Source organism: Panthera pardus, unplaced genomic scaffold (assembly GCF_024362965.1).
Source record: "Panthera pardus isolate Hobbes unplaced genomic scaffold, ASM2436296v1 HiC_scaffold_22, whole genome shotgun sequence".
Classification (NCBI taxonomy): domain Eukaryota; kingdom Metazoa; phylum Chordata; class Mammalia; order Carnivora; family Felidae; genus Panthera; species Panthera pardus.
The window spans coordinates 30,050,142-30,192,290 of record NW_026526788.1 but is presented as its reverse complement, the minus strand read 5'-3'; the positions used below and the strand labels follow the sequence as shown (position 1 = coordinate 30,192,290).

Sequence of the window (142,149 nt, the reverse complement as noted above, 5' to 3'; positions counted from 1 at the left end):
AAGCTCCTTCGGGAATGTCTGTGATAAAGGCCACCAGCCCCCTCAAGGGCAGCAGTGGGCACAGGGGTGTTTTGGGGGGCAAGGTCCCGTTCCTAGGCAGCACAGCAGGGTCTCAGGAGGAAGGACAGAATCAATCTCAGTCTCAAACTACCCCCCAACCATCCCACATACACCCCATGATGGTTTGTTCCACTAGCCCTGGCCTTCAAGAAGCACCTCCCCAGCCTGCCTTCCTCCCCCGGCCCCAGAAGAATCCTAAGAGGAGGTGAAAACTCTGGTCTCCAGGCAAGGGAAGCCCTCAGGCTCACCCAGCCTCCCTCGGACCACCCGTGGGCCCAGAGCCCTCAGTCATCCGGTGTTACCCCCTCCCCCCCGACAGGGCCTCCACACAGACCCAGGGCTTACGGGCCCAAACTCAAGGCCTCCACTCAAGAAAAGCAGGGCACCCTTAGCCCACACGCACTGAGCAGTCGGCACCAAGACCTCCTGCTTTTTAAGGAGAGTGAGCCGCAGGAGGCAAGCCGACCCCCTGGGCATAGAAGCCTCGCACCCCAGCAGTCCCATCGCCACAGCCTCATCGCCATTCTGGCCACAGGACTCCACCCCCCACAAGGCCGACATCTCAGAGTCAGCCAGAAATCATCCAAGCATCAGACAAGGGGCCCGGGTCTGCGCTTCACCTGGACCCCCCCCCCCCGCCCCTCCCGCCAGGCTCCCAGAACCTATCCAGAAAAGCTTAGAAACCCCGGACCCCACCCCCCACCCCGGGGTCAAATGCCCCCCTCCGCCCTGTTCCCAATCCCAGTCACTCCCAACCACCCTCCTCGTGTCTTCCAGATTTACAGGCAGCTGAACAATCATTTATGAATGTCATTACATGAATTCCATTTTAAATCTCTTTATTGAAAATGCCACCACAGTAAGTAGATGCCAGTGAGACTTGTCATAAACAAAAGTAGCCAATTAAAAATATACCATTAAAACCAAACAGGGCTATAAAAGTCTGGAAACTTTTCCCATCTGCCTTAAGCCCGAGGCCTCCTCGCTAGTAACAGGGGGAGTCATGCGTGAGTTCCAGAGGCATGAGGACACGCCGGCACCAAGTTCAGGCTTTCTTCTTGGCATGAAAGGATTGGAAGAGAACTGGAAAGGGAATCCCTTTCTTGCTCTGACTTTGTGCTTAACGCGGGCCCAATACTACCTAAAACCGTCTCAAGGGACTGAGGGGATCCACCCAATCCTTTGGGAAGGCAGGACCGGAGGCTTCCTCTGCCTCACGCCTCGCGCGACGTGAACGCGTGTTCTCTGAGCACACCTTCAAGGCACCCTGAGACCCCTGCCCCTGTGCCTGTTCTCACCCCCAGGCCCCAAAACTCCCTCTCCTCCACGCCTGCCCCGCTAGCTGCCAGGTGGGTCACCGCTGACTCAGGTGGGACACCAGGTAGACGAGGCCCACGAGCAGGAGTCCACGCACGCCAAGCATCATGAGCAGGAAGAGAAGCAGGATGGAGGTCACCGGCTCCACAGCATGGTTGCCGAGATGCCACTGGGGGAAGCCCATGTTCACCAGCTGCCGGTTGAGGTCATTGAACGGGGACTGAGCAGCGCCCAGCCTAGCACCCGCCTGCTGCTGGCGAGGGCCGGAACCCCCCAGGGGGGCACCATGGCCCCTGTTGAGAAAGCTCTGGAAGGCGAAGAAAGAGAGACGAATGAATCTGGAGAAAGCTTCCCTGGCGCGAAGTACTAGGCAACAAGGGAATCTTCTGGGCTGGGCTCTGCCCTCCCCTCCAGCCCCCGAGGGCCACACCTTCCTTCCTCAGCAATCTCCAGATGCCACCCCCGGGGATGCCAATCACAGAGTCATAAGCTCTCAGAGCACAGAAAATGCCACTCTATTTTCCCCAAGTCCTGCCAGGGAGAAGGTGCCCAGGCCAGAGAAAAGAGAAGGGGTCAAGGAGGACGGGACCACAGGGCGCAGCTCCTGAGCAGGCATTCATATCATCGCTCCTTCCTTTAACACCATCATGGTGTGGCCGTGGGCCCATCTTTGTCACCTTCCCCGGGTTCTCTGTCGGCCGGCAGCCTCTTAAACAAAGATGCCAGCTCCAGCAGGGTTAACCAAGTTAAAGGAGAGACAGCTGTTGGATTCAAAGTCCGAGAAGGCTTCCAGAAGAGCAAGAACTGGGGAGGAAGGGGCCTGGCTGGGATTAAATCTGCATTTTTTCCCCCAGTCTTGACCCTGTGTTCCCCAGCCCGACGCTCTGCAAAGAGGGCTTCAGGCTACAGAAGGTTAATGACTAGCAAGAGAGCTTCGGGGAGCTAAGGAGTCACTGGCGCAGAGGACAGGAGGCCAGCTGCTCCTGCCACGGGCGCTGGGCACCTACCTGTCGAGGGGTGTTGCTGCGCGAAGGGATAGTGTTCCTGACGCGAGGGTCGTCGTCCTGCACGATTTCCCCATTAGCCAAGATCCGCACCATCCTCCCAGGAGCTATGGGTCCCTGCTGGGCTGCACCCTTCCCCAGACCTGAAAGAAATGACTTATCAGAGGTAAAGAGACGCTTGCCTTCGTGGGAAAAGCTGAGATTGCAGGTGTTCACACCGGTCCCCCGAGCCCGGCCGGCACTGCGTCTGATTAATTACAAGGAGAGAAATAAATGCACGTTATTTGACAGACAAAAATCTTTCAGGCATGCGAGTCCACTGGGAAAACTACCAAAACGATCCTTGGAGATGGATGTTCTAGGAACCACCACTTCCAGCAACCCCAGGGATGAGAGCCCACGCTGTGGCCCAGGCCCTTGTGGGAAGTCCACTGAGGCCCACCGCACTTACACCTCCCCACACGCTCCGGAGCAGGTACAGCTAGAGATCCAGAGAGGTCTAACCGGCCTGCCCAGGACCACTCACGTAGAGGCAACAGAGAAAGAAGGGGAAGCCACAGGAACGCTGGCCCCAGGTCGTTCTCTCGGCTCTAAATATGGAGTCCAGGGCACCGAGATCCCCCGTGTCCCTATTTCCCATCCGTTACAAAATGGCCCGTTGGGAGTAAATGCCAAGGACCCGGGCCTGCTCCCCACAGAAGCTCTGGACCCACTTTGTTGCTACTTCAGGTTCACGGCCTGGCAGCAGACCATACTGCTGGCCACAGGGCCGCCAGCGCTGGGGGAGGAGCAGACCTTTCCCGCAGAGGGCACGCCCCTCACCTGGCCCTCACCTCTCAGATAACACCAGTCCCCCCCCACCCCTGCTCACGGGGGCGGCGCCAGCCTTCCCAAACTAGGGGATGGGGGATGCGGCTGGGGCTCTGAGCCGGGCGCTCCGCAGACCCCCAAGGGTGTCGGTGGGCTGGAGGTGGGGGTGGGGTCCTTCCATGGCGCTCCCCGAGTCTGTGTAAAGGCCATTCTTTTCTAAGGAGATGAGCCAGTTTTCACCTAAATTCTGAAAAGCACTTGTGACACGCGCCCCAAAGGGGGTGAGGAGCCCCTGTTCTGTTGCCCTTGGCCCAGAGCGTGGGACAGGCGGGTCCCCCTTCCGAAGCCCGTCGGTCCCTGGAGAAGGCCAAGCGGGTCACGGAGCCCCGCAGTCCCTCGGCGCTTGGCCACGCCGAGCCCGCTGGGTGGGCGGAGGCCTCGGTTGGCCCTCGGGGCACCTGACTCGGGAGCTGGGGGGGGGGAACTCGGGGGGCGGGGGCGGCTGCCGCGGGGCGGGGGAGGGGACAGGGGGACGCGGGCTGCGGGGAGGGGGCGCCGCCCAGGCTGCCGAGCCCGGGCTCGGGGGAGGGGAGGGATGCGCGCCCGCTCGCCCGCGCCCCGGGCCCGGACACCCACCTTCGGGCGCGGCTCCCGGGCCTCGGCTGCGTCCACTCCCCGCGGCTCCCAGGCCGCTTCCTCCCACCTGACCTCACAGGAAGCTCGAGCCGCAGCGGCACGGCCAGCGGGCGGCGCCGCAGCCCCCTCTTTAGGCCGCCGGGGGCACTGCAGCTGCCGGGCCCGGGAGCGGCGCTGGGCAGGGAGGAGGGAGAGAAACTGGGAGCCACCGGGAAGAAGGAGGGAGAAAAGAGGGTGGGGAGGAAAGAGCGGAGGAAGTAGGAGAAGGAGGAGGGAGAAGAAGAAGAGGAAGAAAGGGAAGTGGAGCCCGTGGAGGAAAAGCCCAGAGGCTGGGAGACCCTCTGCCCTGGGGGAGGCACAGGCTCAACCCACCAGTAAGAGCTTGCTGAGCCGGCTCAGGGGAATGCCTCTTGAGTGGGACCCAGCCCGACCCTCAAGGAGCTCCAGCTTCCAGTGGGGAAGACGAGGCATGAACCACAAGGCAGGAGGTGCAAGTAACTGCAGCTTGTAGGAAGGCGGGCTTCCTGGAGGAGGCGATCTTTGAGGTGGGGCCAGAAGTGTAGGTAGGATAAATAGGGACGGCCACTCCTGGCAAAGGGTACCACCTGTCAAAGGAGTGAACAATCAACAATCAGTCTCTGCCTCTTTCCTGATGTCTTCATACCCGCCCCCCGCCTACTTTCATAAGCTGTTCTCTGTGGACCCTTTCACCAGTGGGAGAGAATGAACGCTGCGGTCCCACAATTTGGGTTTCAGCCTCCGAAACGGGGCCGGTCAGTCTCCTCATTTGCAGCATGGAGGTAATCGTATCAGTTACTTCACAGGATTGTGGCAAAGATTACAAATGACAGTTCCTGGCACACGGCAACTGTCGATAAACATTGGTTATGACGATCAGTCAGTAGATGTTTCTGGGAGAAGGCAGATAGATGTTTGTTGAGATGTAGCCAGATCCCCACTGGCCCCTAGTGAGGGACAGGAACAAGAGTGAGATTCAGGCCTTGCCTTAAGGACTCAGCATCTGCCATCATGGTTTAATTACTTGATTATGAGATTTATCAGTAAAAAATGTTGAGCAGGTCCCCCTGGTATCTGTATCTTATTTGTGTATCATTTGTGTGTGGATAAAAGGTGGCTGCCCGAGCCAACCTGGTTGGAAGATTGACATGGCTGCTTTCTAGCGCTGCGATGGGTCAGTTACTCAGCCCTTCTGGTGTGAGTTCCTTCATATGTCAAATGAGGATAATAACAGTACCTTTGCCATCAGGTGTTTGTGGAGCACTATGCACGATCTGTACAGTGTTCTCTTAGATGAGAGCCTGGCCCCAGCAAGTGCTCGGGGCTAACGGTTATTGTCATTACCACTGCTCCACTGCAGTAAGTCATTTGTAAAACATGGACTCGAAACAAGAAAAAGGTGTCAGATAGATGTAAAATTGAAGTCCCGATGCTTTCTTCCTGACCTCCGATGCAGGGTGTGGTGTGCCCCTGTGGAAGAGGTGATCCCAAGGCGGGATTCCTGGTTGTCAGAGATGGTCTGTGGATCACAAAACTGGCCGCATATTGGAATTATCTGGAATGTTTAAAAACAATGCCAGTGCCTGAGTCCTACCCCAGAGGCGACAATGCCATTGATCTGGATGCAACCTACGTGTGGAGACGTTTTATAAAACAAATTCTAGGCGATTCTAATGAACAGCCCGAGCAGAGGACCACTGCCTTCCATGAACAGAGCCCCACGGATCAGACTCACAACCTAAGATCCCCAAGGAGGGAGAGACCTCAGTGGGCTGGGGAAGCTGGGGAGGAAATGAGGGACGCTTCTAGGAAGTCTTGAGCTGCTACAACAGCTGCCAAAGAGGCACACAGTCCAGCCAGAGATAACCATGAGGGCCCAGAGGAGGACATCTCTCTAGAAAGGTCAAGAACAGCTTTAGGAGGTAGGAGTGTTTGACTAGATTTGGAAAAGACCTATCATTACCAACTAAAACAGCCTCAGGAGGCTGTGACTCACTTTTCCTACCTCTCCCCTTCTTTCAGGTAGTTCCCCTGCTCAAGAATCTGCAATGGCTCCCTACTGTCTGCTTCAACAAGATCCAACTCATTGGCAATCTCTGACAACCCTCTAAATCTGGCCCCAGCGCACTCTTACCATCCCCTTTCCTCAGGTCCAACCACCTGGTCTCCTTCACTGTCCCTGAAGGACATCACCCAAAGTCCTGCTTGGCTTGGGTCTATCTATCTGCCCGAAGGTCCTCTCCACCCAATCTAACCACCCCCCCCCCCAAATTTTTATGCCAACAGCACAAACTTTGATTCTGAGTAATAGTAACCCCTCTGTGTGCAGAGTCCTTACCATGCTTTTCCAGAGACCACATCATTCTTTTTTGGATTGTGACATAGGAAGGGTAGGTGTTATTGTCCCCTTTGGCTGATAAGACACTGAGACTCAGAGAGATGCTAGATGGCCAGCTCAAGGTCTGTGGCAGATTCAAATGATTCACAGATTCCCCCTCCCCCTCGGGCTTGTCTCCTCTCTGCTGCCTCTCTATTTTGTGCCTCCCACACCCAATGCCATTAGCATGAGGCTGGACCCCTGGCCGTGCCTTATTCCCAGCAGGTGCCCAGTAAAAATGTGCTTTTGGTTTCCCTGGTCCTTGCACAGTTACTCTTATACACGCTGAAGTTTGAGAAGCACTGCTTTAGACCCGTGCCTTTGCAAACAGTACATTGAAAGCAGTACGTTTTACATCACAACCTAGGAGCCTCACGCATGTGAAACGCAAGTTTCAAAACAGTGTTTATCCTTTCTACATTAGATACACTGTGATATTTTCTATGTTTTAAGGGAGGAAAAAGTGCTAATCAAGACCTCACTTTATTTCACTACCCATAATATAGGGTTTCACTAACCTAATTTGCACTAATCTAATACAGGGTTCTCACCCTGGTTCCACGTTAGACTCCCCAAAGGGGGATTGGTGCCCAAACCAATTGGATCAGAACCTCTAGGAGGGGAAGCCTGGACATCTCCTACGAACAAGGTTGTAGACACTAATAGGCAGTTTTTAAAACATTGCAGTCGATGCTCCTCTGGGCCAGACGGCTGCCCCTAAACATAGAGCTCCTTCAGATACAAAGTAGTAAGCTCCATTTGCCAACAAAGATATAAGCTTGTGTCGCAAATTCCAAGCCCCAGACAGGAAACACTGCCCAGGGTACATCGTCACAATTACAGTCGCTTGCCTCCTTTGTATATCCAAACACCAGCAGCAAAGACCAACACTGAGCCTCCAATATGACACCAATCCTCAAGGAAACCCTCTGACCACTTGGTGGCAAGTTGACTTCATTGGGTCCCTTCCACCCTAGAAGGGCCAGAAATTCATTTGAGCAGAAAGAGACACACATTCCGGGTATATGCTTGCCTTTCCTGCCTGAAGGGCCTCACTTAGCACCACACATCTTACAAAGTGTTTAATTTACTGGTCCAGGATCCCATATAACATTGCATTAGACCCAGGGGCCTCCTTTATAGCAAAGCAGGTGCAAGAGTGTGCCCATAACCATACGATTCACTGGTTACATCACATACTATACCAGCAAGAAGCTACTGGCCTAATAGAACATTAGAATGACCCACTGAAGGCACAGCCAGGGGCCCACTCAGAGACAACGCTCAGCAAGAATGGTGTCCCATCCTCAAGGATGCATTGTATACCTTGAATCAAAGACCTGTACAAGCTGTTGGGTCTCAGGTTGGAAAATACTTGGATTCAGGAACTCAGGGGTAGAAGCAAGCAATGGCCTCACTTACCATCACACCCAATGACCCTCTTGGGGAATGTGTGCCTTCCATCCCCACAACTCTGGGCTCTGCAAAGTTAGAAGTCCTGCACCCCAAAGGGGAACACCAGTGCCAGAGACTATAGCAAGGGTCCCATTGAACTATGAGCGAAGGGTGCAGTCTGAGGACTTTGGGTCCTCATTTCTGGAAATCAGGAGTCTTCGTCTTGGCAGAAGTAACTGGTCCTTGTCACTGAGAGGAGGTAGGGCTGCTCTTACATCATGGGGACAGGGCGACCATATTTGGCACCCACGTGGTCCACTTGGATGCCTCTTGATTGTCCTTTACCCGAGTGTAGTGGTAAAAGGCAATGCAGCAATTCTGTCCTGAGAGGGGCTGGAGAGCAGAAGCTCGGAGGCCTCGGGAATGACGGTCTGGGTCACGCTTCCGGGCAAGTCACTGAAACCAATGGAGGTGCCAGCTGAGGCATAGCGGAGGAGGGAGATGATGATCGTTTGCAGCCACAGTGGTGGGGACTTTAGTTTGTCCCACTAATATTTCCCAGGAAGAGTGACCCACCAGAATCCTGGGATAGTGGATCTGAACGATGTGAAGGGTGGACTGTAGGAAACATGAGGATGTGCGGGGCAGACGCCCTCCAGGGAAGGACTCGCTGCTCTAACCTCCGGGAGAACATCCATGAAGCCTTCAGCTATCAGCCCCTTCACAGATTGCTCGGCTGCAGAAAGACACTTCACCCAAAGTCAAGCCCTTCCAGAGGCTGCCCACATTCAACGACGGATGGCCACAGGAGACATGCACGGGGCTGTTTCAGCTCCAGAGATCCTCTCGAGCTTGACTGAGTGTCACGTTTTCTTTTTTTTTTTTTTAACGTTTATTTATTTTTGAGACAGAGAAAGACAGAGCATGAACGGGGGAGGGGCAGAGAGAGAGGGAGACACAGAATCAGAAGCAGGCTCCAGGCTCTGAGCCATCGGCCCAGAGCCTGACACGGGGCTCGAACTCACGGAGTGTGAGATCGTGACCTGAGCCGAAGTCGGACGCTTAACCGACTGAGCCACCCAGGCGCCCCTCAGGTTTTCATCATAACATGAGTTTCCCCTCTGCCCAACCCCGTTTCCTCTGCCTCCCTAATAAATATACTGAACTCTAAATTCTGAGTTTGCTTCCTGGAGAACCCAAAATGGAACAGGACCCCCTTGTGCTGGAGTAGGAGAAAATTAATGTCATTTACTGTGAGATAGCCCCTTCCGCTGACATAGCAGGCACAACCAAATGTCCTTTAGATTCATAGGCCCCTTTGCCTTTTTTTTTAATGTTTACTTTTGAGAGAGAGGAAGAGGGGGGGCAGAGGATCCGCACTGACAGCAGAGAGCCCCATGCAGAGCTCCAGCTCACAAAGCGTGAGATCATGATGTGAACCCAAGTCAGATGCTTAACCAATTGAGCCACACCGGTGCTCCACCCTCTTTTGGCTTTTAATTACTGAGTCCTCCCCTCCACCAAGGTTTGACAGGTAACTAGACATCCACCATATGATTAGGTAGCTAGAAAATCCAAAATAAATGATCAGAATCAATAAGTCATTTTAGTAAGATTATTATTACCTGTAAATCAGTTGTCTTCCTAAATACAAGCAGCAAGGAGTTAGAAAATCAGATTACGAAAATAATACCAAATGAGATGAAACTTTAAAGAAATATGCAAAGCACCTAGGATTAATCTAACAAAAGATGTGCGCAGGGTCCTCTATTCTGTTCCATTAATCTATGTGTTTATCCTTCTGCTAATAACACACAGTCTGGATTATGTAGTTATATTATAATTCTTGAAATCGGGTAGAATGATTCTTTCCCTTTTATTCTTCTTTCTCAAGATTGTTTTAATTTTTACAGTTCCTTCATCTTTCCATGTAAAATTTAGAATAAGCTTGTTTATATCTATGAAAAATCTAACTGGGATTTTGGTAGGAATTGTGTTCAACCTGTGTATCAACTTGGGGGAAATTGACATCTTTTTACTATGTGGAATCTCCCAATCTGTAACATAGTTTGTCCTTCTGCTTATTTACATATTTTTCTGTTTTTTCCATCAGCATTGTGTAGTTTTCAGCATATAAGGGCTACACGTTTCATTAAACTTACACCTAAGTATTTCATTTTTAAATGATTGCAAGTGATATTATATTTTAGTTTTTACTGTCCATATGTTAATTGTTAGTGTATAAAAATGCAATTAATTATTGTACATTTGTACAATATATATTGTATATTATTGTATATTAATTATTGTATTATTGTATATTTCCATGACCTAGCTGAACTCACTTACTACTACTAGGTGTTTTTGTAGATTTATTGGAATTTTCTATGTAAACAATCATGTCATCTGCAAATACAGACCATTTTATTTCTTCCTTTCCAATCTTTATGTCTTTTCTTTCCTTTTCTTGCCTTAATACACTGGCTAGAACTTCCAATACTGTGTTGAAAAAGAAGGGTGAAAGCAGGGGCACCTGGATGGCTCAGTTAGTTAAGTGTCCGACTTCAGCTCAGAGCACAATATCACGGTCCATGAGTTCAAGCCCCACGTCGGGCTCTGTGCTAACAGCTCAGAGCCTGGAGCCTGCTTCCGATTCTGTGTCTCCCTCTCTCTCTGCCCCTCCCCCACTCATGCTTTGTCTCTCTCTCTCCCTCAAAATATGAATAAACATAAAAAAATTTTTTTAAAGAATGGTGAAAGTAAATATTGTTGCTTGTTGCAATCTTAAGGGAAAAATCAGTTTTCAACATGAAATACAATGTTAGCTGTAGGCCAATATTAGCTGTAGCTATATATATATATATATATATATATATATATATATAATTCTGTCAAATGCTTCTCCTGTATTGATTGATATGATCATGTCATTTTCCTTCTTTAACATCTCGATGTGGCAAATTATATTGAGTGATTTTCAAATGTTTATATATAGATATATATATATCTATATATAGATATATATAGATATATATATATAATTCTGTCAAATGCTTCTCCTGTATTGATTGATATGATTATGTCATTTGCCTTCTTTAACATCTCGATGTGGCAAATTATATTGAGTGATTTTCTTTTTTTTTTTTTTAATTTTTTTTTAACGTTTATTTATTTTTGAGACAGAGAGAGACAGAGCATGAGCGGGGGAGGGTCAGAGAGAGGGAGACACAGAATCCGAAACAGGCTCCAGGCTGTCAGCACAGAGCCCGATGTGGGGCTCGAACTCACGGACCGTGAGATCGTGACCTGAGCCGAAGTCGGACGCTTAGCCGACTGAGCCACCCAGGCACCCTAGTATATTGAGTGATTTTCAAATATTGAATCAGACTTGCATGCCTAGAAGAGTCATGGTGTATAATTCTTTTTATAAATTGCTGAATTGTATTTGCCAATATTTTCTTTAGGATTTTTGCATTCATTTCCATGAAGGATATCAGGGTTTTTGTTTGTTCGTTTGTTTCTTTTGGTACTATCTCTGTCTAATCTTGTTATCAGGATAATACCAGCTTTGTAAAATGAATTAGTAAGTGTCCCCTCCTATTTTCTGAAATAGGCGATACAGAATTAGTGTTAATTCTTTAAATGTTTGGTAGAATTCACCAGTGAAACCATCTGGGCATGAAGATTTATTTGAGTAGTTTTAAAATTCTGAATTCGATGTCTTTAATGGTTATAGAGCTGTTCAAATGATCTATTTCCTATTGAGTGAGTTGCAGTAGTGTGGTTTCTGAGGAATTGGTCTGTTTGTCTAAATTGTCAAATATACATTTGTAGAATTGTTTGTGATATTCCTGTATTATCTTTTTCATATCTGCAGGGTCTGCAGTGGTATGCCATGTTTCATTCCTGATATTGGTATTTGTGTCTTTGTTTTTCCTTTCACTCTTGCTAGAGATTTGTCTATTTTATTGTTCTTTGTTTTAAAGTATTTTATTATTTTGGGGAGAGCACGAGTGGGGGAGGGGCAGAGAGAGGGTGACAGAGGATCCTAACTGGCTCCTTGCTGACATTAGACAGTGAGCCTGATGTGGGGCTTGAATTCATGAACTGCGAGATCATGACCTGAGCCGAAGTCTGACACTCAATTGACTGAGCCACCCAGGCACCCCCATTTTATTGTTCTTTTCAAAAAAACTGCTTTTATTTCGTTGATTCCTCTATTGTTTTTTTTTGTTTTCAATTTCACTAATTTCTGCGCTTTGTTATTTTCTTCCTTCTGCTTGCTTTGGATGTATTTTGTTCTTACTTTTCTAAGTTCTTAAGGTAAGAGCTTAGATGATTTGTTCGAGACTTTTCCTGTTTTCTAATGTAAACATTTGCTGGTATAAATTTCCCTCTCAGCTTTAGCAGTGCCCTATAAATTTTGATATGTTGCATTTTCATTTTCATGTAGTTCAATGAAGTTTTAAATTCCTTTGTCATTTCCCCCTTGACCCATGGATTATCCAAATAGAGTGTTTTTAATCTTCAGGTGTTTGGAAATTTTCCTTCTATCTTTCTGTTATTGATTTTTAGTTTAATTCCACTGTGGTCAGAGAACACTCTCTGTATGAGTTCAGCTCTTCACAATTTGTTGAGGTTTGTTTTATGGTCCAAAATAAATCTTTTTTTTTTTTCCACCACTATTGTGGTTAGAAGTTGGCAGCATGAGAAAGGGGAGGACCAGGTAGAGATTTGGGGTGTCATTAAAAAATACAGGACCCCTAAAACTGGGGTGCCTGGGGAGAACTAGAACTGCCTCAATCCAAGAGGAATCAGAAGATCAAAAGTGGTTTGGGAAGACTAGAACTGTCAGGGATGGAGGAAAGAGGAAGGTTCAGGGGTGAAAGGGACGTTTAACAACTAGGGTGAAGAGATTGCTCTCTCCCTGCTGGGATCCCCATTAGCCTTTCTGGTCTGGCAGGCAGGGGGAAGGCCAAAACTCCCATGGGCTGGTCAGATGGTTTAGGTAGGGGGTAAAGGAGGTTCACAAAGGCTTGCCCTCCAGGGAGATGATGACGCTGATCCCCAGCTTTTCTGCCAGAGAAGCTATCTTGGTGGATATTCCATAGGTGACTGAAAAGAATGTGTGTTCTGCTGCTTCCAGGTCTATCAGTCACTGAGAGAGAGGTGTTGAAGTTCCTAACTATGATTGTGGATTTGTCTACTTCTCCTTTCAGTTCTGCCAGTTTTTGTTTCACATATTTAGAAGCTCTGTTATTTGGTGCACACATTTTTAGGTGTGCTATATTTCTTTGGTAGATTGACTATTTTGTCGTATATAAGGTCATTCTGGTAATATTCCTTGCTCTGACGTCTACTTTATCCTGCTTTGTTTTCATTAATGTTTACATAATACATCTTTTTTACATAATTTTACTTTCAGCTTGCCCATATTGTTATATTTGAAGTGAGTTTCTTATAGATGGCATAATTTTAAACCTACTCTCCTGATCTTTTATATGGTATATTTAGACCACTTACATTTAATGTAATAATATGTTAGGGCTGATGCCTGACAATTTTATTTTGTTTTCTGTTTGTTTTCTCTGTTTTTCATTTCTCTGTTTTTGTTTTCCTGCCTTCCTATAGGTTACTTGCACATTTTTTAGAATTCCATTTTTATTTATTTGTACTACTTTTTCTTATATCTCTTTATATAGCTTACCTAGTGGTTACTGCAAGTATTACATTACACATACATAATTTATCACAGCCTACTATACTTATACTTCACTCACAGTTTTACTAATTTGAGTGGAGTATAAGAACCTACTTCCCTTCATGTCCCTTTAATCTCCCAATTGTGGTGTAATTGTCTTAAATATTCCCTCTACATATATTTAGAACCACATCAGACAGTGTTATTATTTTAGTTTCAACTGTCAAACATAATTTAGAAAACTCAAGGGAAGAAGAAAAGTCTATTTTATTTACCCATATTTTTTCTTGCCATGTTATTTCTTCCTCTTGGTATTTCAAGTTTCTTTTACTTTTTCCTTTCTCTTTGGAGAACTTCTTATAGTCATTCTTTTAGAATCAGTTTCCTGGTGACAATTTATTTTAGTTTTCTTTCCAGAGAGTGTCTTTATATCCTCTTGATTCCTGAAGGATATAGGATTCTGGGTTGACAGGTCTTTCTTTCAATGCTTAAAAAAATATTGTGCCTTTTCTTCCTGCCCTTATGGTTTTCTAGCAAGAAATCTGCTGTCATTAGAGCTGTTGTGCCCTCAACTGTTGGTTGAGGTATTGTTTTACTTCTGGCTGCATTCAAGATTTTTTTTGCTTTATCTTTAGTTTTCAGAAGTTTAATTATGATGTGTCTTAGATGGACTTCTTTGGATTTATCTTCTTTGGAATTCATCTGCTTCTTTAATCTTTAGATTTACATCTCTTGCCAAATTTGGGGAATTTTCAGCCATTTTTTCTTCAAGTACTTTTGCAGCCCCACTTTCTTTCTTTTCTCCTTCTGGGACTTCATTGATATATATAATATATCTTTTATTATAATTCCCAGAGTCCCTGAGGCTCTATTCTTTCCTTCCCACCCTCCCCCCCATAGTTTCTCTCTATTGTTCAGATTGGGTAATTTCTATTTCTCTGCCTTCCAGGTTACTGATTCCATTCTGCTGTTAAACCCATCTAAATGTCTTTTCTTTCCGTTATTGTTTTCCTCGAGTCTAAAGTTTCCATTTGATTTTTCTTTAGGTTTTCTATTTCTTTGTTGAGGCTTTCTATGTCGTCATTTGTCACCAGTGTTTTCATTATTTGCTCACGGATGCGTTTTTTTCATGGTTGAGTTAAAAATTTTGTCAGGTGATTCTAGCATCTCTGACATCGCAGTGTTGGATTCTGTTAATAATCTTTTTGTTTTCATTCTTTGATCCCTTCCTGGTTTTGGGTTTTAATGAGTGATTTTCAAACGAAATCTGGACATTTTCCTATTATGGTATGATACTCTGCCTCTTATTTAAACCTTCTGTTTTAGCTGGCATTTTCTGACACTGCTCCAGTAAGGGATGGAAGGAAACTGCCTCATCAATGACAGGTGGGAAGTGGAAAGTGCCGGTTTCCCACTCATCCTCCAATGGCACCCAAGGAGGGGCCTGAGGGTGGAAGGGAGACATTCTTAGTTACTGTTAAGTGGGGATGGGAGTTTCTAGTCCCCAATGGTCTCCACTGATATGATGGGTGGGAGCTAGGGGGACTCATTACGAGCTAAGGAGGATGAAAGTGATTCCCTACTTGGATTTCTCTTTTTTACAGCATCATGAGGGCAGAAGTCTAAGCTCCTTGCTTGGCCCTTGCAGGTATGGATGAGACCACAGTTTTTTCTGTGGTGTTTGGCTAGAATAGTGCAGTTTTTGTCTAAAAGTTTCCTGTCTTGCTAGGTACCTTTCCTAGTACTTTGCTACAGAGAGCAGGCTTCTTCAAGGCTTTTATGGTCTGTACCCTTGGCCATTTCCAGCTTCTTCAGTTCCTAATCTGGGATACACAAGACTAATGAGAAATTCAGGGAATTTACTTCTGTGTTGTGTCATTCCTCAGATCCCCCAATCCCCAACGAGTCTGCCTGCTCGTCTCCACCTTTCAAAGTCTCCTTATGTTGATTTTATACATAATAACCAAGGTCATTAGTTGTACTTAATAGGAGAATAGGGGGAAAACATATTTACCCATAATCTCAATAGCAGGCATCCCAGACCGATTTTAAAGTTCTGGAAATGAAGACATTGTGATCTAGATATAAGCATAATAAAGTGACCAATGGATAAACAGAATCTAGGGACAAATCCATAAATTGGGATTTGTGGTAACATAGGGATTTGTGGTAACATTACTGCAGAACAGTAAGGAAAAGATAATCTTTTTAGTAAGTGATGGTGTGGTAATTGGGTATCCATAGCAGAATAAAATGAAATTGGACCCTTACCTCACATATTTATACATGTACCACAAACAAATTCTAAGCGTATTATAGATCTAATTATGAAAGGTAAAACAATAAAGAATTAAGAATGTAAACCACATTACATAATATATATATATATATATATATATATATATATATATATATAGAGAGAGAGAGAGAGAGAGAGAGAGAGATGTCCTAGACCTCAGTAGTGGAAATTTTCTTAATGTGTCATAAAAAGTAACAACAATAAAGGAAGTGATTGATAAATTTTACTACATTAGATTTGCATTAAAAGTAAGAACTCCTATTCCTCATGATACTATTTAAAAAAATAAATAAATGTCAAGGGGGAGCCTGGGTGGCTCAGTCAGTTAAGTGTCTGACTCTTGATTTCAGCTCAGGTCATGATCTCATGGTTCTCGAGTTCAAGCCCTGTGTTGGGCTCTGTGCTGACAGCATGGAGCCTGCTTGGGATTCTCTCTCTCTCTCCCTCTATCTCTGTCCCTCCACCCACTCCCTCTCTCTCTCTCTCTCTCTCTCTCTCAAAAATAAACTTAAAAAACAAAATAAAACGTCAAGTATGCCAGAAAAGCTGTGGGTGGATCAATCAGTTGAGCATCCAACTCTTGATTTCAGCTCAGGTCATGATCGCAGGGTCGCGGGATGGAGCCCCCACATCAGGCTCTGTACTGACGGCTGGGAGCCTGGAGCCTGCTTCCAATTCTGTGTCTCCCTCTCTCTGCCCCTCCCCACCCCCAAACATAAATAAACATTACAAAAATAATACTACTACTGAACAAAAGAAGCCAGAGCAAAATAAATCTTACTGCCTAGTCCATTTCTATGAAGATCAAAAGAAGGTAAAGTTGAATTATATTATTTAGAGATACATACTTGTGTGGCAAAAATGTCAAGAGACGCAAGGAAATCGTTGCCAAAAGGTAGGGCTTAGCTCTAACAGAGAGGAAGGAATTGGGTCTGGCAGGGAGGAAGGCACGCAGTAGGCAGCAGAGGCTATGAGGTCCTGGCAATATTCTATTTCTTGACGTGGTTGGTGGTTTCATGGATGTTCACTTTATGATGATTTGTTAACCTGCACAGGGAAGAGGGAGAAGCAGAACTGAAGAAGGAGTTTGCTTCTCCGGGCAGTGGTCAAATGGGTCTCTTCTTTCATTAGAGGCAGCCCAGGGGGATTATGTGTGTGGCCTCTGGGGCCAGTTGCCTTTGATTTGAATTCTCTGGCCCTGCTACCTACTTGCTGTGTGACCTCATGCAATTTACTTAACCTTTCTGTGCCTCGATGGTCTCATCTGTGAAGTAGATAATACTACCTAATGTGAAGATTAATCGCTCCTAGGCGTACAGTAAATGGTACACAAGCTTTGTGAAATACGTGAAAACTCATAGATTCATTCAACACAAAAATTCTCCGAGGACCTGTACTGTGCCGGGTCCTTCGATATGCCTTCACAAGCCAGTGGACTCGGGTCCAAGGGTGAACTACAGAGCTCTCAGAACCGGGGGTCCCCCTTAGAGTCAAAGCAGTCACCTCCCACTAAAATCCTGGCTGGACTGCAAGCCTAGGCTAGGCTGAGCCCACAGGTGAACCAGGGGGGCCCCCCCACCTTGCTGCAGCCCTGGGGGGACCAGAAGCCACACAGGCTCTTGCTGGTCGCCTGCTTCTACAGTCGGACACGGGGCCTTCGGGCAGTTTGGTACCAGAACCGGGGCAGCCTCTTCTCCTCCGGGGCTCAGGAGAGTAGAGGGAGGTCAGATGATGAGAAAAGAGGAGCGGGAGAGAGCAGGAGCCAACGGCCTGGGACGCTTTTCATCCCTTCCACAGAGGGAGCAGCAGAAAGAAGTGTGGGGGCGGGGTGAGCGGAAAAAGGAACCAAAAGCAGAGAATGGGGCCTGCCCCGCCGCGCTTTTTGTGGGGTCTTAATTAAGCCTGGAGGTCCTATTGTTCCTTTCATGGTGAAACATATGTTCAGGGCCTGGCTGAGGTTTGGGGATGAAATTTCAATGGTGCTGGGCACTATGGCCTGCCGGGGAGGGAGTCTAGGAGAGGCAGCAGGGTTGGGGGGGTGGGGTGCGGAACTGTCCCTAAGCCCTGCCAGAAACGATACCATCTCCCAGAGTCACCTTCCACCGGAGCAGGAGATAAAACAACCAGAAAGCGTAGGAGAGCCTCCCCGCAGCCCCACCAGCAGCTCTAGTGTAGGGAAATGCCCGCGGGGTAGGTCAGAGTTATCTTCACGTTAGCAGGCCGTGTGACTTTCGGTGAGCCTCAGTTTCCCAATGTGTGCCATTCAGACGAGGCTGGCCAGGGCGGTGACTACCAGCATCTGCCACTGCCGTGAGCAGGAGGAGTCCCCCAGCGGCCAGACAGCCCAGTGGTGAAGGACTTGAGCAGACGGCCTATCAAACTTCCATTTGAAGGCTCACTTTGTTGCTCACCAACGGGGTCCTCTCGGCCAAGTGACTCAACTCTCTGAAGCTATCCCTCTGGGAAACTGGGGTGAAAATGCCCATTCTCCATGTTTGCAACGGGAATTAACGAGGACGATCCGCGTCCAGCCCTTAGCACATGGTGTCTGGCGGGTGCTTACTGTTTTCGACAGCCCGTTGTCGGGGTGGTGAACCTTCCCCTCCCGGAGTCCTGACACAAGCCCATGAGCACGCTCAGTAGAGTGAAGAAACAGAGCGTGGCCGTATGGCCACAGAGGTGACCGTAGAAGAGTCCACCCAGGCCGCAGGAGCTCAAGATGAAGAGTGAACTCTGTAGATGGGAGGGCTGAAGGTCTCGTAAAAACGCAGCAGGTAGAGGGCCGGGTGGCCTTGAGCAGGAGTGTGGCATTGCAGAGGGGTCTGAGCACCTTGTTTAAGGACTGAGCAGGTTGACCTGGCTGGTTGGAGATCCTGTTGGGGAGTGGTGGGACAGAACGTTTTGAGTGCTGTTTGGGTCAGAATGTAAAACACAAGCCTGAAGACAAGCCAGGACTCGGGGCATCTCTACAACCTTATAATTAAATCTCAGTCCACGAGTGGGCCTCAGTCCCAAGGGAACCCGTCAAGAGAAGGAAAGTGGAACGCATACACGCGAAGGGTCCGTGAGTTTCCCAGGGTCAGATCTAGCGCCTGAAAGAGGAACCCAGGCTGAGTCACCTTAAGAGTGTGGAGAGACTAGGTGACTCTCTAGAAACTGAGGGGCAGAGAAGGAACTTACACAGAAACAGCAAAAGGAGACAACCTCTGTGCCAAGGTAAAGATAGGTGAGAAATCCTTAGGGATAGGGAGGGTGTCACAGAACCCATGAAGCTATTCCTAGAGAAGGATGATCATTTGGAAAGAGCCGCGCCCAGGAAGCATCAGCACCCAGTTACAACTATCGCAGTCAAGCCAGAACTACTCTGATTCTCCCCACCCGGGGATCCAAACTGGCAGCGAGGCAGGTGGGCAGGAGAAGGGAAAGAAGAGAGAAGCTGATCATACCTCCCACAAGCACACTTGTCCCATGGAGGGCTCCCGAGACCCAGGGGTCTGAGCTGCAGGAAGGGAGACACCCTAAACAAAGTTGGAGTCTTTATATTCCACTGGAAAAGGACGCGCTACTCCTTAGCTGTCAGTGATTGGGAAAGCCCCGAGAATGGCCAGAGATTTCACCCTGGGGAAATGGAGAATACGATGGGAGAGCCAGTGTGAAGGGGCAGTGGGGGAAAATGATATGGCTACATTCCGGTTGCATCGTAACACATGCAGCTCATTCAAAATCCGGTTACAGGGGCGCCTGGGTGGCTCAGTCAGCTAGGTGTCTGATTTCAGCTCAGGTCACGATCTCGTGGTTCGTGAGTTCAAGCCCCGCGTCAGGCTCTGTACTGATAGCTCAGAGCCTGGACTGCTTCAGATTCTGTGTCTCCCTCTCTCTCTCTGCCCCTCTCCCCCTTGTGCACCCACGTCACCTCAAAAATGAATAAACGTTAAAAAAAATTAAAAAACAAAATCTTGTTTCAGGCACACAGCTATGGAATGATGATTGCCAGGTGCAAAAAGCAAAGTACAAAACAATGCATAATATGGTGTCTTCTATCTCAGGAAGGAAGAGTATTAATACAAACAAGTAAATAAATAAATTTGCTTATGTTTTAAGCAATGAAAGGATAAACCAAAAACTAATAAAAGTGATTTCCAATAAGGGAAAGGAGGAGAGACAGGATTGGAAAATAGACTTCACTAAAAGGACCTTGTTTTATAGTTCTGAGTCTGGAGCCATCTAAATGTCTTACATAATTATAAAACAAAATTAAATCAATACATTTAAAGGTAATGGCTAAAAATAACAGAATGAAGCATATGAACTTAACTATCAAGGTTGTAGCACAACCACAGAGAATTATTTCAAGCGGTTTTAAAACACAGAATTACGTAACAGGGACAAAAATGCAGGCCTTTGGAATGGAGAATCCTCTGGACTCCCCTAATCGTCAACTCCACTCCCAGCCGTCTGGAGTGCCTCACTGTCAAGCTAATCCATACACAGACGCCAGCAATCGGTCAAAATGACCACTTAAATGTAACTACCAGTTTGTAGTTCTAGAAGCTTCTATTCCAGGTAGCTGACTCTGACTGTGGTTCTTTCTATTCACCTGTGTCTCCAGATTCCAGGGTGATGGTGTGCCCTGGGACCTCAGTGCTCCCATGGATCTAAGAAAAGTAGTTAATTTTCAGTTTGTCCACCTTTTTCTCATCGTGTGTATGAAATGACTTCCAACCCCTTTATATGTTGAAACTGAAATGAGAAGTTCCATCCATAAATTCATGGGCTATTTTTTTTTAAAAAAACAAGTTATTGATTACTTTGGTGTTTGCTAGGTCTGTCTGTCAGAATTCAATCAGATAGGCAGAACCCATCAGGAGATATTTACAATAAAGGATTTATTACTTTCACCATGTTAAAAAATGTGCATGGGAGGAATTTGTAGTGATTTTACGATCTACCATAACTACCCTGCTAGATCTCCAGTAAATTCAAGCACACGTTGTGCTTTTTTAATTAAACCTTATATTTTAAAATAATAGTAGATTAATATTCTGTAGTAAGAAATAATGCAAAGAGAGCTCTTATATACTTCATCCAGTTTCCTCTGATGGTAACATATTTGCCAAACTCTGGTACAAGATCGCATCAGGATACTGACATTGACACAGTCAAGATACAAAACACTTACATCACCACAGGAATTTCTGATGTTGCCCTTTTAGAGCCACACCTCCCTCTTCATCCCTAGGAACTACTAATCTATTTTCCACGTCCATAATTTTGTCGTTGAAATATTGTATAATCAGAATCGTATAGTGCGTAATCTTTTTGGAATTGACATTTTTCGCTCCAGAGAATTATCTGTAGGTTCATCCAGGTTGTTGTGTCTATCAGTGGTTCATTCCTTTTCATTACTAAATAATATCCCATTGTATGGACATACCACCGTCTGTTTAACCATTCACCCATTGAAGGACAATTCTATTGTTTCCAGTTCGGGCTTTTAGGAATAAAGCTATTTGTGATATTGTGATTTACAAAAAGAAACGTGTATTTAGTCTTCATATTCTTTTCTGATACAGAGCTCCTAAAACCCTTGGAATTTCCTCAGTGATAAGAGAGGTAAAGATGTCTTGTGTTACCCATACCAATCTCCTTTCAACCACATCTGAGTTTATGTTAATAGGTGACTTTTGAAAATCTCCTAAGGATCAGGGCTAGTTGCCAGTGGAACCCACCATGTGATTAGAGGATTGAAACACTGGCCCCAACCCCTTGACCTCCAGGGAGGGAAGAGGGAATGGAGGTTGAATCAACCAATCTCCAATGGCCAATGATTTGATCAATGGGTCTCACGTAATAGAGCTTTCTTAAAAATTCAAAGGACAGGATTTGGAGAGCTCCTGGGTGGGTGAACACATGGAAATGCTGGAAGGGTGCAACACCCAGGAGGGGCGTGGAAGCTCCATGCCCCTTCCCATCTACCTTGCCTCATGTATGTCTTTCATCTGGCTGTTCCTGGGTCATATTCTTTTATTATAAACCAGTAATCTACCAAGGAAACTATTTTTCCTGAGTTATAGGGCCACTATAGCAAATTAATGGAACCAAGAACCAGTCAGTCAGAAGCACAGGTAACAGCCTGGATGCCTGATTGGCATCAGAAGTGTCAGGGGGCAGTCTGTGGGACTGAATCCTTAACCTGTGGCATCTGATGCTAACACTAGCTAGATAGTGTCAGGACTGAATTGAATTGTAGGACACTGAACTAGTGTCACTGAATTTCTTGGTGTGGGAAACCACCCCCCACCCCCACATTTGGTGACCAGAAGTATCAGATGTGGAGGAGGGTATTCTGTGGGTTGACAGAAAACAGAGAAATTTTCCCATACACTGCGATAAGCATTCATGTACAGATTTTTGTGTAAACATAAGTCTTCATTTCTCTGGGAGAAATGCCAGGACAGCAACTGCTGAATTGCATTGTACTTGTATGTTAGCTTTATAGGAAACTGCCAAACTGTTTTCCAAAGTAGAAATACCATTTTACACTCCCATCAGCAATGTATGAGAGACTAGGTTCTCCACATGCTCACAGAAATTTAACATTGTTGCTATTTTCATTTAGCCATTCTGCCATATGTGTAGGTATATTTCATTGTGGTTTTAATTTGCATTTCCTGATGGTCAACGATGTTGAACATCTTTTTATATCTTATGTGCCATCTACATATCTTCTTCAGTAAAATATCTGTTCATGTCTCCTGTCCATTTTCTAATTGGATTGTTTGCTTTTTTTTTTTTACTGTTTCTAAGTGCTATATATATTCTAGATTCTAGTCTTTAGATGGATATGTGCTTTGTAAATATTTCCTCACTCTATAGCTTGTCTTTTCATCTTTTTAACAGAATCTTTTACAGAACAGAAGTTTTAAATTTTGATAAAGTCCAATTTATCCATTTTTTTTTCTCTTATGAGTCTTGCTTTTAGTGTCAGCTTTTTGTCTGGATCCTGAACCTAGATCCTGAGGAATTTTTTTCTATAGGTCTTATAATTCAATGTTTACACTTATGTCCAGAATTCATCTTGAATTAATTTCTGTATGACACATGAGATTTAGGTGGAGAGCTTTTGTTTGTTTGCTTGCTTTGTTTTGTTTTGCCTATGGATGTCTACTTGCACCAACACCCTTTGTTCAAAAGGCTATCTTTCCTCTCTTGAATTGTCTTTACACTTTATCAAAAATCAGCTCAGCGTATTTGTGTGGGTCTACCTTCTCGGTTCTCTATTCTGTTCCATGTGTCTCTGATCTGTGTGTCTGTCCCTCCACCCATACTGTACAGACTTGGTTACTGCAGCTATATAATAAATCTGGAAATCAAGTAGACTTAATATCAATCTCCCTTTTCAAAACTGTTTCAGCAATTCCAGTTCCTTTGCCCTTTCAAGATTTTAGAATAATCTTGTCTATACCTGCAAAAAAATCTTTCTTTTAAAAAAAAGATTTTGGGGCGCCTGGGTGGCTCAGTTGGTTAAGCGACCAACTTCGGCTCAGGTCATGATCTCACAGTTTGTGAGTTCGAGCCTGCATCGGGCTCTGTGCTGACAGCTCAGAGCTTGGAGCCTACTTCAGATTCTGTGTTTCCCCCTCTCTCTACCCCTCCCCTGCTCACACTCTGTGTCTCTCTGTCTCTCAGTAATAAATAAACGTTAAAAAAAATTTCTAATTAAAAAAATTTAAAAAAAGATTTTATTTCTTTAAGTAATCTCTACACCTGATGTGGAGCTCAAACTTACAACACCAAGGTCAAAAGTTGCATGCTCTACCAACTAAGCCTGTCAGGCATCCCTTGCTGGGGTTTTGATAGGAATTGTGTTAAGCCTGTAAGTCAATTGGAGAAGACTTGCCATCTTTACTATGATGAATTTTGAGTCCATAAACATGGTATGTCTCTACCTTTATTTAGATCTTCTTTGATTACTTTCATTGGCATTTTGCAGTTTTCAACATACAAGTCTTGCACACATTCAGTTAGATTTATTCCTAAGTATCTTATTTGTGTGGTGTGTGTCATTGTAAATGGTGTTGTTTTTTTAATTTCAGTACCCACATGTTCATTGCTAGTATATAGAAATACAATTGACTTTGTATGTTTATCTTGTATCCTGCAACCTTGCTGAATTCACATGTTAGCTCTAGGAGGTTTTTGTATATTTCTTGGGATTTTCTCTGCAGATAGTCATGTCATCTGCAAACAAGGACAGCTTTATTTTTCCTCTCCAATCTGCATGCTTTTCCTCCCTTGCCTTATTGCATAACTTCCAGTACTATATAGAGTGGTGAAAACAGATATCCTTGCCTAGTTTCCAATATTAAAGGGAAAGCATTTAGTCTATCACCATTATATCTTTCATCATTTAATTTTTCACCATTATCTGGAGGTTTTTCATAGACGCCCTTTTTTAACTTAATGAAGTTCCCTTCCATCTTAGTTTGCTAAAAGTTATTATCATGATTGGGAATTGGATTTTGTCAAATGCTTTTTCTGCCTTGACTGATATCATATGATTTTTATCCTTCAGTCTGTTGGTATGGTGGATTATATTGATTGATTTACAAATGCTAAACCACTTTTACATAACTGGTCATGGTGTATACTTTTTTGTACATTGTTGGAATTAATTTCCCAATATTTTTGAGGATGTTTGACTCTAAGTCATGAGTGATATTGTTCTGTAGTTTTGTTTTGTTCTATAATCTTTGCCTGGCTCTGTTATCAGAGTAATGCTGACCTGTACATGAGTTGGGAAATATTCCCCTTTGTATCCTCAAGAAAAAATTGTGTTAAGTTGGTCTTAATTCTCAAAATGTTTGATGGAATTCTCTAGTGAAACTATTGAACTTAGAGATTTCATTTTCAGAAGGTTTTTATTTATGGATTCAGTTTTTAAAATTATTGGAGACCTATTCAGATTATGTATTCCTCTTGGCTGAGTTTTGGTAGCTTGTTTTTAAAGATTGATCTATTTCTTCTATTTGAGTACATAAGCATAACATTGTGATATTCCTTTATTAACTTTTAATGGATGTAGCATGGACAGTCACATCTTTTTACATTTCTCACATTAGTTATTATACTCTTCTCTCCTCTTACCTTTGTCAGTATTGCTAGATGTCTATCAGTTTTATTGATTTTTTCCAAAGAACCAGATTTTTGTTTTATTTTCCCTATTGTTTTCCTTTTTCAATTTTATTGTTTTCTGCTCTGATCTTTATTATTTCTTCTCTTCTTGTTTTGGGTTTACTTTTATTTTGTTTTAATAGTTTATGAGGTAGGAGTTTAGATTATTGATTTGTGACCTTTTACTCTTTTCCAATATAAATATTTAATGTTATAAATTTACCTCCAAGCATTGCTTTAGCTGTATCCCACATATTTTGATATGTAATATTTTCACTTTCATTCAGTTCTATGTACTTTTATTTCCTTTGCTACTTCCTCTTTAATCCATGGATTATTTAGAAGTGTGTTGTTAATTTCCACGTGTTGGACATTTTCTTACGGGTCTATGTTGCTTAGATCCTTGCTGAGTTTCTGTCTAGTAGTTATATCTGTTGCTCAGAGTGGAGTTTTGAAATTCCCAATTCTGAACACGGATTTGTCTGCTTCTCCTTTAAGCTTTATCAGTTTTTATTTTATGTGTTTTGAGGTTCTGTTGTTTGGTGAGTACACATTTAGAATCATTATGTCTTCTTGATAGATTGATCCTTTTATCATTGAGTAATGTCCATTTTTGTCTTGAGTAATTTTCATTGCTCTAAAGTCTCCTTTATCTGATAGTAATATTCCCACTTCTACTTTGTAAAAATTAATTTTTGGATAGCATATCTCTTTTCATCACTTTACTTTTGACCCACCTATGTTGTTGAATAGTGAGGTCTTTGTAAACTACATGTGGTTGGGTCTTCTCTTTCTTGTCCACTTTCTGAACATCTGCCCAGTAGTATATCTAAACCATTTACACTTAAAGCATTAAATGTAAATGGTAATAGTATATGTAGGGCATTTATATTTAAGGGAATTATGGACATACTAGGTTTTACTCTGTCATTAAATTTTTTTCTGCTTGTTTCTTTCTTTTTTTAAAAAAATGTTCATTTTTGAACCTCAATTTCTGTTCTAGGCAATTTTGGTACAAAATATATGATGTAGTACCAACCAGTTGCCTTTGGTGAACTGAGGGAAGAAACTCTTCTACTAGGCAGGCTGCTACAACTTCTCAAAGGAGGCTATGTTTCTCTTTCCTTGCCTTCCAAGGGGTTACTTGAACATTTTTTAGGATCCCACCTTAACTTACAGTGTTTGTGAGGACATCACTTTGTATAGTTTTCTTAGTGATTTCCCTTGATTTATAATATATATGTGACTCACCTCAGTCTACTAGTATCGACATTTTCCCACTTCAAGTGCAGTATAGAAACCTTACTTCCATTTAGATGTCTTTAACTTCCCCACTTTTAAATATAATTGCCTCAAATATCAGATGTTCTTATGATTTTTATTTCAATCCTTATATATGATTTATAAAACTCATAAGAAGGGTAATCTATTGGATGAACCCATATTTCTGCTTTCTTGGGTTTTTTTTTTCTTATTTCCTAATGCTCAAAAGAACTTATATCATTTCCCTTCTGTTCGAGGAATTTATTTTACCCATTCTTTAAGAATAGGTCTACAAGTGATGAATTGTTTTGGTTTCCCTTTATCTTTTATTCATGAAAGATAATTCTACTGGACACGGAAATTATATTTGAGTTTTTCCTTCAGCAGTTGAAAAATGTGCCACTTTTTTCTGGCCTCCACATTTCAAATAAGAAACCTGCTTTCATTAGAATTTCTGTTTCATATAGGTTAATTTGTTGTTTCTCCCTGGCTGTTTTCAAGATTTCTTCTTTGTCTTTAGTTTTCAGAAGTTTAGTCATGATGTGTCTTGGCATAGATTTCCTTGCATTTATCCTATTTGGAGTTAGCCCAGCTTCTTTAACCTGTGGGTTTATGTCTTCTACCAGATTGGGGGGATCTTCAGCCATTATTTCTTTGAATATTCTTTTAGTCCCACTCTCTTCCTCTTCTTACCTGTGAGTCGAATGTTATGAATGTTAGATCACTTGTTTTTGTCTCACAGGTTCCTGAGACTACTTTCTCTCTCTCTCTCTCTCTCTTTTTAATGCTATTTTGTACCTGTTGTTCATATTAGGTAAATTCTATTGAGCTGTTCTCAAGTTCACTGATTCTGTCCTCTTCACTATACTATTAAACCTATCCATTGAGTTTTTATTTTCTGTTATTGTATTTTTTCAGTTCTATAATTTCTAGCTGTTTCCTCTGCTTCTTTTCTGAGGTTTTTCCAACTTGTTTCAAGATCATTTACAATTGCTTGTTGAATCATTTTTATAGTGATTGCTTTAGAAATCATCAGATAACTCCAGCATCTGATTCATTTTGGTGTTGTCATCAATTGATTGTCTTTTCTCATTGAAGTTATTGTTTTCCTTGCTCGTGGTGTGGTTTGTAGTTTTCTTTTTTTACTTATTTAATGTCCTGGGACATGAAAAAATGTGACTGTAATTACATGCAGGTGACAACTTTTGCCAAGAGTGGCCAGATATTTCCTCTGTTTGAGGATATTGTGCCACACCAGCAGCAGCCAAGAAGGAAAGATAAATGAGTGAAAGTGGACCTGTGACAACCCACGGAAAGCAAGTCTATAGAGGGCTCCAGCCAATTGTGGCATGTAAGAATAGCAGCCCAGCCTTGCTATCACTATTAATTCTTCAAAAGAAACTTAAAATTTATATTTTTAAGAGAGATCTCCTATTGTTTAAGTATTAGAAATCCATTCTTTTATTTTTTTTTCCCAAGAATTTTCTGGCCAAAGAAAAACAAGATTGGATTAGGCTTTTAGGAAGTCCTTTTATCCCTAGATTCTACAAGGGAAAAAGGACAGCAAATAGTAGGTATGCAATCAATCGAACTGGAAGTGTTGCTCACTGAGTACACTGACATAGCCAGTTCACTAAAGGTACAATGCAGCTTTCAAGGATGCTGCTATGGACCGATTGTTTTTGTACCCCCACTTCCATCCCCAATTCACGTGTTAATTCCCTAAACCCCAAAGTGAAGGCATTTCCACATCCACCAAAAACATCCTTCAAGTTGAATGTGAAATAAGGATATTCAATAAGTGAAATTTGAGATAATTTGTCTCCGGTGAAGCTGGGCTCTAAGAAATGTTAATGGAGGCTCTTCAAGCTAAAGGAAAATGATACCTAATACTCAAATCTACAGGAAGAAATGAAGAACACCAAAAGTTGTAAATAAATAGGCAGATATAAAAAGCTATGTTATTTTTTATTCTTGTGATTTCCTTAAAAGAGAATAGACTGTTTAAAACACAAACAATAATAATGTAAGAAAAGCAAAAATGATACTAATGCAAGATAGGTTTATAACACATGTCACAAACATAGCACAAAGAATGGAGTGGGCAGGTAAATGACTTCATATTATTGGGAGGAAATAATAAAAATAATAAAAAGGTGTAGAATTAAGAAGCAAAGAGAGGAAATTAAGTGGAATACTAAAAATATGTGACCCAAAAGAAGGCAGAAAAAGAGAAATGGAGTAACAAAAACTTGAAAGAAAAAATGAAAAATACATAGCAAAATGGTAAACTTACACCCAACTATATCATTAATTACACTAGAGGTAAATGTATTACACACTCCAATGAAAAGGCAGAGATTGTCAGAAGAGATTAGATTATTTTTTAAGCCCAACTATATACTGTCTATAAGACAATTTAAATTTAAAAACACAGATATATGGAAATTAAATTGATGGAGAAATATACAATGCAAACACTAAACACAGAAAACCTGGTGTAGCTGTACATTAAAACCTCGGTTTGTGAGCATAATTTGTTCTGGAAACATGCTTGTAATCCAAAACACTTGTATATCAAAGCAAATTTCCCCATAAGAAATAATGGAAACTCAGATGATTCATTCCACCACCCAAAAATATTCATATAGAAATGATTACGATACTGTAATATAACAAAACAATAAAGAAAACACAAAATATAAAGAAAAATAAACAAATTAACCTGCGCTTACCTTTGAAAACCTTCCTGGCTGGTGTGAGGGAGACAAGAGAGAGGAAGGTTATTGTGCAGGACAATTTTCACTATCACTAACAGAATTCACTGCACAATGGAATCTTTTCACTTTTGTGTAAGTTAAATGAGGAAACTAGTCAATGACCTAGAATGAAGCAAAGCATTCCTAAGCTTATTCTTGCATGGAAAATCAAAGACTGTCCCTAGGTGCTTTGAAGTGACAAAAAATACACTAGTGCCAGTTGGGGGCACCTGCCAACATTCTGAAAAACTGCTGATTTCTGCCAAATGTCACAGCCTGAGATGGAGCATTGGAGCACGGGAGATGATAACCCACAATCCCACAGCAAGAAAGAGAGATAGAGAGAGAGAAGAACCATTGGCTCTGTTGTGATCATGTGATGTCTGGTATCACATTCTACTCAAATTGCAAGACAGCGTTCATTTATCAAGTTAAAATTTATTAGAATTTTTTTTTTTTCATCTTGTGGAACACTCACAGAACAAGTTACTCGCAATCCAAGGTTTTACTGTATTAATGTCAGACAATATAGACTTCAAGACAGAACTTATTACAGGAGATACAGAAGGCCATTTCATAATGTAAAAAAGGACAATTAGTTAAAAAGAAACAACAATTCCTAAAATGTATGAACTTAATAACAGCATTTCAACAGTTGTGAAGTCAAACTGGCAGAACAAAGAAAGAAATAGCCAAGTCCACAATCATATCTAGATATTTAACACCCTCTCTCATTCATGGACTGAAGAAGTAAGCCAAAAAAAAGTAAGACTATGGAAGATCTGAACAACACTATTGCCCAATTTGGCCAAACTGACATTTGTAGACTGTTACATCCAACAATCACAAAATACAAATTAATTTCAAGTCCTGTGGAACATTCAAGAAAGATCATATTTTAGACGATAAAATAAGTTTTAATACATTTCAAAAAGTTGAAAATTTATGGACTATTTCTCTGGTCATGAAAGAATTAAGTTAGAAATCAATAAATAATAAGATATCAGGAGGGAACTAAATAGATTTAGATAGTTTAGATAATATCTACTAATAAGATATTAGTAAAAACTAAATAGCAGACTTCCATATAACTCATGAGCCAAAAGAAAAAAACTATCATAAAATAATTATCTAGATTCTCACTTTAAAAAGCTAGAAAAAGTAAATGGAAGAAACGGAACCCTGTGCTAATAGAGAAAAAAATAATAATTAAGAGCAGAATTCAATGAAATGGAAAAAGATGAAGAAGAAAATGAATAAAGACAAAAGTCTGTTCTTTGAAAAGATTAATAAAATTGATAAATCTCTAGCTGGACTCATCAAGAAGAAAGAGAGAACACAAAATACCAGTATCAGAAATGAAATGGGTGGTATCACTGGAGATCCTGCAGACTTTGAAAGAATATTAAGGAGAGGCTCCTGGGGGGCTCAGTCAGTTAAGTGTCTGACTTTGGCTCAGGTCATGATCTCACTGGTTCGTGAGTTCAAGCCCCATGTCGGGCTCTGTGCTGACAGCTCAGAGCCTGGAGCCTGCTTTGGATTCTGTGTCTCCCTCTCTCTCTGCCCCTCTCCCACTCTCTCTCTCTCTCTCTCAAAAATAAATAAACATTAAAAGTTTAAAAAAAAAGAACACTAAAGAAATTCTGTGAACAACTATTAAAGATTAAGTAGTTTCCAGGTGCCTCAGTGGCTCAGTCAGTTAACCATCTGCCTGTGGCTCAGGTCATGATCTCACGGTTCATGAGTTCTAGCCCCCCATTGGGCTCCTTACTGCCATCACAGAGCCTGTTTCAGATCTTCTATCCCCCTCTCTCTCTGTCCCTTCCCTGCTCACGCTCTCTCTTTCTCAAAAATAGAAATACATAAAACTAAAAAAAAAAAAAAAGATGTAATAGTATCAATCTTAAATCCTCCTTCAGAAAATAGAAGGGGAGGAAGCACTTCTGTTATCATTCAGAGTCCAATCAGGAGACAGAAACTACCCAATAGTTCAAATGGTAACTTGAAGTTTAGGATAAAGAAGTATTGACAGGAGATTGGGAAAAAAGGGAATTGTCTAGTAAGAGTCAACAAGAGCCCTGAAGAATATAGTACAAGTAGCAAACAGATGGAGAAACGGGAACCCTCTTGCACTGTTGGTGGGAATGCAAATTGGTGCAGCCACTCTGGAAAACAGTGTGGAGGTTCCTCAGAAAATTAAAAATAGACCTACCCTATGACCCAACAATAGCGCTGCTAGGAATTTACCCAAGGGATACAGGAGTGCTGATGCATAGGGGCACATGTCCCCTATGTTTATAGCAGTGCTTTCAACAATAGCCAAATGATGGAAAGAGCCTAAATGTCCATCAACTGATGAATGGATAAAGAAATTGTGGTTTATATACACAATGGAGTACTACAGGGCAATGAGAAAGAATGAAATATGGCCCTTTGTAGCAACGTGGATGGAACTGGAGAGTGTGATGCTAAGTGAAATAAGCCATACAGAGAAAGACAGATACTATATGGTTTCACTCTTATGTGGATCCTGAGAAACTGAACAGAAACCCATGGCAGAGGGGAAGGAAAAAAAAAGAGGTTAGAGTGGGAGAGAGCCAAACCATGAGAGACTCTTAAAAACTGAGAACAAACTGAGGGTTGATGGGGGCTGGGAGGGAGGGGAGGGTGGGTGATGGGCATTGAGGAGGGCACCTTTTGGGATGAGCACTGGGTGTTGTATGGAAACCAATTTGAAAATAAATTTCATATATTGAAAAAAAATTACAGTATATTCACCACAAAAAAAAAAAAAGTAGCAAACAGAAGTGATCATAAAGATACCCCTCCTTGGGTGGAGATCCAGACCTCACTGAAGAAGACAGGACATGATTCATTGGATGGTGGAGAGATTACTGAGGTACCTGAGGTGCCATGCTAGCGTGACTTGAGGGAAACGTGCCCTCTGAGATGCAGAGGGAAGTCCTCCACAGTGAGGTGGGATGCGGTAGAACCTGCTACATCTTTGCTGGGGTGGCCATTCATGGGGCGGTGCCTCACCAGCAGCATTGTACAGCCCACTGGTCCACCTGAGGAGGGACCCAGGAGAGCTGCTGACAGCCACATGCTGCAGGAACAGGAACTGAAGGAGCCACCATGCTGATCTAGCTAAGCACTAGAGAAAGCTCACGATGCAGGAAAAGAAAATCCTCTGCTCCTCCAGTGTCCCTCCAGCACCCTCTACTGACAAGGCTTAACATGGTGCCCACTGATAAAGGGAAATACGCCGCCATCTCCTTTATCACGGAGTAGGCGAAGAATGGTTTTAGAGTGGAGAAGCAATACATTGATAACAGGCACAGCCTCCCCATTCATTTCATGTGACCGGAAAGACTCTGATAAAACCTGACAAAGACCACGCAAGAAAATTACAGACCAATATCCTTCCTGGACATAGATATAAAAAAGTCCTTAACAAAACATTAGCAAACCAATGACAGCCGTGTATTAAAATGACGACACATCAGAGTACATGGAGCTTATCCCAACAAGGCAAAGTTGGTTTAACACTTAAAAATTGATCGGTGTAATTCACCACACTAAGAATACAAGAGGAAAATTACACAGCTGCACAAGCATTTAACAAAATTTAACACTCACTCATGATTTAAACTCTAAGTGAACCAAACACAGAAGATGATTACACAGAAGAGGCCACCAACGACATTATGCACGGTGGTGAAACTAGGGCCATGGAAGAGAAGTTAAAAAACTTAACTAGTAAATTTGCTGCTGGAGACACCACCTTAGATAGACAGGAAAGGTGCGAAATAGACTAATTTCTCTTCCTCCCACCCTTTCATCTCCCACCAGTGTGTCCTATTGGCTGATCCCAAGCAGAAACAAGTTCTTCTGAGAGCCCCAGAAACAACCCATGGGAATTAGTTCCCTGCAACTCAGAGCAGAGCCAGGGAAAGGCAAAGAGGAGATCTGAGGGAAAACAGGAACAGCATCCAGAGACACTGCTGCTTGCTGGGAAATCTCCCATATCTCTTGGCAGAAGACGGAGGGCTTGGCCCATCACAGCCAGGGCAGTTCATGGTGGTCCAGCCACATCTTCTTGCTATCTCAACTCTGGAGGGCCTCTTGCTGCAAGTCTGGACTCTCTTCCTCATCCTATAATCCCTCTTCACACAACAAACTGTTGAGTCTCCAAGCATACCTAAGTCTGATATACTTGGAAACCTAGCCCACCCTCCATCTTGCCTGATGTTGAGATCACCGAATCAGCCACTCTGCCATGTGAGTCTGTCTGAACTCTGGGTGCCTTTGGGCTCATAGGGTCTCCAAACCCAACACGGTAAGGACAGAGGGCTACATTCCTCATGTGGGTCATTGAGAGTGATAGAAAATGGGGCTACTCTTGCTTCCTCTCTCTCGATTCCTGGACTCTACCCTACTGAGTTCACAGCACCATGTGGAATGTTGATTTTAGTATGTATACAATGGTCCAGAAGATGGTGTCCCATCCTTGCTGATTTTGTGGTGCCTTCAGCTGGCTCTTCCAAGGCTCTCTTAAGCCAGCAGCTAATGTCCTTGCAGCATCGCTGGAGTGTAAAATATGGACCATCAGGGACAGCTGAAAAATAAGATCAGTGATGAATTCCATAGGGTTTCCCTGCCCTGCACTCTGAGTTCCCACCAACCACTCCAGGTGGGGAGTAAAATCTAAGTCTCATTTACAGAACCCTCTGCTGTTCGTAGACCACTTTCACCCATATGCTACCTTAGAAATGACACTGCTTTCTTACGTCTGTATAATCCAACTCTCCCCATCAACCTACTTCACACATGATGTCCTACTACAGCAGAATTGAGAGATCTTTCCCTTGGCCTTCAGAATAGGACACCTCCTGGTGGTCCCTGTCCCTTTCTGGCCACCGCCCTCCCCGCAATGTCCTTACTCTGGCTTCGGATCAAAAGCACCTGAGGGATTTGTTAAATGTACAGACTCCTAGGCTACCAGAGGGCCTACTCTGGAACAGTGGGCTCAGAAGGGTTCTGTAATTCCTGTAAACATCACTGTACCTGTCTCACCACCAGACTCTGAACTCTTGAGGCAAGGACTGGATTTAATCCCAGTGCTGACTAAGGTGCTTGGCCCACTTCAGACGTCAGGAAATACATGCTAAATGGCTGAAAGGCCTTCATTGTGTTTTGTCACAACGTTTACTCAGAATTTTGCATTCACTCAAAGCCTCCACACATCTCTATAGAAAAGAAAAGAATTCTCCGGGGGGAGGGGGGGGACCCAGAAGATTGTTATGACTTGCTCCAAATGGCTCAGCAACCTTCAGACCACTAATTCTCAGTATTTAGGGAAGGGCGCCACGAACCCCTTAGATGACCTAATGAAACTGAATCTTCTCCTCAGAAAGATGTATGCTCACATAGAATGTTGCCTACCACCCTCTGGGGTTCACCATCCAGCCCCTAAACTGGAGTGATGGGGGTGGGGACAGACACTACATTGCAGTCCAAGTAGGAAAAGTTTATATTTTCTAATAAGTAAGCATGACAAGGACCATTGATAATAGATTTTTCCAATTGATAACTGGGCATATGGCCATACAGACTTCAGACTCCATTTCCCAGCCTCCCTTGCAGCTAAATGAAGCCATGTGGCACTTACACTGGTCAATGTGCTGATGTATATGTACAACTTCCGGGTTGTGTCCCCAAAGGGAAGGATGTGCTTCCCCTTTTCTGCTCCCATTATCCCTACGGTCTTGACTCCATCACCTGCATCAGAGTTTACAGCATATGGGTCTTATCGGTCCCTTCCACTTGTTCCCCATCCTGCCAACATCCTTCTGGCTGCCCAGATACCCAGGCCTCACATAACCTTCACCTTCCTGGGACCATTAAGCCAATCCCTATCAGAGACCCATCAGGTACAATATCCCTGCTAAATTCTCAAAACGACACAGCTGTTGATCTGAAGGACTTCATCCTCTTCTGAGGGACACACAAGACAAAGAGCCTCCACATACAAGGCAGAGAAAAATGGGTGCCGAATGAGAGCAACTCCGAGCAAGGGCTCTGGGGCTCCATCATGGACTAATGGAAAGAGATGTGGGTTCTTCTGACTTGGCCGCCCTTGCAGTGTGGCCTGAACAAGGCACATTTCCTTTCTGAGCCTCAGTTCCCAATCATGTGTTAACTTAGTGTTAGGGACTACATGCCAGGGAAGGTCTTACTCAGCCCTAAACCCCGGTTCTTGGTATTTCTCACAACACCTAGCATGACATGGGTTTGTGCTACTGTGCTATAATTCTTTAGAAGGGGACTGGTGTTAATTTCAATTCACTCGGGTTAAAAACTGGAGCAATGAATTCTACCCATGGTCTCGAAGGGCTTCTGGGGCAGGTGACTCCCCAAGTGTGTTCTATACAACTGAACAGCCATTCTAAACCCTAAAGAGCCTAAATCCCTGCTTTATCAATTCAAACCACTTCCCCCAGTCTAATCTCTGTGACTATGGGGAACAGCTTGTCACCACCTTCTCATAATGACCCTTCATAAACATTTACGAGACAGAGGTGAGGTGTGCCCAACTGACCCCGCGCCATCTTGGTATCTGGGCAATTGCATTGACAGGAATTTGATTTGTAGTTTCCTGTGCAGACCTGAAGCTCTGCGTAAAAGTGCCGTCTTCCACACTTGCGCCTACAAAGTGGACCCCACCCATCAAATAAGGTTACCTGCCAGGTTGCCTCCAAGCCCGCTACGGTTTCTGGTGGACAAGAGTAAATGAGCCATATGCACACACCACCAGCTGGCTTCATGGATCAGTCCACATCCCCTTTTTTGGTAGTTGCTCAACGAGACTCCAACTGGATGGGTGTGACAATCAGCTCACAAGTTGTAGGACCCACGACATAACAGAGAGCGAGGGCGGATGAGGCACAGACTCGGGGTCAGAAGACCTAGATTCTTACTCCCACTCCCCCATACAAGCTGGGGGAGTCGAATCAGCTCTCTAAAGCCTCGGTTTCCTCGTCTGTAAAATGGGACGCTGGTCTCTGGCCACGCTGCCTCACTGGTTTGATGAGAAATTTTAATGGGTGAGAATGTGCTCAACAAGCCCAAACCTGCGTCTTAACTGTTAATGATGCTGTCATAGCAGTTGCTTACGACAGCAGGATTCAAATCAGGTTGCCTGGAGAGGAGAGCACAAGAAGAGTCACAGATTAGAACTTCTGGTTATATCTTATTTTCATGTCCTGGGTGCAAATGTATCTGGAGGTATGTTTTATGATGTAGATATCATCAATGATTGTATTCATAAATGAGTGAACATCCATTACAAGTTAATGGTGATCATGTTACATGAATTAAAATCATTTAAGCCCCATGAGGTAGATACTCCATCATTCTCCCCATTTTATATGTGAGAAAACAGAGGTGCTTCAGAGAGGTTGCGTCAATAGGCCGAGGTTACAGAGCTATTAGGCGCAAAAGTCCAAATTGGAACCCAGGGTGTCTGGGTCTGTGATTGGAAAATCACATTTCCATCTCCACTACTTTGGCTGCCCAGTACAGAAAGACGTCTATAATGTATAACAAATCCTATTTTGCATATGTTTTATATTGCATATAATATGTGAACCATAATGAATAGCTATAATAACATACTATTATATATAATAACATATCATTCTATCTTTGAAGGGTGTGCCTAAAAGAATTTTCGGATAATGCCACAGGAAAAAAAAAATTAGGACCACCTGGCTTTGAGGTCTCAGCAAGGGGGAATATGAAGCTCGTTGCCTTCAAAGGAGAGCTGGGGCTGGAGTGAGGCAGGTGGGGTGCCTCGGGCACCAAATTTCAGAAGGTACTCACCCTCAATACCCCGTAAATCTGGCCCTGCCTCGATAGCATTAGTGGGGAGCTAGGAGAAGCTTGTGGAAGCGATAGGAAGAGAAAACTGAGAGAGAAGGGGCTGTCTCCATTGTTTATTGCTTCCAAATCCTTCAGCTTCTGGACCCCCAAAACTCTGACAGACCTGCTCACCTCCAAAGGGTTCCTGGAGCGTGGGCAGTGGGTAGGGGGCCAGGAAGGTGACAGAAGGTGCCAGCACTGGAGTGGACACAAGGGAAGAGGGGTTCCAGTACTCAGCTCTGTGACCTTGAGTCCCAGAATGCTCAGGAGTAAATTGGGAACAAGGAAAATCCCTTCCACCACCACCCCTGCCAGTGATAGGAGAGGGTGATCTGCCTCCTCAAAGTTCTACATGGATATTAAAGTACTGGGACAACTGGGTGGCTCAGTCGGTTAAGCATCCGACTTGGTCTCAGGACATGATCTCACGGTTCGTGGGTTCGAGCCCCTCATTGGGCTCTATGCTGACGGCTCAGAGCCTGGAGCCTGCTTCGGATTCTGCGTCTCCCTCTCTCTCTCTCTCTGCACCTCCCCTGTTTGCACTCTGTCTCTCTCTCTCTCAAATAAATAACAAAAAAACATTTAAAAAAAAGTTACTAAGTACTGTGTGGGAAAGTACACTGCATGACCTTCTATTGCTTCTGCACTGAGTTAGTCTAGAATTAATTCTCGACCCTCCTCGCCTTCCACCCCTGTCCCCTTCCTGCCTTCCCAAACTGACAAGTGGAGGCAGGGTGAGTATTGTATCCAAGGTGACCTAAAAAAGGTGAGGAGGATAGATTTCTCCTGCTCTCACCCCCCAACTCACAGCAATCCCGACACCCTTTGGTTCTTCCCGCTGTTGCCTAGGCACAATCCCCGTGGCACCGGGAATGGGTGGGAAGGGGACATCAGGGCTAGGGAACAGAGGCACCCCCCGGCAGAGGGCTCCCCTGACTTGTACGGAGAAAGACTTCTCCCAAAGGAGGATGTCCTCTGCCCTGGGCCAGCGCATCTCAGAAATGTCAGGACCACGTTCCGTCAAAACCAAAAACCACAGGGAAAGTCGAAACAACTTGTGCAAGGACGGCGGAAGGAGCACAGCTCATCCAAAGTCACGCCGAGGGTAGGAGGAACATGTTTTTTCTCCAAAATCAGGCCTGGAAAGAGGAAGAGGCTTCAGAGCCACACACCCACCCCCCAGCTTCCCAGCTCCACCCCAGCACTGGAAGAAATGAAGGGCTGAAAGCCTGGTAGCAGCAGGCAGGTATGCTGTCACTGAGGGTCACCGTGGCCCAATCGTTGCCTGTGCTCCAGGAGTCGAAAGACACAGGGGACAGAGGATAGCTTCCTACACCCCCCATGCCTGTCTTTCCCCCAGAAACTGTCTTTCTTGGCCAGAAACTGTCTGTCTTTCTTGGCCAGAAACTCAGATCTGGCAAACTGAGTGTGGGTATTGGAGGAGGGGACTGCTCTCTCTCTCTCTCTCTCTCTCTCTCTCTCTCTCTCTCTCTCTCTGGGTTTCCTCCTCTCTCCCCTAAGACCTGTTGATATCCAAGGTTTCCAAGTTTTGCAAATTTGAAATTTTGAAAATGTATTTCCTTTACAGCTTTTTCCCTTAATAGATGGGAAGGGGGGCCAGGTGAAATAATTTTCTCAGGGCAGCACAAGGACAGTGGCAGAGCCAGCCCCCCACCCCCACCCCCAGTGCCCTTCTCATCACCGTTGTGTTAGGAAAGCCCAGACAAGGAGATAAGTGGGCAGAGGAGTGTCAAAAAAGAGGGGTCCGGGCCTGCCCCTAGTGGGCCTCAGGTGGATGTCCACTCCTGGGAATCCTGGGAAGACTGGGGCAACTTCACCACTCAGGAACTGAGAAGTCCAGAGGTCAAGCAAGGACCAGAGACGTCAGGCAGTGACCCGCACCTCCAGAGCTACGGGCCCTCAATGCTCCTGCCAGGGGCCCCTTTCCCGCCGCCTCATGGTCGGCGCTCTGCGTCCACAGCCGTGCGCTCTCCTGGCTCTAGCGCTGCGCCCAGAGGTGCCGTGCGCCCTCGCGCCAAAGGGCAAGCGCTAAGCGAGAGGCGCCTGGAGGTGGCCTCCCCGCCCGCGGCAGTTTCCGTTTATTCTGGGCTGGGGAGAGAAAATCACACAGTCCTGTTTGTTTCCCCAGCCCTGGCGGGCGCGGAGCCGGGCATATGGACATCTTGCGCTCCGCATCTGTGTCATCGGTCGCGTTTTCTGTGGATGCCTGCGTGTGTGTGCGTGCGTGTGTGTGTGTGTGTGTGTGTTTGAGACCAGGCGCTGGGAACAAACGTGCATCTGTTAAATTTGACAATAACGTCCTACAGCGAAGCTGCCAAGATTGGGACGGCAGGTGGGGGCGGAAAGCAGAGAGGGTGGGGGAGAGATGGAGTCTCAAAAGGCGACGCCAAGGCGCCTGGCCCAGGTATTATGTCGGGAGAAGGTGAGGACAGCAGCTGCTCTTTCTCGCGGGGTGTGTATGGGAGCGAGGGTGCGTGTGGCCCTGTGAAGAGTACACACCAATCTGCTCAACATATGTCGCCACAAATCACAGTATCTCTCCCTCCTCCCACCCCCCACTCGCTGCTGACCGAGGGCAGAACCGAGAGGCGCTGAGAAGAGGCGCCGCTTCAACAGGTGTCTTGGTGCGCAATGCACCTTTTCACGCATTCACTGTCTCGGCTGGCGGCTGGGATAATGTGGACACTTTGTTTCCAGGCGCTGCGCGCCAACTACGGACATCCGGGGGGAGGTGGCCCTGGACAGGGAGGGGGATCTGGAAATAAAGACCTCGGGCGCTCCAGAGGTCCGGGGCCCTCTCTTCCCTTTGTTCGAGGACTCCCTGGGCTGGAGTTCCCTCCTACGCCCTGGGGGGTGGCATATGGCGCCCTCTCACCTACCCAAGAAAAAGAACCAGCCACCCACTCAAGAGCGCACGAGGTCTCTGCGCCCGGGGAGGGGGAGTCTCTGAGGGAATGGTTTCTCTCCCAAAGCGAATGAGGAGCCCGCCTTATCTCTCCCCACCCCACCTCCGCCATCCCCTCAGCTGGCGCGGCAGCCGTTGAGTGGGGAGCCGCGCGCTGGGCAGCACCAGCCTGCGGAAGCGCCCCAGCTCCCGGCAGATGAAATATGGGGCTGGTGAGCCCCTGGAGACCATATGCTTTCAATAAAAGAAGACAAATAGGACCGAGATAGGCCTTGCAGCCAACCTGTTATAAATGGGTGGCAATTGGGCCAATGTACACGGAGGCAGGGCCCCCGGGGGGAGGCCTGCTCGTTGCCAAATCCATGTGGCAGCTTCTGGGACAGGTGTGCCCAGGGGCCAGGGGCCACGTCTCCCCCCTTCTGGGTTTATCACGGCAAAGGTAATATTGTGCTAACTATGAGTAAACAGTCATTGTGAAAACGAGGGAGAGTTTATCAGAGGCAAACTAGTTGGGGGGTGGCTTAACAATAAAGTTGTCCGCCTTGGGAGCAGGTGACGGCTGGCTGCGGGACTCCCGCGGTAGATGTTTTCCAAAGCACTCCACTTTACAATCTCTTGTAATTATTTATTAAACGAAATCTATTTATTATTATTTTAGCAAACACTGGAGACAGGTGGGGCTTTCTTTTCATCGTCTCCTTTTGTTTGAAGGGCTGTTTGAAGTGGCCAGTCTCGGCCCAGGCAGCTCGCTCGCCAGATTTTTGTCTTCCCCTCTTTCAGGGCCGAGGCGAAGGCGAGAGAAAGAAGCCCCCTCCTCCGGCAAGCCATTAGCTATTCAGCTTCCTATGGCCCCCCTCCCTCCCGCTTGTTTCTCAAAGAGCCCCCAGGCACTGCTAAGATTCCCCCCGCCGACAGGAAGGCGGCAGGGCGGACCGCTGCCTTCCTTCTTTTCCAATCTGCCCGCGGTCTCCGGGAGTCAGGCTGTCGCCCGTCTCCTGGGCCCCCTCAGCCTCCAGACGTGCGTAGGCCTCAGAGAGTAGAGGCGCGCGCGTCTTGGAGGCCTTAGAGGCGGTGGCTGGCCGGGGGCTTCAGGAACAGGCTCTGCTCCCCGCTGGAAGAGCCGTTTCACAAAAACCGCCGGCGCGCACTGAGTTACCACTGCTTTGCGCCTCCGCCACCAAAAGCACAGGGATTAACTTTGGAGAGAGGTCTGTGCGTCCCCTACAGCGGAAAGGGAGGACGTGGACCCTGGATCTCCAATCCCCCAGGACTCTTTGACCTCGGACCCCGCCCTCCTGGCCAGAAGAAGGGCTGCGGAGAGTTGTGGGCTCTCCTCAAGGAGACCGCTACTCCTGGCCGCTGCGCGCTCCTCGCCCTATGTTTTGCGCAAAGCCGTAGTGGTGGCGGCCTGGAATCCCCGAAGAGCCCTGGGCCAGAGCTGCTCTGGGGGATCTGGATAAGAATCCCACGTGGATGCCAGAATTCTCTCCCGGTTAAGAAGGTTCCCAAGAATGCCCAGAATCTTGCCTGGTGCAGGAAACTCGCCCTGCGGCTCTTACCAGTATCTATCCGCCGCTTGAGGCAAAACTGAGCCAAGTGAGTCCCTCCTTTGCCCTTTATCTGAGAGCCACTGCCGGGTGAGAGTCCTGGTTTGGAGCTGCTCTTCAGGCCTCCCGGGACCCACAGGGATGTTTGGATCCCTTATCGCCAGGGCAGGCTCCCCCGAGTGGGGCTGGGTCCCAGAGCCCTAGGGAAGCATGCTTCGGATTTCCTGTCTGTTCATAATTTGCAGGATGATAGAAACCAAGCAAGGTTCGGGTATAGGGCAGGAAAGTAGCAAGTTGAAGCATCGGTCCCGTTTCCACTCTGACCCTGTCTCCCCCACAGATACAGGACTTCTCCTACCTTCTACACTTTGGGGTGTCTGGTTTTGCCTTGGGGAAAAAAATATTTTCCCCCAATCAGGGAGAGGCAGCAGGTGCAAGGGGAGAATCTAGAAGTCCGAGTCTTAGGACCTGAGTTCTACGTGGTTCTGGCAGAACTTGCTGTGTGACCTTAGGTGAATCACTCCCCCTTCTGGGCCTTGACGTCTCCATCTGTAAAACGGGCCTCTGGTTCTCATTCTTATGACTAGGAAACAAATTTGGAGCAATCCTGACCTGAGGGAGCAGCAGCAGGAAAATGCAATCCAGGAGTCTCTTCCCTTTGCTCCTCGGGAGCCTGACCCCTAGCTTCAGTTGGAAAGCAGAAAGGGAAGGAACCTCTGCTAACCGCGCACCGGCTGAGATCGGAAGGACAGCGCCCCCACCCCCATCCAGTCTTAGAGCCCTCTCTCTCTGGCGCCCAAGCATATCCATCCTCTTCTGCCTTGGAGGTAACTGCGCCCCCGAAGCAGCCTGGGCGGGTGTGGAGAGGCGGTCACTGGGGCAGATACGCAGACCTACCTCCTCCCTTCACCCCATCCCCTCGGTTTCCCAGCCGGGTCCAGCCCCACTCCTCCAGCTTCCGGGAGGCACTGGACCTGCTAGGAAGCACAGCTTTCTCAGCCTGCGGAGACGTAACCGGGGCCCCAGTCTTCCCACCCTCGGCTTCCCCCCCGCCTCTGCCCCACCGGACACGTCGCGGTCAAGAGAGAGGAGCGGAAGCCGCGACCCCTCACCCAGAGTGACCGGAAGCAGAAGACCACGGGGTGTCCGAGGCGGGGACAAAAGGGAAGGGCAGGGAAGAAAAGAGGGATGATGTGTTCAGACTGACTTTGGAAAGATTTCCAGCCGGCGCTAACAGGGGCCCGCGGAGTCCCTGAGCGGTGCTCAGGGCAGGTCCCCCGCCTCACACCCGGCTAGAGCTGGGCCAGGTAGTGCTGGCAGCCCCTGGCTGTGATTGGACAGGGGGACGAAAGGAAGAAAGAAGTCGCCTGTGTCTCGCAGCGCCAGCGCACCACGGGCATTTAAAAGACAAAGCCTTGCTGCGAACTCCCGGCCCTCTCCTGACCCCTTCTCACCTGAGCTCTTCCCCAGAGACCCTGGCCCGAATGCTAGGGGACTGTCCGCGATTGGTAGTGGTCGAATGTCCCCTGGAGGTCCCACCATAACCACCCTCCGCCTCTGGGACACGATGGAAACGTCTTAGGTTCCTGATGGGGGATGGATGGGGAGGAGAGGTTCTAAGCGCCTCCCTCTGAGGAGTGTGGAGCCTCGTCTCAGAGCACTGTGGTGGGAGGTAGGGGGGCTCCTCACCTCCAGGGAAGGTCTCTACGTGGCAGGGACCTAGGCAGGATCTGTCTCTGTGGTCGCCCCGCCCCTCCTTCCAGAATGGAGAGGGTCCGTGAAACATCGCTCCATGTGTGTTTCCTAGCCTGACCCGGAGCGCAGAAGAGCAAGGTGGCTTCAGGAGTTCGTGGACGCTCCTCCAAGCTGGTAGTCAGGGCACCTTGCACCTGGTCCCATGTCTCGCCGCGTGATTTGGGGCGAGCCACCTCCTTCTCTGAGCCTAAATGTCCCCGTGGGCTTCCCAAAGCCCTCTTCGAGGTGCCAAAAGAGGGGCTGGACAGATGCCAAGGAAAAACTGAATACGAGCAAAGCGGTCTGGGGCGGCCAGACGCGAGCCAGACGAGGCTCCTCTCCCTGGGCGAGGCTCTTTGAGGAACCGAGAGTTGCTGGGACCGAGCCCGCGGGGAGAAAGCAAACAGAGCGGCGCTCCCCTCCCCCGACCCGGGCCCTTTGTCCGGAATCCAGCTGTGCCCCGCGGGGGAGGAGCGGGCTCGCGTGGCGCGGCCCCCTGGCCCCGGCGCTGATTGGCCGGCGGCTCGGGCAGCAACGGGGCAGGCACGCTCCTGGCCCGGGCCGAGCAGATAAAGCGTGCCAAGGGGCACACGACTTGAGGCGCAGAAAAAATTCCGATTGGTCTCGCAGCCGCGCCAAAGACAGCAACAGTGGCCCGGGACCCCCTTTGCTCTTCGCTTCTCTTGGGCTGGGGAAACTTCCAGGCTGCGGCTCCTGCATCCTGGCTGGACTTAACAGACGAAAAGGCCAGCTAAGCTCACCATTGCTCTCCTTGCTCGCCGCTTCTACCCTTTTGCGCGCGGGAACAAGGTAACACCTGCAGGTCACAGAGCGACGGGTGGAGGGGGGAAAGGGGTCCTGTGATCCGGCGGGAGCGGAGGGGTGGCTCTTTCTCGTCATTTTTCCCCCCTCACTTGACCCTGGGACCGGGAATTGCGCTCGGGTGGCCCACCCACTCTTACCCGGACCTCTCACCCCAGCCTCAGGATGGCGCCGCATCCCTCCGGCGTGCCAGCTGTCCAAGCGACCCATGACACAGAACAGCCCTTCCAGGGCGCCTCGGACGCCGAAGTGACCTGCGTTGCGTCCGCTCCGCCCAGCCCGGCTCGCGTGCAGGGGGGCTGCGCGGAGGAGGAAGGGGGCGGCTGCCGAGGAGCCTCGAGGAAGCTCCGGCCGAGGCGCGGGGGGCGCAGCCGGCCCAAGAGCGAGTTGGCTCTGAGCAAGCAGCGGCGGAGCCGGCGCAAGAAGGCCAACGACCGCGAGCGCAATCGGATGCACAACCTCAACTCCGCGCTGGACGCGCTTCGCGGTGTCCTGCCCACCTTTCCCGACGATGCCAAGCTCACCAAGATCGAGACGCTACGCTTCGCGCACAACTACATCTGGGCGCTGACGCAGGCGCTGCGCATAGCAGACCACAACCTCTACGGGCTGGAGCCGCCCGCGCCGCCCTGCGAAGAGCTGGGCAGCCAGGACGGCGGCTCCCCGGGAGAATGGGGCTCCCTCTACTCTCCGGTCTCCCAGGCGGGCAGCCTGAGTCCCGCCGCCTCGCTGGAGGAGCGTCCGGGGCTGCAGATGCCTGCCTCCCCTACCGGTCTGCGCCCCGGCGCCCTAGCTTTCTCAGACTTTCTATGAAGGGGCCTGCGGGTCTCTGGGCGGTGGGTGCTCAGGAGAGAGGGAGGGGGCGGTTACGGGGGCCTTCATGCGAACTTGCCCTTCCAGTCTCTGGCTCGCTGACACCCGATGAGCCCAGGCGCCTAGGAGGGTGACAGGCTGGATTCAACCCCCCGTCCTCTGCGTCGCGCTAACTTCAGACCACCGCACGCAGGTTGCTGCGCAAGCAGGTGGGCGTTGCAGGCTTCGGGGGTTCCCCTCCCTGCAACCACCCCAAGTCTCCCGCAAAGACGACGAGAATGGTAGCACTACGCAGCCGGAGACACTCACTGTCTCCAGCCATCGTACCCTCACTCAAGTGTGCCAGTCTGTCTCTTACCAACCTTCCAACCAAGGTGACCTAATCCAGTATTTGATCTCTTCCGGTTTGCTCTCCTCGCCCAGCGTCTCTTCTGGAAAGACGCTGCTGACCCTCTCCGTATTAAGTCCTGGTTTCTGGCCGGTCCGCTGCCTTAATCCACGAAGGCGATCCTCCGCCTTCTCTCGGTGCACTTTTCAGAGCCATTGCCCTCCCGGGGGAGGGAGACCGGGCTGTGAACTGCGGCAGAGACCGCCTGGCTCAGGAATGTCTCTCCCGCTTCCCTGCGACTGATGCTCCCCTGTCTTAAAAAAAAAAAAAGAAAGAAAGAAAAAGAAAGAAAGAAAGAAAGGAAGGAAGAAAGAAAAGAAAAGAAAAAGAAGAAGAGAGAAGAAAAAAATCAGTTTGTAAATTATATGATATCTTTTGAAATGAATTTTGGTATGGTAAATTATATACCCCCCTCCCCTCCTTTACACGTTTGTATTTATTGATAAGATTTCACAGCGGGGGGGGCGGAGTCTATATTTTGTACATAAGATTATTTAGAGACTGGTGAATGAGATTTTGAGCCAATAAAAAAAAAAGTACCCTCAAAAAGCCTCAGCTAAGTAACTGGATTGTGCAGAAGGGAGGACCACAGCCGCTGGGGTGTGGCCGGGGGAGGGGGGGCTCACTCCAAGGAGAGGCATGATACTTTCTGGGGATCTGGGCCTCTCCTCTAGTTTGGGCTAAAAGATTGTGACACTGTGCTCAAAGGCAGAGAAGACTGAGTCCTGAGGGCAAGTCAGGTAAACCCATTTGGAAAGTAAGAGCTGGAAAGCTCTTAAGAAATCATTGGTCCAATTCCCTATTTTATTTATGGGGCAGTGACTTGTCTTATTCTAGACAGTGGTTTAGATCAAAGACTCCAACTAGGGCCTCTTGCCGGCCTTTTCCCCAACACCACTAACCTGGATTTAGAGCGACTGCTGCATTTGGTGAGGACAAGTAATAGCCTGGCCACAAGGTCAGAGCCCTTGGAGACACGGAACCCGGACTGGGCATCCCAGGAATGTTCCCGAAGTGCTTAAAGATGTCGCACATCTTCTGAGCTCATTTCACAGAGCCGGTTCAGGGGCGGTGGCGTCGCGGCTCAGAACTGAGCAGCGAGGAGCAGAGAGGGTGGAGGTTCCTGCTGAAATCTCTGACACCCTGGACACCCAGCAGTCTTGATTGAAAACTTACCAAGGAACTGTTCAAGGTCTCCAGCCATGCATTCTCTGTTACTCCCAAGGTAGAGTTGGGCTGGTGAGCAGCGGGACTGAAGATGATCTGGGGGGCACTACTGGAGCACCTCTACGTGCCTTGCGGGACCCCCAGGCCTCCGGAAGCAGGTTGAGCTGTAAGAATCCGAGGAGTCTGCCTGGTGCTCAGGAACGGGAAAATGGAGGGCGGGCACCCTACCCTGTGAATTGAACCCCAGAGGCCTCCTTGGATTGGCCAGGGGAAGAAGCCGGCCAACCCCAGAGAGGCGAGGCACCCGTTAGGGGCTGACAGCCGGAAGGCAGGTAGGTAGCTTTCCCGTTAGAGTGCAAAAGTGGCAGCGTCATCAGAGTCAACGCCTCTTTTGTTTCTCTTTTGCCATCCCCACTTCCAGATGAATTTTTCCTCTAATCCCAGTAAAGGTAGCTCTGAGGAGATAGGTCTCAGTTACCAGGGACCGGAATTGGGGGCGGGGAGAAGGGCCCCAAACAAAAGAATGAATGAAGGTGTTGTTTCATTTCACGGCTTTAATCTGGGAGAAGATTAATGGGTTATTGGTGACTTCTGCAGCAGCCAACTTTCCACCTGGGGCACCACCCAGGGACAGGTGTCTGCAGCTCCTAGTTGCAGGGACCAAACCAGTGCCTGCTACTTGCTGGGCGTTTTGGGGGGAAGAGCGTGGACAGACAAAAAGCAGGAAGGTCCATCTCTGTCTTTGCAGGAAAGCAGCAAGTATACAGACAATATTATTCAAGGCCAAAAATATTGGGTGCTGGGTAAAGGTACAAGGCACAGGATGGAGGTAGGATAGCTGGTGCCTGGGGCTGGATTGGGAGACTTGCGAGAGAGGTGGTGTTTGGGCCCAGGACTACAGATTTAGAGAAGTCCTGAAGCAGGAAGATCATTCTTCTTGTGAAAGGCTCTGGAAACTAGTGTTCAAATAGGCGGGGGACTCCCTCAGGTGCAAAAGACTCCCTGAGACAGCAAAAGTGTTGACTCCATGTTCTAGGTGGATGGACGCACCGCCCAATCCCCCTCCTGCTTTTGAGGGTGCTCATTAAGGAGCCATTAGTCACTAAACGCACACAGACTGGTCCTCCGCCCCATGAATTAAAAAGAAAAAAAAAAAAGGACGGTTTAACCAACTTGACTGCTGGGCGGCCACCTTGGGTCCGGGTGGGGGTGGGGTGGGGGATTTGACCCCAGAGCTGTCTGTCAACTCTACATTCCAAGTCAAGAGGAAGCCAAGAAAGGTTTAGGGTTTGCCAGAATCACTGCAAAGTTTAGGGCTCCCTTGGCCGGGGTGAGCTCCATCACCCTGTATGGAGTTGCTCTGAGGTAAGAAACCTCGTCCACACCTCTTTCCAAGGAGCCACTCATCTAGAAGAGCTTGGAAACATCTCTGTGAGTGGCAGATACAACTAACTAGCCCAGCCTCACCGTCACCACGCCTCCCACCCGCCACGGGCATATTGCTTTCAGAGGCTTTGAAAATCACTCAGGCTGCTCTCAGTCTCGGCTGGAAGGCCGCGCCGGCGGACTAAGCCTCAGCTCCTACCGCAGCAGGGCCTCCCGCAGTCTGAAGTCGTCGCCTGTGCCCCAGCTCTCTGAAATCCGGACAGGGTCCCAAGCGGGGCCAGGAAAGACCCTCGGGTCGAAAGACTCTTCCCCCTCTTCTGCCTTTGTCTGAGCCCAAGCTTGACTTCCAGAAAAACAGCACATGAATCTTGCGCCACCACCCCACCCCCATCGGCTCACACTAGCAGGTAGATTTATGGTGCCCTGCCCCCATCCCACTCCATTCCCAAGCCGGCCTTGGTCGAAAGACAAAGCGTCCCGGGGCCATTGGAATGCTAATGTCTGGGAGCCTGGCTGCTGGGCTGGCACAAAGGCTGGCGGGGCGGGGGCGCACTCTGCCCCTCCTCTCCCCCAAGGGCCACTCTACCTGGCTGTGTGACCTTGGACCAGTCCCTGAACCTCAGCTAATTCACTGGAGAATATGGAGGAAGTCCTTAATACCCTTTCACTAGATTTCTGGGTGCCTACGAGAAGGCCATGCTTGCCGTGGACCCAGTTATAGCCCCCCCCCCCACCAGAAGCGGCGGAGAAGACCCTCAGGCCTTAGTAGTGGGGACAGTGTCGGGAGGGTATAAGGGGATTTGGATGAGAATGTGGCACAGAATAAGTGCTGAGTATATTATAATTACAATTTTACATATATGTAATTGATACTCTCTGTTGAGTTTATTTCTCCCTCCTCTTCCTTTTTAAATATCTGCAGGCTGTGCTCAAGAAAAGGAAGGGGGCATTCACTAACCATCCATGTCTGCTCTGCCTCCAAGGGGCCAAGATTACAGACGGTGGGACACTTGAGACTGGACACTTTTTTTTTTAAAGTTTATTTATTTATTTTGAGAGACAGAAAGAGCATGAGCAGGGGAGGGGCAGAGAGAGGACCCCAAGTAAGATCCACACTGTCAGCATATAGCCCAATGTGGGGCTCGATCCCACAAACTGGGAGATCATGACCTGAGTCAAAATCAAGAATTGGACACGGAAACCAACCGAGCCACCCAGGTACTCTGAGGCTGGCCCTTCTTGTCTTAGGTCCCTTCCTACAGCAGGCAACGAGGGCAATGATGTTCACACTCATGGAAACTGAGACCCAAAGTCTTGGAAGTAGGTGACTTACACAAGGGCCTCTGTCACTTGGTGAATTACTGGAGCAAACAAGGTAGGATTGTGACCTGGCGCTGGACTCGCAGGTTAGAGCTCTTTGCTCTGTGCTGGGACAGTTTGTAGTTGTTCCTGCTTTGGCTGTAGCTGGGTCTTCTGTGTCTGGCGAGGCCAAACACTGCCTAGCGCCATTGCCTTTGGCCGCCCCACCCCCTTCTCTGAAGAGGTCCCAGGCTGCTCTCTGCCCTCTCTGCTTCAGAGATCTTGAGGGCCAAGGCTGAAGCTGAGGGCGGCTGCCTGGCTAACCCTGTTGGGCTCAGACGACCTGAAAGCGCCGGCGCGCCCCTGACCATGGTGCTGAAAGTACCGTGTTGGTTCAGAGCGAGAGACGTTCCTGGGAATTTAGTGTTCTCAACACGGAAAACCAACATCCATCTGCTCTGCCCACGTTTCTAGAGCGTAGTCCCTAGGAAGACCCCCTGTGGATGTGTAGATCCAGAAGAATGTCAGGTTTCCCTGGTGTAGTGGGGAAAGCATGGACTCTGTTGCTGTTTACTGACCGTGTGACTTCAGAAAGGCCATATTTTGTCTAGGCCAAAAGACTATCCTTTGTAAATGATGGAGCTAGAATTGAGTGACCACGTTAGGAACTTCGGACAGCATCTGAGAAGTCTGAAGAGGAGCAACATTGGAAGTTTAGGCTGCAGCACCCCTAACTGGGGAAACTGGTTTGGAACTTGGCCATCAATACGGGTCTTGTTTTCTTTGGGTTACAAAGAACTTTTAGTTATTGCAAGAACAAATGCTTAAGGAAACCCTCAAAATGCATACACAGGATGGCAGAATGGTTGAGAACAGTTACTTCAGAACTACACAGACATTGGTTTGCAGCCTGGCACTTCCATTAGCTAGTGGTTTTCAGTAACTGTGAAGTTGGGACAATAAATAGTAGTACCTAATTGGACTGATTAATGTGCTTGCTTTTAGTACAGTCTAGGCTGCTTTAAATGGCAAGTATTATCGGTAGCATCTTCAACTGTCTCAAAACCTTCTTATTCTCCCAGGACTTTTTAGGAGGAGGTGCTTTTGTAGGAGGTTGAATTTCCTCTCCACCCCTGTACAGTGCAAATTGGTACAAAGGCCAGAGGCCACTTACCCCTTCCTGGTGACCCTCCTCAGCTTTCTGAGTTCCTTTCTGAGTTCCAGGATTATATATCTGAATGTCCCTTGGGCACCCCAAATGAGACATGTCCAAAATAGAATTCCTCTCCCCTAACTCCAAACGAACGCAGCCTTCTGTTCCTGATCTCATTAAGTATCACCACCTAGGCATCCACACTGGAAATCTAGGTTTCATCTTGACTTTTCTCTCTCACCCTGCTGATTTGTCCTTCTCAGTATTTCTTGAATCTGGCCTTGCCTTTACTTCCTTATGACCACTGCTTTGTTTAGGCTTTCATCCTTCCCATGGAGAGACTGCCTAACTGATCTCCATATCTCTATTTTTAAAAGTTTATTTATTTATTTTGAGAGACAGTGTGCATGCATGTGCACAAACAGGAGGAGGGGCAGAGAGGAGGGAGAAAATCCCAAGGGCAGAGCCTAATAGGGGGCCTCAGTGGGGCTCAACTTGGGGCTCGATCCCATGAACCATGAGATCACGACCTGAGCTGAAATCGAGAGTGAAATGCTCAATTGACTGAGTCACCCAGGCACCCCTGATCTCCCTATCTCTAATCTCAACACTTGTCACTCTATCATCCATGCTACAGCCAGAGTAACATGCAAATACAACATTGTCACTCTCCTATTTAAAATCTTCAAGTGGTTTTCAATCATCCCTGGGATAAAGCTCATTTCCAATAAGGAATGATGGTATAATGTGAGTTGTGAAGTGATATGAATCTGTGTTCGTTCTCAGCTGGTTTACTAACTATCAGTATGACCATGAACATATTCCTTAACATTTCTCTCAATTTCTTCATCTGTAAAGTGAAGACAACATTGCTTTATAGGGTTTAAGTTAAAGTCAGTCACCAGTAGTTCAAACTGAGGCGAGTACTCCAGGTGGGTAAAAGCTCTGCTCCATAACATCATTTGGGGACCTATGTTCCTTCCATCTTCTTCCTCCACCGGTTCCTAAGTCCTTTCCATCCACATGGTTGAGGCTGAGTTGTCATGGAAGGGGAAATATGGCATGGAGAAACCTCGCCCACAGTCCTAAAGCTGAGACTCAGAAGTAGCACATTGCACTTCTACTCATATTCCACAGGGAGAAGATGGTCATATCATTGCACCCAACTGAAAGAGTAGTTGTATGCTTAGGAAGAAGTGAAGAATGGATTCTGGTGGTTAATTAGCATTCTGCACCACAGGGTTGTTGTCAGGATTCATTTGGATTATATATGCTATTATTATTTGTTTGTAATCATCACAAATCACTTACGCTTATGGCCAGGGTACTGCTCCACCAGCCTCTTTTTCACAATGTTTTATCTGCCTTGACATTTACCATCCAGAGATACTGCCCTACTTGAAGGTTTCCCTTTCACATACTCAGATATCCCTTCCATGCCTCTCCCACCCCACACTGCTCTCTCTGCCCAAACTCTCCAGCCCCCACCAAATCTCCAACACAGACATCACCTTCTCCAAGAAATTTTCTCTGGACTATTCCTCCGTCTTTGGTCCTGCTCCCATAATACCCTGTGCATATGAATATCTTTGTAATTACCTGTGTGTTCATCTGTGCCTTCCACCGGTTTGTGGGATCTTCACAAGGGCAGGAACTGTCCTTCATGGCTCCGATAAGTGCCCACTCTCAACCATATGCCGCATGTTTTTAGAATGAATTCATGAGTTAGAACTCATTAATGAGTAAGTGAATTGACTATTGAATGAAAGGCATTTCAATTATTTGTTTGGAAATTTCTACCCTTCCCCAGACTAGCTACCACATAAGGCCAATGAATATTTGAGTAAATAAATAAATTATACGGAGACCCATTATCCTTCCTGTGTCATACCCTCCTCAGCACCAAAATAACCTGTCCTTCATTGCTTCTGGGTCTATTTTAGAAGATGCCCCATCGGATTAGGTGAGACTGGGTTATCACAATGGTATGATTATTTCTGAGCTCACTAGTAACAATGCCGTTGGTCAGGTGTGGGAGATCCCTCCTGAGAGAGTCCATTAGAGCATAGGGCTTGATGTCTATCGCAACCTCAGTACTTCCTAATTCTATCGCCTTGAGCAAGTTTCTTAGCTTCTCCAATCCTCAGTTTCCCCATCTGTAAAAATGGAGAAAAGCACACCTATCACAGAAGGCTTTATGAGGATTCAAATGAGATGACAGATGTGTCCATACCCTTCATGTGCCTGCCAGCAATTTGAAGAAGAACTCGTTATAGTACCCACTCCATCTTTATCTTATTCCTACAGATGATTAGCCAAGAAGGCATTGATTTTCCCACATTGACTAGGGAAAGGTTATATGACGTGCTCAAGCCCTGTTAATTATGGAGACAAACTGAGGCTCCTGCTATCCTAACATTATCACCAGCTATGCTACCTCTATTGTACTACTTAGCTATTCCTCATACGAATCACACAAAAAATTTAACTACTTAAAAAAGAAACATTCATTATGCAGGCCTTCTGTGGGTAAGGAACGCAGGCATGGTTTGGCTGGGTGCCCCTGGCTCAAAGTGTCTCATGACCGTAGTCATGGTGTGTCAACCAGGAATATGGTCTCACTTCACTTCCAAGCTCATTCATTTGGGCTGTTGGCAGGACTCAATTCCTTCAAGGCCATTGGACTAAGGGCCTCAGTTCTTCAGTGGCTCTGGACCAGAGCCTTCCTCAGTTCCTTGTCATGTGGGCTCTCCATAGGGCAGCTTACAACATGGCAACTGGCTGTCTTCAATGCAAGTAAGCAAGAAGATACCAAGACCAAAGTCACAATCTGTTGTAATCTAATCTCAAAAGTGACATCCCATTACCTCTGTCACGTTTTATTTACTAGAAAGAAATGATTCAATCCAGCCCAAAGCCAAGGGGAAGAGATTACACAGGACATAGATACCAGAAGGCAGGAGTCATTGGGGGCCCTCTCAGAGGCTGCCCATCATACTGGCAGTAGCAAAATTTTGCTGCCCACTTTTCACACGCCAGAGTCAGACAGACACATGTGCATGTCACACACACACACACACACACACACACACACACACACACTCACCTCCTCAGGGCCAAATACACCAGGATTCAAAAGAAGAAAGCTCAGGTGATTTAACTCCTGGAGCTAAAGCAGATGTCTCTAGTGCTAGGTTGGCTTCCAAGGGCCGAGGGATGGGGGGGGGGGGCCACTAAGTGCACATTTGAGCCACCCCAGCTGATCTCTGACATCCATTTACTTTCACAGGCCTCCCCACCCCCCACTCCTGCAGGCAGAGATTTAGGACGTCTGGGGCCTGGACATCGTACCCACTGAAGGGAAATTTACTGCCTCTAGAGAACCAGGGCCTGACTTGGGGTCTTGAATGCATCTTTTTCCCCTTTGCCTCTGCTTTATTAGGTTAATCATTGCTTGAATCGGTTGCCATGGTTTGGGCAAACCCATGGCGACTCTATAATGAAGCCTGAAAGACTCGGACCCCATTTATCATCCCCAGTGTTTGGGAGGCCCAAAGCCTCATTTGCCTCCCCCAGGGTCTGGGCACCACCCTTCTGCCTGGGGCCCCCAGGCCCCTTTTGAATGAGGAATGAACAGGTGGCGACTTGGAAAAGAAGAGGAGACCCACACAGGTGGAGTTAGCGGTACACCGCACGTCCCTCCCACACACACTTCTGTTTTCCACACCAGGAGTCCAGACACAGACCAAACACACAGGCAGCCCTGCCAGGCGTTTTTCTTCCTGGAGAGTGGGAGGCAAAAAGTGATCTTGAGTGAGAAGGGGTCCGTGGCTGTCCTCAGAAAGGGAACTTGTGTCTCAGCAGATCCAGGTGTTATTACGCTCTTTATTTCCTGGGCACAGAGGGAGCAGCGTTGTGATCCTGAAACAGATGGGGCAAGGCCCAGTGGGGAAACCGAGGCAGACAGAGGTTCAGCAAGTTCAAGGTCACCCAGTGATGGGATAGCCAGGGTAGAACCCAGAGCTAAGAAAATTGATCATGGAAAATTTCAAAACTAGAAAGAAGAGTATAATGAATTCTCATCTTATCTATCACCCAGACTCAACAATTTCCAACTCAGAGCCCAAGTACGTTTTACCCATATATTTACCCACTCCCCCCAGCACTGCCTCTGTAGATTATTTTGAAGCAAATTGTAAACATCACACAACTTTAACCACGAGTCCTTCCCCGGTATCCTTTTTGCTCAGCATAAATTGCATACTAGAGTGTAGCAGCTGAGGGCGTTGACTCTGAAAACAAAAACCCTGGGTGCAAATCCAAGCTCTGTCCCTTCCCAGCTGCGTGACCTTCAACCAGTGAACAAATATCTCTGAGCCTCCGTTGTCTCGACTGTAAAATGATGCACCGTTACCTTTCTCAGAGGACAATTGTCAGGATTGGACGAAAGAAATCAAGACAAGTGCTCAGCACCTGGGCCAGATGCAGAGAAAGCGGTGGCTTTTACTGTTTCCATTCTTGTTACTACTGTAACAGCAGCAGTGGCCGTCACTGGGCAGAAGTTTGGCTTTTGGCCTCCAAAATCCAGGTCTCTTGGTAAAATCTCCTGGCATGGAGGCAAGTGCCTTGTCATTACTCTCTGCCTGACGCTGGACTCTGAGAACAGGTCTCAACAGTGAGCCTGGCTCCAGGTGCTGATGGGCCCCAGACGCTGCTGCTCACAGCCCTGCTCAGCCCTGCAGCATGAACCCCTGCCCCTGACCAGCAAGGCCAGCGACCCCCCCTTCCCTTCTCCTTGCATCTTTAGGCCTTCTTTTTTTGCACATTTTAAAATATTTATTTAAAATATTTATCTATTTTGAGAGAGAGAGAGAGAGAGAGTGCAGGGGAGGGGCAGAGACAGAATCCCAGGCAGTCTCCGTGCTGTCAGTGCAGAGTCCGACTGGGGGCTCCATCTCACGACCGTGACAACATGACTTGAGCTGAAATAGAGAGGCACTTAACCAACGGAGTCACGCAGGGGCTTCTGACCTCTTTGCTGCTGGTCCCACTTGTGAAGTAGATGCTAATATACCAGCTTAAAGGTTGCATGTGTGTGCACACATGTGCACACGCTTCTGCGTATGTGTGTGCATGTGTGACTGAGTGTGTGTGCTGTCCCCACATGTGAACTACCATATTCTCACACTTTCTGGGGCTCAGCCTGTGAGGGAGACCCCAGAAGGAGAGTAAGACCTGCCCTCTTGCAGTTCACGGTTGACTGACAAGAGAAACCATTCACACAAAGGCATGAAGACACAAGCATAGACACTAAGACCTGGAGGAGGTGAGGAAAAAACCAATCTCTGCCAAACACATAAGGTTGAAAACAGAAGAGAGGGGTAGGCAGGGGGCTCCAGGGAGGCTGAGGGCATGGGAAAGGAGGCAGCCCATCTGGGTTCATTGCTTAGGTAAGGCCTAGCGCCAGTAGTGGACTTCTCCAGGGAAGGTTGATTCCGGGAAATCACACACACACCCCCAGGGAATCAAAGCTCTGAAGCATGAAAGGATGTGCCCCCCCCCACCCCTGCCCATAGCTCCCTTTTTTAATGGCAATTAACTTCTGTTGAGTGTTTACACAGTTGAATCACAGTCCTAGCGCTTTCTGTTAGTTAGCCTACGAGAGCAGAATTGATATTCCCATTTTACAGATGATGAAATTGAGGCTGAGGGCAACTCAGTGACATGTTACATGCTAAGAAGTGGAGTTGGACTGAACCCAGGCTCTTCTGACCTAGAGCTGGAGGTCTTGACCGCTGCTACGTTGCGTCACTGATGTGCATTCCCTTTCCTTTCTTTAAATTGTGACTTTAGATATTTTCAACCATGTACAAAGTGGAGAGAGAGAATATGCATGCAGTCACTCAGCTTCCATAGCCACCAATTCAGAGCCAACCTTGTTTCATCTACTTGCACCAACCTTATCAACCCCAACCCTGCAAACTCATTTTTATTTCGTGTGTGGAATATGGAGTATTTCTAAACACATCCCAGGTAGCTATCATCCCACTTGTAAATTCTTCAATATCCATTTAAAAAGTTTATGTTTTTATTTTATTTTGAGAGAGAAAGAGAGCACGGGGGGGGGGGGGGAGTGGTTTCAGAGAGAAAGAGAGAGAGAGAAAGAGAATCCCAAGCAGGCTCCATGCTATCAGTGCAGAGCCCCACCTGGGTCTCAAACCCACGAACCATGAGATCATGACCTGAGCCGAATCAAGAGCCAGAGGTTTAATCGACTGAGCCACCCAGGTGCTCTATGATAGGACATTTTAAAAAAAAAACAGAACCACTGAGCCATTTTTATACTCGATGAAATTAACAATTCTGTAATATGATCTAATATCCAGTCATATTCAAATACTTCCAATCGGCTCTTTCACAAATGTACAAAGAACCTCCCACCATTTTTAAAAATGTTTATTTATTTAGAGAGAAAGATAGAGCATGAGCAGGGAAGGGACAGAGAGAGAGGGAAAGAGAGAACCCCAAGCAGGCTCTGCACTGTCAGCGTGAAGTCAGACACGGGGCTCAAACCCACAAACCGTGAGATCATGACCTGAGCCGAAATCAAGAGTCAGATGCCCAACCGACTGAGCCACCCAGGCGCCCTAAGAACCTCCCATTTTGGATTCTCCTCTCTGCCAGCTTGAGCAAATGAGCCGGGTGGCCCGCTGGAGGCCAGGACCAGGGCCAAGGCCAAGACCAGGCCAGCCCTACTCCATGGCTTGGTAGGACTGGCCCTGGGTAAGTCGATTCCTTCCCCCCTCCTCCCAAGCAGCCACACCTGAAAGTTTGGTGACCAGCCATCCTGGTTTGACCAGGACTTTCCCAGTTTGTGCACTGCGAGTCCCTGGCAAACCCAGATGGTTGGTCACCCCATAAGGAGCTGGAAACCTGGTGCCCACCCCAACCCTCCCTCCCACTCCTAGCTCCAGCGTGGTGTTACCACCGAGAGCAGGGGGAGCCTGCCACTGAATTTCAAGGGCCCTCAAAATAACAAATAATTTACCGAAACCTTTGAGGAGAGGGCCCCAAGCCCCCCTGTCGCCAGCAGAGAATCAGGATCTTTTCATACCCAGGGGGCCAAATTCAGCAGTCTCCTCCCTCCGTCTTTTTCCCCTCTCCAGATCTAATGACAATCCAAAGAGTTCCTGATAGGGTTTTAAAAGATGCTCTTCATTCACCGTCCACCAAGCATGAAAATCCAGCTCGTTTGTCTCCATTCTTCACCCTAAAGGCCTGGCCGGCCTCAAGCCTGCAGCCTCAAACTTGTCACTCACTTTCCACGTCCTTTTGTGAGTTCGCCTTTATTTCATTCTCCTGTCTCCTCCTACGCCCTCCTCTCCCCCTCCTCACTCCATCCCGGCCCTTCCCCTCCACCCTCCCCCGGCGTTCCCCAGTTCCTCTGTCCACACAAAAAAGGCAACAGACCAGTCTGAGAATTTCTTTACAGTCCCCGTGCCCCCACCCCCAACCCGGCCTCTCCTCCCTCCCTGCTTTGAAAAAGTGGGAGCCAAAAACCAGCAGTAGCTCAAAGGGTTCAGGATCCAGGAACAGAATTGCCTCATGCTCTGGCTGGAAATGGCCTCAAGGACCCCTGAGTGCTGACCTTTGGCTTCACAGCTGTGAAAACCAAAGCTCAGGGAGGGGAATAGACTGGCCCAAGGTCACATCCAGAGCTAATGGCAAAGCAGGGCCCAGAGCCAAGTGTCCCAGCTTCTCCACCTGGACTCCTCCATGCAGAATTGATGGCTACTCCTCTGTCCCCATGGCTCTGAATTTATTCCCCTTTTATTTTATGACTCTTAGCTGTCTGGGCCTAGGGGCATAGCTTGAAGGCCAGGGCCATGTCCAGGGCATCACCATGCCCCTTGAATGCCTAGCATGTGATAGGTGTTTGGTGGTGGCAGTGGTGTATGTGTGTGTGTTTGTTTTTATGTTTATTTATTTATTTTAAGAGAGAGAAAGAGAGGGAGAAAGAGAATCCCATGCAGGCAGGCTCTGTGCCCTGCATCTCCCAAACCGTGAGATCATGACCCCAGCCAAAACCAAGAGTCTTGACGCTTAACCGACCGAACCACCCAAGCACTCTGCCCCAGCCGTGGTGTTTCTGATGAAATTCAACTGGAGGAATGTGAGTGCCAGGCTGCTTCCTGTGCTTTGGATCTCTTATCAGCCACCTTCTGGGCTGTGGCTTTGTTGCCAGGCTCAGGGTGTGCCCCTGGGCCCAGGGGAGATGAGAGGGTGAGAACACTCAAGAAAACGGTGTATGTTTCCCAGCCATTTCCCCTCCTAAGAGCAATCTGACAGTGGGTTATGTACTGACAGCAGTTAAGAGAGGGTCTGGCTCTGCCAGTCTCCATGAGTGTCATCTACGTGCCAGACCCCGTGAGCGATAAGAAAAGAGGCTGGCTGTGGAGCCACATGGGCCTTTGAAGGACGGGAAGGTCAGGCTTGACAGCTCATCATCAGTAGAGCACGGCCTCTTCTCTGTGACCTTGCCCACTCCTCTTCCTTGAGCCTCCACTGCAACAGCTCTGCTTAGCCCCCCACCTGCCCAAGCTGGAAACCTAGGTGCCAGCCTCACTTCAGCCCTGTGGAACCCACCCTGGCCTGTCCCTCCCAGCTCTCGTCTCTGGCTCTTGACTGCACTGTTGCCCTAGACACACAGAGGCACCTGCCTGGAGCCTCCTTGTCACCTCTCTTGGTCCAGCCCACCACAGCCATGGAGGAGAGAGAGCTGCTCACATCTTCAGTAGGTTGTGGTGGTCAAGGGCATGGCATAAGGGTGAGTCTCCCTGGGTTCAGATTACAGATCTGCCACCTGCCAGCTTGGTGACCTTAAGCAACCTCTTTAAGCCCCAATGTCATTTGTGAAATAGAGCTAAGTATAGTACCTCTCCCATAGGGTGGTTATAAACGTTAAATATAGGATCTACAGTATAATATATTAAGTATACACTATATACAATATAATAATCTATAAAAGTAGGAGACTACATGAGACCATCAATGAGTGTCAGTTGTTGCTATTATCATGATTATTGTCCTTCTGGACTAAAACAATTTTTATTATGCCCATATATTACTTCAATTATTTAAAAAATTGACCCATCCTGGGGCGCCTGGGTGGCTCAGTTGGTTGAGCGTCCGACTTCAGCTCAGGTCATGATCTCACGGTTTGTGAGTTCGAGTCCCGCATCGAGCTCTGTGCTGACAGCTCAGAGCCCGGAGCCTGTTTCAGATTCTGTGTCTCCTTCTCTCTCTGCTCCTCCCCCACTCACACTCTGTCTCTCTCTCAAAAATAAATAAACATTAAAAAAAAATTTTTTTAAATTGACCCATCCTTTCTTCTTGGTTGTATTATCAAATGCCTTAAAATAGCCAACTTCTTGGCCCAGAAATTCTTCCTAGAGAAATCATCAGAAATTACATCAGAATGTGTAAACAGAGGTATTCATAACAGCATCTTTTATAACAGTGAAAATAAGACACAAAAGAAATGTCCAACCATAGAAGACAGAGTCGATTATTATATGTTAGTTGTATTACTTATATATTATATATTTATATTAGATTATTATATATTAGATTAGTAGATTAATATTTATATCTAAAATTACATTATATATATATATCTATCTCAAAAATTGAGATATAAAAGAAATGTCCAACCATAGAGGGCAGATTAGATCGTTATGTATATCCAGTGGGTCTGTGCCCCATTGAAAACTGTGCTGAAAAAAATACTTGTTAACATGAGGAAGTGTTCACAACATATTGCCAAGTGGAAAACACAAACTGGCTTTTAAGCAAGATGGCAGGCGAGGCAACTTGCAAACTTCTCCACGACAAAATATCTAGAAACTCTGGAGAAGAGCTAATAAGCATTATTTCAGAGGCATAGTATGAAGCTGTTCACACAAAAGGTACATGCATGTTTATGCTTAGGAAAGAATCTGGAAAGACATCCACTGATTTCTTGACTAGACAATGACATTATAGGACTTGCTTTCATTTCCAAATTTTGGTAGTTTTTTGCACGGAGCTTGTATTATTTTCTAATGAGAGGGGAACATTATCGATAATTTTAAAGCTTGAATTAATGAATGCAGTGGTACTTTGATTTTTTAAAAAAAGCCTTTGGTGGGATGGCAAAAATGGCTTCTTTTTTTTTTTTAAGTGTATTTATTTTTGAGAGAGAGAGAGAGAGAATCTCCAGAACTGTGGGAGAATAAATTTCTGTTGTTTTAAGCCACCTGTGTGTGGTCATTTGTTACGGCAGCCCCAGGGAACTAATAGGTTTTTAAAAAAAAAAAAAAAATTGCATTTTTCTGTACCTCTTTACCCAGAGCTCACACCCCATGCCAAGTGTGTGGCAAACAGAAAAGTTCAGAAAGTGTTGGCTTCCACCTCACCTGTCGTGATGGTCAGGGAGCTGCGGTCCAGCTCTGGGCACTCCTGGAACTCCTCAAATGTGCCCAGCCTCTGTCACGTGGCCCCAGGCTGCTGGGAGGACTGAGCTCTTCTCTTCGCTGTCCTGGTTTCTACTGTTTTAGGTTGCCTGGCTCTGGCAGCTGGCCACCCATTTTCTAGCTTGCTGCCCCTGTCACCTATGGCTGGGGAGCCAGTTATCCAAGCTTAGTGGGACCGCATGAAAAGAAGGATAAATGGTATCCAAGTGCAGAGCCATGGAACTTTCCTTTGAATGGCACGCATGAGCTTTGGGTTTTGGACTTGATGTCATCGGGATGATGCCACAGGATGGCATCATCTAGTGGGTGGGGCAAAGACCCCAGGGTACCAGCTGGGGGCTCTCAGAAGTGTAGCTAATTGGTATGAATGCACACTTGCTAAGGTGGGCATGGCGCCGGCCTTAAGGGCTTGTCAGAGGGCAGGGTTTCTAGAATGACTGAGACGGCACAAGACAGATTTGGAGAGGAGTCCCAGAAGGCCACCTAGAGGTGGTGGGAATTTGAAGGAGAAAAGGACCTCAGGACAAAGAGGCAAAGACAGTGAAATAAGCATGGGATTTGAGCCCAAAGCCCTGGATCGAATCCCAGCCCAGTCACTGTTAGCAATTGGTGGATATTTTACCTATATATGAAGAATAGAGAGAAAGTAGTCTATAATAGATTATAATTAGTATAGAGTAGTATATAAGAGCATATAAATACTACGTTTACTCTACTTTTGTCATACTGTGCTTAATATATTACGAACACCTCTCAGTCTTGATGAAATACAGATCTACCTTGTCAGTTGAATTGCTTCCATTTTCTCATCTATCAAATGGTGATTACCCGCCTTGCTCTGTTCTCGGGCTTAGGGGAGGTTTGAACGAGAAAACTTGCAGTACCGCAGATGTGCGTTGGAAGAGGGGTCTGTGTGTGGTTCCCGGACATTTGTCAGCCAGGCTGCTCCGAGGAACTGCACGGGCCAGGGGAGGTGGGGCGTCAATGGCAGGACAGCAGTCTTCCTGCAGCTCGTCCATCAGCACTGACAAACCTGGCCCCCTGAGGGCTCCGGCCTCAGCTGCTGGGCAACGGCAGGTATGGAGCCGGAGCCCCTCCCTGGGCCCTTGGCACCCTCCTCTTAGGTCAACAGACAGAGTGGGCTCTGTCGGCCAGGTGAGGACAGGGAAGATTAATGGAGCAGGTGCAGGCTGGGGCGGGACAATCACCTGGCCGGACAAGGTCCCCCCTGGAGATTGAGTGCCTGACACAGGCCAAGAACCAAAGCCAATGCCATTCGGTCTGGCTTGAGCTTTCAGGGAGGTGGGCTGGAGCCAGCTATGCTGCCGCCCATCCCTTCCCCCCCACCCCTCCCCACCCCCGTCTCAACTGACCTCAGGTGGCCTCATTCAGTCTCCAACATGGGGGACTGGAGAGGCGCCTGGAGCCCACCCTGTGGCACTCGGCTTTAAAATAAATGTTTTTCTTATTTCTTTAATTTCCCAAGTAACTCACTGCAAAAAAAAAAAGTGTAGATTAGCAAAATGCTATAAATCACCCATTAATCTCACCACCCAGAGATAACCCTGTTAGCATTTAGTTGATATTATATCTCTATCTCTACACACGCACACACACACCCACAAAGAGAGACACAGAGAATGCACTCCAGCTTTTGTCCTTGAATCTTCTTTTTACACTTAATATATTATGCACATCTTTTGGTGCCAAAGAAATATAAGTCTATTTCATTGTTTTAATGGCTAAACTCTATTTGCTACCTGAGTGTTCAGGTAAAGTATCACAGTATATTCAATCAAAAATCCCCAGCTGGATATTTAGGTCATATCCGATTTTTCCCCTTTATAAATAACATTGAGGTGAACATTTTTATTATTTCTTTAGGAAAATGTCCCAGAAGTACAACTGTTATGCCAGAGGGTATGTGCTTTTTAATGCCTTTGGTGGGTACTGCTAAAGGGTTGTGCCTGTGTTTACTGGAGCTTGTGGATGGTGCCTCCCGCATCGGGTTGAGGGGGAAATGCAGGAGGAAGGCAGCCTGTTAGGCAGAGGTTGGAAATGAGGCCAATCTAGCATGCACCCCACTGTCCAGGGGTTTCTGGTCCAGCCTCCCGCATGGGGGAGAGAAGTCCTTGAAGGAGCAGGTAAGGAGCTTCGTAGGCTTGGGAATGAGCCCCTAGGTCCAGCCCAGAAATCAGATTGGAGAAGGAGGAAATCTTAAGGGGACATGAAGTCAGAGAAGGCTTCCCGGAGTAGGCAAAATTTCTGACAGGTGAAAAAACCGAGGCTCAGACTATCCAGTAATTGACCTTGGTGGACACAGCTGGTGGGCAGCCAGGACTCAACTCCAGGTCTGTCTGGCCCTGTGGCTCATGAGGCTTCCCTGGGCCAGGTTGCCACCAGAGCTGAGATTACTTTTCAGCATCAGGGTAGGAGCCCTTTGGAATACGACTGGGGTCGTCGGGGGCTGGGGAGTGTGGGATCTGAGGCTGTGGAGATAGAAGGCAGGGCCTCCTACAGGCTCCCCCACCCGCTAACACCACCACCACTGGCCTCCTCTGCAGGGGGCAGCCAGCTGGTGCCCTGACCTTGTGCCTCTGACAATGATTTAACCACATTAGTGGGGGTTGGGGGGAGATCTGTAAAGCCGTCAATAGGGGAGGGGCTTGAACCCCAGCCTCTTGGCTCAGCTGCAAGTTGGGGGTGGGAGAACGAGGACCCAGGGAGAGGCCAGGGGACCTGGTGTTCTGCCTGCATTTCCTCCATGGGTCCACCAGGGAGCCACTGAGCCTGTGCAGTTCTCTGTCTCTTCCCCCACCCTAAGTCCAGCTTTCCTTAGTGCAACCCCAGGCAGCTCTGAAATATTGTCACTCTCCTCTCCTTCTCACGTACAGAGAGCCTGACTGGCTATAGAACATAGCAGAAATCACATTGGCAAGGGAATCCAGAGACATGGGTTCATATCACAGCTTCCCTATTGTCTGTGCAGCGGCCCCAGGGCAAGTGCGCTTAGGACAGGCAGGCAACATGTATGAATGGTAGTGACCAAGCGGAGACTGTGGTCACCTGGAGAGGCCACATACCCCTAAAGGGGCCAGCTGGTACCTAAGTCCAGCTTACTATTTCTATGCAACAGTGAAGACTTAGAATTTTTCAAGAGAGCTGGAAATTCAGATTTGTGTTGTGGAATCTTTCCAATGTTGCCAACCAACTGGAAAAATATTCAAACACAGTAGAGGACAAAAAAAAAAAAAAAATTCCCAGTGTAGCCTTAAGCTAAAAATCTTTGGCCTAGACACAGAAACAATAAAGGCCAGAGGAGCCGCCATTAGATATTGTCTAGCATAACCCTCTTGTTTTAGATGGAGAAACTGAGGCCAGATTGGCCAAGAGAGGCATAACTTGATTAAAGTCACATAGTGAATTAGTGGCCCTGCTGGGCAAGGAATCCAGGCCGTCTGCCCCTGGCCTGTGCCTTTGCCATAACTTGCCTGGCTGAGGGGCCAGTGGGGAGACACTGGGGGTTCTGAGCAGGGAGTGAAGGGAGGAAAGCTGAGCTCCTCCTTCTGTGCCAGGCTCACTTCAGTCCACTATGAGCCCAGGGATCCGGCACCCAGATCCACCATCACTCCCTCTCTGTTCCAGAACTCTGTGTTCAAGACCCTGTGGTCAAATACACAAGGCAGGTAGGGGAAGGGTCTAGCACCCTTGCCCTGTCAGGGACTTGACTGACAAGCTACCCACTGTGGTATATGGCGGGGGCGAGGGGCGCGGAGGGGTGGGGTGGTGATCACTTAAGGACTTACAATAGGCTTGCTTCATAGCACTTATCACAGTCAGCCATCAATGATATGATACCATCTCATGGATAACCTAAGAACTTTACAAACCATACACTTCTCTTCTCCCCTGGTATCCTTTAGGCCATTTTTGTCATATGTTTTCTGATAGTCTAACCCTCCAAATATAGCATTATTATTTTTGTTTTATACAGCCAACTATCTTCTTCAGAATATTTTATACTTATCCACGTGTTTATCAACTCTTGTTTTCTTCATTCCTTTGTGTAGATCCAAGTTTCTACCTGGTATCATTTTCCTAATCCTAAGGAGTTTCCTGTAACCTTTCTTTCTTTCTTTCTTTCTTTCTTTCTTTCTTTCTTTCTTTCTTTTTCTTTCTGAGAGAGGGAGAGAGCATGAGTGAGGGAGAGGAGGAGGGAGAGAGTGAGAGAGAAAGAGAGAGAGAGAGACAGACAGAGAGAGAGACAGAGAGAGAGAATCTTAAGCAGGTTCTATGCTCAATGTGGAGCTTGACATGGGGCTCAATCCCATGACCCTGGGATCATTGACCTGAGCCAAAATCAAGAGGTGGACACTCAACTGACTGAGTCACCCAGGTGCCCCCTATAACATTTCTTACAGAGCAGATCTGGCAACAAATTCTGTCACCTTTAATTTGTATGAAAAAAAAATTTCATCTTCATTTTTTGAAAGTATTTTCCCTGGGAGTAGAATTCTAAATAAACAGGCTTCCCCCCCCCACACACCCCTACCCCCTGCAGTTTAAAGATACTGAGTCACTGCCTCTCAGCTTGCATAGTTTCTGATGAGAAAACTATCTCTGTCCCTGGGTGCATGTTTTGTTGTGGTTTTTGTTTTTTCATTTCTCTGACCACTTTCAAGGTTTTGTCTTTATTGCTGGCTTTCAGCAATTTGATTGTAATATTCTTCAGTCTGATTTTACTGGTGTTTATCCTGCTTGGGGTTCATTGAGCTTCATTCGTCTTTGGATTTATAGTTTACTGCAAATTTGAAACTTTTGCCCATTATTTTTATTCTTATTTTTTGAAGTGAGCTCTATGCCCCAACATGGGGCTTGAACTCACAACTTCAAGATCATGAGTTGCATGCTGTACTGACTGAGGCAGCCACGCGGCTCAGGGCCCATTATTTTTTCAGTGTTTTTTCTGTCTCCACTCTCTCCTTCTGGAGCTCTAGTTTCATGTATGTCAGACTACTTGATTTTGCCCCACAGGTCGCTGAGATTCCGTTGATATTTTTCTTGATCACTTTTTTGTTTGCTTCATTTTGGACAGTTTCTAAGTCTGCCTTCAAGTTCACTGAGCTCACCTTCTGCAGTGTCTAATCAGCTGTTCATCCTATCAGTGAAATTTTCATTTCAGGTACTATATTTCTCATCTCTAGTAGCCTATGTGGGTCTTTTTATCATCTACTTCTTTCCTCATTATGTTTATGTTTCTTCCCAAATCATTGAGCATAAGTGTATCTGTCAGAGTTATTTTAGTAATCCTGAATACTAATTCCAAGATCTCTGGAATTTCTGAATGTATTTCCATTGATTTATTTTTCTCCTTGTTAGGGTGACATTGTTCTGCTTCTTTGCACTTCTAGTCATTCTTGATTGGATGCTGTGCGATGTAAATTTATGTTGTTGAGTACTGGATTTTGGTTATAGTCCACTAAAGAGGGCTGAACTTTGTTTTGGCATGCCATTAAAAGACCAGTATGATCTTTCAGAGGCTTGTTTTAAAGCTTTTAAACAGTAAGACTAGAGTAAGTAGCCTTTATTCTACAGCTAGCTTAGTTGCAATATCAAAATATGACCCTGTGGTATCTCTCATAGGACTTACCTCATTTGTTTCCTTCTCTCAAAGATCACAATCCTGAGTTGCCTGATTCTAGTGTCTAAAAACTGTCATATCATATTTTTTATTCTTTTTTTAAAGTTTATTATTTTTGAGAGAGAGAGAGAGAGAGAGAGAGAAAGCATGAGCAGGAGAAGGGCAGAGAGAGAGGGGACAGAGGTTCCGAAGTGGGCTCTGCACTGACATCAGTAAGCCTGATGTGGGGCTCAAACTCACAAACCACGACATCATGACCTGAGACGAAATTAGATGCTCAGCCAACTGAGCCACCCAGGTGCCCCTGTTATATCATATATTTTGTCCAGTTTTCTAGGTAAGGCCACCCCTGGTACTCCCTTATGACTGAGAAAAGTCTAGAGAGAAACATTTGGAGCAAGGAAATATCTTTCCATTAACAGTTCCCATACAAGGGTGCACAGCAATGAGGACCTGGACAATTTTAGGATCATACCTGTGCTCTGAGGGATGTTCTATTTGACCATCTAGCTACCAGGGGGTGTGGTGCAGTGGACAGAATCATGGGCGGGGGATACAGTTCTTCCCCTTCACTGTAGTGCATTTTATTTTGGTCTGTTCCACATCATGCCCTTCTCCTGATCATGACATCTGCCTTCCTTTGGAGAACTGCTCCTCCCCTATTTTCTATGGTTCCATTTGGGCTGGCAATCACAGTGCCTTCCCCTCCAGGCAACAGTGATGAGTCTGTGACCCATTCCGGGCCAACCAGAGCTCTTAATCTCCCTTCTTCAGTCATTGGTTTAGGGATGAGTACATGATCCAAGCTGGGCCAATCACAACCCTTCCCTAAGATTTTTACATAGACGCTAAGAGAGATAGATTTTCCCTGAGATATTGCTAGTCTAGATTGATATAAGCCTATAGTTTCCTGTGGACACATCTTACTCCTCTCTTCATTTCCACAGTAGAAGACCTCAAGGCAGAAGGCCTAAAAAGAGCAGAGGGAGTCCTGGCCACACGAGTGATGTCCATGTAATCCCAGAGGCCAGCTGCACCTCTGCACTTCCTGTTTATATGAACCAATAAATTCCCTTTTCTACTGGTTTGATTCATTTTCTGTCACATTCGACCCGCCACCCCCCCCAAATCTGACTGTTTACATCCTGTTTGAAGTCTTGTCCCAGGTGTCTTCAAAGTGCACTATAAATATTCTAAGGAGTGCACAAGATGATCCATTGGTGTATGGGAAGAAAATATAGATCCACTGATGAGTAGGGATTTTCCAGATGGAAAAGGGGACATCAGCATGGCAGAATAGCATGTGTGAGCATGAAAACTAGATTCCATCCTCCATGAAGGCAGGGCCAGGATCTCTCATCTTTATGTTTCCCAGCACTGAGCACAGGGCCTGGCTGATAATTGACATCAAATAAATATTTGCTGACCTTTCCATAATACCCAGAGAGAGGTCCATACAGCATTGTTTTGGCGTCCTGTCATAACTTAAAGAGCAATTTCACAAGGTCCAGAGCCCTTGACAACTTGCAAATGAAGGAGGAGGATGTCCTCAAACTCCTTGCAGCAGGAACCCACTCACTGGCACCAACCTTGACCTCCAGATGGAACAGTACATCTGCAGAAGGAAAAGTGATGGCATCTACAACATAAATCTGAAGAGAACCTGGCAGGGGCGCCTGGGTGGCTCAGTCGGTTAAGCGGCCGACTTCGGCTCAGGTCATGATCTCGCGGTCTGTGAGTTCGAGCCCCGCGTCGGGCTCTGTGCTGACAGCTCAGAGCCTGGAGCCTGTTTCAGAGTCTGTGTCTCCCTCTCTCTGACCCTCCCCCGTTCATGCTCTGTCTCTCTCTGTCTCAAAAATAAATAAACATTAAAAAAAAAGACTGATGATGTTGAAGAGAACCTGGCAGAAGCTTCTGCGGGCAGCTCATGCCATTTCTGCCATTGAAAAATGGTGGTGATGTGAGCATCATACCCTCCAGGAATACCAGTCTGTGAGCTGTGCTGAAGTTTGCTGCTGCCACCAGAGCCACTCCTATCATGGGCCGCTTCACTCCTGGAACCTTCACTAACCAGATGCAGGCAGCCTCCCCGGTGTCTTCTGATGGTTACTGATCCCAGTGTTGACCATCAGCCTCTTTCAGGAGCGTCTTCTGTTAACCCACCTACCACCCCTCTGGGTAACACAGACTCTCCTCTGCACTGTGTGGACATTGCCTTCCCTCGCAACAACAAGAAAGCTCACTCAGTGGGTAGGATGTGGTAGATACCAGCCCGGAAAGTTCTTCACACACGTGGCACCATCTCCCGTGAACGCCCATGGGAGGTCTGCCTGATCTCTCCTTCTACAGGCAGCCTGAAGATCCTGAAAAGGAAGAGCAGGCCACTACTGAAAAGGCTGTGACCTGGGGCGCCTGGGTGGCTCAGCGGGTTAAGCATCCAACTCTTGATTTCAGCTCAGGTCACAATCTCATGGTTCGTGAGTTTGAGCCCCACGTCCGGCTTCACATAGCACTGACAGCTCAGAGCCTGCTTAGAATTCTCTCTCTCTCCTTCTTCCTCTGGCCCACCCCCTTCTCTCTCTCTCTCTCTCCATCTCAGAATAAATAAATAAACTTAAAAAAAAAAAAAAGGCTGTGACCAGGGAGAAATTTCAGGGTGAAGGGGCTTCCCTAGCTCCCGAATTCACTGCTGTCCAGCCTAAGGTCTCAGACTGGTCTGAAGGCGTGCGGGTGCCCTGTGCACCCATCCACCCTGAGAAACACTGGAGCACTCAGCCTTCCACTGATGACGGCTCTGCAGCTCCCACTGCTCAGGCCACTGAATGGGGAGGAACAACCGGAGTGCTCTTAAGCTGTTCTACAGACGCTTAAACAGAAAAGGGAAATATGATCAACGGAAAATAAAATTTCTAAAAGGAATGAATGAATGAATGAATGAATGAATATCTGCAGGGTAAACAAATGAATAAATATGCAGAGACAAGTGGCATTTAGACAAGTGCTTGTAGTGGGGTGTAGGCTACAGAGGCAAGAGCACGTGGTAGGTGAAGAACAAAGGTAAGGTTTGGTGACGGAAGGGCACAGAAATCGTTAGCAGGGAGAGGTCGATGCTAAGATTTGGGTTAGAGGCATCTCTTTGCAGGAGAAAGACTGAGCAGTGACCCTCGTTAGGAGCCTGCCTCAGTCAGGTGTGAGATGAGGGAGATGTCGGGAATGGTGTGCTGATTCCAGAGAGACTTAAGAGGCAGACCCACCCTGGTGCCTGGATGTTGGGGCTATACGACAATGGGCTGGGGTAGGTGTGGGTCAGACAGGGAGGTCAGAGGTGTCAGGACAGAGGTGGATCAATGAAGACCCAGGAGGTTCCACTTTGGGAGCCTGAGACAGCAAGTTTCACGGTGAGAAGACAGGTTAGAAGGAACATGAGTTTGGTTGACAGTGTCTTGTGGTTTTGAGCTGGGACATCCAGGTGGATGTGTCCTAGAGGCCATGGGATTTGTGGGGGATGGAAATAAATTTGGGGGTTGTCAGGGAAGAGATAATATTAAAACAATGAGAAGCCTAAGGAAAGAACCCAAGGCACATTCAATGCATGAGACCAATACTGCAAAATTACCTCACTCCAGAAGGTATAGTCTTGAGACTCTATGTATTACACACACACACACACACACACACACACACACACACACCTTGACAGCAGAGGCCTGGGCAAGGTCCATAGGAAGATGCACACGGCATGCTCAGAGAAGTAGGAAGAGGCCAGGGAGACAGCGATTTCCTGGAAACCAAGAAGACAGTATAAAAAGGCAGGGCTTTCCACGGGATCAAATGCCACAAAAGGATGATGAATAGAGACTAGAAATGGGTAGATGGAAAAGAAACACAGGGCAAGCTCTGCCCTGACTAGCTGGTATTCTGGAGCCAGCCCCCTGGCCTCAACTACCTCCTAGAGCAGGTAAATGAGCTGAGCCCTCGGAAATGCCTGGTACGTGCTGAGGAAATGCCGGTGCCTGCCTTATTGGTTATGGTTGTTCTCTTTTCACCTTCCCTAAGTTTCCTTGACTGCTTCAGCCTGTGCAAACCACCCCCATCTTGGACCTCCCTCCCTGCCTCCCTCTCCAAGCATCCCACGTGACTGGAGATCTCCTTGAAGACTTCGGGGGGTGCCCCTGGGTCTCTCATTCAGACCTTATCTCCCCAGTCTCCACTCTGCCTATCATTCTGAAGGTAGAGATGGCCTAGAGGAGCAGATGGGAACAGGAAGTCGCCAAAGCCCAGAGTGCTCCCTGATTGGTCAGTGGCCAGTGGGCAGGGCGTTGTCTAAGCCACACCCTTAGCATGAGCTGCCCCTCCCCCAGCCTTCCCAGTTTGCAGGATTTTTCCCAGGGTCCTTGTGTTCTGAGCTCTTCTGGGGCCAAAACTTTTCAAAATGTCCCCATGGATTAGGAGAAGCAAGCAGTGTTTCCTGTGTGGAGCGGGCATTGGCAAGGACACGTCTAAAATCCTGAATCCTGCGCGCTTCCGAGTCCCCGTGCCTCAGGAGACTCCCATCCACGTGTCCTGGGCAAACGAGTTCAATTAGCCAGGAATGGGGGGGAAAGTGGACAGGGGGAGAGCCACAAAGGGGCGCACTGTGTGGACTGGAGGTTGGCTGGCGTCTGCAAGCTGATTTCCTCTGGCTGGGCTAGAGGAACCAAATGCTAATGTCTTCCAGAAGAGGGTCTGCTTTCCTTTCTCCCTAGTCCAAAGGGGAGGGAGACGGGGAGGATTTTCTCCGGGAGGACTTTCTCGCTGCCCTGGGACCAACATCATCCTCCACAACCCCAGGCTCCTCACACCCTCTGAGACCCCAGTGAGCACCGAAAGCAGTTCTATCTCGTATGTAGTAGCCCCGCTTTGCCCCTATTTCCAGCCCAGCAGTTGGGCAAAGGAAGGTTCAGGGCAGCCAGGCTGAAGCCACCACAGCCTAGCCACTGGGGAGAGAGGTGTTCTTTTTCAATCCTTTTGATCCTCCTGGATTAGGCCCAGGAAAAGTCTGGGATTGTTGCAAACCCTCGCTCACACCCGCCCCAAGAGAGCCTGGGGGTTTCTAGCTCCAAAGCCCTGGGCTGCCCTAGCTGAGGTGCTAACAACATCGGGATATTTGAATGCCGTTTCTTCTTAGAATTAACTTCTTTCTCTATTTGCAGTTAGGATATAAACTTTTCCTTTTATGTGCTTTAAGTAACATTAAAGAGAAAGGATTAAAAGTTTAGGTGGACGTGGTGAAGGCAAAAAGTGTGCAGTGGGTCCGTGATAACTCCATTCGGGGAGCCCCAGGAGTGAGGGGCGGAGAGCGGGGTTCAGAGAGGCTGGGGCCTTCCCCGGAAGGAGCTGGGTGGGGGTGGGGGAGTCGGGCTCTTGCACCACCCATGCAGCTACAAAATGGAGGCCTAGCTGCTCAGTGACTCCAGGGACCTGAAGCTTCCGAGGCAGGTCCCCTGGCGGATCGGAATCAATTAAAAGCCCCCAGTTCCACTTTCCTGCCTGCTCGCCCCTATACCCCATGCCTCCTAGGGCTGAGGGCTTTGTTTCTTCCAGGCTTGGATGGGAGCCTCCCTACACACACACACACACACACACACACACCCCTCTCCCCATCTTCCCCTCCCCTTCTCTCCCTAGGCTGTGAGGCCCCTCCGGGAGCCCCTTTGTAAGGTAATTGGATTTCTCCCCTTGTTAGTTTGCAATGAAAATGTCATCTATTCCAGGCCACCGCCGCCGAGGAGGGGCCAAGCCACCATTCAGCTAGCCTGGCTGAGCTGTGAAGCTATTCAGGAACTCCCTGCCTCCCAGTCGGGCAGCTGGCTGCTTCCCTGACAATGCCCCCCTTCCCCTCCACCCCTACCAGTGTACCCAGCCCACCAGGGAGTGGCCTTGACAGGGCCAGGGCTTGGGACGCTACAGTCTGAGGTTCCTAGGTCACCACCACCCACTTCCAGCAAGTAGGTGCTGGAGGAATTTGATTTTAAGAGTATTCCCCACCCTTAAGGGTGGGCACTTGGGAGGGGGCAAGAGAAAGGGAAGGGGCTAGGGGGAAAATTCCAGAAGTTCGACAGACCACGCCAGAGCCGACCAATCCAAAGGCCACGGTGGAGCTACCTGACCTCGACTGGAAGTTCCTTGGACACAGCCCTCACTCCTCGCCCTCAGGGCTCCTAGTTGGAAACATAAGCAGGGGAAATGGCTCACACCCCAGCCAGGCACCTGCTGGTCCTTCCCCCAGAGCTTGCGGACAAAGTGAAAAACCAGACGGAAATGAGATGCAAAAGGCAGTCATATGAATCTGTAACCTGTTCCCCCAAAAGAAGAGAGATAAATCCCCCACCCTTACCGTCACTGTTAAGTGTGGAAACCGAGGTCCATACTGCCTGAGTAACGTGCTCAAAAGGGCACAGACGACAAATGGCAGGGAGGGGTTCAAACCTGCATCTGTCCCATTTTTAAGCCTACTGTTTAAAAAGCAAACCCAATTTTGGATGGCAGTGACCTTCCCTTCCCCATCCCAGGAGCCACACTGCCCCTTTCATCAGGTCATGCCGGGACTATTGTGGGGGGGGGGGGGGTGGCAACAATAGAGACCTGACCGGTCACCCTCCTGCTTCAAAAGCCATCAGTGGTTCCCATCACCCTCCAGTGCAAATTCCGAGGCGTGACCTAGCCCTGCGTCCTGCTCCAGCCTGTCCACTGTTGCCCCTTCCTTCCATCCTATGCCTCAACCACCCACAAACTCTGAATATGTTCTGGTATTTCTTTTTTTTATTTTTTTTTTAATGTTTATTTATTTTTGAGAGAGAGAAAGACAGAGTGTGAAAATGGGGGAGGGGCAGAGAGACAGGGAGACACAGAATCCGAAGCAGGCTCCAGGCTCCGAGCTGTCAGCACAGAGCCCGACGCGGGGCTTGAACCCACAAACCATGAGATCATGACCTGAGCTGAAGTCGGATGCTCAACCGACTGAGCCACCCAGACTCCCCTGTCCTGGTATTTCTCACTGTCTTCTGTGCTGGAGTGTTCCTTCTCTGCCCAGCCCACTCGTTCTCCTGAAAGATGCCTGCTCAGTGGTCTAGTGAAACTCTCCCAGACTCCCTTCTCTGTCTGAGCAGTGACCTTGGAAGTTATCTGCAGCTCTGACACTTGCTAACTGTGGCTCGGGCGGTTTATTTTCCCTTTCTCTATGTCTCAGTCTCATCTGTAAAGTGGGGCTAACAATAGCTGTTACCTCAAAGGGATTGTTGGAGGATCCAATGAGTTGATGGTAGCTGGTCTCCCAAGATAGCTGCCGATGATCCATGTTCTAGGCAGTCTTCCCCAACATTGAACCTGGGCTGGCCTGGGACTAACAGAACATGGAAGGAGTGTTTCTGTGCCAGTTCTGAGCCTAGTCTTCAAGGTAACTAGCAGCCCCTGCTTTTTCCTTCTTGCAAGGCGTGGCTGTGAGCTGCCACGGAAGAGGTCTAGATGTCCTGATGGAGCAGAGGCCACCTGACCAGGTCATTGAGAAGAAGTCCTAAGACTTCATGGAGAAGGAGTGAGGACCAGCCATGCCAACATTCAAGAGCTGCACTCCAAACAACCTCAGGTCCAACTGTCACTTGATAGCACCTGCATGAGACACTCCAAGGAAGACCAGAAGGAGAACTGTCCAGCTGAGCCCGCTCATCCCATGGAACTGTGAAGGATCATTAAGCCACTAAATTCTCAGATGGTTTGTCACACAGCTGAAAAGAACCAAAGCAGAGTTAAGCAAGTAGTGTGCTGAGAACGGCATCTGGCCCACAGTAAGCACTGAACGTGTTGGTTCATTGCCACTTATCCTAGAATCCTCATGGCTGTCATCTACACCATGTGTGCTCTTGGGGACAGGTGCAAGAAGCCAAAAGAAGAGAAATGTGGAATCGGAAAATGTACCCTGGTGAAGGTGGTTCTCTTGATATGGGTTTGACTGGAGAGTTGATGCCTTGATGCTAGATGCCAAACAGCTGAAGTTATCTTCTTCCAAAGTGGAAGTTGGTTTCAAGGTCACTCCCACCCTCACTGGCTACCATGATGCCCTGAGCTTCCCATAATTTCCCTTACTGAGCCCAGTCCACCATATTCACGTAAGCTCAAGACTTTCTCCTCTGGGGACCATATGCTGGGTATCTCTAGACCTGTGGATCCTGTGGGACAGGCGCCATGCCAGGCTCATGGGGAAAATAGAAGCCCTTACATCATACCAGATATTCTATTTTATCGGCTGGAGTAAGTTTAGAAAGCAATAGTTCCTTTCATTTATTATTTGGTTACTCCATGGTAGGATTCATATAAGAAAATTGCCATAAATGCTTGATTGTTTCCATTGATTGATCAGGCTTTAAGACAGTGAATTGCTTTTCTGTCATCCTTCAAAAGAAACCAGTTAATTGTGTGGGTTTTGTCGTTGTTGTTGTTGTTGTTCAGTATCATTATGAACTCATGGGTCAAACATCCAATAGATCGCAATCCATTATCATTATCAACCTCATTGAAACTCAGATTGTCCCATTTTGGCCAGTGGAGGCCTCTCTCAGCTGGCTCTTGGGTCCCTTTGACATAACCTTAGCAGCTTGATAAATTTCTCTCTATCTAATATAGCAAGATGTTCCAGACTCATCTGAGCTGCTTCCTTTCCCAAACTAGGAATCTTCTATTTCTCCAAAACCCTGGTTTCTTTTCACGGGAAGTAGGAAAGATAGTGTAATCTGGGCCCTAGGGATAGTCATTGCTGCTGGGTTAGCCATTGTTCCCAGACGTTTTCAGTGGCCAGAGATAGAAAATGTAAATGAGAAATACGTAAATACTTTAAGATCGAATACTGCAACCGTTTCATACTGGGTCTTCCAAATCCAAATCCAATATTACAGAGCTGTTATTTTAGCCTCTACTGTATTACACCTGTGTCTCCTTTTTCCATATCAGGATTCCTAGTTCCCAGTACTTGGGAGACGAAGAATTAGAATATCCCATAAACATTTGCTTTGCCACACTCTCATATACAACAGTATCAGAATAGTGATATTTATGTTACCACCACCCATATGATTATTGAAAGTGGTTTAAAATATCTCTGCATACGCACTCATATTTCTCCTCCTGCCCCATAATCTGTGGTGGACGGTGGAGACACAGGATGGAAGGGACGTGCAACTTCAAGTTCCAGTGGGAGGCAGCCACCCACCAATGAGGAGCATCTGTTGGGGTCTCCATGTGAGTAAAACATAGACTCCTATTGCATTCAGCCCCTGGGATTTAAGGAGGGAGGTTACAACAGGTAGTATTGCTTTTAATCTTGTAACTAACAGTCAAATTATCTTTTTGTAAGTTTATTTGTAAATTTATTTCTAGAGAGAGAGAGCACAAGCGAGGGAGGGGCAGAGAGAGGGGGAGAGAGAGAATCCCAAGCAGGCTGACAGTGTGGAGCCCCATGTGGTGCCCGAAGTCACGGACTGTGAGATCGTGACCTGAGCCGAAATCAAGAGTTGGACACTTAATCGACTGAGCCACCCAGGAGCCCCAACAGTAAAATTATCTTGATCTGATGCATTTCTAATCATACATCTTTTAACAGCTTTTTAAAAAGTTTTTATTTTTAAGCAATCTCTACACCCAATGTGGGGCTCGAACTCACAACTCCGAAATCAAGAGTTTCATGCTCCTCTGATTGAGCCAGGCAGGTGCCCCTAAGAGCTTTATTGAGATGTAATTCACACACTATACAAATCACTCATTTAAAGCGCACGATTCAGTTGTTTTCTGTATAGTCACAGGGGCAGCCATTATCACAGTCAATTTAGAACATGTTTGTCACCTCATAAAGAAACCTCCTACCCCTTAGCTATCACCCCCCTAATTCCTCTGCCCTCACCCCTAATTCTCAGCAATGATTAATCTACTTTCTGTCTGTATAGATTTTCCTATTCTGGACATTCCATATTAATCAAATCACATAATTATGTGGTCTTCTGGGACCGGCTTCTTTCATTTATTTATTTATTTTTAATGTTTACTTATTTATTTTTGAGGAGGAGGAGGGGCAGAGAGCGAGGGAGAGAGAATCCCAAGCAGGCTTCGTGCTGTCAGCGCGGAGCCCGACGCAAGGCTTAAACTCACCAATCGGGAGATCGTGACCTGAGCCAAAATCAGGAGTCCGATGCTCAACCGACGGAGCCACTCAGGTGCCCCTGGCTTCTTTCATTTAATGTGATGCTTTAAAGGTTTATCCATACTGTAGCCTGCGCCAGACTTTCATTATGTTTTATGGCCAAATAACATTCTATCGCATGGCTGTAACACATTTTATTCATCCATTCATCCACTGATGGGCATTTGGGGTGTTTCCACCTGTCGGCCATTAGGAATAGCGCTGCCGTAAATATTCGTGTACAAGTTTTTGCGTAGACACATGTTTTCATTTCTCTTGGGTTCATGCGCGGAGTAGCATCGCTGGGTCGTATGGTAACTCTGTGTTTAATCATGCGAGGGGAACTGCCACACTATTTTCCAAAGTGGCTGAAGCATTTTACACCCCCACCAGGAGTGCGTACATGTTCCAGTTTCTCCATATCCTCGCCAACACTGAGCCACCCAGGTGTCCTTTGGCCATTTTTAAATTAGATGATTTATCTTTTTATTATTGAGTTGTGCTAAGTCATAGATATTCATTACCTTTTAATCTTGCGTATTGTTATGGGTCTATTTAATTTGGGGGAGGGGATGAGTTGGGTGATTTATCTTCTAAAAAACTATGCGTTTCTCTAGTTCTTTAAATTTATTGCCATACAGTTGTGGATCATATTCACTTGTAATTCTTTTCATCTCTTTCATGTGTGTGGCTCTATCACCTTCCTTGCTCCTAATATGCGTTTGAGCTTCTCCCCCAGTCTGAGTCAGGCTTGTTAGAGGTTAGCTTTTTTATCTTTGTTAAAAGCTAAAGTTTTGTTTCATTAATTGTTTACTGTTTTTCTTCTTACTTATTTATTCCCTCTTGACTTTGTAGATATCCCCAATACTGTCTTTCTATTTTATTTCTTTTATGGTTATTTATCTTGTTTTAAGTCTTTTATTCTGAAAAACAAAAATGTTAAGTCTGTGCATTTTCTCTTGTGAAGAGTCTTGAATGTGTCTGGTAAGTTTTAGATAATTTGTTAATAATTTAAATTTTGAGTTTTGATTTCATCTTTGACACAGTGTTTATTTTAAAAGTGATTGGGAGCATCTAGGTGGCTTGGTCAGTTGAGCCTCTGACTCCTGATTTCAGCTCAGGTCGTGATCCCAGGGTCGTGAGACTGAGCCCCACGTCAGGGTCTGTGCTGAGCATAAAGCCTGTTTAAGATTCTCTCTCTCTCTCTCTCTCTCTCTCTCTCTCTCCCTCCCTCCCTTTCTTTCTTTCTTTCTCCCTTGCCTTCTCTCTGGGGGCGCCTGGGTGGTTCAGTTGAGCATCTGACTTCAGCTCAGGTCATGATCTCACAGTTGGTGAGTTCGAGCCCCGGATTGGGCTCGTTGCTGTCAGGCACAGCCCACTTCCGATCCTCTGTGCCCCTCTCTCTACCCCCTCTACCTGCTCATGCTCTCTCAAAAATGAATGAACATTAAAAAAAATTACAATAATCTTTCCGTTTTTGAGACACCTGGCTGACTCGGTGGAGTATATGACTCTTGATCTCAGGGTTGTGAGTTCAAGCCCCACATTGGATGTGAAAAAATTACTTCTTAAAAATTCTTAAAAACATTTTTTTAATAAAAATAATCTTTTCATCGTTTAATTATCATCCAAACGAATTTAGATCACGTGAATTTGGCCTATAAAATCTCTACTTTTGGAAATTTATTGTGTATCTTTGTGACCAAGTAAGGAATGCATTTTTGTTAGTGTTTCGTATAGTTTTACACAAGACACAATAATGCGAGATGCATATATATGTACATATAAGGTGCATTTATATATGATCTTGGTGTTTTAATTATTCAGACCCTCCACTTCCTTGCCTAGTTGTGTCTACTGAATTGTCCAATTCCAAAAGCTTTGTATTTGGATCACCAGCGTGACTGTGGGGCCTTGTCAGTTCCTTATTTTTCAGTTCTGTGTGTATCTCTAGAAGTTTTTGCTGTGCTTATTTAACTGCTGTGTGGTTCAGCACATAAAGGTTTCCAACTGTTTTACGTTCTTCATGAGAAAGGAATTTCTCTTTTAGAAGCGCGTGTTGAATTTGATCTGCTGACACGTGGGAACGGAATCTCCTAACACCGGACCATCAAGTGAAGCCATCTTGAGCCCTGATACATGAGCTTTGGTTCCTTCCTGTTGAGTGCCCTGTGGTATATATCCCACAGCAGGAAGACATCATCAGGTGTCCTCTCGCTGTCTCGTGGTGGACACCTAGGAGTTTTCCCATTTTCACTATTACAAACCGTGCTGCAAGGAATATCCTTGTAACCACTCCCAGAGCACCTATGTGAGAGTCTCCAGGGCTCGCCCGCGTGTTGTGAGCAGACCACTGGCCTTTGAGATTCTGGTGCCCGAAGCCCAGCACCTGGGTGTCCTTACTCTTTACTCAGGAAACTCATAAATATTATCACTATTAATATTGAAGAAGAAACACTGAAGAGAATTGGGAAGAATTGTCATAAGGCTTACACATTTGTTTTAACTATTTATTTTCGAGAGAGAGAGAGAGAGAGAGCACCAGTGAGAGACGGGCAGAGAGACGGGACGAGAGGGGGGACAGAGAATCCCAAGCAGGCTCCGCACTGTCAGCATGGAGCCCGATGAGGGGCGCAAGCTCACAAACCGTGAGACGGTGACCTGAGCCGAAGTCCGGCGCTTAACTTACTGAGCCACCCAGGTGCCCCAAGGCTTACACATTTTTAACTCTACTGGATTTTTTCTTTTTTCAATCACGAGTTTACTTCTTTCATAACTTTACTGCCTATCTCCTTTTCCCAACTGTGTGTGCGCACATGCATGTGTTACGTGTATGTGTGCGTGTGTGCATCTGGTGGAAGGCAGGGAATGCCTGTCGCACGGGCGAGCCTTCTGTGGCCCTCAGCTTGTCTGTTCTCAGTGAAGCTGCTGCCCTTACGCTTTTCCTTTGCATCCTGGAAATGTTTCTCCATTTGTATCTTTCAGTGGAAATTTACACTTTCCGTTCAACTCTCTATTGCCTCCGAGGGGAAGGTACATCAGCCACTGTATTTTTTGTTCATCGCTGTCTCTTACCATGAATTGCCCTTCTTTCATAGAAGCAATGTGTAGTAGAAACCTACTATGTGTTTGTGAGGTGCTACAGCGACGGTGATCATGAGATGCGGCCCTCGCCCTCGTGTCCTCCTTCCCCCTTTGCTGCACTGTTCCCCACTGGCCCATACTTTTCTCCCGAGGACCCCTCCTCTCATGAAGAGTTCTTTCTCTGGCCCTTTGTCGGATGCACGGATTGCCACAGCGTCCGCATAGAACCCTCAGCTCCGATGGAATCTTCCTCACGGATCTAAGGTGGAAGACGTTGGGGTATGTGGTACTTGGCCAGGCCCTGGCCAGTATTCTTCACATGCTGGCTCCCCTTCCGGGTGTGAGACCCTGTGCTAATCCTCCAGGCAACGGGGGCCATGGGCCCTTGGGTGGGATCTGTCTCCTGCTCCTACCGCCCCCCTCTCTGACTGGGCAGCTCTCCTCGTTGGAGTTCTGAGACCCACGTTTGCTGCCACAGGGTCCACATGGGCCTGAAGGGACCTCTCCTGCCTTGCTCCGGAGGCCCCCCGGCATCGCCCAGGTCAGCGTCAGGAGGACAGCCAAGCCAGTCATAGAACCCCATCCAGGACGCCCAGCCCCCACCCACCCCTCACCAACAGCATCTTAGTCTGGGCCCTTGCTAGAAGCTGCCGCAAGATCTGCCCCGGCACAGGCTTGGTCTCTTAAGCTGATACAGATACTGTTCTTATTTGCAGCAAACCCGGGTTTTTCATGAGATATTGGGAAGGGGAAAGGCAGCCGTGACACGTTTACTTTAGAGACGGAGGAAGGGATACAGGAGCGGGGAGTGTCAGGGGACAGCGCGGCCATTGGCAGGGTGACCGGTGGTGTTAAAGAGCATGCTTACATCTGGCATGGCTGCTCCCCGAGCCACCACATGTGGAAACCCTTAGGATGTTCCCTCTGGAGAGGAGAGAGAAGCCCTAAGGGGGACATGGCTTTGACCAGGCTGACAGCCCTTGGCCCTTTGGGGCTCGCGGGTGGAATGCCATGTGCCCACTGAGTCCCAGGGGAGCTCCTGGCCATTTCCATCCCCTCAGTCAGCACCTCCTAGGGAGCACCCACCAGGACCACGCACCATTAGCTTAGCACTGGGGGCGACAGAAGCACATGAAGCCAAGTCCTGCCTGTCAGACGAGGAGACTGAAAACACTCAGATCCGTAAAAGAGGCAATACACTCAGTGACCGCTATGTTCCGATCGTTGCTTGTTAGCATGGCCTGCTAGGTGCAAGGGGCAGGGGGTGGGGTGGGGTGGGGTGGGGTGGGGTGGGGTGTTGAGCCCTCCTCATAGGACCATGGCTGTACACAATGGTCTCAGTCACACCCCCCCTCGCCCCCCACCCAGTGATCTGGCCAGCTGGAGGTGCTTATCCTTTTTTCACAGACCAAGAAACTGCCCTCCAGAGCCCAGGTGCCCGCACAGTCTCATTCTGACCCTCCCTGGCTCATTCCAGGCCCCTCCGTGGCCGTGTAAAGGTGGAGGCTTTGCAGTTGTTGGATGCCGTGGGTGCTAAGGCCTCGCCGCCCGAGCGGGGGAGGGGCTCTTCACCCGGGGTCCTGTTGGGGGTGGGGGAGGGGAGGCACCGGAACTAACTGGCGACCCTGTTCAGATGCAGGCCGCTCCAAGCCCCGGTTCTTCCCTTCGTTCCTCTAACTGGCCTCTCCAAGCCCCGGCGTCCTCACCTGAAAAAACGCGCATAATGGAGCACCTGCCTCATTGCTCAAGTGACAGCTAAACAGGATGGAGAAGAAAATACACTAAGCACGTGGATAGCAATAGTGTTGGCATCTGGCCTCAGCTTCCTAGTCTATAAAGTCGGGTCGGAAAGCCTCGTCTACGCCAGCTTCATAGAATGGTCACTGGTTTAACGACCATTTATTGAGCGCCTACATATGCAGGCACTTATGGTGTTTTGGGCTCCCTCACCCTGTGTCTCACTCCTAGGGGGTAGGGGGTGGGAGGATCACTGCAACTGCAGCCCCAGCACCCCAGACGCGGGGTGGGGGTGGGGGGTGCAGGCTCGGAGGGGAGGAGAGGTTGGAGGTGGCGTGCTGGACTCCAATCAGCGGTCCACAGCGCCACCTAGTGGCGACAGGCAGCCATGCCAGAAGACTTGTGCCTTCTGTCTTTCCGGGCTCTCAAAGACGACAATCAGGCTCCCTTCAAGGGCTCACAGACTGAGGGGAGCCAGGACTCGGTGCCAGAACCAGCGACCCCATAATATTTCTGGGCGCTTCCCGGGCTCCAGGAGGGTGGCAGGCAGAGCAGGGGCTTGGAAGGAGCCAGGCTCTGGGGTTGCTGGCAGGGCTTCTTGGCATACAACTTATCAACTAGTCTGGTCTCGGTTTCCTTCCTCGGCGAAGTGCGTGATAGTAAAATACGTCCCTCCACACCCAGAATGGAAGCGAGGCCAGGAGGAGATGGGAAAGGGAAACGTGGAAGAGTTGGCTAGATCTTTCTCATGAGATGATGGGTAGTACCGTGTGAGCTAGGAATGAACTGGGTAAGTTCAGGGACCTACTGACTGAGCCAGGGTCCAGGGGTGAGGTTGGAGCCCTCGATAGGCCTTCCAGGGCCAGGCTGGCACAATGTGTGGGAGCAGGGGCTGCTTGGGGCTGATTTCCCCACAGAGCGTATCTCCCCAGCTCATCCTTTCTTGCCCTTCATTCAACCAGTCTGAGCTGCTCCTGTGTGTCAGGCACTGGGCTGGGTGCTGGGAACACAGAGGGGACCAGACACCTCTATGCTGCATTCTGTCCAGGACTGCCTTACCTCCAGCCTGCCCTGGGCTCCTCTGAGGCCGAGGGTCTGAAATGCCTGTTTTTGAAACAGCCATAAAAAGCGGTGGTGGGGGGGCACCTGTCTGGCTCATTCAGTAGAGCGTTGCAACTCTCGATTTAGAGTTGTGAGTTTGAGCCCCACATTGGGTGGGGTTTTTTATTAAAAAAAATAAAAACTTTAGAAAAGGGGGGCGTGCATCTGGGTGGCTCAGTCGGTTAAGCGTTCAACTTTTGATTTTGGTTCAGGTCAGGATCTCATGGTTGGGATTTCAATGTGGGATTGAGCCCCACATTGGGCTTCTCGCCGAGTGTGGAGCCTGCTTGAGATTCTCTCTCCCCTTCCTTCTCTCTCCTCCTCCCCCGCTCATAATAATGTCTCTCAATAAATAGATGAACATATTTTAAAAAGACACAGAGAACAGATTGGTGGTTGACCAAGGGGAAGGTGGGAGTGGGCAAAATGAGTGCAGAGGATCAAAAGGTATAAACTCCAGTTAAAACGAGTAAGTCCTAGGGACGTCCTGTAGAGCACAGTGACGACAGTTAACGGTACTGTATTGCATATTTGAAAGTTGCTAAAAGAGTAGATCTTAAAAGTTCTCATTACAAGAAAAAAAAATGTAACTACGTGTTGTGATGGATGTTAACTGGACTTACTGAGGTGATCATTTTGCGATATGTACAAATAGCAAATCATCTTGTACCTCTGAAAATAATGTTATGTACTGCTATTTGTATATATGGAATAAATGTTGTGTGCCAATTATATCTCATTTTTGAAAAAGATAAATAAGTGGTGATGGACGTGTTAATGAACTCAACAGTGGGGATCCTTTCACAGTGTGTATCGTCACATTGTACACTTCAAACACATAATTTTGTCAGTAATGTTGGGAAGTGAAGTTATTCATAGAATGAAAAAATAATTAAGTGAATCTGAAAAGAAAGAGTGAATCAGAGGAGAGGAATCAGAGACAGAGTATGGACACTCTTTCAAAATGGTTGCAGTGGAAGGAAGGCAAGATATCGGGTGGGGGGCAGGAGGCTATGGAGAAAGTGGGATCAAGAGAGGAGCGCTTGTTTCCAGATAGGAATAGCAAAGCTTGTTTGTATCCTCATGAGAATGACCCAGCTGGTTCTTTGAAGGGATCAATACAATTGCTAACCCCCTGGCCAGACTCAGTAGCAAAAATAGAGAAAAGTCAGATTATTAATATCAGGAATAAGAAAAATGTGATCAGTACACATTCTGCAGATATTAAAAGGATTATAAGAGAAAGTTCTGAGCAATTTTGTGCCCATAAATTTGACATCTTACATGAAATGGGCAAATGCCTTGCAGGATTAAGCTGCCAAGCTCTCAAGAAGAAAGAGCCTGATTAGCCTAATATTCAGTAAAGAAATTGGAATTATTGTGCAAAATCTTCCTACAAAGAAACCTCCAAGTCCAAGTAGCTCCACTGGTGAATCCTATCAAACTTTTAGGGAAGAAATTACAACTCCACACAAACTCTCCCAGAAAATTGAAAAGGAAGGAATACTTCCCAATGAATTCTATGAAGCCAAGACATTACAAGAAAACTACAGCCCCAAATCCCTCCTGAACATTAGTGCAAACATTCTAAACAAAATTCTAGCAAATCAAACCCAACAAATTATTGTTAAAAAAAAAAAAGTGAGGGGCACTGGGATGGTTCTGTCAGTTGAGTGTACGACTCTTGATTTCAGCTCAGGTCATGGTCCCAGGGCTGTGAGGTGGAGCCCCATGTCAGGCACCATGTCAGGCTTGAGATTCTCCCTCTCTCTCCCCCCATCCCTCTGCTCCTCTCCCCTGCTACACGCATGCTCTCTCTCTCTCAAAAATAAAAACAAAATGAGTGGAGCTTATTTGAGGAACGTGAGGTTGACTTAACACTTGAAAATCAATCATGTAATTAGCCATGTTTAGAAATTTTAAAAGATGTCGAGAAAGCATTTAACAAAACCCAACATCCATTCTTGATAAAAATTCTCAGTTAAGTAGAAACACAACAGAACTTCCTCAAACTGATAAAGGACATCAATGAAAAATGCACATCTAACATTATATTTAAGGATGAAAGACTGAATGCTTTCCACACGAGATCAGAAGTAAGCTAAGGACAAGGTGCCTGGGTGGCTCAGTCAGTTAGGCATCCAACTTCAGCTCAGGTCATGATCTTGCGGTTTGTGAGTTCGAGCCCCACATCGGGCTCTGTGCTGACAGCCCAGAGTCTGGAGACTACTTTGGAATCTGTGTCTCCCTCTCTCTGTCTGCCCCTCCCCTGCTCATGCTCTGTCTCTCTCTTTCTCTCAATAATAAATAAATGTTAAAATTTTTTTTAAATAAAGAAGTAAGCCAAAGGCATCTATTCTCACACTTTCTGTTCAACATTGAATGAAACAGAATAGAAAATCCAGAATAAACTCACACGTATGTGAACTGATTTTCAGCAAAGGCGCAAAGGCAAGTTGGTGGAGAAAGAGCTGCCTCTCAACAAATGATGCAAGTGCAACTGGATATTCATTTACAAAATAACCGAATTTCGATCCCTACCTCACACCATACAAAAAAAAATTAACTCAAAATGGGCCATTGCCCTAAATGGAAAAGCCTTACATCATTATAAAGCTTCAAAAAGAAAATAAAAGAGAAAACCTTGCAGCCCAAGGGTTTCTTAAATGGGATACCAAAAACACAATGCACAAAAGAAAAAAAGTGATAAACCGGATTTCGAGTTAAAATCTTCTGCTTTGTGAAAAACACTGGTGAGAGAATGGAAAGACAAGCCATAGATGGGGAGAAAAGACTTGGAAATCCGATATGTGATAAAGGACTTATATCTAGACTATGGGAAGAATTCTCAAGCCTCAGTAAGAAAATGAGCAAGACAATTTTTTGAGAAAGATTTGAACAGATACTTCACAGAAATTAGTGTGTGGTGAACACAGCCGTGAAAAGGTATCCAACGTGGTTAATTATTGAGGAAGTGCAAAGTAAAACCACGATGAGGTATCACCACACACCCACACCAAGTCCTGGCAAGGACATGGAAGAACGTGGGAGACCCTACATGGCTGGTGGAGGTGTAGAATCATGCAACCACTTGGGAAAATACGCTGGCAGTTTCTTATAAAGCTGAACATACACTTACAGCTTTCCACCCCCGAGTATTTGCCCAGGAGAAATGCAAGTGTGTGTCCATATGAAGGCATGTACATGAATGTTCATAGCGGCTTTGTTTGTAATAACAACAACAGAAACCTGGAAGTAAGACGAGCGCCCATCAGTAGGTGAATGGATAAGTAAGCTATGGTATATCCATTCAGAGGAATATCGCTGAGCAGTAAAAAGGAACGTGCTACTGATACATGCTACAAAATGAGCAAACCTCAAATTAATCATGTTGAATGAAAGCAGCCCAACAAAAAGAAGAGTACATGCTGTATAAACCCACAGATATAAAATGTTAGAAAATACAAAGTCATGTATAGAAATGGACAGCAGATTCACGGTTGCCTGGAGATGGAGCAGGGGTGTGGTGGGGAGGCCGGTAAAGAAGGGATTCCCAAGGCAGGGCGCCTGGGTGGCTCAGTGGGTTAAGCGGCTGACTTCAGCTCAGGTCATGATCTCGCGGTTCACGGGTCTGAGCCCCGCGTTGGGCTCTGTGCTGATGGCTCAGAGCCTGGAGTCTGCTTCAGATTCTGTGTCTCTGTCTCTCTCTCTGCCCCTCCCCTGTTCACACTCTGTCTCTGTCTCTCTCTCTCTCTCTCTCAAAAATACATTTTAAAAAAACATTAAGGAGGGATTCCCAAGGGGCAAGAGGAAATTTTTTCTTAGCATGATGGAAATGTTCATTATCCTGATTGTGGTGATGGTTTCCTTAGTGATGTTTGTCGCTTTAAATAGGTGTGAGCCCCCCACCCCCACCCCGGGTGGCTCAGTCTGTTAAGCGTCTGACTCTTGATTTCCACCCAGGTCCTGACCCCACAGCTCATGAAACTGAGCCCCATGTCGGGCTCTGCCCTGACAGCATGGAGCCTGCTTGGGACTCTCTCTCCCCCTCTCTCTCTCTCTCTGCCCCTTCCTCTCCCTCTCAAAATAAACAAATAAACTTAAAAAACATGCGGTTTATTTTACCTCAAGTACACCTCAATAAACTGTTAAAAAATAAGTTTGGCGAATATCGTATTTGGAATTTGTATTCCAAGTCAGTCTTCTGGGACACATGATTGTTTTGTTTCTCTTGGAATTATAGAACAACAACAAAAAAGCCCAACATTAAAGCCTACACACCTCTCCCATCTCCGCAGCTATTGCGGGCTGCAATAACATGGTCATTTTCTGTATGAGCCATGGTGAGGCAACAGGATTAGTCTTGAAGGTCATGCTTCCATTCTTGTGAGATGAGGGGTCGAGAGGATGTTGTCGCTTTGAGCACCAAAAGAGGGCACGAGCAGAAGCATCCCAACCTCAGGACTGAAAAAGTCCCCTCCTTGTGTCCCGTTTTGCTTTCTAGAGAGGTGAGTGGCTGCGGTTTGGAAGGAAAAGAAGAGTGAAGTGCCAGCTGGAGCTCAGCCCTCTGTGGCCACCCACCCCGCCCCCTGGTCCCCGTAAGCAGCAGTGTCACGTAGAGGGGCGTCTTTGCGCCTGCGCGTGGTGGCAGAGAGAAGGAAGACAAGGTGACCAGAGGTTTTCAGGTTACAGGGTACTATGACTTTGGATAGACACACTCAGGGGAGTCCCAAACTCGCTCAATGCCGCTGCTATCTTGTTGCCCCAAAGACAGCTGCCTCCCACTCAGCACAGAGAGAATCCTCAGAGAATAGCCAGAGCCAGGAGGCCACCAGCCAGATACAGGGGGTGACCTGGCCTTGCATGCGTAGGTCAAGATGGGGACCGGGTGGAGGTTCCAGCAACAGCTGCTGTGACCACCCCTTGGGGACAGCTGCAGTATCGGCCATCTGTGCTTTGCACACCCAGGACCATGCATGCGTCCACACCGCAGGGGAGATTGTACCTGGCCTCACATCACGGCTTGGTCACTTACCAGCCCTGTGCTTTGGGCAAGTTACTTGACATGCCCCAGTCTCTCCATCAATAAAATGGAGACAACACAGTTGCAAGACTTAAAGGAGCTAGTAGCTGCCCAAGGTCTAGACGGGCTCCTGACACAGGGCACGCTTGCTGACGCGTTTGCTATTGTTGCGTCATTCTATCCTTTTACACACCTCTCTCCTGCCCTTTTCTACACCCATCGGAACTCAGGCCCGTGTACATGGCCGACCAAACATCCGACCGCTTCACTTCTGGGTGTGGTGGGAAGTTCCCTAACACACTTAGACCGAGTTCTTCAGGTCTGGGGCTCTTGCTGTTTATATCTACCGCTCTAGCTACTAAGAACGGCACAGGAAACCTGGAACCCACGTCTTGGGGCAGGGAGGCCTGGGCGGGCTGATCCGTGCAGGTCCTGCCATCTCCAGCAGGGGGCGATCGGCACCAAGCTTTGCTGGGCATCAAGCGTTGTTCCTCCCGACCCGGGGGCGGGAACGACTCGCTGATTACTGTTGGAGGGAGAGCGGCCCAGGTTCGAAAGCTGCGGGTGGATTTGAGGGCACAGCACCTCCCCAGACCCCTGGCTTTCCTAGTTCCCATCTGTCCCTGCTTTCCGGAGGAGGAGCCTCTTGCCATGGGTGGCTTTGCCTCAGTTTCCCAGTGTGTAAAACAGGGGTTGTCATCTCTGCCTCCTCCGAGGTTTCCCGCATGTGAATGAATCGCTAGCAGGAAGGGCAGGTCCGGGAGGCTCCGGGGCCAGCCCACAAACACAGCTGGGAAAAGCCATTTCCCTAAGAAGCAACACCAGAGAATGGGAGAGGCTGTCCCAAACCCGGAGCAGGCGGCCTCCAGCCAGCTGCTGATGCACCAGCTGCAGTGTCCCCAACTGTCCCAGATCTTGGCCCCATAGTGCCCTGCCCTTCCCCGCGCGCCCCACCCCAGCCCCTTTCCCCGCATCAATCCTTGCACCAGGGAGGGGCTTCTAAGCCCGAGTTGAGGACTTCCCGACCCCCTCCTGATCCAAACAGCACAAATGAAACACCAAAAAAAAAAAAAAAAAAAAATCAAATTTTTATTGTTTGATTAATAAACTGGATTGGAGGGGCAAAAGTGGGGTGTGTGGGGACACACCCAGCTTTGATTAGTCAGAAACTCCTGTTAACTGTGTACAAAATGTTACAAAAATCACGTAAAAAAGAGGGTCAGCAAAGCAGCAGCCTTAGGGAGGGCTCAAGGTTCCTGGGAGGCTGAGAAATGGGCCCAGCCTGGCCTCCGGGGTGTGGCCGTGGGACTGGGGGCGCCTGGGGGCCACACGCCCTCTCCACCACCAGGCACCCATGCTCTCCTCCCTCCTCCTGTACAAATTGCTACGAAATCGCCTTCAAATGGGCATAAACACCACAGGCCAAGGCACTGCCAGAAATGCCACGGGCCCTGAGCTGGGCGCTGGGCACCCCCTTGCCCGGTGGCCCAGGCCTGGAGAAGGGACGCTCTTGTCCGCGCCTAAGAGTGCGGGCAGGCACGGGATCCTGGGCCTGGGGAGGGGCTCCGCTCCCCAGAGAGGCAGTGGCCGTGGGAGGTCCGAGCAGGCCACCAGAGCAAAACACAGCCGGGGCTTTGGACAGTGCCAAGTCTGCGGAGAGGACCCACGGTCCTGTCCGGCCACTGCGGCGTGGCCTGAGTGGTGCTGTCGCGGCACGGTCCTGCGGGAGCTGCTGCCCCAGGCTGGGGTGCTAGTTGGGGTAGCACATGCAGCATCCTGTGCCTGCCGCCTCCACGCTGGCCTTGGCACCAGGTCCCAAGAGCCCGTCGGTGACAGAGTGCTCCATGATGATGTCCTCTACCCGGGTGATGTACAGGACTGTCAGCAGCACCCCCAGGAACTGAAGAGAAAGGGCAGGGTGGGCGAGAGCATGCGGGGGATCTGTATGGCCCTCTGTGGCAGTCCCCAACCCGGGCCCTCCTCTCCCCCTCCCAGGAAATCCCAGAGACCCTCCGTGCGCCCCATCAGCAGAGGCCCCTCCGCTCTGGGACCCCTGTCTCCACCCCGGCCATGCCGCTCACTATCTAGGGGACCTCGGGCAGGTCACTCAACCTTGCCAAGCCTCAGTTTCCTCCTCTGTAAAGTGGGCATGATAACAGCATCTACCTCACAGAATTGAAGAAGGCAGTGTCGCCGAAGCACTTGGAAGAGCTTTATAAGCAGAGCTACTGCCATTCGCCCTCCCTTCCAGCCCTTTCCGCCCTCCAGGTGAGCCCAGACTGATGGTACAAGAGCGTTCTTCACCCCACCCCGTTGTACCTTTTCTGCTCTCTGTCACCACCAAGCCATGCTTTCTCCAAACCGACACCTTGCCCACCACCCTACTTCCAGCTCCCCTCCCTGGGTGGAGGGGGGACCAGCCCACCTGGGGGAGCAGGATGCCCAGCAGGAGGCCCGCCATGATGGTGTAGTTGTCCATGAACCAGATGATCACTGCGTTGGTGCAGCCTCGCACGTAGATGACATCCTGCACGCTGAGGCGCTGCACAGGGAGGAGCCTGGCTGACACCTGACCCGGCAGAGCCCCAGCCCCCACTCTGCTGCTCACTCGACGTCCAGGCAAGTCCCTCCACCTCGGTGAGCCTCAGTTTCTCACATGCACTACGAGCAGGTGGCTCTAACCGGCGGGTCTCAGTGGGCAGCAGTGTTCCTTAGAGAGCACCGAGGACATTCTGGTGGCACTTCTGGGTGTCACAGCAGCTGGGGTTGGGGGCTGAGGGACTACGGAGCTAAGGGCGATCCTATCCCACAAACAACGGCCCTGTCTACCTGCCTCTCAGAAGTCCCCCAGGGGCATCTAGACGGCTGGAAACCCATCCATAATTATCTGAGCCAAAAGCCCAACTTCAGGTACTTATAAAAACCACAGTGTTTTCTGTGTGGTTTTACTGTGCACAAATACATAGTATACATACACACACACACACACGTATGCTATATATAACTTTGCATAAATACTACTATGTAAATTACAGAATGATCATAAGGTATTTTGTCTGGAATTTTATCAAGAATTGTTCGCCATATTGGAAAAATAATGCCTGTGGTATACACGTTCCCGCTCGCCCTGCCGGGGGTGTCAGCTGCCCCTGTGGTACAAACCCGTGACTGCTTTTTTTTGCGTCTTCTGTTGTATCTAATGCCTGAGCATTTCCATGTGAAGTATGCTATAGGATTGTAAGTTGTTCTATTTCTCCTTTTATCTCGGATCCATCCCTCGTTCTGAAATTGGGTGTGTCGGTAGATTATATTATCTGTGGATTTCATTTTGAGATAATAACAAGGGCATTCCCACATGATTTTATAATACCTGGGCATCGGGTCTGATGGCTTGAGAACCTCTGCTAGTCTATGGCTCTCCAGCTGAAATGTGTGTCAGAAGCACCTGCTGGGCTCTGCCCCAAGAATGTGTGTTTCTGGCAAGTTCCCAAGGCTGCTGTCACTGCTGGCCCAGGGAACTCACTCCTCACAGGCACCTCAAGCCATCATGATATTTAGCTCCCTCCCACCACCACCCCAGTGTCTCTCTTAGTCCCCGGAGTTGCAAGGCAGACCGGTGCTGAGCACGGCTGGGCACACGGGCGTGCGGGGGGCACTGGCAAAGGCACGCTGACCTCACACCGAAAATCCACAGTAGGTGCTCAGTAAACACAGGCAGGCAGCCCCTCCCAGCCTGGGGGGTTCTTGGCTCCCTGAGTCCTTCTGTATCTGGCCACAGGCGGAAAATCCTGGCAGCACCTGACTCCTATTCACAGCCAGGAGCCCCACCCCCAGGAACCCTTCCAGTCACCCCGCGGAGGGGACAGGAAGAGCAACCTTTCTCAAGGAAAGAGATTCCAAAGACATTACCTCCTTGTCAATAGTTCTGTAGCCGCACATGGTGTTGACAACTTCTGTCTGAAACAGAAATGTGTATTAGCTGACACATAATGCTTACTGTACAAGACGCTATCATTCTCCCCTTTTACTGGTGAAAGGACGGAGGCACAGAGTCCGTATGAATGGAGCTGAGATTCCCTCCCAGGCCATCTGGCTAAAGTCTGCATCCTAGCCTCCCCAACCCCCCGCGCCTGCCAAGAGATGCCCAGGAGGAGGGACAGGAAGGTTAGTTCTGCGGCATTTGGGGAAGAGGACGACTCCTCCACCAGGGGCAGCCCAGGAACCCGGAGAAAAGCGTGCTGTCCCAGGCTCCCTTGCCGCCCCAGGGCCACGGCTTTGCGACATGGCCATACTCGGTCTCAGAGATGAGGGCTGGGCTGTTCTTGCTCCGCGGACTCTTACGAGGCAAAACCTCAGATGGCAGCCAGGACGCTGGCCAGCTGTGGTTTACCTGAGGACAAGGCTGAGGCCGCTGAACACACACTTCCCTGCCCCTGCAGACCGCCAACCCACCAGCCAAGGCACCACCCGGGTGTTCTTCCGGGAAGAGAGTTGCTCTCAGGACAGGGAAAGCTGGGGTCGTCCCTGGACCCCCTCAAGCCCCTTCTCAGCGTCAGGACTGGCAGGGGCACATTCCAGCACTGTCTATGCCCCGTGCGGCCTCCTTCTCATTCTACAAAGTGGCAGAAAGCTAGATGCCCCGGCCCCACCCTGTGACATCCAACTGAGAGCTGCTGTCGCTCAGGGCACTGCAGGTGGCAGCAGTGAGAGCAGGAGAGTGGCCTGGGCAGCCTCTGGCATCATGCTACCTGGTCCGGGTCTTGCTCTGCTACTTATGAGCTCTGTGACCCGTCTTAGATGGCACTCAATCAGTATTTGTTGAATGAATGAATGAATGAATGAATGAGATTCCTTGGCGTCTTCGATGAAGCAATGGTGATCAGTAAACCCACCTCACGGGGCTGTTTTGACCATAAAGTGAGGTACACCTGTCAACGGCTTATCCCAGGGCCAGCCACGTGGAAGAACAAAGGGATGCTGGCTGGAGTGACTTTGGACACGATCCCAGCCCCTGGAAGGCAAGGAAGGCTGTCAACTCCCCTTCCAAAAGAGCAGGTTGGACCACAGGCCTCATCTCAGATGTCAGGACCTGGTTCGTGGGCAAAATAACCTCCCTCAGTCTAGACTGTACCCCAGGTGCCCTCTGATCCCAAACTGGCCAACATCCACTTAACACAGGTCAGCATTTGTGGCTCCTCCAGGGGGTGAACACGACCCCCATGGAGAGGGTCAGGCCTGGGAAGCAGGTGAATGATAGAATGACGGGAATGATAGAAAATGGTAGAAAACACCTTACTTGTTCATTCATCCACTGAACAAATATTAACTGAGCACCTATTATGTACCAATCAATGGTCTAGGTGTCGGGAATGTAGAAAAACAAAGGAAAGTCCTTGCCTTCATGGAACTTATATTCTAGAAAGGGGGACCCACAATGAACATAATAAGTAGGTCATCTGCATGGTATATGGAAGGCAACAAGATTAACATAATAAGTAGGTCATCTGCATGGTATATGGAAGACAGCAATTAACACTTTGCACAGTGCTCCCAGCCCTGGAGGCATTGCCCCTGCCCTCAGGGAGCAGACATGCACCTGGCAAGGCCTCTTTTGCACCCACAGCCCAGACCCCTCCTCTGGACACGCCTCCCCTGCCAGGAGAGCCCCCTCCGAGGGTTGGGGAGTAACAGGTTTCCATGGCTCTTTCTAAAGGTAAAGCCTGTCTAGGTTTGAGCACAGAACCAGTATTCTCCAGAGCCTCTGCTGAAGGTTCGCAGGCCCCGAGACCAGTACTTGGTGGCCTTTTCCATCTGGCACAGGGCCACAGAGAGGAGGTCACGAAGGGGGCTTCTGAGCAGCCCAGAAATGAACACAGCAAAGTTCACAAGGGTTCTTCCCAAGTGCTGCCTCTCACTCTGGCACAGGGCTGATGAGCTGGGGTACCTGGGGTCTGAGAGGCCAGGGAGATGGGGGAAAGAGGCCTTGGGGGACAGGCCCCCGAAGGATAGCCAAAACCGAGAGGGTGGATATGTATAAACATGGGCCCAAGAGCTCAACAGGCACGGCAGTCTGAGGCCATTTAACGTAGAGGCAGAGTGCCCTCTACGCCAACCCAAGCCTTGGGGACATCACAACATAACCAAATTTTACCTGAGTGATCCCTGTTGCTGTTTCCAGTCTCCTGTAGGAAGCCTGGTATAAGACATTTCTTTTAATGCTGAGAGCTAGGAGGGGGGAAAGTGACTTTCCCTGAAGAAGCAGCTTGCTTTCCTCCATTGAACCTAACAATGTATATTATGTTCACGTCTCCCCTTTTCCTTTGGCTGCCAGGAAGCTCTCAACCACCAAGCATAAGGCTCTGGTTTCTGATTATTTTCAGTTTGAGTTTTTTTCTATGTATTTCCTGTGTGTCCATTCAGACCCGTGGCTAAATGAAATAGGGTAAAATAAAAAGATCCATACACGAGTTCACACGCAGATTCTAGGAAGGAAGGAAACACCCTCTTTTCTATCGTGAGAGGAAAATCACGTGGGAGACACAAGGTGAGCCCACCAGTGGTTCTGTAATACAGGACCAGAGATAGCCCAGCTGGGTGAGTGTCACCTCCCCACCTCACTGTTCCCGTCCAGATGCGGACTTGACACTTCACTTCTCTGCAGGGTCCGTGTTGATATGCCCAGCCTGGACTTTTCCCCACACTCCAGACGCCTATATCCACCTGCCTCTTGGACATCCCTGCTGGAATGTCACCCAGCTCCCAAGCTCCGCCTGTCACACTGAACCCCTGATCCCCCAAACCTGCCTCACTGCTGTCCTCCCCTCTCAGGCAACAGTAGCCCCGTCTTTCGTGTGGCTCAAGCCAAAATCCGGGAGTCCTCCTTATTTCTCCCTTTCCCCCACCTCCCATATCTGAACTGTCGGCAAATCTTGTGCAATTACGTGCAAAGCAAAGCCAGAAGCTGACCAGGTTTTATCACCTCTGCTACCATCGCCTGACTCTGAGCCTCTGTCTTCTCCCACCTGGTGGGGTGGATGCTTCCCGGAACCCCCGAAACACTGGGAGCACAATCGGCAGGAGCCTTAGCTGTCAGCCCTTGTGATGATTATTACGTGTCGTTAATTTTATGTGTCAACTTGACCGGGCCCGGGGTGGGGTGCCCAGGTATTTAGTCATACATTATTCTGGGTGTTTCCCTGAGGGTGTTTTTCAGTGAGATTAATATTTAAATCAGTACATGGAGTAAGACAGATTGCTCTCCCTAATGTGGGTGGGCCTCATCCGATCAGTGGAAGGCCTGCACAGAACAAAAAGGCTGCCCTCCCTCAAGTAACCGAGAATTCTTCCTGCCCGACGAACTGCCCACCTGAACTGAGACACTGGCTCTTCCTGGCTCTTTAGCCTCCAGCCCTCGGACAGGAACTACCCCGTCAGCTCTCCTGCTTCTCAGGCTGTTGGACTCAGACTGGAGCTAAACCATTGGCTCTCCTGGATACCCAGCTTGCTGACTCGTCCTGCAGACCTTGCTCTCGCTAACCAGCAATGCAGAGCCTGCTTCCCGGACAGCCTGACCTGTGACACACGGACTGCCCCTAATCAGACTCCCCATGTTCACCTCTGCCCTCCCAGCAGTCAGCATGATCCTAGTAAACCTGAAGTCAGATCTGCCACTTAGCCACTCAAGCCCTCCATTTGACCCCTTGTCCCTCCAGGGAAAACCAAAGTCCTGACCATGGTCTTTAGGGCACCCATGACCTCCCCAACTTGATCTGCTACTGTTCTCCCCCACGCTCACTCTGCTCCAGCCACAGTGGTTTCTGTGCTGTTTCTCAAATGCACCGGGGCAATTCCCACCCCAGGGCCTTTGCATGTGCACTTCCCTGCCAGGAAGTGCATCCTCCAGATATGCATGGCTTACTCCTTCACTTCCTTCAGGGTGTTATGAGAACTACCTTCTCAGTATCTAAAATCACAATCTTTCACGCCCCTGCTTTATTTTTCTCCTTAGCATTTACCACCTTTGAGGGTACAATCTCGCCCATACTTTGTTGGTCTAGAACGTCAGTACCGTGCAGGCAGAGTTCTCCATGTGTCTACAGACCCCCAGGACCTCGAATCACATCTGGCACATAGCGGGTCCTCAACAAATATATGCTGAATGAATGAACACACGTAGGACTTCCAGAGCTTGACGCGGACATTCAGGTGCCACTGCCCTATGTGACGAAGTTCAGGATCACCGCCCCCCCCCCCCCCCCACACACACACAAACACAGGCTTCTCTGAAAATGCTGGGCTCTTCTCCAGTGCTCCCCCTTCCCAGAAAGCTACCCTAAAACGGCAGCTAAAATTTCCAAACAAACCTTCTCTCCTGGTCCAGGCTCTTTTTAGGGCCGATGCACTTGGCACTGACTCCCTAACTCAAGGGTGAGGCCCCACCCCCCCCCCAACGCCCACCGGCAGCTGCTTGGTTTACAGAATCCAAGCAGTGGGCACAGAATGGTAGAGATGTTCGAAAAGACATTTTCCATGACTGTTCAGGCATGAGTAATTGCAAAGCTCTCCACCTCATTCCAATCCAGAAACCAAGCAGTTGGGGGACACGTTAGTCAAACACAGGATTGAAGAAGCCCTTCGTTTATAAGTGGTGACTACACAGGACAGCCTCCCACGAAGGCAGGCCCCTGATGTTTGGGTGCCTCAATTTCTTCATCTGTACAGTGGGTAAAATAACAGGACCCACCCCAAGGTGGGGAAAGGGCTGAATAATCCAAGGTTGGGGAATAGGGCTGAATTCCTATTCCCCAGGGTTGGGGAATAATAAAGGTTGGGGAAAGGGCTGAATAATCCAAGAGAGCCTAGGTCGGGCCTGCACGTGAGAAGTGTTCACTAGCTGTTCTCGACCACTGCTCTTAAAGACCAGCCTTCCACGCCCCCACCCCCAGATGCACCCCTGTCAGTGGCCCTGGGGACTCGGGAAGCCGTGGCAATGACCACCACCTCCTGCCCCACCCCCACCCCCTTCCTGAAAGACGAGAGGCGCCGGGCCAGCCTGGGAGGCCAGGAGCAGCGGGTACCGTGTTTCTGACGCAGCAGGTGTAAGGCACCCCGCAGGCCAGGGGTCCGGGGGCGTCGCAGGCGTGGTACTGGTTTTTGCTCCAATCCCGGTAGTCTTCCCCGCCGCAGCACTTAAACTGAGAGAGAGGCGAGCAGAGGGGTGCCGTGTCACTGCCGAGGCCCCAGGCACGGACCAGGAAGGGGCCCTGCCGGGAGACCCTGTGGCTTATGATGGGTCTCCTGGTAGGGGGAGCACCCAGGGCCGTGGTCGGCAGGTTGTCCTGTGCTCTCCCGGGAGGCAGTGAGCACCCCATCGCCAGAGGGGCACGCAGGCCAAGGCTGGGCAGCCTCCCAGGGTGGGTATGGGGAGGGTACTAAACACTGGAGGGAAAGTTCTCTTCGACCCCCACCTTCACGTCCCCAGTGCAGCTGCTCAACCCTGAAGGTCCCAGAGACTAGGGCTCCATGGACGCCCCCACAGCCCAGTGGCGTTATGCCACAGCCACCCCAGCTCGGCCTGGGGGTGTCCCTCAGCAAAGGGACACACACACGGCCTGCCATGTGGGCTCAGGACCGAGGGTGGGGACAGGGCGGGCCTCCTTTCCCCCTGGCTCAGCTTCTCCGGGCACCAGCCCCTGCACTGGCACAGATCCGGGGAGGCAGTGGCTCCCTGGAGGAGGAGGAGGAGGAGCGAGTGGAGGAGGGGGAACGGGGGAGGAGCGGCCGTCCGTTGGGAGGTCAGGGAGGCCCCTCTGAAGACATGACATTTAATCTGAAACATGAACAGCAGGGAAGAGCCAGTCACCAGTGCATAGGCCCCACAGAATGAGCCAGTGGTATGTGGGCAGCAGGCACAGAGGCCTGTCAGGAGCAGGGGGAGTGAGAGGGGAGGGATGAAGGGGAGAGGCCGGCCTGGGCCGCACCACACAGAGCCTACTGAGCCAGAAAGAGTAGGGAGCTGAGATCATATTCTGAGTGATGGGGAGTCGCTGCAGGGTTGACTAGGGGAGTGATGATGCCAGAGAGACACAAAGCAGACACCCTTCCGCAGCCCCCCCCAGGGAGCCCTTCCGGCAGTTTTTAAGACCTGGAAGTGCCTCCCCAGGGTGCAGTTAAAGGACATTTGCTTTGCAGTCCAAGAGACCAGAGTTCAAATCCTTAGGCTACCCCTCCTAGCTGTGTGACTTTGGGCAAGCTGACCAGCCTCTCTGGGCCTCGGATCCTCATCCGCAAAGCAGGAAGAGCAATGCCAGCTCTGCACAGCTGAGCTGAGGGTGACAGAGCCAGGCCATACACGAAGCACTCAGCGTGGGGCCTGGCACCGAGCATGAGTCACCCCCACCCCGCCCCACCCGGGGAGAAATGAAATCCCCAAGCCAGTTGAAGGCTGGTTCCAATAAAAACATCATGCTTCACCCGACGGTCAGAGCTGGCCGACACACCCCTGGCAGAGAAGGGCCTCCCGGAGGCTGCACCTGTTGTGACCACAGTGAAGGCCTGAGCCAAGGGAGTGGCCACTGCGGGTGGCCCTGGGTGCGGTGAGATTTGGTTCTCACTGACGGCTGGCATGGGAACCAGGTCCCAAGGCCATGTCCCCAGAAGTGCAACGTTAAGGCACAATGACATCAGGACATTAAGAGCGAGGGGCCGTCCGTATTCCCCCCCCTCCCCGATGCAGATGAGGAACCTGAGGCTCAGGACTCAATGAGACGGAGGTGTAGAAGCCACTGAGGGCTTATCATTGCATCGACAGACTTGGGTAGACGTTGTGGGGAGAAGGACAGTGTCCCAAATTGACAATCGTCGCGTTCACAGAAGTGCTATGGGGGAAAAGGGGATGTCGTGTTCTGTTCCCCAATGCGGAGGATGTGGGATCAGGGATGAGCTCTTTCCACATCAGGGCTGTCCCTGACTTGACAGGGAGTGAGCTCCCCATCACTGAACGGACTCTGAACTGGGTGGCTTGGAGGTCACTCCCACCTCAAGGAAGGATGGTCTTTGCCCATTAGAGAAGGGTACCCTGGGACCCTGCAAGGTGGCTTGTAGCTTTACCTGACCTTATTCTTTTTGGGGGGAGGGGAGGGTGGTAACTAAGGAGAGACAAGAAGAGTAAGGACATTCTGGGCCAGGCACGTGGGCAGAGGACTGGTTGAGAAGGTCAGGCCCTACACTTGGTGGCTGTCTATGGCACACCGTTGCCTCCCAACGTGGCCAGCTACTTGCTTTGGGAGCGGACAAGCCGCTGCTCCGTCACCCTCACCCTCTTGAGCAGGGTCCCGAGTCGGGGGGCAAAGGGCACGGCAGCTGTGTCTCTGACCCACGGCGCCTGGCTCACCTCCTTCTGAACAAAGTCCATGATGTTTTTGAAGTCCAGATCGTCATAGTAGTTCTCGATTCCTCTTCGAATGTTGTCATTCAGAAAGTCGATGGTCTATTTAGATGGAGACAGTATGAAAGAGACAGACCTCCCCTCCCTGAGCCCAGCCCAAGGTCTCCCAGGACTCGGGATTGGAACAGAGTGCCCACGTGCCCAAGTAGCTCCCACCCCGCCTGCACGAACGCCCCACCACATCCCTGCCCACACCCTCTCCATGCCCCCCGTGCCCATCTGATGCCTTAGTCCCTCTGCCATGTCTAAGCAGGAGTGATTCACACGCTTTCCCATACAGATCAGATAGGCCAGGACCCAAGAGATGGGGCCCTTCCCCAGGGAAGCAGCCACGCCAGGCTGGGACTGGGCTGGCCCTGGTGCCTGTCTGGTGCTCCTTCCACTGTCCAAAGACAGGCCTGAAGTGAGTCTTCCTTTTGTCCTCCAGACCTCCTCTCCACTCTCAGCTGCTATCCAAGCTCTTGTGTTATAGATAAGGAAACTGAGGCCCAAAGAGGGGCCTGACTCTGCCAGGGCGCAGAGCAGTCAGGCTAGGGGCCTGGCCAGGACTGGAAATCAGCTCTCCCCACTTCCCCAGCGGTTCATCGCTGCGGGGCTCTGGCCTGAACAAAGGGCCCACCCCCTAGCTCGGACCGGGAGGGGTGCTGGCACATCGCCCTCTCCCGGTCACACTGGGCCTTCTGGATCAACAGCTCGGCTGTTGTGCTAAAATCCAGGAGCACAAAAGGCCCCACAGTGGGCAGGGGTGGGGGCAGGAGTGTGGGCAGCCCAACCCCAAGCTCAGAGCAACAATCAGGGCTTTCAGAGCGGGGAGGCCCGCATATCACCAGAGATCGTGCTGGCACAAAGGGGGCATTCTTGGCTCTGGAGCCAGACGATCCCCAGGGGAGGCGCCTGTGGGCGCCCCTGGGAAAACCGGGCCCTGGGTCCCAGGCCTGGTCCTGGGCTGCAGGCCCCACCACAGCCACTTCTCCTCTCTGAGCCTGAGTTACCCACTGGTAAACCAAACCTGCAGGCCCGTCTTTAAGGTAACTTCCAGTTCCGAGGACCAAAGACTAAGCTGAGAGATGCTGTCGAGGCTCAGAGTCAAGAACAGGCCCCGCAGCCAGCCAGGCCGCGGACGCCGCATTTAATACCCGAGCCTCCAGTTCCTCACCTGCAAAATGGGGAGGACGGTCCTCTGCCTTGTAGAGATGTGAGTGTAGACAGCCTCCAGAACAAAAGCCGGCGGCTAGCCTGGGACCCCACAAACACCCTGTAGCCCAGGGAGGCCATCTGACCACAGTCACCTCACTGGTCACTGGCAGAGAGACGCTAGAACCAAGGTGGCGAACCCCCAGCCTGACAACACTAAGAAGCCAAAATAAGAACTCAAGGTTCAGTTTGGGGTCATCTCCCCACATCATCTCCAGTATCAGGAAGAGAGGAACAAAGGGTACATCAGCCGCGTGCTTCCCGACACTCACTGCTCAAAGCCAAGACAATAAAGGAGACCGGCTCGGGGAAGCCTATCTCTGTGGCCAGAAGGAAAACCCTCTGCTGATGAAGGCCAGCTGCTCAGAAGCAGGCCTAGGAGCCGACGACCTTGACGGTGGCCTGCGGGGGACGTGGGGCAAGTCCACTCACGGGCGCGCCAACGACCGTGCTCTTACCAGCCCTCAGCCCCTGCGTGGATCCCGGGGCAGGGGCCGGCTGGCCACACAACCCGTGCAGAGCAGGGACCCGCCTGGCCTCAGGCCCACGCTTCTCAGAGGCCCCAGGCCATGAAACCTTTCCAACCTTGGGTGCCCGCTCCTCTGGGTGATGAAGGGACAGGCCAGCCAGCTGGGACACTGTTGGGGGCACCTAAGAAACAGGACACTAGGGTGGGGCCGGTCTGCCACCCAGGGTAGGGCAAGGGAATGAGCTCATGGCATTGAACGGCACGCTGCAGGGGGCCCCTGGGTGAGCGGAGATGCAGGGGTGATGCCAGGGTCAGGGCCTGTTTCAGTCAACTCTCGAAGCATTGCAGACACAGTCCCCCGTGTCCCCCTGGACCTACCCCAGTCCAGTGGCCACCTCCTCGCCCCTCTACTGGGTCACATACTGTTGGGACTCCCCCGGGGCTAGAGCTGGGGGGCAGGGGATGAGGGCAGGAGGCCCGGGACAGGGTCAGCCGAGGGGAGAAGCCTCTCCCTCCCTCTTTGGTGAGCCGCTCTGACCTTTCTCTCCAAACCGTCTCAGTCTCTGGGCACTTTCCAAACATGCTGACTCCGAAAAAGGCCTCTGTGAAAATCAGGCCTCCCATCTGGTAGGCTGAGCCGGGCCCCTGCAGGGAAGGGAGGCCCCGCCAGAGGTCCGTGGAATGGGCAGGAGGAACAGATGTCCCAGGCTGCGTGGACCGTCCCCAGTTCCTCGCGCTGCCTGTGGCACCGTGAATATGTGGCCTCAGGGGCCACATGGCCCCGGGCTAAACTAAGCAAAGAGTAAGCAAACATCAAAGGCCACAAGATTTTCAGAGCACGGTGTTTAAACCACCAGAGGCAAGCTACAAAGAGCTGTCCTTTCTAGTTCTTTCTTTTAAATCTAGTCTTAAAGTTATCCAAAGCCTCCACAGCAGCTTTCCCAGTAGAGGTGCTTTCTGCTTTTAAATGGAACTGGGGAGCCCGAGGAATCGGGGAGCCTGGGCCGCTCAGTTGGTTAAGCGACCGACTCTTGGTCTTAGCTCAAGTCATGATCTCGGCTCAGGTCATGAGCTCCTGGTTCGTGAGTTCCAGCCCCACATCAGGCTCTGCACTGACAGCGTGGAGCCTGCTTGGGGTTCTGTGTCTCCTTCTTTCTGCCCCTCCCCTGCTTGTGCTTTCTCTCTCTCTCTCTCTTTCAAAATAAATAAATAAACTTTAAAAAACTGAATGAGGAATCAAGGGAGTGGGACCCGTGGCAGCAGCAACCCGGGGGGAGGCTGGGAGGCTGGGAGCAGGCGGAGAAGGGAAGAGGGGAAGGACGTTGGCAGGAGCCTCCTGCCTGGCCTCTGGGGATGGAGCTTCCGCTGCCTTCTCCTCAGCTCCCGAGACCCCAGGCTGCGGCCCCACTGCCACCAGTACCAGCCCGGTTCCCACAGTGTGGAAGCAGGTGCTTGGCCTAGGACTTCCTTCCCTTGCACCTGGGCTGAGCCAGCACCTCCGGGTTTCCCTCAGTGCCCCAGACTGTGGGGACTTGTCCTCTTGCCTCCAGTCCTGAGAGCGGGCCCAAATCTAACAAGCAAGACCAGAAGAGAACCCAGGAAGCAAGAAAAAAGGAGCAGAGAAAGCTACAAGGTTCTCCGGAACATGTGCTAGACCCTTCCTCAGACCTGGCCGGACGTCACGGGTTTAATCCCGAGGGAGAGGAGGCCATGCTTCAGCTTCGCAGGTGTTTGGGGCTCCAGCTGTCCCTCCCACACTCTGTCCACAGCGGGACACCCCGGCTGTGAGGGTCTGGCCAGATCTCAACAGAACCTTCTCTACTTGGCTCCAGATGGGAAAGATATACACGTTTGCGTGCTCAGCCAAGCGGGCCACTGTGCCTTCTCCTTTCTCCCTGCCCCTGAACTTCAAGGGCATGTCCAGAACCAGCTAGTGCCAGGGCCGTGATAAAAAAAAACAGGCTGGGTGCTGTCCACTGTTCCCTGGCTTGGTGTTGGGTGTGACCACAGCACCCTCTGGTCAAGGCCAGGAAAGAGGCCACTCTTCACCCCTGCCTTGGTAGCAGAAGGAAGGTAGAGGCAAGGAGGCCTGCGACGGGCATACAGGTGTACCAGCTACAGCCCAGCACCCTCTGGGTGTCCCGCTCAGCTCTGCCTGACTGGGAACACATGGGCAGGAGCTGCCCTCCTCCCACACCCCTACACCCTCGGGAGAGGTCCTGGAGCAAGCTGGAGTACTAGGAGGTCAAGGTGAGATGCGAACCATTGTGGAGGTCACTCAGACTCTCCTCCCATGGCTGGGGTCAGGACACTGCACTTCAGATGCCCGGGCCCTCGGGTCTCGGTGCCACTAGGCTCTGTACAAACAGAGAAGCCACTTCAGTCTGACCACCAGGTCATGCCTGACAGCAGAAACCCCACCCAGGGTCAGGGATGGAGACTTTCTTCCTTATATCCAGAAGCATGTTTATATATTGCTGCCTGGCTGGGGCCATCACCCGTGCACCTTCCTGGGAACCCAGCGTGAGGTCGTTAGCCTAATTTGTCCTCATTTGTCACCAAGAGCGACTTAGACTTGACTGGTAGCCCGTGGGGCCAGGCTTATTAACAGTGTGTCTCAGAGAAATATGTCTTCTCCTCTTGGTGAGGAGAAATGGAATCGCGAACTCACCTCCTCCTGGAAGCAGACCTTCATGGCTCCTCACCTTTTTCTCCACCTTACACCGCCCCTTCCTACTGCCATCAACAGCCAGGCTGTTTCCCTATCCTCACCATCGGCCAGTCTCATATTTTACATTCGGGTTGGAAGGGACATTGTTTTTTTTAGGTGGTATTTTTCCCCATGATTTTAAGAAAAAGAATATTTGGGAGCTAGGGAAAAAATACAAAGAAGAAATAAAAATCACCCTAGCCCTACCCCTCAGAGGATATAAAAGTTAATATGATAATATTTCTATTATCTTCCAGATTTTTCCAGGCCTAGTTTTTTCATGGTGGAGATCTGACCGCATTTATAATTTCCTATCTCATTTTTCAATGATTTTGAATTCTGCGTCACAGGCATATGAGAACGTGGCCCACGATGAGCCTCCAAAGAGCTGAGAGCCCTGACGGTGAGGGTCCTTCCTGGGTTGCACACAGAGACCCTCCCCTGACAGGCCCCATGAAGGGACACACCATCCAATCCTCAGGGTTTGGGGATAATGAGATAAAGAGAAACTCTCAGCCCTGACCTTGACCCACGGCGTCCTCAGCTGTGAGGTCTAGGGGGTGGAGGTCCTTCGGTGGAAGAAGGAGTGGTGGGTGTCATGGCCGCTGCTGAGCTACAGGGCACTGGGAAGATGGCTGATCGGGCCGCCTTTGTGAGAGTGCTCTGGAAACCAGAACTGCTGCTCACTTAGGGTACCGTTTATGAAAACAGTCGATGCTGCTGACCACAACCTGGACCTGGCTCTAGCCAGGAAAGCACTATTCTGTAACCTCTGGAAAGCCACAGGCTGGCTGGGAGCCCGGCGGCTGCACAGAAACACATCCCCACGGACGAATGGAATAAACCTCTCGCCCCTCAGGCTGCTGAGAAATGAACCAACACCCCGATCTTCCAGCTCTGAGCAGACAGTCTGAAGAGCAGAAAAGGGGAAAAGGGAGGAGCAGGTAGTGACACCAGATGGAAAAGATAACTGATGAGGCAAAGAAAAAGGGAAATAAAAGAATATTTTGAGACAAACGAAAATGGAAACACGACATACCAAGACTTTGGGGATGCAGCGGAAACAGTCACGAGAAGGAAGTTTATAGTGATAAACATCTACCTTAAGAAAAAAAGAGAACAATGTCAAATAAAAAATCTAACTTTACACCTCCAGGACGCAGAAGGAGAGGAGCGAACCAAGCCCCAAGTTAGTAGAGAGGGAAGCTAGTAACAAAGATCTGAGCAGAAATAAATGAAGTAGAGACTAGAAAGTCAATTAAAAAAATATCTACAGGGGCGCCTGGGGGCTCAGTCAGTTAAGCGTCTGACTTCAGCTCAGGTCATGATCTCACAGCTAGTGGGTTCAAACCTTGCATCGGGCTCTGTGCTGACAGCTCAGGGCCTGGAGCCTGCTCTGGATTCTGTATCTCCCTCTCCCTCTCTGCTCTCTCTCCCTTTCTCAAAAATAAAATAAACATTAAAAAAATTAATAAAAAGACAAAAAAATGAAAAAATAAAATTAAAAGTTAAAAAAGAAATAGAAAATCTGAACAGACCAATCACAGGTCAGGAACTAGTAAACTAGTAAATGTCCAGGGCCAGACGCTTCACTGGTGAACACTACCAAACACTTAAGGAATAATTAATACCAATCTTTCTCAAATTCTTCCAAGATATTGAAGAGGAGGAAACACTTTGAAGTCATTACGAGGCCAGCATTCCTCTGATACCAAAGCCAAGCAAGGAGACTATAGGAAAAGACAAATATGGGCTAATCTCTCTGATGAACATAGCTGCAAAAATCCTCAGAAAAATACCAGCAAACCAAATTCAACAGTACATTAAAAGGATCATACACCATGATCAAATGGGATTCATCCCTGGGATGCAAGAATGGTTCAACATCTGCAAATCAATCCATGTGATAACCACATTAACAATGAAGGATAAAAGTCACATGATCATTTTAACAGATGCAGAAGAAGTATTTGACAAAACTCGACATCCTTTTCTGATCAAAAAAACACTCAACAAATTAGGTATAGAAAGAATGTACCTCAACATAACAAACACCATACATAATAAGCCCCCAGCTGACATCATACTCAATGGTGAAAAGTAAAAGCTTCTCCTCTAAGATCAGGAAGAGACAAATGTCTACTCTCACTACTTCTATTCAACACAGTCCTGGAAGTCCTAAGCCAGAGCAAAGAAATTAGGCAAGAAAAAGAGATAAAAGTCATCTAAATCAGAAACGAAGAAGTAAAATTTTCTGTTTGCACACGACATGATCTTACATATACAAATCTTCAAGACTCCAGCAAAGATCTGTCAAAATTAATAAATGAATCCAGTAAAGTTGCAAGATACAAAAATCAACATACAAAAATCATTTGCATTTCTATACACTAACAATGAACTATCCAAAAAAAAAAAAAAAGAAATTAACAAACCCATTTACAGTAGCATCAAGTTGAATAAACTATTTAGGGAGAAATTTAACCAAGGAAGTGGAAGATCTGTATACTGAAAATCATAAAACACTGATGAAAGAAATTGAAGACAACACAAATAAATGGAAAATTATCCCTTGTTCACAGATTGGGAGAATTAATATTACTAAACTATTCACACTACCCAAGGTGATCTACAGATTTAATGTAATACCTATCAAAATTCCAATGGCCTTTTTTCACAGAAATAGAAAAAATAATCTTAAAATTTGTATGGAACCATAACAGACCTCAAACAGCTAAAGCAACCTTGAGCACAAAAAGTAAGCTGGAGGCATCACACTTTCTGATTTCAAACTATATTACAAAGCTATAGGTATCAAAATAGTATGGTATTGGCAAAAAAAAAAAAAAAGACAAGACATACAGATCGACAAAACAGGATAGAGAGCCTAGAAATAAACCCAGTCATACCCACTAACTTTTGATAAAAGCACCAAGAATACACAACGGCAGAAAGATAGTCTCTTAAATGGTGCTGAGAAAACTAGATATCCACATGCAAAAGAATGAATTTGACCATCAGCTTACATCATACACAAAAGTCAATTCAAAATGGATAAAAGACCTAAACATAAGACCCGAAATTACAAAACTCTTAAAAGAAAACATAGGGGAAAAAGTCCTGCACGTCGGTCATGACAGTGATTTTTTGGATCCGACATCAAATGCACAAGCAACAAAGGCAAAAATAAAGAAGTGGGACTACATTACACTAAAAGGTTTCAGGGCACCTGGGTGGTTCCATCGGTTAAAATCTGACTCTTGATTTCAGCTCAGGTCATAATCTCACGGCTTGTGGGTTCAAGCTCCACATCAGGCTCTGCGCTGACAGCATGGAGCCTGCTTGGGATTCTCTCTGTCTCCCCCCACCCCCCGTCCCTCCCCTGCTCACACTCTCTCTCTTTCAAAATCAATAACCTTTTTTTTTTAAAGTTTCAACAAAAGAAATAATCAAAAAAATGCAAAGACAACCAACAGAATGGGAGAAAATATTTGTAAACCATATATGTGATAAGAAGTTAATATCCAAAATGTATAAGGAAACCTTACAACTAAATAGCAAACAACTATGACAACAACAATTATGATCTGATTAAAAATGGGCAGAGGAACTAAATAGATGTTTTCGTAAAGAAGACATCCAGATGGCCAACGGGTATATGAAGAGATGCTCAACATCACTCATCATCAGGGAAATGCAAACTGAAACCTCAATGAGATACCACCTCATGCCTATTTGAATGGCTATTATCAAAAAGACAGGAGGTAACAAATATTGGAGGGGAGAAAAGGAAACCTTTGTACGCTGTAGGTGGGGATGTAAATTGGCACAACCATTATGGAAAACAGTATGACAGTTCCTCCAAAAATTAAAAATAATGGTGCAATATATCCTTTGGCTATATATAGTACAGCATTGTTCACAATAGCCAAACTATGGAAACAACCTAAGTACCCATTGACGGATGATGGAGATATATATGTATACATTTTTTAATTCATATATTTTTATTTTATTTTTTTACAGTTTATTTATTGATTTTTGAGAGAGAGACAGTGAACAAGCATGAGTCAGGGGAGGGCAGAGAGAGAAGGAGACAGAGAATCCCAAGCAAGCTCCCAGCTGTCAGTGCAGAGCCTGACACGGGGCTTGATCTCACAAACTGTGAGATCATGACCTGAGCTGAAATCAAGAGTCAGATGCTTAACCAACTGAGCCACCCAAGAGCCCCTATATATTTTTATTTTTATATTGTATCGTACATATATTCATCCATTGCATATACACACAATGAAATATTCTTTAGCCATAAAAAAAAAGAAGGAAATCTTCCATTTGTAACAACACGGATGGACCTAGAGAGCATTATGCTGAGTGAAATAAGCCAGACAGAGAAAGACAAATACTGTATTGGTATCACTTATACGTGGAATCTACAAAAAAGTTGGGTGGGGGGCGGGGGGGGGGGGGCGGGTAGTGGAGCCTGGGTGGCTCAGTCGGTTAGGAGTCTGACTTCAGCTCAGGTCATGATCTTATGGTTCGTGAGTTCGAGCTCCATGTTGGGCTCTGTGCTGGCAGTGCAAAGCCTGCTTAGGATTCTTGCTGTCTCCTCTCTCTCTTCCCCTTCCCTGCTCATGCTTTCTCTCTCTCTTCCCCTTCCCTGCTCATGCTCTCGCTCTCTCTCTCTCTCTCTCTCAAAATAAGCAAATAAACAAACAAATAAATAAATAATCTTTTTAAGAAAGGGAATCCCATAGAACCAGGGAGTAGAAAAGGAGTTACCAAGGCCTAGGTAGGAGTGGTGAAAGAGGGAGACGTTGGTCAGGGGTACGAACTCTGAGTTATATGACGAATAAGTTCTCGGGATCTAATGCGTGTCGTGGCGACTACAGTTAACAACAGCATATTCTATATGTGAGATCTGCTGAGAATAGGTCTTGAGTATTCTCACTAAAGAAAAAAAAATTACTGCCTGAGGTGATGGATGTGTTATTTAACTGGATTGTGGTAATCACTTCACATTGCACAGTTTGAGTATATTACAATTTTACTTGTCTCCTATACCTCAGTGAAGCTGGGGTCGGGGAGGAACAGAGAACTGAAAAAGAAGACTGAGCCGACTCGATCTTGCTGTGTGCTCTCAGTTTTCCCAACCTCTCTGTGCCTCACTGACTCCACTGAGATGGGAATCTCCCCTCCCCTCTCCTGGAGTCCATAAAATGGAAAGAAGGCCCCTGGATTCCGGGGGTGGAGACAAGCCTGTGTTTAAGGCCCATCCCTGCTCCCACCCGGGCCAGGATCCAACTGCGCGCATGAGGAGCTTGGTAGGAGTCAAACACCGGGTCATTTGAGGGCTCTGGGATAGTGATGCTGCCTTGGGCTCAACTTCTGATAAGAGCGACAACCTGGCCGCAGTCCTGATGCAACTGCCCCGCAGCAATGCCCAGGAGCGCCAGGGCCCAAGCTGTCTGGGTGGGGAGGGTGGAGGCAGGGGGTGGACAGACAGGGCAGAGGTTGTGCAAATTTGCCCTGCTCCTCAAGTCCCACTTCCGACACCAAGGCCAGGATGAAGACAAAGGAATGGGCTATGGGAGAAATGACAGAGCCTTGAGCTGGAAATCAGCCCTGCACAGCCACCAGCTTCTTGCAGGACCGTGGGCCAGTCCCTTCTCTTCTCCAGGCTTCAGGACAGAGGAGCTAATGTGTAGCAAGAGTCCAACCGGGGGGGGGGTCATTGCCACGCCAGGTTCTCACATGCATTCTCTCATCAACTCCTCACCCCAAATCCCAAGAGCTAGGAATGATAACGCTTTGAGATCCTCAGGATCTGAGAGGCTAAGTGACTTGCCCAAGGTCACACAGCCCGTGTAAAGTGGCCCCTAAACCATGGCCTACGAGGACCTAGGGGGTCTGTCTTGGTGGCCCTTGCGACTTTTCCTTCCATGCCTCCCCATCAGTTACCCGCTTCAGCCCAGTGGCCCGCACACTGGTCCACAAACCTGCCAAGCTCCTTTCTGCTTCAGTGGTTCCCTCTGTCTGGACTTCTGTTCCCCCTGAGCCTTGCCTACCCCAGGCACTCGCCTGTCACCTGTTCTGTTTTCTTGTTCTCTGGTTTACTTGTTCAGTGCCCGTCTCCCCAGCAGAATGGACGCTCCACAAGGAATTATCTACCCTACTCTCTGCACACCCCTAGTTTACAGCCCAGGGCACGCACGATGGGAGCTCAGCATACACGTGGCTGATACATGCACCAGAGGCCCACCTGGTTCCGGAAGATCAAGGCCACCACACCACCAATGAGCTCAATTATGAGGCAAATCCCAAGGATATACATAAACTGAAAAACAAAATTCAGAGATTCACTTAGAGGGACAAGAGAAGCGTCCTTTGCCCCAAGGTCAAGTGCGATAAGGAGAATCCTCTCTGTTGGAGCTCCTACTGGCTCCCGGGCCTTTTCCTCCTTCCTCCTGTGAGGGCACGGGATGTGGACAGATATTCCCCGGGAAAACCCATCTCTGGGGCCAGTCATGGTCAGGAACTGTGACTCAGCTGTCCAGGCCAGATTGTTATTGAGGTTTATCCCACGGTCCTCAGCAGAGTCCAGGCAGAAAAACACCCCTCCTACCGCCACCGCCGCCAGGAGAGCTGACCCAGAGTGGGCAGGCCTGGCTAGATGGGCAGCCGCCACAGCATTTCCAGCTCTGCCCGCAGAGCCCCTCAGAAGTGGCTTCCCAGCCCCCTGGCAGAGTGGGTGAGAGAATGTCTGAGGCTTGAAGGATATATCCCCCCACCCCTGCCCCATCACAAAGCAGGTATTGTCCAAACTGATGCCAGCAACTTCCAGCCTCAGGCAGCACCAACACACTGCTTATCAGGGCTTTTCGGACCTTCCCACGTGAGAGGTGACAGTGAGGTCAAACACACACGTGGGTACAGAGCGAATGGATCTGCCTACCCAGTACCCCCAGCTTTGGGGAGCCATCCCTCACTGCGCAGAAAGGGGGGCAGGTAAGGCTGGTGCCATGGCAGGCACTTACTTGGCCCGGGCAGGCCCATCAGAGACCTGGGACTTCGGCCATAGGTTACCAGGAAACGCTCTCTGGGATCAAGGGCCATAAACCCTCTATTGGCCTGAGGTGCCTAGTGACAATTGCAAAGGGAGCCTGAGGACCCAGCCTGGCATCCAGCTGGGAGGTGGCGAAAGAGCAGGAGCCCAGGGGTACCATCTAAAGCCCTGGTCTCAGCGTGGGCTTGCTGATTACGTGAGCCAAGGACTCACCACCAACATCTTTGGGGTTTGCTTGCTCTCGTTTGAGTGTGGTTTCTCCCACTCGCAGCAGAGAGTCTAGACCAACACAGGGTTTAAGTAAGAAGAATATTCAAGTCAGCCTTTATATACAAAAGTGGAGGTGGCCTGGTCTCTCTTGGGCCAACGTAACAGAGAGGTTGATCCAGGAAACCCTCTAGAAAGTGTGGTTTGAGGCAAGGACTGAAAAAAAAAAAAAAAACTGGGCTGCCCAAAGGCCCAAGGGCAGTCTCCCCAGTTCTCTAGGGACTCCAAGGACCAACCCCCACCCACTGGCTGAGGGGTGCGTGGGGCCAACTCACCGCTTGGAGAAGGCACAGGTTGTCGCGGAGGGAAGCCAACACTCCGATGAAGGACACGATGAACATGATGACCCCCAGGAGGATGAGGATAATGGCTGGGGCCAGAAAGGCACTTTCGAGGGTTTTATATTTCTGCCGCTCAACTTCTGCGTAGATCCCCACTGACAGGATCAGGCCCCCGATCAGCTGCAGCAAGAAAGCAAGGAGTGAGAGCGAAGGACTGGCAGTCACTTGATTTTCCTACAAAGAGTTCGTCTGGGGGTTATGGTGCCTGTCACTGGGGGGCTCACCCTGGATGACCACAGATGAGGGAACGCGCTATGGGCTGGACCGTATTCCCCCAAAGTTCATACGGGGCACTGCTAACCCCCAGGGCCTCAGAATGTGACTATATTTGGAGACAGAGCCTTGAAAGAGGTAATTAAGTTAAAATGGGGTTATACGGGTGGGTCTTAACCCAGTATGACTGTTGTCCTTGTAAAAAGAAGAGATGAGGGACGGACACACACAGAGGGAAGACCACGTGAGGCCACAGGGAGAAGGCAGCCACGTACAAACCAGGGAGACAGACCTCAGAGGAAACCAACCCTGTGAAACCTTCACCTTGGACTTCTAGCCTCCAGAGATGTGAGGAAATAGACTCCTGTGGTTGAAGCCACACGGTCTGTGGCGTTTTGTTACAGCGGCTGTAGCACGCTGATACGGGCTCTGTTTGGAAATGCCGCGTTAGAGGCAAATACTGGTGAGTCGGGAGAAGGGCCACTGGTTGGAGGGTCAGAGGGCCTGGGTTTGAGTCCCAGCTCCGCTGTTGCTAACCGTGGGCCTTAGACAGGTATTTGAGCCCACGGTTCCGTGTTGCCATCTGAAAAGCGGCAGAATGACACTTGTGTCTGCCCTGCTCACGCCCCAAGTTTCCGCAAGGCTTTCGTGAGATAAGGAAAGTGGAAAAACAGAAACAGAAACGCTCGGGGCCGCTCTAAGGACTACTACCCGGGCAGGTCACCCCGAGGACGTTTCAGAGCTGCTCAGGGGGACGGGCGCTGCGCAAGCACCGTAAATATGGACTGTATTTGCAGAAGGACCGTCAGGAAGGCCGAAGGTTGGAGCAGGAGGAGTTTTGAGAGGATTTTTAAGTCAAATTCCTTGTTATCAACTTTCCCAACAGTGGAAAGACGACTCTTACAGCACTCCATCAGGAAAATTCAGGTGACAAAGCCCCCTTGGAAGGCTCCTCCATTCTCTCAGCCCGAAAACTCGCATACTAAATTTTTTTTCTTTTTTACTTATTTTGAAAGAGAGAGAGAGCACGAGTGGGGGAGGGACAGAGAGAGAGAGGGAGAGAGAATACCAAGCAGGCTCCACGTGGTCAGCACAGCACCCGATGCAGGGCTTGAACGCTGGAACCGTGAGATCGTGACCTGAGCCGAAACCGAGAGTCGGGCACTTAACCGACTGAGTCACCTGGGCACCCCTAAATTGTCGGGGAGTTTCATTAGCTGACACCACTCCCAACCCTCAGACAAGTCTGGGGCTCCCTCGCCCGGGATCCCGTAGCAGTGTCCTGACTGACCCCCTCCAGCCCATTCTCCACACCAGAGTGACCAGGCAAATCCTCATCAGAGCAGGCTGGTTCTCTGTAAGAATAAAAACATCAACCTCGATCACAGACGATAGGCCCACATGACCTGTCTGAGCTCACCACTCCCTCTCCTCCTTCTTCTCTCTGCTTTAGCAGCACTGGGTAAAACACGCTAGTGTATAATCCCAGGGCCTTTGCCCAGGCTCTTCCCCCTCCCTAGAATGCTCTGCCTCCTGACATCCACATGGCTCACTCCCTCACCTCCCTCTTGTCTTTGCTCAATTGTCAGCTGCTTTGTGAGGCCTTTCCGGGCCATCTGATCTAGAAGGAGAAAATCCCTCCCCCTGAAAGTCCTGACACCATCCTCCCTTTTATTTTCCTCCTTTGCACTTACCAGTATGTAACAGGCAACTTTTTTCTGTTACTTTTTAATTGCTTGTCTTCCCCCGTAAGACTATAAGCTCCAGGTCAGGAGGGATTTTCCAACTCTTTTGGGCATCCCCAGCACCCAGAACAGTCCTGACATTTAGGTACCACCAGTGTTTACAATCCATGTGCATTAAATGGATGGGAACCAGACTTTCCAACCAACCCCCTTGGGTTTGAGGCCAACGCTGTCTACCCAATCTCCTGTGTGTCCAAGGACCCTGACATTCCATGCTACACACTGCTGGGGGCAAGGACACATCATTAGCTATGCTGCACTTCCCCTCCAAGGAGAAGGTGGTGTGAGAGAGTAACCAGAGCTGAGGTGCAGCCAGCTAAGGTCCCCGAAAAGGAAGTGAGGGATAATACAGACGGGGTGTTGGCGAGATATGCCACGAACATAGCTACCCTAGAGTCACATCCAGAACCCTGAGGAGGCTGCCCCTCCAGTTACTCACTGCTCTTAAATTGGCTCAATGTGCCTTCAAAATAGATCTCCGTGACTTCCTTCTAAAGAGCACTAAGACTGCATCCTGGGTAAAGGGAGGTGCCTGTTTTCCCCTAACTTTTGACAAGTAGTTGAGGATGCCAAAAGTCAAACAGACCAAGCTTATTTAGAACCCCCCCCCCCATCACGGAGGATTGCCAGGAAGCCATCTCCCCCTGGGGGTCCACTGTATTTGAAAAGATAATCCAGGATTACTGAGACCCACTTCCCCCCAGCCTGAAAGGAAGAACTTTCCAGCACAGGAGGTGCTAACCCAGCTGACAGGCTCAGCCAGGAGTTACTTATTAACAAGTTGACCATATCAGGAAAACCATGAGTGAAACGATGTCATCGAAAGTACCCACTTGGGTAAATGTTTACATTTATAAGGCAGAACACACACACACACACACACACACACACACACACACACAGAAAAACTTCTATAAGAAATAAAATCTACCTTTAACAGAGCAAGATTGTCTGGTCAGTTCACGCTCCAAAAGCCAGAACAAGGTAAAATGATTGTTCAAGGCTGTTCTGAGCCCTGTGGGTCCTCTGGGGACAAGAACAATCACTTTAAAAAACCTAGTCTCCCCCTTCTGAATTACTGGACTGCTAAGGAATCGCCCACTGAACCCTAACCCTGAATCAGACCCAGAGCCTGGAGATCCCTCCACCCCAAAGCTGATGAAGATCATGCTTAAAGAAGACTGCACAGGAGGGAAGTCTTCACAGCCCAGACAGGGAGTGAATTAAATATGCAAGGACCACAGTGTACTTGAGGGCTTCAGAGGTGGGGTTTTATCCTCTGTCTTGATGAAAAGTGAAATTCTTCCACTGTGGCTGACCCAACAAGATAACATCTAAGTATTTTCAGAATTGCTTCCATATACTTCTGCGAATTTTGTGTTTCCTGTTTTAAAGATTTTTTTAAGTTTATTTATTTATTTTGAGAGAGAGGGAGAGAGCACACGAGCAGGGGAGGGAGAGAGACAGAGAGAGAGAGAATCCCAAGCAGGCTCTGCGCAGAGCCCGATGCGGGGCTTGAACTCATGAACCGCAAGATCGTTTCCGGAACCGAAACCAAGTGTCGGACACCTAACCAACTGAGCCACCCAGACATGCCACTGTTTCCTGTTTTAAAAGAAAACAGACTCTTCTGGGCTGGGGGGACCCAGGCCCTGACATCTGGGCTGTCCCTCATTCCTGCCTAAGGCTATGCTTCTGGGTTAAGGTAGCCTGCTTTGGAAACCATCTCCAAAACAGCAGAGCAGAACTGACCCCAGCCCTCTCCATAAAGGCAGTCAGTGGCTTCTTCTATTTTTACAAGCTCCCTAGAGCCCCGGGACCCACTCCAGAACAGCCTTGCCGGCAGGAAACAAAACTTCCTTTGGTCTGAGCTCCCTCCTGTTGCAAAGCATCGCATTTTCCCTGCGGGTCAGCCTTACAACATTTCCAGACCACCAAAGCCCTAGGAAAAACTCCTGTGGCAAACTTAACCCAAGCCTCCTGGCTCCACGAGCACTGTGCACTGAGTCGTCACACGCATACTTCTCCTGGCCCACCCGCTTCTCCTGCCACCCCAGCCCCCCTAGCGGCCTGGCAGACAACCCCTGAGGCGGCTCCCAACTCAGCACAGGCCGCTCTGGTTTCCTCATTCAAGTGATCAAGGGGCAGTGGGCCTGGGGAGAGGCAGCCATACCCCCTTTCCAGGAACTTTAAGATTTCCAGTGATATTTACATATCCAATGACATCGGTTTATGTTTGCATTTGAGTATAAAACTAACTGTCATTGTGAACATGCGATCCCATCCAGTCCTCTCTGCTAATTATAGCCTTTCCCCCAAGGCTGCTGGGGGACCATTCCAGCTCCAGCCAGAAGCAAATGGCCCATCTGTCATGCAGGACATCTTCAGCTACAGACAGCTGGGGGGGGGGGGGGGTGACCACATGGCCATGCCCATGTGGCGCCCAAAGCGGGGGGGATGCTGCTGGCAGCCACAGGCCAGGCCCAAAGGCCCAGGCTTTGCAAGCCCTGTGGCATCATCAACAGGCTGTGCAGGAGCCCCGTGGTCCAGCATCAACTGGGCCTGAAGGTTCCCGCTGAGCCCTGCAGCTTGGAACCAGTTTCCTTCTCGGCAGGGAGAAACCCAGCTTCACACAGCTGCCGGGAAGCAGGAGGCCCTGTGACATTCCAGCCCCGGCGTCTCCTCCTTCAGGAAGCATCTGGTCACCAGTCTGCCAGCTCACTCCCAGCTGACGCATGTCTGCACTTACAGACCCGTTTCACCCCCAAAGGCACATACCAGGCACCTAGTATGTCCCAGGTCCTGAGGTCACAGGGGTCACAAGACCAGATAGGGGTCAGATAGGGGTCAGAGAGGTGGGAATTGACCTCTACAGTCCACTGGATGGAATTCAGCGGGTCTTTGAACTGGGGTTGGAGAAAAGGTCATACCTTTACTTTTGTTAACCTCTAGCTGAAATGTTCCTGGCACAAAAAAAGTTGACGATTCCCTCCCTGGTCCATGGGAAGCGAGCTGCGATTCTTACCATGGAGAGGCACAGGGGGCTCTGGGAATTCCATAGAAAGTAATGGGGAGAAACAGAATGTCAGGAAATCAGGATGGACTTCCTGGAGGAGTCAGTGAGTGTTTCCTGGAAGGTCCCAAGAACGGCTCCATTCTGGAACTGTTTCATGAGGCACTCAAGGCTCCAGAGTTCTCTGTTGGGCCCAAACAAAGCACTTTTCTGCGTTTCCGGCTTTGAAAGGATGTGAAGGGTAGCTAAACCCCAAGGCCCAAGAGAGATTTTAGATAAGATGGGGTGAGCAGGGCCCCTGCATCCGGCCAAGCAACCCTGAACCTCACATGTACCAGCCCTTCTGCCCCGGGTCAATCCTGCCTGGCCCTGGCCAGACAGCCCCCTCCTCCACAGGCTTCGTACCAGCTTCTCTCCCGTACAGACAGACGGGGGTGCCGGAAGGAGCGGCAGAGGGGAGACAAGAGGTGGGAGCTGGCGTTCTGGGCCTCCGTTACCAGCTCAGTGCTCCTGGCCATGTCATGTCTCCTCTTTAAGCCTCATTTTCCACTGGTAAAATAGTGAAGCCCGCTGCCGCGTACAGAGCAGTTACGCTTACCAGCAGCCTGCATGCGCTATACCAGGTCAAGAAGGCTGGTCTGAGATGTCCTCGCAAAATACACCGGCACCCATAGCGGGACAGCGCTGCGTTCTAGGATGATGCTACTGTCCAAGATCGTAGCCACTTGTCACGCTCTCGAAGTGTGACTCGTGTGCCTAAGGAACAAATTTTTCATTTTATTTCGTTGGGCTTAATTTGAATTTGACCACGTGAAGCTCGTGGCCACCATAGTGGACAGCACAGCCCTAGAGTGTGCCCCTCACCACTCCCCCGCAGGGGTCCTTTCTGAAGTCACAGAGGCCAGCCTTATTTAAAAACCATGTGCCCTAACCATCCAGCCACTAGCTAGAGAAGGTTCAGTTAATATTCACTGACCTCACTCAGCAGAAAACAGTCTCTTTGCCCAGTTGCCCCAAGAGAGCTCAGCTCGTGCTGGCCCACTCCTCCTGCCCCTAAGGAAAGCAGGACAAGCAGGATCCAGAAGGTCCTGGCAGCGTCCCCAACCCAAGTTGACATAGGGCCCATTCTGTCTCCTCCGGAAGACTGGCAGCCCCACCCCAGGACCACTGAGCAGTATTCCCCGCCCTTGGGTGCTCGACCCGGTGTCCCGCCCTGGCCCCAGCCCTACCCACAGTCAGCCCGGGCTTGGGGAAACCAAACCAAAGCCAGCCCTTGGGGAAGCAGCAGTGGCTGTCCCCTCCTGCCGGCGAAGGATCCAGTCTCTGGTCTTCATCACCGGACTTTGCTGACAGCTCTGCCTTGACCCTGGACAGGACTTCTTTAAAACAAAAAAACGAGACATCAAGTGCAGAGAACCTGGTTAATTGCAATCCTTGGTCCATGACATTCTCTGACACAGCCCGCTTTTGCTTGTAATGTAATAAGCACCACTTCTTATCCAGTTCTCCTGTCCCCGCTGATTTGGCACGACCCTGTTGTCATACATTAAGGTTCCACATATGCTTAGGTCTGTTTCTGGCTCCTTATCCGGTCCATCGGTCAACCTGGCTATCTGCAAACAAACCTCCCTGTCCCAGCGACTCCCGATTGGTAACACATCTGGGCATCTGGTAGGCCAATTGCCTCATTTATGTCTTCTTCCCAAGTGGCCAGATATCTTTGGACATCAATTCTTCCATACACATTTGAGAATCACTTTGTCAAATTCCATGAAAAAAAAAACAAAAAAAACCCTGCTGAGGTTTGACTGGACCACATTGACTCCATAGATCTCTTTGGGGAGGACTGACATCTTTACTCTGTCAGGGCTTCTGGCCCATGGGCGTGGTGTATTCCTTCTTTGTGTCTTCTTTATTATGACTTCTCTATAAACAGTGCTCTCCATCCTCCTCCAGGCAGAAATGGGGAAAGGCCTCTAGAAGGCTGGAGGGCCCGCCAGCTAGGTCCAGGGGTGGAAAACACAGAAAACAAACCTCTGGGAAGCAAGGTGGGCACATCAGTCTGTTTTGTGCCCTCTCCCGTCCCCAGCAGTCAGGTAGAGGCTCGATTTAGAAGACCCCTCCATGGACACAGAACGTTCCAGGCTACGAGGGAGCTAAGCTGGGAGGTCTGGCAGCCCCAGCTACTAGAGGCAGCCATGGCTGAGAGTGGAATTTCTAATTAAGAACCCCCACATGTACTGAGCACTGTGGGTAAGAGCCGACTCGGCTGGGCCTCTCCTTAGGAAAAGTTGGGGGGCAGACATGTGGGGAGTGGCAAAACAGATAACCAATAAGGATGTTCTGAGACAACAGGCACAGCAATCAGGTCCTCCTGGGAAGTCAGGAAAGGCCCATTGGGGGTTCCCACTCCTGGACCCTCTACGAGGGCAGGGACCACTGGCCCAATGCACCTGTCCGAGGGATGAATCTGAGAAATGACCTTGCTTCGGATGCTCAGAAACCCAAAGAAGAAACCCTGGGGATCCCATTCTAGAACAGAACGTTCCACGGCTTATGGATCAGAGTGATTTATGGTTAATCTGAAACCCGGGGAAAGAGCCAAGGCAAAAAAAGGAGAGTCCAGGGCAGATCCCCTCCACCCAACACACTCCTCTCCCTGGTTTCCTTTTTCCCTCTCCAGACCTCTCCCCCCCACCCCCCCCCCCCCATGCCTTCACTGTGTCAGAACCAAGAGAGCCAGAAGCCACATCCTCCCAGGGCTGTGTTCCCATGACATCTGAGTGATTATCTCAGCCCCAGGTGGGCCCCAGCCAGGCGGGCTCATTAGCAGAAGCCAATCTGAACAGAAGCCACTGAGCCCTGGAATGCACCCTGGACAGGTGGGCCTGGCAGTGGGGACAGGAAGCCCCCCAGCTCTGGCCTCTGCAAGCAGCACCCTGGGCTCAGGGCTGTGGCTGTTGGCGGGAGTGGGTCAGGTGGCCCAGGCCGCCCCACCTCTCAGACCTTTTAAAAGGACACACAGGCTCACAGAGGTGACGAAGGGGCTTTGTCCCAGACAACAGGCCCCAGCAGCCTTTCAGAGCATACACATGTCTACCAGGTATTGGGCCAGGCATCCCCGATTCTTCCACTGGCCTGGGGCTTTTCCCAGAGACAGCATGGGAATCATCCTTCAGAACCTGAAGCGAAGGCAAGAGGAACTTCAGGGATGGGGTCGGGGAGTAGGCGGGGGTCTCCTGTGACCTCACTTCTCCATGACTCTCCGGGCTGCTGGAAGGAGAAGCTCCAGTAAAGGAGGCAGCTGCCTGGAAAGGACTGGGCAGGGCAGGGCAGGGCAGTGGTAGGGGAAGGAAGAGAAGAAGGGCTTCCCAGCATCAGCGCAGAGGGCATTGAGGCCCCACAGCCAGGCTACCACCTCCCAAGGGTCACCTGGCTGGGTTGGGTGTATACAAATTCAGCGTTGTCTCTACGCTAAGTGTTTCATGCTTCTTATTTTTAACGTGAGGTATAGTTTTATATCGAAGAAAAAAAAATGAATTGAATTGCTTTTTATATATACGTGGCCCTCGGCTCGTTCTCTCCCCCTCTGCCCCGAACTAGAGTTGGAAGGCGGAGGAGGCATTCAGAACACAAGTGTCAGTGCTGGGTGTGTGCAGGGCCTTCAGAACTGCCTCCACGCCAAGGGCTCGTGACTCCAGAGACACGAGGAGAAAAGGGGAGAGCGTCACACACTGAAAGGAGCACTGGGGGTAAGGGGAGACTATAATCCCAGCTCTGCCGCTGACTCCCATGTGACTTTGGGCAAGCCCCTTCCTATCTCTGGGCCTCAGTTTCCCTGCTCCAAAAGGGAGGGCGTTGGCTACAAGCTCTAGAATCCCTTCACTGCTCTAGAAGTCCATGAAAACTCACAAGAGAATAGCCCCGCCTAGAATCCCGGCCACTAGCAGACAGAATGTGGCCCGAAGTCTCCTCTCCTGGGGTCCCCTGCTCTCTACCTGGTCCAGGATGTCACATTCGGCATGAGAAAAAGCCCTGCAGGGGACAGAGGTCCCCCCACCCCAGCCTCCACCGAGACACGCACCCCAGGGCTGTCTCCTACAGCAGCAATGGAAAGGAGATGAAGAGTTGTTTGGAAATAGTAAAGGTGTAAGGGGCTAATTAACACCCATCCTCCAAAACTCAGCTCAAAGCCCTCCTCCCCTGGGAAGCCTTTCTGGATCACCCCAGCAATAGGGATCTCTCTCCACTCCCGATCCCCTGTGAAACCAACAATGGGAAGCCCTCACTAGTCCTGATATTTACAGTATTAATGATGCCCATTGAACAAATAATTCCAGCTGTTTATTCCCTACTGCACACAGGCCACGATGGCAGGACCCCGCAGCACCCATGCCGTCTTTGACCTCGACAACTTCAGAGGCTTCACAGACTACGCCGAATCAGTTCCACAGGTTCGCAGGACGTGTGGTGGCTTAGCTCCCAGACCACACCCTCCCCACAGAAGCCACATGACAAGCGGGTAGGGCCCACACCGGCTCACGGTGGCCTGATGAGCCACAATGTCCCTGAAGCTCCTGACACCCAGCAGGTGTTCAACCAATGTTATTTCTCCTTCCACACTAAAGATATAGGACTGTTCTTTGGTTGTTTTTTTTCTTTTTTTTTTTAAGTTTATTTATTTTGAGAGAGAGAGAGGGAGGGGCAGAAAGAGGGAGAGAGAGAGAATCCCAAGCAGGCTCCTGGCTGTTAAAGCCCAGTCCAAGGCAAGGGGAGGGGCTCAATCCCACCAACCGTGAGATCATAACCTGAGCTGAAATCGGGTCAGCCTCTTAACCGACTGAGCCACCCAGGCTCCCCAAAGATATAGTACTCGTCTAACACTGACGTTTCAAAACTCGAATCAGATGCCAGAAACCATTTCCCCTTTTAGAGACACTTTGGTTCACGGATAATTCAGGGAAAGGGGTGTCCCTATTCTGAATTCCAAGGCAGCATTCACTGATTCAACATACATTTCTTAAGTACCTATTATGTACCAAGCCCTGGGAATAAAAAGAGAAGACGTAGTTCCTGCCCTCAAGACACCTGCTCACCAATAAATGTAGCGGAGTTAGGGAAATACAATGCGGGAGTCGAGTGTGCAGAGGGGCCAGGGAGGAGCAGATGCTAAATCACAGGCAAGACCGGTGAAATCTAGGAAGGCTTCCCGGAGAAGGTGATGTTAATGGACTGAGTCCACGTAAGGCATGTAATAGACAAGCAAAGATTTCTGAAGTGGATGAGGGGTTTCAGATATCCATGAAGGTGCCATGGAAACAGCAGGTCGGCACAGCTGGAGTCAAGCACGGGTAGATGGAGGAACAGAGGAGGCCAGGCAAGCCCGCAGCCACCAGGCCACCAAGGCCAGGCCTCTCGGATTAAACCCAAATGTCCATTCACTCAACATCTCTTCACTGAGAGGATTTGTAAGCCAGCGGTTCTCAACATTTTTCATCTCAGGACTCCTTTTCACTCTTTTTGGAGTGGAGGCTCCCAGGGCTTTTATTTTTATGTCCATAAAAATCTATCAATCAGTTACTACCTAAGAAATTAAAACACATATTTTAAATATGTATTAACTCGTTTAGAAATATCAATAGATTTACATATTAACATACATAGCATGCTTTTTATAAAAGATTTTCCAAAAACCACGGAGGGAGAAGAGGGGCACGCGCTTTACATTTTTGCAAACAACGGGGGCTGATGGGAAGACGGCTGCTCCCCACTCAGTCCGCCGCCACGTCACCACGCTGTGCCCTGAAACGCTCCGCGGAACACCCCCCAGGATGAAGGTGTGGGAGGCCAGCAACATCTCAGCGTCACTATAAAAATGGTTCTGACTTCGCGGACCCCTAGAAAGGGTCCCCGCAAGGATGGCTGGAGGCGCACACTCTGAGAGCAGCTATTTGGGGAACGAGAGGCGGTGGAGGACACAGCTATAGCAGCGACCCAAACACAAAAGTCCCCGCTCTTGGGGGCGGGGGTTCACATTCTAGCTGGGGAGAGACAAATAAGAAAAACGCAGTATGCCATGGTTATAAGTGCTATGGAGAAGAAAACAGGAAAGGCCAGGGAGGCTGGGGGGGTGGGGGGAGAGGGGGAGGGGGAGACTGCCAGTTTAAATAGCTTAGTCAGGGAAAGTGACATTTGAGCAAAGACTTGACATAGGTGGAGGGCTCTCTACCATCCACGGGGATGTATGGATGAACGGTCAAGCAGCTACCAACACCTTGGAATATGCTCCTGTGCTCACAGAAGAGCAGCCACGGGGTGACAGAGAGGGAGAGTGTGGGAGAGGAGGTCAGAGGGCAGGGGTGGGGCAAAGCAGCTGCGGGGAGCCTTTGAAGCCCCTAAGAGGACTCTGACTTTTGCTCTGAGTAGGTGGGAGGCACACAGGTTTCTAGAGGAAGGTCTGACTGACTTTGATTTTTTTTGAATGATTATTTATTTTTGAGATGGGGGGAGCGAGGGGGAGGAGGGGCAGAGAGAGGTGGGGACAGAAGATCCAAAGCTGACCCTGTGCTGACAGGAGAGAGCCGGATGTGGGGCTCTGAGTCTGAGCCACGCAGGCACTCCCTGACTTTGATTTTTAAATGAGTTACTCTAACTGACTGCTGGTCTGGGAAGAGACAGGGTAGGTAGGGGTGGGGGTTGGGGGGAGTGGGGGGAGGGGTGGAGGTGCAGAGGGAGAACAGTCAGGAATCTCCTGCAGTCACCCAGATGCCAGGCGGCAGTGGCCGGGACCACGGTGGGCAGGGGGAGGTGGCGAGAAGCAGGCAGACTCAAGATAGATTTTGAAGTTGCAATAGGGAAATAGCTGAAATAACTTAAACGAGGAGTCACATGCTCAGATTTGCTTTCAGAAGTTCTCTCACCGAACAGAACATTCACATGGCCCATTTGCCATCGAGGGGGAAATGCGCGTTAGCAATAGAGGCGGGCTGGCGGTCTGGCTTGGCACGGCTGGCAGTGCGGCGGCCAGACATCATATGCCTCTGAACGCAGCATCCCGGACCTTCTGCCACATCCCCTGTGCGGCGCTTATACGGGAAATGTGTGTGGCCTGAGCCCAACGACAAGGAACCTGTGAAACGAATCCAGAACGCTGGTGTTCTGCAGATCACCAGCCTGGAAGGCATCAAAAAATCAAAAGCAGTGGGGTTGAACTAGATTGGGGGATTCCAGAGACACGCCACAGCCAAGATAATGTGTGAACCTTGAGTGCATCCTGGTCGAGTCAAATATCTGTCCCAAAGGACATTTGAGGAACTGGGACATTTGTGGATATGACCCGCAGATTAGATGAGGTTTTATTTTACAGTGATTTTTTTTTTTCAGATGGAGAGTGGCAGCGTGTGGGAGAATGCCTTTTTTGGAAAGCTGAACGCTGGAGTATCTAAGAGTGAGGTCACAAGGCTGCAGCTTCCTTTCAGCTGGGTTGGCAAAAAAGCATTGCACGGAGAGAGAGAGAGAGAGAGAGATGAGGGAGAGAGAGAGAAATGTTAAGACAAGATGTTAACGATTGGTAACCAAAGGCATGCAGGTGTTCTTGAAACTCTTTCAACTTTTCTGTGGGTTTAAAAAAATTGGGGCGGGGGGTGGGGTGGCTGGATGGCTCAGTCGGTTGAGCATCCGCCTTCGTCCAGGTCAAGGTCTCGCAGTTTTTGAGTTCGAGCCCTGCGTTCTGAGAGCTCAGAGCCTGGAGCCTGCTTCAGATTCTGTGTCTCCCTCTGTCTGCCCCTCCCCGGCTCATGCTCTCTCGCTCTCGCTCTCGCTCTCGCTCTAAAAAGTAAATAAGTAAACTTCAAAATAAATAAATAAATGTTTAAGTTCATTTCCCCTTTCACAACTCGATTGTGGGACTACTGATCTGAGGCTTCTCTAGCAACCAGGGTTCTCCAGCTTGCAAGGGAGAAAGGGCCTCTCCTGACCCCACCCAACCACGCCCCAGGCATCAGAACCAGGGAACAAAAGAGTGCGCCCTACATGCCCCTGGGCACGCGGACTTCCTGAAAACCTGCTGTAGGCACTGGTTGTTTGCGGAGTGCCCAGTGATGTAGCAACGCCAGGCCATGTCTGGTCTGCCCAAGCGGACTGTGGACAGCCAGCCCCGGGGTTTGCAGCAACTTGGAGCCCCTCCCCCAGTGCCTGGCGCAGGGCCCAGCATGTGCAGCTGGTGATTAAGGGTGAACGCTCAGGGAGTCCCCAGCACGGCTTCCAACAGGAAGAGGGCTCACGCAGGCCCCCTCCACCCCTGCATTCCACATCACTACCCAGGCCCAGCAAGCCTTGCCCTAGCTGCGTTGTGAATTTCCCTAAACAAGCAGAGAGCAAGGCCCCAGTAGGTCTTGGTGGATGGGGCGGGCAAGTAACTCACGATCGTCCTGCCGGGATTCCAGAACATACAACCTTCAGGGATTCAGAGGTACTTACCCTCATGTTTCAGGTGCACCGGGAAACTTTTTTTTTTTTTTTTTTGCCAAAATGAGATTTGATGCAATGCACGAACTGTGGTGCTGTAGCCTGATTATTTTTAATGCAGTTCTTTGTATCGTTCTTTCACCATCTCTAATGTTTTAATCTTTTCACTATAAACCGTTGAGAAAGCGGGCAAGAGCCTTCTCTGGCCTGGAATGAATGCCCTAACCAAATGTATCAGTAACTGCTAACCAGGGCTAAATATAGGCTATAACAGGAACCTACCTATTATCCCTCCAAGAAAGCTGACTAGAAAACAGGCCCCCGTGGGCTCCGGGACAAGCTCCTGCCTATGTAGGAAGAGAGGCCTGGAGGAAGGGAGAAGGGGGTCACTCTTCACCTTCAGTTCCTCCTCCCCTGCTTGAAAAAAATTAGGACCAGAGAACACACACAACAAACCATCGAGACGAAATCCTGGCGCTCCAACTGCCAGCTGAGGGAGGAGGTGAAGGTCGCTCACCACTCGATGAGGCTGGCCTGGGGCCACCCGGCAAAGAGTGCAGCCAGCCGGAGGCCCTCGGCCACTCAGGAGCTGTGTGACCTTGGACAGGCCACTTCCCTCTCTGAGCGCTAAACAGGAATGCTAACACCAACGGTCACTCAGAGGACCCCAGGAGAAAGAGAAACTCCTTTGTAAACTGTAAGGTGCTATAACACAACATGAGAACCCCCATTTTTTCTTTAAAAGTCAGCAGATACAAAGACCGTGTTAAGTGCCTTCACCTGACCAGGAGGTACCTACTATATTTCTTTCAAACAACTGCCGTTTCTTATTAAAATAAACACGATCCTGACCTAACCTACCGACATGCATGAAATCATAGACTTGAGATACAAATTATTTTCTTACGCACATATTACACTTCAAAATGTTCCCCCAGGGACCACCTAAAAACCTCTTGTGAACCACCAGGAATAAGCAGATGGACGCTGTTCTGGCCGAACCGCCTTATTTTGCAGATGGGAATCTGAGGCCCACAGAGAGGTTATCACTCCCATGAGGTCGCACAGCATATTAGCCGCTGGACGGCAGCTGTGACCCGGGTCTCCAGACTCCCAAGCCAGTGCTCTCGCCACCACAAGCTGGCCTCTCTTGTCAGGAAAGAGTTCTCACGCCCTGGCCTACCCTCTCCCGATGCAAAAGTTAAAAGGACAGGGATGGACACTGAAGGATAGTGATGCCAGCTCCATTTCTGCCTTCCTGCACTTCCATAACCAATCATGACCTGAGCCTAAATCAAGAGTGGGGCACTCAACCAACCGAGCCACCCAGGAGCCCCGATTGTTAGCTTTAAAAAGACAAAACAGTAGGATCCAGAAGAGATGACCAGATTAGACAGCGGGCAGCATGGGGGGACTTCCCGACTGCAAAAAGGAAAGTTTAGTTCTAAGAGAGGCCAGCACCAGAGGAGACCACAGTGGAGACAGAAGACAGAAACAGGCCCTACTCCTACCACAGGGACTGTAGGTCGCTGAACAACCCCTGTCTTCATCTTCTTTCTGCCCTGATCATGAGTCCCCCACTCTTGGGGATGGAAAGAGTCAAGTGGCCACTGCCACCCCTTTGGGAGCCCAACTGTTTGTCCACCCCTAAGTGTCCCCGCCAGAGCCTCCTGGGAGCCGCTGGCCGGCCCCGCCCCCATCACAGGCTGTCTGCAGCTGCCCTGAGCTCTCTGCTAGGACTCCATGAGTGACAGCCTCTCAAGGGACACGGACAGTGCTGGCTCATCTCTCCCCCCAGCCCAGCGCAGGGCCAGCCAAACAGTGAGCCTGGGCCAGAGGCTGGGCAGAACCAAGTCAGAGGCCTGAGTTCCAGGCGGCTGCCTGAGTTCTCTCTGGCCCTGCAGGGACCAGCCTTCCCTGCTACAGCCAAGGCCACACATCAGGCCTCTGTCCCCGGGCACAGCAGCAGTCCCGTTTACGGTGTGGACACCGGTACCCCAGATGGAAAGGGTAATACCGAGTGAAATCACCGACTGGTGCCCATCGTCCCCCCTGAACGCTCAATGGAGGTTGTCCCATTGGCCGCAGAGTTTTAGCACCAGAAGCCGTTGCTGTGTGGTCTGGTGTATTTCCTCCCCTTTGAAAAGAGCAGGTCGCACCAGATGTCCTCTCTGGCCTGGGCCCCGAGGGGGGAAACAGAGAAGACTAAGGTGTCATTTTTCCACCTAGAGGGTCAGCCCTTGACAGAGATGGAGCTGACCTCCCGCAGACACAGCCAGAAGTGATGTGTGGTTTCCTGTCCCACTGGATGGCCTGGACTGTAGAGGAGCTTCGGGGATAACCTTGAGGAGGTAGGAAAGGGGCCTGAAGGACCAGGAGGGGGCCGGGCAGAGAGGAGTGCAGAAGGGAGCTCACAGGAGGGAGGGCGGGTCCCTGCAGAGGGTGACTGCTGGGCCTGGACGTGGAGGTCGGACACCCCCTCTGCAAAGGCTGGGCCTGGAGGCAGCACGTTGGGGGAAGAGCGCTTCTCGATGGATGGGAGAGGAGAGAGTCTGATTGGCTGCATGACCACGGACACGTCACCCTCGACTCTCTGTGCTTCAGATTCCTTGTCGGTGGGAAGCGGACACCGTTGTACCTCCCACAGGGGCCTAGCAGGTGGGGCGGTGCCCACTGGGCTCCGAGCGGAGCGTCTCGTGCACCGGGCATCAGCACAGGTGCCCGGAGCAGGCGTCCCTGGGCAGGAGCCCTGCGCTCACGGGATGTGGCCCAGAGGGAGGGGTGCCATCGTGCGCCCTGCCTCACCAACACTGTTTCACCTCTTTGGATCCTCAGAACAACTGCTGTGAGCCTGGCAGACAGGGGCACTTGTCCCGTTCTAGAGCTGAGGAGACTCAGGCCCCCATGAGGGAAGTGACCGGCACAACCTACCATTTGCAAATCGCCCCCCTTCCCCACCAGACTATTTCACTGTGGAAAAGTGCCTGCTGTGTTTTCTTTCGTTTTTCCCAAAGGGGACTTTCTCATCAACGCAGGCATTTGCATCTTGGCCTGCAGGAAATAAACATTTGCTTGGAGGGTAGAAGGGAAACAGCTTTGGCCTGGTCAGGACTCCGGGGGCTCAGAGCCCTCCTCCTTCCTGCTGGGAGAGCCGGAACCACCTACTCTCCCCACTGCTGGAAGCCCCTCCCAGGATGTCATGTGTGGCCTTGGACAAGTCACATCGGCTTTCTGTGCTCCTTCCTGTCCCTTACCAACGGATGGGCTGTGCTGGTTGCAGCACAGTGGGGCCACAGAGGTGCTTGGGGTCCCGCAGTCAGTTCCTGCGCACCCACAGTGAGCTGGGTGCTGTGCTGGGTGCAGTGTGCTTGGCAGAGGGCAGAGGCCAGCCCCCAGGCCCTCCCACTGCAGACAGGGGCCAAATCCCCTGCTCGAGTGGAGTCGGGTGCTGGCTTCTGGGGCTGGTGCCAAATTCTGAGCCTGGGTCACTTCCTGAGGTCAAAAGGACCTTGTCGATCAGTGGGCCTCATTGACTGTGTCTGGAGGCTTCTGATCCTGGAGGATTTTACGAGTACACACCAGGCCCCATCTTCAGAGTTGATGCAGTGGGTATGGGGGGGACCCAGGCACCTATCCTTTTTAAACCTCCCCAGGTGATTCAAGCATGCAGGTTGGCGTGGAAGATGCCGCTCTGATGGTGCCCGCGAGGGAATTCTGATGAAACCAGCTAGGTTTCCAAGCCAACACTCTCTCCGTGTGAATCCAGAGTGACACGCTGAGCCTTCCCCAGCCTCCTGGACCATCTGGACAGCGTCTGGGAAGTTAGCGCACCACGCGGGAGAGGCTTGCTGCTTCAAATGGTGAAGGGAGAGCTAGGGGATGTGGGAGATCACCTGGGAGGCCAGGCTTCTCCAGGGGACTGGGATGTGCCCAGGGAGTGGGAGGTGGTCGCTGAGCTCTAGAATTTTGTTTTCCTTTTGGTTATCTTTACAAAGTTCTTTTATCTGTTCTAAAGGTAACCCTTCTCTGTAGTTAACTTTGTAACTTAAAGAAGTTTCTATAGAACCAGATTTGAGGGGTCTTTCTGAGTCGGGAATTCACACTTGGGGAGTCGAGCTATGATTTTTCCCCCCTTAAATTATGTCCTCAGCTTGAGAACTACTGACACCCGGGCATCATGTTGGAACACCGGTTGTGATCTCGCTGACCTGCAGCTCTGTCCCCAGGAGGAGAGATGTGGCAGGGGGTGGCCTAGCCCCATTTTCCAGATGGGGAAACAATTCCAGATAGGCGCGATGTACTTGGTTGGGGTCATGGTGATTTTAGTTAGTGAAAGGATGGGGACTCCATTTCTGACTCTGACCACTGAGCTCTGCTGTGGATTGAATGCCCCCTCCCCAAACAAGATAGGTTCATGTTTGTGAACGTAACCTTATTTGGAAAAGGGGTCCTGGCAGGTATAATTAGGTTCTGAATCTTGAGATGAAACCATCCTGATCACCTGGGTGTGCCTTAAGTCGAATGACAAGCGTCCTTGCAAGAAAAGGCAGAGGGAGCTTCGAGACAGAAGAAAGACACAGGCACAGAGGGAAAGACCACGTAAAAGTGGAGGCAGAGGCAGGCAAGCCACCAGAAGCCTGTAGAGGCGGGGAAGGATTTCCCCCACAGCCTCTGGAGGTAGAGGAGCCTTGTGACACGCTGGATTTAGACTTCAGACCTCCAGGATGGCGAGAGCACATATTTCTGTTGCCGTAAGCCACCCAGTTGTTACGGCAGTCCCGGGGAACTTGTGATTTGTGGAAACAAAACACAAGCCCCTTCTTTCGGCTGCACCAGGCGGTCTCACTAGGGAGATGCCCAACTGAGCAGACAAAATCTCTTTCCCTTCCAGTGGGCTGTGCTGAAGCCTGAGAAGACCCGGATAGGGTTTGGGGGAGGAGCAAGGCCGGCTTGGGGTGAGGCCTTTGGCCCTGCCCCTCCCTCGGCCCCGCCCCTTCCAGGTCCCTGCCTGCCCCACAGGCCAATGGCTGGGCTCTACATCTGCTTTCTTAGGGGATTCCGGTCTTCAAGGAAAGCCCTGATGGAAAGAGGGGAAAACAGGGGAAAGGAATGTGAGTTAGCTCTCAGGAAGGACTTCCTGGTTGTAAAAGCAGTTTAATCGAAATTGCCAAGTGGGGCTGTAAAACATTTAGGATTCTCTTACAGACTTTCAGAACAGGAGTGTCACCTGTTACTTGGTAGTTAGAAGGTGACTTGGACTGCCATTTGGGCCAAACTTCCAAGGACCGTGGAGGGCATCTGATGCAACCCCTGCCTTTCAAAGGGGAGGAAATACACCAGACCACACAGCAACAGCTTCTGGTGCTAAAACTCTGCGGCCAATGGGACAACCTCCATTGAGCGTTCAGGGGGGACGATGGGCACCAGTCGGTGATTTCACTCGGTATTACCCTTTCCATCTGGGGTACCGGTGTCCACACCGTAAACGGGACTGCTGCTGTGCCCGGGGACAGAGGCCTGATGTGTGGCCTTGTGTGTAGCAGGGAAGGCTGGTCCCTGCAGGGCCAGAGAGAACTCAGGCAGCCGCCTGGAACTCAGGCCTCTGACTTTGGTTCTGCCCAGCCTCTGGCCCAGGCTCACTGTTTGGCTGGCCCTGCGCTGGGCTGGGGGGAGAGATGAGCCAGCACTGTCCGTATCCCTTGAGAGGCTGTCACTCATGGAGTCCTAGCAGAGAGCTCAGGGCAGCTGCAGACAGCCTGTGATGGGGGCGGGGCCGGCCAGCGGCTCCCAGGAGGCTCTGGCGGGGACACTTAGGGGTGGACAAACAGTTGGGCTCCCAAAGGGGTGGCAGTGGCCACTTGACTCTTTCCATCCCCAAGAGTGGGGGACTCATGATCAGGGCAGAAAAAAGATGAAGACAGGAGTTATTGGGGGACTTTATTAAATCCTAGCTGGGTAGTGTGGTTTATATAGGCTGTGAACCTGAGTTCTATCTGCCACCTGCCTGACATTCCCGGGCGGAGGAACGCCCTGCACCTGGGCTCCTGGAAGTGCTTCTCCCAGCCCCACTTGTCCAGCTCTCAGCCTTGCGGGACACTTCTATGATGGCCTGCCTGGACCCACGTGCCCATCAGGTGGCACACAGCTTCTGCCGATAGGTACACCACTACAGCCCAAGAACTAAGGGGTGGGAAGGACCGGGTTCCTGTAAAAGGCCATCTGCACTCCCAAGGGGTCAGACTTCTCCACCTAAGAGTATGGCCAGGTCCATCTGCTCTAAGCAGACAGCACATCACCAGCAGGAAGTGGCCTCCTCTAATAAGACAGACTCCGGAAGTTCTCACATCTTCTATCCCAGCCCCCCTGAGCTCTGCAAGGCCCCAGTGGACACCAGGCCCGACAGTGTGCATGGTGCCTTGGCATCTCTCCTCTTGCAGAAGCCTCCCCAAGGCCTCTCAGGTATCCACAGATGAGAAGTCTAGAGGCTCAGAGAGTCAGTCCTCTCTAGCTAGGGTCACACAGCAGAACGAGCACTTGATCTGTCTCCAACTGGCCCTGCCATTGGGTCCTGACAATGAAACCTCCCTTTCAGTCACTCAGAACCCATACTCCTTAGAGAACCAGGAGCCACCCTCTCCACTCACAACATGGCCCTTCTTAAGCTTCCCCATCTGCTTCAGCCATACTTGCCTACCTCAGGGCCTTTGTGCATACTACTCCCTCTGTCGGCGACGTTCTCTATAGGCCTTTTCTATGGCTGGCTCCATCTCATTCCTTGGGTGTCAGCTGAAATGTCAGCTCCTCACAAAGGCCTTCCTTGACCATACCATCCCAAGTAGGAACTCCCATCTCCCCCCACTTGCTCCCTAATTTCCTTTTTAGTACCAGTCACAAGCTACACTTATTTACTGGTTTGTCTGTCTTCCAAGGCCTGGACTAAGTCTGTCTTGTTCATAGCTGTTTTCCAGTAAACATCACAGTGCCTGGCATAGACACTAGGCATCAAGTAACTATTTGTTGACTGAATAAGCAAAGAACCTTCTTCACCCTGGAGAGAATGGCAGGTCACGACCAGACTCTCCCACCTGCCACTAAGATGGAGGTTCAAACCCACTCACAGCCACAGGTTCTCTCTGGAAAAGGTTAATCTTCGCAATCTTGTGTGTCCTGGGCTAACCCAGAAGACGTCTTTCCCCTGTCTGTGGAGCCAGTTGGGTACAGAAATTTCATTATCAGTCTCTTATCTGGTTTACTCTGAGCCCCACCCCAGGTTGGCATTGTGAGTCACCTGGAGAGAAGAGGCGCCAGGCAGGGGCACGGAGGAGGGCGGGTGGTTACTCCTGCTTCTCAGCTTCTCAGGAACAAACAACCAAAGATGGCGAGGTCCCAGTCCAGTCCCCCAATTTAAAACAATGCCTCTCCTACAGCGAGAGAAGGGCTGGTGCACAGAAGCCTGAGCTAAGAGCAAAGGAACTTTCTCGAGGCCTTAGTTTGCTCATCGGTAAAAGGAGTGCATTGGAAGGCTCTCCAAATCCCTTCCAGGTCTGCTTTCTTGATTCTCTGGATTTTTAAGGCCCCTCGGCCAGGCTGGGGGAGGGGACCCCAGTCCCATTGCTTCCGGGTCTTCTCTGACAGCCTCTTAGGCATGGTGGCTGCTTCTCCAGGGTGAAGTCACTTTCTGCTTGAATTTCACTATTTTCTCTTTGAAATGCTTGCCTAGAACAAGAGGAAAATGGACCTGCCTGAGGATTCAAGCACAATGATAAGTAATAATTCAGGAAATAAAGTAGGTACACATGCGTACAAGGAGATGTCCAGATGAGTGTTTGCCAGCACGTAACAGTGGTTCTCTCCCAGTGACAGAACAAAGGTGACTTTTACTGTCTTCGGTGCACTTACCTGAATTGCCTGAAAGGTTTTTAACTATATGCACATATTATTTTCACAAAAACAATACGGCTCTTTTCCAAAGTTGGAAATTCCTGCTGGAAACTAAATCTACTTTCTTCTTCATCTGGCTTCATCTAATGCATAACTGGGAGGCCAGGTACACGGCTCCTTCCAGAAATGCTACCCTCCACCCACACCCCGGGCCCTGACAGCAGGGGGAGACCACGGGTTTTGGGGGGGAAGGGGGTGGCTGGTGAAGGTCATGGTGACCCAATGAAGAAACTTCAATCAGGCAACTCCGGTCCTGTTCTTGGTCTGTCACGAACTTGCTATGGGGTCTAAAGCAACCTACATCCTCTCTCTATGCCCCTGTTTTCCTCAGTAAAGTGAAAAGCTCACTCTACAGGTGCCTTTAAGGACCCTTCTATGCTCAGTCTTTGGCTTTTGAGTACCTAAGAAAACAGAGATGGGAAAAGATTGGCTAATCCTTAAGTAGTTGACATCATGTTTATCACGTGCCAGGCATTGTTCTAAGCTCTTCCTACATATTCATCCATTTCATGGTCCCAGCAACTCTCTACTATCACCCATTTTACAGATAAAGCAATTGAGGCACATAGAAATTAGTGCCCAAGTCACTCAAATTATAAATGCTAGAATTGGGATTTGAACCCATGCAGCCTGATATAGAGTCCACACTCTCAAACATTAAACTATAGGAAATATAGGGGCGCCTGGGTGGCTCAGTCAGCTGAGCATCCGACTTCGGCTCAGGTCATGATCTCGCGGTTTGTGAGTTCGAGCCCCGCATCGGGCTCTGTGCTGACAGCTTGGAGCCTGGAGCCTGCTTCGGATTCTGTGTCTCCCTCTCTCTCTCTGCCCCTCCCCCGCTCATGCTCTGTCTCTCTCTCTCTCTCTCTCTCTCTCTCTTTCTCTGTCAAAAATAAATAAACATTAAAAAACGGGAAAAAAATTTAAAAAAAAACTATAGGAAATATAAAGAATCACAAGCCAAGCTATGATAACGGCGTCCATCCTTGGAGAAGGCAAAGAATTAATACTGCCCGTGGCACTTCTTACCTCCCCCACTTAGCCATGCCCACTTCCTTCCCACTCACCCCCCAACTCCTTTTCTTCCTGGTTAGTCAACATTCCCCAGCCCTGACACCCTTTTGTACCCGACTGGAAATTCTACCGCATTGTCAAGGCAACAGGCTCATGCTTTCTAGATGGCCCGTGTCTCCATGATCAGCCCAGCCCACTCTGCAGATTCAAAGCCTCAGCAATTCTGACCACCGCTGGCTACACACCCAGCTCAGCCCCTGATCCAGGTGCCCTCACCTCAGGTCCTTACAAGACACAAGTTCAGACCTGACCACCTTAATGCAACAAGCTTTTCCCGAGCACTTCCTGTGTCCCCAGCCCCAAGACCAGCATACGGAAAAGGATATGAATGAGCTGCGTCCCTGACCTCTACGAGCCCACAGTCCAACAAGGAAAAACAGTCGTGTAAATGGATCTCTAGGATACCCTGTGGTCAACGCTAAAATTAGAGATGTGTCCCCAGTGGATTGAGGGCACATGTGTCAGAATGATTCACACTGCATGGTCGGAAGAGGAGGCTCCAAAGTGCCTCTGGGTGAGCTCATTCCTCACGGAGACATGCTCAGAGACCTACAGGAAGGAGCACTGAACTGGGGATATGGAGATGTGGGGACTCACACCAGCTTTGCGGAGGGACCCTGAAACACGCCCTGGGCCCCGAGGTCCCCATCTGAAAACAAGGGGGACCCCAGGTGTGGGACAGGAGCTCCTGTAAGTGATCAAGGTCATATTCACCTTGACTCATAGGCTGAGAAACGTCTTCATGGCTCACTGCCCTGCCCATCCTGCCCGCCGCATCCAGGAGCAAATCTGTCTTGGTGTCAGTTTGTCTTTCCGCCTCTCAAACACTTGCCAGCCTGCCTTTTGAACACAGAACTCAGGTCCACAGCCTACATCACCCGAAATACCCAGCCAGGATTTAATAACGTTTTGTTTTCCCTGCACTATTTACCATTACAGTTACATGCTATTTTTGATGATGCATTTTGGTTTCCCATTGGCAGTGATGACATACATAAAGCCTCCTTTGGAAAAAATTTTAACATTAAAAAGTGAGTCAGTTTAAAGTAATATCGTAGATAACACCATAATTGGTATGAACTCTATGTAGGGCAATTTAACAAACATCAAAATTTTAAACACACATACAAAAACAGGCAAAGCGGTTCTAGGCTATTTGATATTCTGACTGTGATTACCGCCAGAGGGAAGGGGTGGTGACGGGGGTGGGAGCAAGTGAGGGGCTTCTGGCTTCTGCTTCCGGTTCTAGCGGTTGACCTGGGGGCTGATGATACATGTGTGTTCACTTAGTAAAAATCCATCAGGCTGTGTCCACTTATCATCGGTGCATTTCTGTACGTCGATTGTACGTTCACATATACCTCAGGCCAGTTCTCCTTCTAGAAACTACCCTGCAGATAGACACACACGGGTGCAAAATGACACATTCAAAGCTGCTCATTGCACTGCTGTTTGCAGTAACCAAAGATTGGAAACACCCCGAGTTCCCCAGCTGAGAACTGATTGAATGAGTTTGGGCACAGCCTACAGTGAATTCTATCTCGTCATCAGACCGAATGAGGCAACCACTCCCGAATTTGCTCCCGAATTCTCATAGACTTCAATTTAAGTGAGAAGGGAAGGGCAAAACTGTGTATAATGTGCTACCTTGTACGGGGGAAAAAGAATATATAATACATGCACATGTTCATGCCTAGGGCATCCCATGGCTAGAGTATTATCTTAGAAGAAAGTGACAGGAAACTGACCAGGGCAGAACAGGGGAGAGGGGCGGGAGAGAGGCTTATCACCAATGACTGCTCTTTGATAGTATAAAATTTTGCACAGTGCCCTTGCATTTCTTATCTGATAATAAGTTCTAAAGCAAAAAGTCTTACAGAAGGTGCCTGCCTCTGGTGAAACTTATGGTCCCTTCTAGACCTAAAGACTGAGTTGAAAGTGTTACTACTTTGAGCTTATAAAACAAGTAACCCCTGACCCCACCCACATCCCAAGGGATGGTACCAGAGCTAATGGGCCTTCCTAAATGGGTCTCCGATTAACAGCAAGGCCAGTCTAGGACAAATTACTCACTCACACTGGCCTCCGCCCTGCAGAGAAAATCTGGCACCTGGAGCTGCCCTGGCAGAGCCTGCAGGTGGCTGACCTTGGCATGGGTCGGGGAGGTTTTTAAGCAGAAACACTTCCAGGAATGGGAAGTCAAGGATTTAGTAAGGCAATCTCAGTTGACTAGAGAGGAAAGATTCTGAGTTCTGAGTCCCAGCTGGCCCCAAGAGAAGCAAAGCAAGGGCCATTGAGTGGTCTTCTCTCCAGGCTACAGGGACAGAGACAGAACAAGGCTTGAAAATTCGAGTTCTGGAGCGCCTGGGTGGCTCAGTTGGTTAAGCATCTGACTTTGGTCCAGGTCATGAGCTTGCAGCTTGTTGAGTTCCAGCCCTGCGTTGGGCTCTGTGCTGACAGCTCAGAGCCTGGAGCCTGCTTGGGATTCTGTGTCTCCCTCTCTCTCTGCCCCTCCCCTGCTTGCACTCTCTCTCTCTCTCAAAAATAAACATTAAAAAAAATTTTTTTTAAGAAAATTCGAGTTCAGTTGTACCTGTGTAACTTTCTTTTGTACAGCACTAGTCACACCCACATGTCACTATCTCCCATATCACGAATCCTAAAAACAATCCAATGAGGTGTGGGGCAGGGTATCAATTGCCCATTTTATAGATAGGAACATGGAGGTGCAAAGGAGGTTAAGAGTAAGAGACTGGTCAATGATTACATCGGGAGGGTGGCAGTGAAGCCAGAAACACAGTCCCCACCTTCTGGCTTCTGATCTTCCCACCTCCCCCCCACCATCAACCTTAGCCTTCTCTCAAATGTGACCTTCAGAGAGTAGAGCTCCTGTGGCCTGACAAGCAAGGAGCAGGCAAAGAATCCAAGAATCAGAACCAAGGGGCCTATGAGACCATCTGGCCCCGCAGTTTATAACCCTGACTACAAATCAGAATTACCTGGGGAGCTTAAATAAGTTTAAATAAATATCTGTGCCATGGCCCAGGTATCTGTAGAGTTTTAAAAAACCTCTGGTTGGTGCTGATGCACCTTTGGGAGAGAATGACCCCCACCCCAATCCCACATACAACCTTCTGCCTCCCTGGAGCTTCCACCTTCCTCTGCTCCATCCTCTGGCCCCCAAATGTACTGCTCATCTCTCTTCCACATTACCTAGAACCAGGGAACCAGATTGGGAATTGGGCTGAGCCTCGTCCTCCAGACAGGCAAGTATTGAACAGCTGAGACCCCAAGCAAGGAAGTGACTTGCCTAAGATCTCCCAGTGAGTCAATAACAGAGCAAGACTAGAATCTGGATCTCTTGACCACCAGGCATCATCATATCCATTGAGGGGTCAAGTGGAAAGCCAGACCTGTTTGCTATCAGGCAGATCTAGCTGTTCCTGCTAGCAGAATAGATCCAGCGAGGGGCCCCAAGAGGAGAATGGGAATGGGGTGTGCATATATTTCAGGAGGGATGGGAGTGAGCGATCTCCCCTGCAGTCCCTGTAGCATAGTTTGGGGGGGGGGGCGGGAGGCAGGAGACTATCCTAGAAAGGCAAGGTTCAAGCTGGCCTCTAGAAAGAGGTCCTCGTTTCTAGGTGAGGGTCCAGCCTAGTCTGAAATCTTCATGAAGAAATCAGTCTCTGGGGACAACTTACCAGGAGGGCCCAGCTTCCCAGGCCACAAGAGTAATCATGGCTCACACTTGAGCTTTTCACTGGTCCCTGGGCTCAGCACTATAACTTGGCCTATTTCATTTAATCTCCACGCCCATCCTAAAAGTTAAATATAATTACTGTGTCTGTTTGCAGATGAAGAAACTATGGCCTAGGGAGTTTAAGTAACTTCCCCAAGATCACTCAGCCAGAAAGTGATAGTGGCAGGGTTTGAAGCCTGATTCATGTCCGACCACTAACACCCTGCCTCCCAGCAATACACAAGAGGAGGTAAAACTCAGTGGCTGCGAGAAGTTACCCAGCATCCAGGAGCTGCTGGAGACCTCCCCAGACGTGGTCTGGTGGAATCCTCCTAACCACTCCTCACCAGGGACAAGTCACGCCCATTCTACTTCCACCGAAAAAGGAAACCGAGGCACAGTGGGGAAGCATCTCGCTCTGAGGCATCTGCAAGAAGCTAGTGCGGACAGGACGGGGAGTCCAGGTTTCCCGCCCAATCCGGACCACAAGCTGATCGGGAGGCAAAGTCTAACACTGGCCGGGCGGGTGGGCGCGGCCAACCAGCTAACCCAGGCCTAGCGCACCCCATGCGCAACAGACGCGGAAAACCAACGCTCTGGGCAGGTGCACACAGGTGAGCCAGGTAGCGCTCCTTCGTTGTAGTCAACTGTCTCTATCGCTCTGGTCCCACCGGCTGCTGAAATTCAGGCTGAGCCGGGTGCCAGAATTTCCTGGTTCCCAGTGAAAGTGAGACGAGAAACTAGGCGTGCCCTCCCCGCGCCCTCCCTGGAGCAGCCAAGTCTGGACCCAACCCCGATTCGGCGTGGGAGCGATCCAGGGAGTGTCGGCAACCCCTCCTCCATCTCAGGACCCCTGTGGGGTCACTCACCCAGAACACCGTGGAGTAGATGACCAGCGAGAACTTGAGCCAGAGGTAGGAGAGGCGCGCGCAGTAGCGCACCTGCTCTGAGTCCCCGCGGGGCATCCTGGATACTGTCCGCGGGGCTGCGGGGCTCCGGGGCTCCCGAGTTAGGTCCCTCGCCGTGAGCAGCCCCACCTGCGGCTGCCAGCCGGGCCGCGCGCCCCGCCACCGGCGCTCGCTCCGGGACTGACATCTGCTAGCCGCAATCACAGCCCCGGCTGGGACCAGCCGGCCCAGCGGCCAATGGGCGCGAGGCCCCGGCCCCGCCCTCTGGAAGGGGGCGGGCAGGGGGCGGGGCTGAGGCCGGGGCCCACCCGAGGAAAAGGGAGCGGAGGGGACAAGGGTTAGGCCAACCGGGTCCCGTGCAACTCGGGTGAAGCCTGTGCGAAGTGAGCGGAGGGGGCCGTAGGAGAGCGTGCACGGTTGGACGCTGGGGAGAGACCAGGCGTACCTAATTCGGGGTACAAAGAAATGCGTGCTTCCCAATGTTGTCAGGAGAGAAGACTGTACGAAGAGGGCAGGAACTAACCGCGAAGGTGTTAAAAGTGTGCAGATGAATGTGCAAAACGTGAATGGAATAAGGCAGTGGAGGCGCTCAGCCTGAGTGGGGCGGAGGACAGAAATTAGTTGGGAAGGTGCGGCAAAACCAGGGTGGGACTGAGGGGTCCTCTTGGAGCTGGGGCCACGAGTTCACCTTTGTCACAGATCTCCACCAGCCTTTTTCCAGCAAGCCTCCGGGAACCACCTTCTCTGAGGCCGGTGGAGTTCCCAACCTTGCCCCGAGGGCCCCCCTCCTCTGGGAAGCGCTCCCCCATCCATCCTCCGGCCAGGTCCGAGACCCCTAGCTCAAGCTTGGCCCCCGAGCTGACCCAGCCTCTTCCCTCCCTGCGTTTCCTCTGCCTGGGGTCAGAATCTGTCTCCCATGGCCCCATCTTGTCTCATCGCTGTTTCATTGCCAAGCTCAGCCTGGGGCTCGGGAGTCAGACAACCGTTTGTGGCATTCGGTAATTAAATGTGTGGCCCAGAGGTCACGAGCTCAAGGCAGTGCTGGATGGGGTCCCTGGTGGTGACTGTAGGAATGGCACCCTAGTCCAGGTCCCTTTTTTACACCCCACCCAGAGAGAGACACCAAGCCAGAGCCAGCCCCAGCCCCAGCCCCCCAGGCTCTGCCCTAGAAGGAAGAAAGTAAGACTGGGGTGCAGAAGTGTTGGGGAGCAGGAAGGTCCTGTCCCCTTCAAGGTCCTGCTAGCCAGACTAAGAATCAAACTGACATGACACAGATAAACAGGTGAAAATCACATTCGTATAGAGAACCCACATAGACATAAAAATTCCAAAGACAGGCAAAATGAGATATAGGTGTCGTTCTGAACTAAGGACAAGGGGGCAGGGGTCTGGGACTTCAAAGAGAAGAAATGCAATTCACAGGAAGATGAAAAAGAGTAAATGTTTGATAAACAAATGTTTTCAGGGTGCCTCAGGGACAAAGAGGACTTGGATCAAACAGGCCTTCCTAAGTTCCTCCCTGTCTGCCATACCTAGTTTATGTCATAATGTAGTTAGTTACCTGTGTCTTCCTGGAGCCGATTCTCCATCCACATTCTTTTTAGGCAGTTGAGGGGGAGGTAAAGAGCTTTTCCTGAACCTGCTGGGCTGCGATGCTTTTTAATTCAAAATAATTTTCATGCCAAAGTGGCCTATCTTGGGGCAGCCAGCCCTTGGCCCCTACAGGTGGAAGGCAATGCCTTGCCCAGAGAAGTAAAAGGAATTCAGTTTCCTGGTACAATGGGAGCGAGTCAGTCAAGGGTGTTTGTGATGGGTAGGGACGTGGAACCAGGAAGGAATAGCCAGGGGCTACAAAGACGTCTTTTAAAAAGTTGTCCTTTAAGGAAGAGGAAACTTCTTTGGGGGAACCAGCCTCCCCCACCCAGCCCTGGAGAGCTAGCCTTATACCCTCTCTTTGAGGTCCTGGTCTCATCCCCTACCCCCCTGAGGGATTGTCTGTCTCTCTCTCCCAGAGGGTTAGCCTCCCCACTGGGGTGTTCTTTCCAGTTGCCCCTGGCCTCTGTTCTGGCATCTAGCTAGCTGCACTCTGTCTCCTATTTTAAGTCTTCCTTCGGGACATGCGTGTCTGCAGCCCCTCTGGGCTCTCCCTGAGCCCCTATAAGTAGCGCACTCAGTGATGAGACTATGACAACACCACCCAGGGAGCCTGGAGCTCTTTGGGACTAACACACCCTTTCCTGGGCTCCTAAGCTCTTTCGTTGTCCTTCCCCACCCCTAACCTGCCCCAAGTACTGTGGGCTGCCCGCAGCCACATTTGTGAACACTGAGACCCCCGAAGAAGTGACCCCTTACTTTGTAACTTTTCCATCCTTTTGCCAGGAGCTCTGGGCTGGGGGGTCAGCAGGCCTAAGGCTTATCCTGGTTTTGCTGTGAACTTTTTGCAAAACTGTTAGAATGTGGGGCGTAGATTGTGTAACGTACAAATGTGAGTGTGGCCCTGGCTGCAGTTTACAACCCCCTGGTGAGGTTTAAATGTATGCTTATATCCAGGCCTCACCCTGGTTCAGTTAAGTCAGAATCTCCACCAACAGCAACCCGGGAATCGGTACTATCTTTAAAGTCCCAAGTGATTTCTAAAGTGCAGCCGGGATGGAGAATCGCCGGCCTAGCGGTAATCATGCGGGCGAGGTGGTCATTTCATCAGATAGGCCACACTCCAGAGGTCACTCGGCTTTCCAGGGAGGTGCTGGTAAAGGTCTAATAAGTGTCTATTGCTGGGGGGTGGATGGGAGGACTCCTAGTGCCGGTTTCCAGTGTGTAAATACTTCCACCCGTGGACCTGGGCCATTAAGAAGAGACGCGATCACACAAATAGCTCCTAACACCTCTGTAGCTGTCCGCCCCTCGGTGCACTCCTGAAGCTTTACCGATTAGCGCAGAGAACCCCTCCCATAATGACAGAATGCATCCGTGAAATTCACGGCTCATCAGTTAACATGACAGGCATTAGAAATGAGCTCTCCTTGGGTGAAATTAGCAGCCTGTAAGATGCGTAGATTATCTAAAGTGAGACCCCACCCGTTTCTTGTTCAGAGTGAAGGAATTTCACTTAGGGATGATGCACAGGGCTCAGTCCTTGAGGAGCCCATGTCCCAAGATATCTGGTTGCCTGATGGGACCATCAGTCTAGGTGATCCTGTCCCTAGAATGTTTTGTCTTCCTTGAGTGGACCCTTCATCGAGGTGATAGAGCACAGAGAGCTGGGCCTTCACTGAGTTTACAGAACGCACCGTACGAACCAATTTTGCGGGTACTTGGTAATAAGTGTTTGTTTTATTGATATTCGTGCAGATGTCACAATTTGTTCTGAGATCTGTTGTCATGATAACCTGGCAGGGAGAGCGTAGGAGGAAATAACTAACCCTCACCTTTTGTGGCTCCTACTGTTTACGAAAAAGAATCTAAGGATATGCATGACCAACCTGGCCTGAACAAGGTTACATTCATGCCACTGGCCAAATGATTGTCTGTGCCTCTGGTTCCCCATCTGTGAAACCATAGGCTTCTCTTCTAGCTCTAACAACCTTTGCTATAGTCCTCAGAGTCAAACTGGCGAGCAAATGTAAACTGAGCCTCTCCCGTGAGTCAGGTCCTGCCCCAGGCTCTGAGGATACATCTGGAAACAAGACAGATAAGAATCTCTGTTCTCTTATCTTGGGGAGGGAGTCGTGGGGACATATCGCACAGATGAACAAACACACGAAAGGGAAATTTCAGGCACTGGTATGTGCTAAAGATCTGGAAGAAAAGCTTCCTAATGGAAAAGACAGCAAGTGTGAGGACTGTAAGAGAGGGTCTTGGCTTGGAGAGCTCCCTTGGGCTCGAGCAAGGGACCTCAGGAGGCTAGACGGGGTGACGTCAGATATAGGAAGGGACCTTGCAGCTTTGGTAAGGAGTTTAGACTTACTTCCAGTTTCACTGAGGACCACCAGGAGGTTTTCAACAGGGCTGTGATACAAAATATATGCGATTTATGCTTTAGAAGGCTGCTGCACGGAGCGAGGACAGGAGGGTGTCGGCATTGGGAGGGAGGAAGGCTGGTGAGGAAGTCATTGTAGCAATCTCGGAGCAAAAAGGTTGTGGCTGGGCTGGGGCACAGCAGTGGAAACGGTGACCAGTGTTGGCAGCGGGGATGCATCTCGGACGTAGAGCCAACAGGACTTGGCTGTGGAATGTGAAGAAAAGAGGAATCAAGGATGATCCCAAGGGTTTTTGTCTTGAG

At 49.4% G+C, this 142,149-nt stretch overlaps 3 protein-coding genes, 2 long non-coding RNA genes and 1 pseudogene across 6 annotated transcripts; 3 read left to right on the top strand and 3 right to left on the bottom strand.

The window, feature by feature from the left end:
• Positions 1–882: 882 nt before the first annotated feature.
• On the bottom strand, positions 883–3,958 carry FAM241B (family with sequence similarity 241 member B). 2 transcript variants are annotated; one of them, XM_019444385.1, is made up of 3 exons: positions 3,828–3,958; positions 2,385–2,524; positions 883–1,684 (listed from the first exon to the last, which is right to left on the bottom strand). In XM_019444385.1, exons 2-3 carry the CDS (start codon positions 2,475–2,477, stop codon positions 1,415–1,417), a joined length of 363 nt encoding a protein of 120 aa, XP_019299930.1. In that variant the 5' UTR covers positions 2,478–2,524; positions 3,828–3,958; the 3' UTR covers positions 883–1,414. The 2 variants fall into 2 exon arrangements, with proteins under 2 accessions (XP_019299930.1, XP_019299931.1); XM_019444386.2 differs by lacking the exon at positions 3,828–3,958 and adding an exon at positions 3,432–3,631.
• Positions 3,959–43,554: 39,596 nt separating this feature from the next.
• Positions 43,555–45,229, top strand: NEUROG3 (neurogenin 3). Its single transcript, XM_019444215.2, has 2 exons — positions 43,555–43,753; positions 43,924–45,229. Exon 2 carries the CDS (start codon positions 43,931–43,933, stop codon positions 44,576–44,578), a length of 648 nt encoding a protein of 215 aa, XP_019299760.1. The 5' UTR covers positions 43,555–43,753; positions 43,924–43,930; the 3' UTR covers positions 44,579–45,229.
• A 16,240-nt stretch (positions 45,230–61,469) lies between these two features.
• Positions 61,470–68,997, top strand: LOC128779056 (40S ribosomal protein SA-like; annotated as a pseudogene).
• A 17,426-nt stretch (positions 68,998–86,423) lies between these two features.
• Positions 86,424–87,400, bottom strand: LOC109264274 (uncharacterized). Its single transcript, XR_002078673.2, has 2 exons — positions 87,288–87,400; positions 86,424–86,768 (listed from the first exon to the last, which is right to left on the bottom strand). It is a non-coding gene; the product is annotated as an uncharacterized LOC109264274 (long non-coding RNA).
• A 945-nt stretch (positions 87,401–88,345) lies between these two features.
• On the bottom strand, positions 88,346–138,070 carry TSPAN15 (tetraspanin 15). The gene is made up of 8 exons (XM_019444383.2): positions 137,829–138,070; positions 110,703–110,888; positions 109,357–109,431; positions 98,668–98,763; positions 96,353–96,469; positions 91,185–91,232; positions 89,701–89,817; positions 88,346–89,175 (listed from the first exon to the last, which is right to left on the bottom strand). Exons 1-8 carry the CDS (start codon positions 137,922–137,924, stop codon positions 89,026–89,028), a joined length of 885 nt encoding a protein of 294 aa, XP_019299928.1. The 5' UTR covers positions 137,925–138,070; the 3' UTR covers positions 88,346–89,025.
• On the top strand, positions 125,470–128,275 carry LOC109264354 (uncharacterized). The gene is made up of 2 exons (XR_002078701.2): positions 125,470–126,556; positions 127,859–128,275. It is a non-coding gene; the product is annotated as an uncharacterized LOC109264354 (long non-coding RNA).
• Positions 138,071–142,149: the final 4,079 nt, after the last annotated feature.

What these genes read in the sequence shown, in the direction of transcription:
- FAM241B (XM_019444385.1), bottom strand. Translation starts at nt 2,477, where the DNA reads ATGGTGCGGATCTTGGCTAATGGGGAAATCGTGCAGGACGACGACCCT. An exon ending in GCAGCAACACCCCTCGACAG is followed by an intron (nt 1,685 to 2,384) that starts GTAGGTGCCCAG and finishes TTCGCCTTCCAG; the next exon opens with AGCTTTCTCAACAGGGGCCA.
- NEUROG3 (XM_019444215.2), top strand. Translation starts at nt 43,931, where the DNA reads ATGGCGCCGCATCCCTCCGGCGTGCCAGCTGTCCAAGCGACCCATGAC.
- TSPAN15 (XM_019444383.2), bottom strand. Translation starts at nt 137,924, where the DNA reads ATGCCCCGCGGGGACTCAGAGCAGGTGCGCTACTGCGCGCGCCTCTCC. An exon ending in TCTACTCCACGGTGTTCTGG is followed by an intron (nt 110,889 to 137,828) that starts GTGAGTGACCCC and finishes TTCTTGCTGCAG; the next exon opens with CTGATCGGGGGCCTGATCCT. An exon ending in CCTTGATCTTCCGGAACCAG is followed by an intron (nt 98,764 to 109,356) that starts GTGGGCCTCTGG and finishes CCATCTAAATAG; the next exon opens with ACCATCGACTTTCTGAATGA.